Source organism: Zootoca vivipara, chromosome 6 (assembly GCF_965207765.1).
Source record: "Zootoca vivipara chromosome 6, rZooViv2.hap1.1, whole genome shotgun sequence".
Taxonomy (NCBI): domain Eukaryota; kingdom Metazoa; phylum Chordata; class Lepidosauria; order Squamata; family Lacertidae; genus Zootoca; species Zootoca vivipara.
In genome coordinates, this window is record NC_142589.1 from 49,736,971 (window position 1) to 49,842,863 (window position 105,893).

The 105,893-nt window shown below is 47.2% G+C and overlaps 6 protein-coding genes across 9 annotated transcripts; 3 read left to right on the top strand and 3 right to left on the bottom strand.

Moving 5' to 3' along the window:
- Positions 1-5,337: 5,337 nt before the first annotated feature.
- On the bottom strand, positions 5,338-21,726 carry MMP15 (matrix metallopeptidase 15). Its single transcript, XM_035119184.3, has 10 exons — positions 21,254-21,726; positions 16,177-16,325; positions 15,626-15,748; positions 14,205-14,512; positions 13,785-13,946; positions 13,000-13,205; positions 12,333-12,471; positions 11,485-11,635; positions 10,960-11,075; positions 5,338-9,018 (listed from the first exon to the last, which is right to left on the bottom strand). The coding sequence occupies exons 1-10, from the start codon at positions 21,353-21,355 to the stop codon at positions 8,498-8,500; spliced, it is 1,977 nt and encodes a 658-aa protein (XP_034975075.1). The 5' UTR covers positions 21,356-21,726; the 3' UTR covers positions 5,338-8,497.
- Positions 21,727-24,871: 3,145 nt separating this feature from the next.
- USB1 (U6 snRNA biogenesis phosphodiesterase 1) lies at positions 24,872-33,058 on the bottom strand. 2 transcript variants are annotated; one of them, XM_035118008.3, is made up of 7 exons: positions 32,544-32,763; positions 31,292-31,452; positions 29,186-29,369; positions 27,822-27,875; positions 27,436-27,541; positions 26,958-27,038; positions 24,872-26,142 (listed from the first exon to the last, which is right to left on the bottom strand). In XM_035118008.3, exons 1-7 carry the CDS (start codon positions 32,756-32,758, stop codon positions 26,038-26,040), a joined length of 906 nt encoding a protein of 301 aa, XP_034973899.2. In that variant the 5' UTR covers positions 32,759-32,763; the 3' UTR covers positions 24,872-26,037. The 2 variants fall into 2 exon arrangements, with proteins under 2 accessions (XP_034973899.2, XP_034973900.2); XM_035118009.3 differs by lacking the exon at positions 26,958-27,038 and having other exon boundaries at positions 32,544-33,058.
- A 1,933-nt stretch (positions 33,059-34,991) lies between these two features.
- On the top strand, positions 34,992-42,972 carry ZNF319 (zinc finger protein 319). 3 transcript variants are annotated; one of them, XM_088672100.1, is made up of 2 exons: positions 34,992-35,073; positions 39,425-42,972. In XM_088672100.1, the coding sequence occupies exon 2, from the start codon at positions 39,672-39,674 to the stop codon at positions 41,433-41,435; it is 1,764 nt and encodes a 587-aa protein (XP_088528226.1). In that variant the 5' UTR covers positions 34,992-35,073; positions 39,425-39,671; the 3' UTR covers positions 41,436-42,972. The 3 variants fall into 3 exon arrangements, with proteins under 3 accessions (XP_088528226.1, XP_034973898.1, XP_034973896.1); XM_035118007.3 differs by lacking the exon at positions 34,992-35,073 and adding an exon at positions 35,232-35,427; XM_035118005.3 differs by lacking the exon at positions 34,992-35,073 and adding an exon at positions 35,613-35,762.
- A 1,784-nt stretch (positions 42,973-44,756) lies between these two features.
- Positions 44,757-53,982, bottom strand: SPMIP8 (sperm microtubule inner protein 8). Its single transcript, XM_088672102.1, has 7 exons — positions 53,760-53,982; positions 53,150-53,211; positions 50,522-50,696; positions 49,657-49,718; positions 48,693-48,757; positions 48,568-48,600; positions 44,757-47,497 (listed from the first exon to the last, which is right to left on the bottom strand). The coding sequence occupies exons 1-7, from the start codon at positions 53,980-53,982 to the stop codon at positions 47,467-47,469; spliced, it is 651 nt and encodes a 216-aa protein (XP_088528228.1). The 3' UTR covers positions 44,757-47,466.
- A 3,480-nt stretch (positions 53,983-57,462) lies between these two features.
- LOC132592322 (cyclic nucleotide-gated channel beta-1) lies at positions 57,463-70,917 on the top strand. The gene is made up of 13 exons (XM_060275910.2): positions 57,463-59,393; positions 60,080-60,213; positions 62,176-62,209; positions 63,175-63,226; positions 63,992-64,124; positions 64,215-64,263; positions 65,289-65,364; positions 65,827-65,908; positions 66,589-66,622; positions 66,725-66,851; positions 67,706-67,781; positions 68,265-68,301; positions 70,741-70,917. Exons 2-13 carry the CDS (start codon positions 60,088-60,090, stop codon positions 70,755-70,757), a joined length of 843 nt encoding a protein of 280 aa, XP_060131893.2. The 5' UTR covers positions 57,463-59,393; positions 60,080-60,087; the 3' UTR covers positions 70,758-70,917.
- Positions 70,918-79,056: 8,139 nt separating this feature from the next.
- On the top strand, positions 79,057-102,125 carry LOC118086418 (cyclic nucleotide-gated channel beta-1). The gene is made up of 20 exons (XM_035118002.3): positions 79,057-79,137; positions 79,333-79,375; positions 80,955-81,243; positions 82,338-82,494; positions 83,176-83,292; positions 84,548-84,705; positions 85,923-86,042; positions 87,147-87,355; positions 89,027-89,077; positions 92,025-92,111; positions 93,381-93,445; positions 95,098-95,220; positions 95,444-95,585; positions 96,728-96,887; positions 97,571-97,668; positions 97,757-97,840; positions 98,281-98,399; positions 99,575-99,721; positions 99,901-100,078; positions 101,034-102,125. The coding sequence occupies exons 3-20, from the start codon at positions 81,006-81,008 to the stop codon at positions 101,346-101,348; spliced, it is 2,568 nt and encodes an 855-aa protein (XP_034973893.1). The 5' UTR covers positions 79,057-79,137; positions 79,333-79,375; positions 80,955-81,005; the 3' UTR covers positions 101,349-102,125.
- Positions 102,126-105,893: the final 3,768 nt, after the last annotated feature.

Below are 105,893 nucleotides of genomic sequence, written 5' to 3' on the forward strand. Positions count from 1 at the left end.
CAAAAGCAGAAGTGCAAGTAGATAAATAGGTACCGCTTTGGCGGGAAGGTAAACAGCATTTCCATGCGCTGTTCTGGTTCACCATGAGCAGCTTAGTCATGCTAGCTACATGACCTGGAAGCTGTCTGTGGACAAATGCCGGCTCCCTCGGCCAGTAAAGTGAGATTAGTGCCACAACCCTAGAGTCGTCTGTGACTGAACTTAACAGTTAGGGGTCCCTTTACCTTTACTTATGTTCGCAGCTCTAGTTGTTCTGAAAGGAGCAGCATCCCATGAAGTTCCTCATTCCAAGTATGTTTTCTGCAACCTTGCAATCCAATTATTCACATTTTTTCAAGCTTTTCATCAGAGTCTTGTTAAGCACTCAACCCTTTCCTGATGGCTGAAAAGTTCCAGAGGCAACACTTCAGGACTTCCTTTCCTTTACATGCAAAGCCCTGGTTGTATCTTTGATATTTGCTTTATTTATAGCCATGCAAACAGAGCCTGCTGGAAGCAAATCAACACCAGGTTAGCCAATCCACTTGCCCTGCGTCAGAGATCTGCACCAAAAGCTTGACCTTCAGGCTTCAGCCAGCTCCCAGCTCCAAACGCTTTCTTGGTCTCACTCTCCCCTAACTGGCTCCAAAGCAGAGTTTCTCTGCCCCGTTCCTGGGCAGGCCACAGCCCAGTGCTGGAGATGAATTTCCAACTATCCTTTGCCTTGGTTATACCTCTGACCAAGATGGACAAACTCACAAGACTGCTTTGAGGGTATTTACAACATTGCCTTTATTTATTTATTTATTTATTTATTTATTTGCCTCTTCATTTTCAAGTTCCTTTCATCCTTACAATTGGCTAAAACATTCTCTCCCTCTCCAACTACAAAGTATACCAGAACCTAATGAACAAAGACAGACAGCCAAGGTTAAATCCTCATTGCAATCAGGCTGTAAATGATGATGATGATGATGATGATGATGTAGTAGCAGTAGCAGCAGCAGCAGCAGCAGCAGTAGTAGTAGTAGTAGTAATAATAATAATAATAATAATAATAATAATAATACGGCTTCTTTTAGTCAAATGTTCTAAAAGGCTTTGGGCATTGGCTTTTTGTTTGCCAATATATTTTAAAATATTATATACGGCACAAAAAAGGGTCCTTTTTTCTTTAACCCTTGGTTATGTGAATCTTTTGCAACAGCTTTTTCGGCCAGTGCTATTTCCGAAATTTTGTTGTGCCATTTTGGAATATCCAGGCCCTTTAAAATCTTCCCCAAACCAGCAGATCCCTAACCCTAGCATTGAGAAAGAAACCCTCAGCCTCTCCAACATGGTATTGTCCTTAGATGTATTAATGCATGGGATTCTCAGAGCAAGATACCGTACAGTATTTGCAAGCTTTTCAATGTCATTTCTCTGTACTTTGAGGTTGATTTATGAGGGAAGCTGTGCCCTTCTGCAGTGTCTGTTGATCTGGGGGTCATACCTGCCTCTCTCCACCTTTAGCCACCACTTTTCTGTCAGCACATTTGGGGAGTTTTCAGCTCAGAGCAACTGAAAGCCATTAAACAATCAGCATTCATGTTGAGGTCTGCTGTTGATGCTAAGTCAGGAGTGACAGTGAAGGACACCTGATTTCACATTGATGTTGTGGGTGGAATGCAAAGATTTGTACCATCTGTGTACATTTGCTCTGCAACAAGTTTACTCTGAAACCTTCTTTAGTAGGTGATATGTGTCAGACTGCCAACGTTTTCAGCTTATAAAGTTTCGCATGGGTTTTAATTTTTGTATTATATTGCAAATCAATATATTTATTTTCTGAAAAAAGTGACTAATAAATGCAGTAAACAACAACAACAATTATTATTTAGGTTGTCCTTTTATTAAAATCACTATTGATTGTTTTCATGGGCTTCTCACATCTTGAGTCCCATCTGCTCATTAAACGTTATATACACACCCGGTTTTGAAACCATGTAAGTTGAAGTGTTTGTTTAGGACAGAGATGTGGCCCTCCAGATTTTGTTGGGCGTATGTGTTATGAGTTATGACTGTGTCTTACGAATTGACACATTAAAAGAAGGATTTGCAGACCAATTTTAGAGCCAACAAACTATCATTGAAAAATAAAAAAGCATTGGATTTGCTCTAGTTACACTGTATTTTCCAATGTTTGGAAGGAAGTTTTAGTTGATGACATCATGATGGGCTTTGAACCCCACCATAGCTGCCAAGTTTTCCCTTTTCTCGCGAGGAAGCCTATTCAGCATAAGGGAAAATCCCTTAAAATAAGGGATAACTTGGCAGCTATGAACCCCACAAGAGCTACCCAAGGGGCTTTTCAAAACCACCTGCTGTTGGCTAGTGTGTCAAGCAAAGTGCTGGACTCGATGGGCCTTTGATCTGATCCATCTGCAGGGCTCTTCTTACAGTCTTAAATAGAAAGTAGGGACCAAAAGTGGGGGAACACATTACAAACATGATAGAGCACAGAATCATGTGGGTTTGTTTTGGCTAAGCTTCCAACATTCTTCCATTGTCATGGGAAAGTAAGGGAAACTCATGGCTTTTCAATGGAGATTTCCACTTGCATCTTAAATTAATTGTTCTGCCAATTCAGAAAGAGCCATTTGGCTTTCGGGCAATGCATTTGTTAATGATTTCACTGCCTTTTTCATTAGCAGCTGGAGGCATTTGTCCTTACAGCTTCCAGAATTATTTTCTCAACAGTAAGAAAGAGGATGTGGATTATAGGAGAACCTTTTGTTAGAATCACAATCCCCAAAGTTGCAGGCAATAAGCTTAAGACAGCAGCGCTAGGTAGAAGCACCTTGTTTAGCAGAACATGTTTCACCCATAAGCCGTCTTCCTCACAGGCAAAAGCTTTCCTTGTGACTTACGCGGGTATACCCAGTTAAAACAGCTTATTCAAGTTTCCAGAGATTCTGTCTTCATGTGGTAAATTGCACTTGCAAGCACAAGATTGCGGCCTGACTCTTTGGCTTCCTGTCTCCCGCACGCTCAGTATGACATTGAGGGTCATGATATTGTCTCATGTCTCTTTGAAATCAGAGGCAGGGCTTTTAAGAAGAATTTCAAGCAGCACAGCAGTAGAGTGATTGCAGTGTTTGTGCCTCACACATGCCACAACAACACACCTGTGCATTTTGCATGTGTGTGCACAACATACTCTTTGTTTCTCATAGCCACTGTTTATGACATACAGAAGACATCACTGAACAGCAGAACTGGGATTTGACAGCACTAATGCAGAAGAGTCACGTGTTCAAGCTGTGCACAGCAGGTGTCATGAACTCTAAGGAAACTTCATTTGGAGTCAAGGCTATAAGAAGAATGAAGAGCAAGAGAATGGACAATCCAGATGAACGCATTCACACACACACACACACTCACACCTCAGCACACCTCTTTATATATTTTCTGGCATCACCAACCTCACTGTATCATGGACAACTTCACACAACTTATCAGGAAAGCAGCAGTCCCTGTGCAGAATTATTTCATGCATCTTGGAAACATTGGTGAACACACTGTGCAAAGTCCATTGCTGGATTAAACCCTTTGGAGGCCCCTAGCCAGTCGAAATCTCCCTTGCAAATTATCTCCTGAGAAAGCTTGATTGTAATTTTCTTTCAAGATCAAATCAATATTATTTTGATTTGGTGTTGCAGGGCCCCTCGGCCGGTGTCCACTCTGCTTATTTGGTAATCTGTAACTGGAAAAGTAGCAGTGTAGTCTGTGGAGAATGTCTTTGGCATGGGGAGGAAAAGGACTGCTTGATCAGGGTTTAGGGTTCCAGGGAATACTGGATGACACTCTTCTCACATCATCCTCCATCACTTCCTTTTTTTCGTCAGCTAACATTATATGTGTTTTGTAGAGCTCATCTTTTGAACTGCACAAATGTTTCCCTTTCTAACTGTGCATTCGTCCTGCCCCTGGATCTGCCTGCTTTGGGTCTGGCTGGTGAACATAGCATCCTCTGAGTCATTCCTCCTAAACCCATCCTAAACATAACCTGTCCCCCTGCTCCTCCTAAGCTACCCTGCTTCCCACCAGTTCTGTGTTAAAGCAAAATTGAACCGCCATCCCAGTGCCAGTCAGCTTTTGCACATAGAATTGTTTTGGGGGTGGGTGGGTGGGTAGGTAGGTGGGCTCTTGCCTTTGCAGTACATCTCCATAGCCATTTGCTCCCCTCCAAGCTAACACTTCTCAGTGGGTGCTGAACTCCTTGCAACTTCCCAACTGATACTGTCAACAGTTCAGCTTCACACCCACCCGCCCAATTTGGCTCTCCTCCAGATGAAGCTTGGGGTGATGATGATGATGATGATGCCATAGCAGAGGCACCAGGAGCGCCCCAGTCTTCCTAGCTGCTTCCTGCAGCCACGTCTCAAGTGGGCACAGCTGCACCGCTGCTAGGCCAGGAAGCCAGGGCAGGAGCCAAGCGTCTGCGACTGAAGCTCATTTCTTCTGACCTCTGGGTTAATGAATGCACGCAGAGGCAACAGAGGGAACCCTGTTCTCGAGGTGGACAAAGGGAAGCGGCCACTGGCAGCTGCTGGGGTAGTGTTTATTGTGCAGCAACTGAACACAAGTGGGAGAGGTGGCACGTATAAAACTTGTCGGCAGAAGATGGGAGCCAACCAAGGTGTGGTGTGTGTGCACAGCACAGGGGAGCAAGGTGCAACCTGGCACTTGTTGCCTTAGTGGCTTTTGTGTGTGTGTCGAGCAAAGGCCACCAGTGAGAGCCACCAGGGATCACTACCTAAGAGGCCCCAAAACCAAGGCCTTCTCTACAGCAGGAAGATGCAGACCAAAGTGCCCCTGGTCTATGTTTGTGGAAGAACCTGCTGCCTTTTCAACAAGGAAGTGCATGCAGGGCAAGCATACTTTATTATTTTTATGATTAGATTTATTGCTACCCCTTCACCAGCAGGTCGCAGGGCAGATGATTTAAAATTAAAACCAGCTAAAACAGATTACTATCCCAGGAATAGTGTGGTTCCCCAAAAGACTGATCTCAGGCATCAAAGCCCAGACACCCATCCCATTCTTAGCCATCAGCATCACTGGTGGCTTTGCAGGAGACAAACAAGGTGGGTGAGGAAGTGAGTATTCCCTTTGGCATTATCATCCCCACAAAATGATTAACACACGACAGATACCTAACTAAAACGGCAAGTCCAGGGACAAAATGGGAAAACCCAGAGCCACAGGCAGACATTATCCTATTGAAAACACAACTTTTGAAAACAAAGAGATGCCACAGCAAATTGCTGAAAGCGCACTTGGAGGCAAAATGAGTTCCACGCTTCAAAACCTAAAGGTCAGCACAAATGTTGTGGTTTATTGGCAAGCTGTGGATGTCTTATTTTTTTGGTAGTTCTGAGCATTGAAAATTAATTGGTTTTTCAGTCTTTGCACTTAGGAGATGCACCAATATATCCGGCCCATCGAAGGCACACTCCAAGAACAGCAGGCTGGCCCTCCTCCCCAGGGCAAAGCCAGGGTTTCGTTTTCTCTTGCCGTTTTAAGGTTTTGAGGTTCAACCTTGTCTGAAGCTGTACTTGTGACCTGGTGACCCCCCCTCTTCTTCTTCTTCTTCTTCTTCTTCTTCTTTTTTCACATGACTCTGCTTTGCTCCCATCAATGTAAAAGCGGGAGACAGCTTGTTGTGGTTTTAGAATGGAGGGGGGAAGAGAAAGTCCGTTTGGATGAAGGGCAGGGCTGGGGGAGACTGCTTGGGTTCAGGCCCCACTACCACAGAGATGTCAACACTCACAGCAGCAAGTTTCACACCAGTGTATGCACAAAGTTAGGCTCATTTTGCCAAGTCAGTCAACCTAGATATTTGATGACTTTTACAACAACAATAGAGGAACAGGGAAGAGTTGGGGCCAGGACCCCAAGTGAGGACCAGGAGGAAAGAAGCAGATGCTGCCAGGTGTGGCCTGAACACGAGAACCTGGATGCTCTTAAGAAAGGCAAAATGGTGCGTCTTTAAACAACAACTATTTGAGGTGTTCTGGAGCTCATATTTCTGGAAATAACATATTCAGGACAAACTGAGCTAGGCTTGAGCAAGGGGCTGAAGAGGGTCTCTCCAAGCAGGGATGGTTTTGCTTTCTTCCATGCAGACAGCCAGGTTTACACATGGACTCCCCCCACCCGCAAAAATAATCCCGAAAATTATGTGCAATTGCTTATATTGCATCATTAATTCTGCTCCCAAAGCTCCAGGTTTTCAAAAATATATGTAATTATGATTAAAGAGAGAAATAGTGTAGAGATAAGAGGCTAAAAAGCCTACAGGAGGGCAGTGGGCAGGAACAGGATCTGTGGGGCAACTCCTTGGCATGGAGGGGGGGGTTCCCTTTTCAGAATCAAGGAGATTGTGTTCCTGTCATTGTAGAGAAGACTGAAGAGGGCAATCGTGTTTTAAATACAAATGAGAAAGGGTGGGGGCATGAGAGAGGATTCTCAGTCTGCTCAGCTTCAGGGATTCAGGTTTTTGCAACAGGAAGACAAGCCACAATAGGGTGCTAATTTCAAGCATAAAAATATTAATAACTGTAAAGCTGAGAGGAAAACACCCAGAGAAGCCTCAGAAGGGGAGAAGGGCCATTAAATTAGATCTCCAGTGATTAGGGAAGGAGTAGGGGGTTCTTTGCTCTTTGGTCCTCATTACCATTCACAGAAGCAGAATAAATGATCGTACAAGCAGGCACTCTTAATTTGTATAACATGTACAGGTTACAGAATCCTTCCTATTTACAGTCCAAAGAAATACACCCCAAAATGCTACGTGAAGGCACTTGGAAGTCACAGAAATCTATGTAAATCAATGCAACTTTGCTTCTTTTGCCTGTTGCGATGCAAGGCGGTTGGTAGTCGGAGGCAGAAACTCTGAGGCAAGGGAGTGGCCAAAGAGGAAGGGGGGACAGGCTCCCCCTCAAACATTGGGGCTGCTTGGAAGTGCATCTTGAGAGACCAAGGGAACTACAGCTGTGTTGCAAGGAGTGGTTGCAGAGTTTCTTTGGAGATAACAAAACCTGTTAGGACAGCAGCCCTAGTGCCCAACTGATCTCCAACATAAATGTCTCATGGCCTCGAGCTGAGTTCTGCAACCCTGCATAGGTTTAGTAAGGCCATCCTCCTTGCATCTCCCACTTTCGGGAAAAATGCACACTTGCACAATTTCTGTGGCCAACTTTTCAGGTGAACTGCCTGTGTGTATGTCTCATGCACTCAGTTCATGCAAGCTCTTCCTTGGGAGAGAGGATATATTCCATGGACAAATTGGTCCTCAGCCTTCCAAAGCCCAGGAATTATCCACACACCAGCTCAGGTTCCTCCTTTGAGGAGCTGAATCATTGCCTACTCCAAAGTGATACAGGGGGGCCTCAGAAATCAAGCCACGTGGTCACTCCTCATTCACAGTTACAACACAACACCCCCAACGGCCTTCAAGGCAGCCCAGGAACCCAAACCCCAGGGCTATGTCTGCATCAAGGCTATTCCGCCCAGCAGAGTCTGCTTCCAAGATTTGCAGCAAAGACCAGGGCAATGGGAACAAAGAGAAGTAGGAAATGTGGGGGAAGAGGTAGGTAAGGAGCAGTAGTCACATAGTGGGAAGGAGACAGTCACACAGACATGCACACACACAGGGCACCCAAACAGTCCCTTCTCCAAATATTCCTGCACAACCTCCTCACAGCAGTAGTAGCTCTGGCAATTACAGTAGAAAAGTTTCCCACGTTTTGCTCTGCAAATGAAGAGGCAGGGTGGGAGGGGAAGCACCTTTGAAAATAAAAGTCAAGGTTTTCAGGATGTCGGTTACTGCAGCCATCCAAGGGCACACCAACCTGTCCAGGGCAGCCCATTGGCTGGAGATGGGGGAGGACTCAGCAACTTGCCCTGGCAGGCGATGAAATGTCTCTCCCGCCCCCAAGCTGGCACAAGTAGCACAAGGGGGGGCATTAGGTCATAGTTTCTGGAGTACATGCACAGCAGGGGTGGCACAGACACAAATTGGGGAAGCAGGGCCCCCTCCTTCAGACCTCGCAAACAGGCCTGGATTGCCATGCGTGTATTAGGTAGACGAGGGGGACAAGACCCACAGGTTAAGAGAAGGCCACATGCCGCATCCTTTCCAATGGGCTGTCCATCACTTGGGCAGAGGCCAATCAAACAGGGGAGGTCAGTCACACACTCTCCACCTGCCCTTGCCTGGGGGGAGGCGGGATCTCCAAGGCTGAGGCACAAAGGTAGGGATGGGGGACCTTCCTGTGAAAAGACTCTGCTGGGAGCCATGGTCCAGACGAGCCCAGAGACTTCAAGACCTTCTCCTCCAGAGTTGCCCGGGGGAAGACAAGGCAGTTTCCCCCACCCGTCCTGTGCTCCAAAGCTCTCGATGGAGCTTGGAGATGGTGCGGAAGCAGCAGCAGCAGCAGCAGCAGCAGCAGCAGCCAGGTCAGCTGTGGCTTCAGACCCAGTCCTGCAGGGAGCGCTTGCAATAGAGCAGCATGCGGGGGGTGCCCTTCCGCTGCAGCTGCACGATGACGTAGACGAGGCCCAGGATGCAGAGCAGGAGCAAGAGCAGCAGCGTCACCATGATGATGCTCATGGTCAGGGGGTAATCGTTAATGTGCACCACGATGTCCACATCGCTGCCATGGCCAGGACCCTGCTCCCGGCCGCCTCCCACGCCATCACTATAATCATCCTCCGCCTCGGCTTCCTTGTCCTCCTCTGCAGGGTGAGCGTCCACAACATTGTCTTCCTCATCCACCACCACCTCCTCTTCCTTGTCCTGCCCCGGGCCATCGGGGCGGGAGGGGGGCTTGCCCACATCGGGCCACCTGCGGCCGGGGTCGGGGTTTGTGGCCACCTCGTCGTGGCATCCCATGAAGTCCCGCAGGATTGACTTGGGGTACCCGGGTTCTGTTTTCAGCCGCTCATTGTCAAACTTCCAGTACATCCTGCCTTTGTAGAAGTAAGTGTAGGCTGGAAAACAGGAGGCGGTAGGCACTGTTAGTTGGGGTCCCTTTCCACAGCTCACAGCTTTTTCACGGTCTCTTTTTGCCCAGGCTTTCTGCGACTCTTAAGATTTAAGATTTGCTTTATGTGTTTACTTTTTCTGAATTTCTGCTTTATCCACTTTTATGTTGACCTTATATGCATTTATATTACTCTGTTTTCATGATATATTATTTTTAGACTATAAAACCACCTAGAAATTTTTGAAATATTAAGTTGTATATAAAATGATTTTAAATGATGAATGAAAAAATGATATTCGGGTGTATTCTTAACCGCTTGTTTCATTAAGCCATGGCTTCCGCTGGTCTGAATTATTTGAGGCCCTTTGCAAACTAAATTACTGTACCATTCTCCTGACTCTGGATTATCAATAAATATATTTAATCCCATTGGTCATAAAACAGATTCTTGCAGGACTCCACTGTTCAGTTAGCTCCATGGTGAAAAAACTATTTATTCATTCCTCTGCAGAGCATTGCTGCTGTGATCATGCTTTACAGTCCATGTGGAGGACATAAATCAAGCAGATGGCCCAGTACCGGTAGCTTTCAAGAACTCCTTGGATCATTTTTTAAGCAGCTGACTTTACATCGACTCAGTTCACACCTCACAGTAAACCACAGTTAAATCATGGAGGGCAGGGGGTGGCTAATTCCCAGTTAGGGGGGGCTGATCTGTGCCCTCTCCCCAAGCAAATTCTTCTAGCCCCCCAATCTCCCAGTTTGGGCAATGGCAGCAAAAAGAAATAAAAAAATTATTTGGCTCACCAAGGATACACCTGAGAGGACCTGTTCTTTTCCTCCTCTCAGGTTACGCAAAGAGGAAAGAAGCCGCCACCCCTGGCTTCAAACAAGGACCATAAGTTTTGTTTCACGCCCAACAAACCACAATCTGAAACCAAGTTTTCTTCTTGGCTAACTGACCGTGGTTTCTTGGGAGCAGAACAAACCACAATCCCTAATTGAAACATGATGTGAAGCTGGCGATGGTGACTCATTCCTAGCTGTGCGTGAGAGTAAGGAGAAGTGAAAGGTTCCTTCAGAGGCACGGCTTACTCAGTGACCTGCAAATAGGGCTATCAACTATCCTCCCTTGGAGTAAGGAAGCAGACTTCAACAAGCTGCATATTGTTGCTACAAGACTGGCATTTCCACATTTGAATGCCAACTTGCTAGTTTTTAGTTTAGCAGGTAGCTCTAAAATGTTCTTTTATTTTAACAACGTTTATATACTGCTTGATTGTAAGAAAACTTGAAAGTGGTTTACAAAAAAAGTTATTTTGCAGATCTCTCTCTTCTCCTCCCTTTCTCACAAAGGGTTTAGATGTGGGTCTCTTTCCAGCATCATCTTCAGTGCAGATGGAAGAACAAGCTTTTCTCTTCCCTGTAACATCTAATGCAAGGATAGCAAATCTGTAAAGGGCACCACAATTCCCATCATCCCTAAACATGCTCACTGGAGCTGATGGGAATTGTAGTCCCCGATGTCCTGTGGCCTAATGCCCGTCTTTCTCCTCTCTGGTTTCCTGCTTCCAACAGTGCTAACGAAATATTCATTACAGTGGTACCTCTGGTTACGAACTTAATTCATTCTAGAGGGCCGTTCTTAACCTGAAACCGTTCTTAACCTGAGGTACCACTTTAGCTAATGGGGCCTCCTGCTGCCGCCGCACCATTGCTGCGAGATATCTGTTCTCATCCTGAAGCAAAGTTCTTAACCCGAGGTACTATTTCTGGGTTAGTGGAGTCTGTAACCTGAAGTGTTTGTAACCCAAGGTGTTTGTAACCTGAGGTACCACTGTATTAGCATTCATAACTTTAGCAACCTGCTCCTCAAGCTGCTACTTTGCTCACTATACTGAGGGTCCACACCTGTCTTGCCAGGTCAGGGTCCTTTTCTACTTACTAGCGTCAGAACTTAAGAAGGCTCCCTTGGGGGCAGGAGGGATTCCGGCCCATACGCTGATCTTCCTCGGGTATCCTGGATCCACAGAACGGCTCTCCTCATCAAAGCGCCAGTACCTAGAGTCATAGAAGCATAGAGTTGGACCTCTGAGGATCATCTAGTCCACCTCCCACCATGCAGGAAGGTGAATCACTGGCCCTTCTTTCACTATTCACCCTCTGAGTGCTAGTCTTAAAGGGCAGGGGGGAAACGTTGTCCCTGAATTGGGGACCTCTTTACAGACCCTGCCCACACCTTTGGTAAATGCCTCAGCCCCTGGGAAGGTTAGGAGGCAAAAATCTCGGGGTTCTCCAGCCATCTGAAGATCCTGCCACCAAGTGCTATTAGAAAAACTCACCAAGAATGCGTCCCTTGTTCTCTTATAATGACAACAGTGCTGAGCTGAGAGGTGCCGGAACTGAGTTCTGGTGAGTTCTGGCTGGGGAAAAAACCCCTGCTGCCACCTTTCACATGCCAGCTACCCACCTGTCCCCTCTGAAGAAGAAGGTGTGCCCTGTAGGCTCCCACCAGATGGCTGCATCCATCTTGTCGTAAGGAATGCCCTGTCCGTAGCTGGTCAGGGGTTGCGGGTAACCCGCTTCCAAATTTGCCTCACGGAAAAGCCAGTACTGATCCCCTGGAGGAAGGGCAGACAGAGAAAAGCAGGCAGAGGCCGGGCCGTCAAGCACACAAGAAGCCTGTCTTTCTTGTGAACCACCCCCCACCTCCATGCCCAATTCTATGGCATCTATCAAGTCCTGCCTATTCCACCTCAATAATCTATATGGGGTGGGATGGGGGGGGTGAGGTTGCTGGTTTCAGCGCTGAGTGCAGGCACCTGTCTGTTTACGCTACTTTTTAACCCTGGTTTTTCACGCTTGGGGTACATATTGTTAGGACCAACCTAATTTCTGTGACTGTCAGTTGTTTCGAACTGTTTTTTAATAATGTGCTTTAATTCTGGCAACCTGCCCTGGGACTTTAGGCTGAATTATATGAATGATGATAACAGTAATACAGGGGGGGGGCAGAACACAACACTCAGCTTCCCCACCCACCCTTTAGAGCACAGGAGGGAGTTTTAAGAACAGCTCTTTGGGCTGAACTCCAGGCCCTGAGGTAAAACACAACACATGGACTTTCTGAGGGGTGCCCCTGAAACGCCCACCATCCTTCTGTTGGCCCCACAGCAAGGAGAAGAGAAAGGAGTCTGTCAGGAAAACCCACAGGGGCATTTTGGAGTGGGAAGGAGAGGGAGGGGAAGAACATTTCTCCTATCTCGACAGAAGACTCAGGAGATCCTCTCCGGGGCCTTTGCTTTCAACTACTCTCACCTCTAAAGAAGGCGAACCGCCCGTCTTGCCTCTCATACGCAGCATCGATGTTCCCAGGGAGACCCCTCCAGAAGTGCCCAATGGGCATGGGGTAGTTGTCCAGCACCCGATTATGACGAACACGCCAAAACCAGAGACCCTGGATAAAAAACACAGGGAGCAGCTTAATACCAAGTCAGGCCCAGTGGCCCATCTAGCTCAGTACTGTCTACACTGGCTGGCAGTGGCCATTCCCAAGGTTTCAGGCACATGGAAATGAGGAGCACTGAACCTGGGACCTCTGGCATGCAAATCAAGTACTTTCTACAGCCTCCCCCCTGCCCTGGGGAAAGGAAGCTCAGGCCTGCTGATTCTGGTCCTGGGGCATGACACCTACACCCTTCTCCTATTCACAGGTTCGCCCACAGGTAGATGCCATTCATCATCATGGCAAATGAGGCTCATATCCCACTGCCTGCTGCCCACTTCAAGAGCTCCAGGCCTAGGACAAGAGGAGGGAAAGGGGTCTAGGACACTTGAACAAGTCACAGAATCTGGAATTTGGGCCACAATTATTCCTGAGCTCCCCTCAACACCCCATTGCATAAGCCAGACTCTCATTGTGAAACATTGCTATGGTAACTGCGGAGAGAAACAATGGAGGCAGGACAGAGGAAGCTACAGGTACCTTGAACACAAACATCTCCCCACGGAGCATCGTCACTGTATCAAAGTCCCCATCGCAGATGTTTGGGCCGTACTGGTCTGGGTTGCCTGGTCTAGGGGGCTGGTCTGGGTTGCCAGGAGGGGGTGGCCTAGGAGGCTTGGGACCTGGCTTTCTGGGTACCACAGTAGGGAGGGGTTTGGTGGGCTGAGGCTGTCCCCCTGGAGGACCTGAGTTGGTGGGGCAGGAGGAAGAAAAGAGAGAGGATTTTGTTTATTGCAACTTATATCCAGCCCTTCATCTGGTATAGGAGCTGAGCATGACTTACAAAAAGCACTAAAATATATAAAAACACAATCAGAACTGTTAAAATATAACAAAATACACAATTCACAGGTAATCTATGACTTGACATGAAGTGAACCCCCAACAGAAGTCACATCAGACAATCAACTAGCTCAGTGTCAGGTCAATTCTACCCCCTCAAAGCCCTGCGGGAATAAACATATTTTTAATTGATGTTAAAAGCTAGCCAAAGATGGCACCAATCACTTCTCATCAGAGCCAAGGCACCACCGCAGAAAAGGCCCAGTCTCAGATCACTGCCTGGCCCTGCAGAGCTTAATATATATCGGCTGGCTGATGAATGAAGAAGCTGCCAAACAAATGGCAAGATAACATGGCATCTGTCTAAGGCTCAAGCCAATTCTGCATTCTTGTTTACATGCATATGACAGCTGATGGCCAGTCCTGAAATATACAAACACATACAAATACACACACACACCCCTTGTTTGCCTGGCACTCACCATAGAGCTGCTGGATGCCACGAAGGTCATCATCTGGCAGCTGGAAGTTTTCTGTGTCCATCCACTGATAGAAAGGAGCCATGATGGCGCTGGGGTTGTTGGAATGCTCCAGGCCCAAGGAATGCCCCAGCTCATGGACAGCCACCAGGAAGAGGTTGTTCCCTGTTGACAACAGGGAAGGATCGTTCCCCAGCTCCACTCACTTCAGCACTGGACTAGAAACATTTCCCCTCGATTCCACTGCTTATTAGGCTGATGTGGAAGAGGAACCCCAGCCAACCCCACCCATGGCCAACCATTAGGCAGGGCCCAACTGAGGTTCCTGGTTTTCCAGGCCGATGTCAATGTCAGATCCCTTTGCCCATGGCAAGAAGAGCACTCTTTCCTTACATCCTTCTCAGGCCCGAGGTGCTTCCTTACCAGACACGTCGGCATTCTCAAGGGTCCAGGGCTCATCCAAGTCAAAGTGTGCGTCTCCTCCCATACTGGGACCCGGGAAGTATGCATGCGCCAGAAAGCCCCCAGCGCCATCAAAGGGGGAGCTGTCCCCATGGAATCCGGAGGCAAAGAGCACCATGATGTCTGCTTCCTTCCTCCTCTTGTGCCGGATTTCATCATATGGGATCTCCTGGAAGGTGAGAGGCGTCACTCGTTCCCACACCTGGAAGGCTCGCCGGACGGCATCGTAAGAGTAGTAGAGCCCCAACTTCTCTGTGTAGTTCTGGATGCTGGGAACACAGGAGGACAGGCATTACTGGAAGCGGGTGGGGGAACCGTGCAAGGCAAGCATGAACCAGCAAGCCTTCCCCACAGCTGCAACGCCATGTGCCTTTTACCCCCAAGGAGCCCTTCAGCAGCAAAGATGCACACCAGCAAAAAGTTACTGAAAAGCAGATGTAGCGGAAAGGCAAAGACTGGCAGATGAATTCCACAGAGGCTTACAGCAAGAATGAATGGAGAGTGGGCTGCCCTGCTCACAGAAGCAACTGGCTTCTGTTTCATATTGTGATTGCTGAGGCTTTGGTGCTCCAGAAAACACAAGCAGGCAGAGAAGGAGAGGGTGTGTTGAGTGCACATCTGGGCAGCTCACCCTTTTGCTAAGAAGAGGCAATTTTGCATTTGATCTTGAGGTCTCACCTGGGGTTTTTTTCCTCCACTGTACCTCAAACCACATGTGGGTTTATATATCGCTGCTGCCACCACCACCTTCGTGCCCAGCGTATGTGGCACAGCTGACGAGGCAGGCAGTTTCCTACAGAGGCTCAGGTCACAAAAAACTGGTCAGCCTTTAATGTCCTAGAGAATCTATAGGGAGAATGCTTCCCTCCCCCTTCTGCAGGATCCAGACCCAGCTATTCTAGGCATCTCTGGAAAAGCAGCAGGGACCAAATGAGGGGAATCTCTGTCCACTCGCAGCATAATCCATATGAATACCATGCAGTACCCAGTGCAAAATGCAAGGCAAAACCTCCTAGGCTAACTTCAGCTTCCTATTCTTCAAAGATGTTGCTAGTCCTTATGGCGGCACAGAAAAGTCAGCAAGGGGTGGGGCCTCTGAATTATGCTCCCTCCTCATCTTCTACTTCCCCCCTCCTAATGCTGCTGCCTGTCTCTCCTTTGTTTCTCAAAGCATTTTGAATTCTGTAATTCCAGACACTGCAATCTAAAGATGATTCTCAAGTGTATTTCTGCAAAATTGCATCATGCACATTTTAAAGCACAAAGACGTTCGGAAAGTCTTCATGCTTCTGTCAACTCTACAGCCAGTTCCCGCCCCGCCCCCAAAAAAGATTCCCTCCCCAAACAGTCCTGCTTCATGCCTCAGCAGCTGTGGAACGTACCTAAAGCTCAGGTGAGCCTGAGCCCACCTCCTCCCAGTCAGTGCGTAGCGCTTCCGTCGCATGTTGGCCTTGACTTGAGCCCCAATCTTGTCGGCGACGCCGCAGCGGGGCCGCTTCATCCACCTGCAAGCGACAGTCAAGCCTAAGCCCTCATGCACATACGCAGGACACCAAGAGCCGGCGCCCATGCCCACTTGCTCAAAAGTGATTCTCTTGCATATTTGAATTTGGGAATTCCCACATTAAAAGCTGAAGGAAGTCGCCCCCATCTCCACTTGCCTTGCTCTTGCAAAGTGCTAAGGTGAGCAACTGGGTGCTTGGAAGGATGGGGAGAGAGAGAGAGGAAACTCCCATCTAACAGAAAGATCAGTGGCAAAGGGATGGAGGAAGAGAGGGCTGAGCTGGCATCAGGAAGGAGTGTCCTTCACAACACCCATTGTATCCTCCTGGAGGTTCCCTTGCCTTGCCTCTGTTCTCCAACAAGGAGAAATGCCTCTTCCCATCACAGGTAACCTGCAGGAGGAAGACCTTCTGAACAGGGAAAAACTTACGCTTTTGTCTCTTCGTCCAGGATGCCTGTCACAGGGATGCCATAGAAGCTCTGCATCTCAGAGAGGGCTGAGGAGAGGGTCTCAGCTGAGCGCAGGGTGGACATCTGGCGGTTGGACTGTGGGAGGTAGCCATAGAACTGTAACCAGCCCTGCAAGTGAAGAGGAGGCCTGTCATCAGTGTGCAAAAAGCCACACCGCCTGCAATCACACAGCTGGGATATTTCCTTTCTGCTTAAAAACGCCTAAGCCTTTCTTAGGTGGGCTATTGTCAAGCACTCCAAAAGTAAAGGAATTTTCAATGTATTTTGTGTCAAACAATTCCTTAAAATGAAAGAAGAGCTCTTCCTGTGTGCCCATGCAAGAGATAAAACCCAGGACCTCCAGTTTAAGCCCTACTATCACACTGGCAACCTTTCTACAAAATAATATGTTATTAGGTGGTGGCCCCTGTTTTCAGACTAGAAATTGAAGGGGGAAGGCCCAGCTGCATGAACACATTTATCAGGCTGGCAACCAAGACTGTTCATGAAACAGGAATGGCCTGTAGCCTGCAGGCCAATCTTGCCCCACGAGGCCATTTCCCCCATTAGTGGTGTCAGCTGATGGGCAGGAGGACAGGGTATAATCCCGCCTCATCTAAGAACAGGATTTTGCAGCCTAGGTATCAGGATTTAATCCCCATTCATCATCTGAGGAGCTAGGATTAAAGCCCTTTGTCCTTCTACTTGAAAAGTATTGCTGGCGGTACCTGTGGAGTTGTGTGGAACCCCCCCCCCTACCCTGTTGACACCCACCCACTGCTGCAAATGACACCTTTGCTAAGGGAAAGCCCCATTTCAAACAGCCCCCCTCCCCCCTCTAACTACCAGAGCTGCTTCACATAGCCCTTTTGCAAAAGGCAAGGCTATTAAGCACCATAATGGCATTGTGTGATTGGCAGGGTGTGGCCCTCCCCACCTGTCCAATTTGGCCCAAGAAGCAGATCCCCACCCCTGGACAGATCAGCTCAGTCTGAGGTGCCCTTATTCCATGTGGGACACTCCAGCTAACAACAAAACTTGTGAGTGGGTCGGCTTCTCAGCCAACTCCTGAATAGGACAATTGTCTAGTGAATAAGCAGCTGATAGTCTTGTTGACCTGTACACTCTGAAGCACAAAATCATAAGCTGGAGACAGACAACAGATTTTCATCAGGTTGGAAGTGGTGCAGCAGACGCCTTGTTAAATGTGGAGGACCCCCATTCCTTGACTTGGTCCCCCGTCATCCCTAGCTAAACTGGGTTTTTAAAATATGCTTTACTGTCAATAATGCAGAATAAATATTAATAACAACCACACAAAGAAAACAACCAAACAATAACAGAGTCCATTTATTATTGTAGTCATACATGAGAAGCACAAGAAAAAAACATGAATAGGGCACTTTTTAAGTTTAATCATTACTAATTTTGTAAAGACAAGGCTACGATCTGCCAATAACAAATGCATGCATAAATAAAATATTAAACAAGAGCCAGTGTTTAGCCTGACTATCTTCACAAGTTCTACAAATCTACAGTGTACAGCACAGAGTTTCCAAGATCCTGGTCACTGATCTTAAATGCCATGCCTTTTAGCTATCACAGCCTCCATAAATTTGCATGTTTCTGCTGGTATATTTGTTTCCTCTGTTCTGTAATTTATATATTTAGTAAAGTCAAACAAGACTGGTAGAATATCTTTTTATTGACAGCCCTTTGCGCAGATGAACTTTACATACCAAATTTACACCATTGGTTTATTGGTGTACTTTCCAAAGTGTGTGATGGTCAGTTGCTGCCATTAGAAAGTAGCACATTATTTTTATAATCCAAATTTTGGCCCTCCCAGATGGGAATTGCTAGTGTTTTTTTGGTGAGTTATACATTGGACTTCTTCAACACGTGACTCCTGAAAATTGCCACTTTAGGGCAATTCCACCATTTATTTAATTACATTTATATACCACCTTCTTCTCCAAGGAGCTCAAGCTGGCGTACATGGTTCTTCCCGCATCTCATTTAATCATCACAACAACCCTTCGAGGTAGGTTAGGCTGAGAGGCAAGGTCACCAAGTGACTTCACGTCTGAGTGGGATTTGAACCCTGGACTCTCAGGTCCTACCGTAGTCTGACACTCTAACCCAGGCTTCCTCAAACTCAGCCCTCCACATGTTTTTGGCCTACAACTCCCATGATCCCTAGCTAACGGGACCAGTGGTCAGTGATGATGGGAATTGTAGTCTCAAAACATCTGGAGGGCCGAGTTTGAGGAAGCCTGCTCTAACCACTACACCACAGAGAGGGATATCAAGGTGGGAGTATGTGCCCTTTTCTTGCCCAACATATCAGCAAGTCTGTGTATATGACCAGCAGATGCAAGACAATTAAACTGATGTAAGATGCCAGCAAAAGATGGTTTTAAGCAGGGGTCAGCAAACTTTTTCAGCAGGGGGCCGGTCAACTGTCCCTCAGACCTTGTGGGGGGCCGGACTATATTTTGAAGGGGAAAAAAAGAATGAATTCTTATGCCCCACAAATAACCCAGAGATGCATTTTAAATAAAAGGACACATTCTACTCATGTAAAAACACCAGGCAGTTCCCACAAATAACCAGAGATGCATTTTAAATATGTAAAAGAACACATTCTACTCATGTAAAAACATGCTGATTCCCGAACCGTCCGCGGGCCGGATTTAGAAGGCGATTGGGCCGCATCCGGCCCACGGGCCTCAGTTTGGGAGCCCCTGGTTTTAAGCGTTGTTTCCTTTATTTGCACTGACAATGAGCCCAAGAGCCTTGCTATTCCAAGTTTCCCTCAAGCTGCACCGTCCTGTCCACCTCAGTGCTGAGACCAAGATTCTTTCAAACTCTGTGACCTCCCCATGTCCAGTGACAATAAATTTTGGAAACTTGCCATTTTAAGGCAATACAGCCACCCCCAACCTGGTGCCCTCCAGATGTTGCTGGACTGACTACAACTCCCATCAGCCCCACCCAACACACCATGCTGATGGGAGCTGCAGGGCACCAGGTTGGCGAAGGCAGACTTCACATTTGCCATCTTGTAAAAAGGTAAAGGGACCCCTGACTATTAGGTCCAGTCGTGACCGACTCTGGGGTTGCGCGCTCATCTCACATTATTGGCCGAGGGAGCCGGCGTATAGCTTCCAGGTCATGTGGCCAGCATGACAAAGCCGCTTCTGGCAAACCAGAGCAGCACATGGAAACGCCGTTTACCTTCCCGCTGTAGCGGTTCCTATTTATCTACTTGAATTTTGACATGCTTTCGAACTGCTAGGTTGGCAGGAACTGGGACCAAGCGATGGGAGCTCACCCCGTCACAGGGATTCGAACCGCCGACCTTCTGATCAGCAAGCCCTAGGCTCAGTGGTTTAACCAAAGCGCCACCTGGGTCCCTCCTTGCCATCTTGTACATTCCTTCAAAGTCAGCCTAAGTTCTCACTCATGTCTCCATACATTTTGCCTTACAGGGAAACAACTACTTCCTTAATACTGAGCCAGCTGTTCTCTAACACACCCAAAGCCTCCTGCAAAGTTCTCTCACCTCTGGTGGGTGGGTGGGTGGGTGGGGAGACCTTGGCTTGTATTGCTCTCACAGGCTGTGAAGAGAGCGTTTTTAAAAATCCAATTGAATTATTGGAATAGAAATCCAGTCTTGGCACTGGTAACATGCAAGTTGTAACTTAGCAATAGAAGGCTCTGCTGAAAATGCTTCACAACCTCACTAATTGCAAACGCAGACAGCACAACTACTCATGGCTGGTGTGTGTGCTGTTGCTGCAGCCTGTGAACACATAGACCACTGGGCTCCCTGATGCACATCTCCTCTGAGACAGGAGGTCCTCACAGCCACTGATTCAAGGGCATCTGCTGCCAATTGTGCCTTTTTCAAGGGCTGCAGCCCAAAGCTTTTCCCACCCTCTACTTATTTCCGCCCAGGAAGGTGTCTTGGGCTTTCCTGCACTATCCTGACTATGCTGGGCTAGCCCAGGTCCTGGGGCTGCCAACTTCTGCCACTCATGCCCAGGTGTGTGAGGACAAAACTAACCAGGATGAGAAGTTTGCAATCTTTTGCCAAGAACCCCTTTGGTATCGCCCCCCCTTTTTTTGTGAACGGTCTTTCTGGAAAGCAGAGGTCACACTGAGGTTCCCAGCAGCCTTCACCAACCTGGTGCCCACCAGATATTTTGGATCACAATTTCCACCGTCCCTGACCTTTGTCTGTGCTGGCTGGGGCTGAAGCCCAAAGCATCAGAATGGCACCAACTTGGCAAAGGCTGTCCGGAAGACCACGGTAGCCCAGCCAAAGCTGGGCCTGGGTCCTGAGCTTATCTAGAACCCAGGGCTCTCCTCTGCCCTTTGCACTGCCCAGGCAGGAGGGCTTTGCCAAGAAAGCTCCATCTAGCCTCCCTCTTCCAGTCTTGGATCAAAGCTCTCCAAAGCTTAAGGGCAAAATAAAAGGCGACCCCAGCACCCCTCAACCCCACATAATTTGGGCATAGCTGGGCACCTGTCAGGCCATCAAGCCCAAAGCCGAAACAGACCAGAAGAAGAAGAAGAAGAAGAAGAAGAAGAAGAAGAAGAAGAAGAAGAAGAAGAAGAAGAAGAAGAAGAAGAAGAAGAAGAAGAAGAAGAAGAAGAAGAAGAAGAAGAACTGAGCGCTCCTCTTTCCACGAGTTGCTTGTTCCAAGGCCAGACTCGCTTTTCCCCTATTTGTACTCGGCCCCTCCAGCAACGAGCCACGATGGAGTCGCCCTTCCCGGGGAGTGGGCTCGGCTGCGTGGGTCTTACCCAGCCAGCGCTGCGAAGTTGCCCCGCCAACTACCTTGCGCTCTCCGGGGCCGGGCTGGAGCGCGGGGCGCAGGTGGCTGCCGCCGCCGCCACCACCTCCTGGACGCCTCCCGCGGGCCCAGTCCGCCCCTTCCCCCCGGAGCGCCGCTCTTTTGTTTGGCCGGCGGGCAGGCGGGAGACCTTGCCCGGGCGGCCTGCCTGGCCAAAGCGCAACAGGAAGCGCAGCAGACCGGGGGACCTACCTCGGCGTCCACTTCGCCCGGGACCGGCCCCGCCGAGGCCCGCAGCAGCAGCAGAACCCCCAGCAGAAGCAGCGATAGCTGCGGACAGCCTCCGCCTCCCATACTGGACGCCGCGCCCGCTCCTCTCTCGGTCCACAGCACGAGCCGCCGCCGCCCTCGCCCCGGGCCTAGCCAGGCCCCCTTCGCTACTTGTCGCCCGCCCGCCTCTGCTGTTGCTGCTGCCGCAGCCGCGCCTCGGCCATTGCCTTTGTGTGGCGGGATGGCGCTCCAGCGTCAGCGCAGCGCCCGTCCCGTCTGCTCGCCGCTCCCTCGCCCGGCTGGCTCAGCGGAATGCTCCAAGCGCCGCCCGCCCGCCCGCCCGCCCCGTCGCGCCCTGCGCTGGGCTGGGCTTGTGGCGGTCGCCGCCTAACGGCCAGTCGACTCACTGACCGCCCCTCAAGCCCAGGAGCCCGTCCGGAAGGTCCCCGAGGGACGAGCAGCTAGCAGCCCCGCGCCTCCAGGCTCAAACCGGAACCAGGCGGCGGCTTGGCTGTCTGGGCTCCGACTCCGAGTCCACGCTTTGTGCTTGTTTCAGTCATTGGGGGGGGGGGGTTTCTGTGCGTTTGCTTACATAGGACTCGGGCCCCAAAAGCCTCGGAAGCGGCGTGAGGACAGAGACGAGCAGAGGATAGCTCACTTGGCTAGCGCATGGTGCTGATAACGCGAAGGTTGCAGGTTCGATCCCCGTATGGGACAGCATGCCATGCAGGGGGTTGGACTAAATGACCCGGGGGATCCCTTCCAACTCAACCATTCTATGATTCTAAGATATTTCCCCGCACTTGATTAAAGTTGTTGCTATTTAGACGTCAAGACTTACACACAGCACCGTTCTATGGTATCATTTATTTATATTGTTATAATGAAACTTTCCCTCAAAAGGCAAGGGCGGAAGCGACAGGTGCAATGCCCAGCCTAACCGTATTTACTCAGGGGGTAAAGCCTGCTGAGTCCAAAAGGGCTCACTTCCAAGGAAGCGTGCAAAGAATTATTACCTTAGCAACTTTCATGTTCTACATTCAAAACAGCTTCTCTTCCCCTGCTCCACCCCCCTCTTGAAATTGCACAAGTTCACCTTTAACGTGGAGCAGCTTAAAGGCTAGGAAAGCATCTGCCACCCATGCCAAAAAGCTCCCTGCCTGGTTTTGGCACTTCTCTACCCCGTCCCACCAGGACCAGGGTAATCCATAAGTTATGGATTTGTTGCCAGTTAGCACCTTCCTAATATTTGGCTGCTCAACAACTGTGGCCAGGCTTAATTATGGTAGACACCAGTTTGGAAGTAAAATTTCACTGAAGACAGTGGGATTTCTTCCAAAGAACAGCTGGGAAATTCTGTTCAATGCAAAACCGAATAACTTGCAGAAAAGGTTTGGCCTTTGCCAACCTGGTGACCTCCAGATGGACTACAATTCCCATCAGCTGTCCACAACCTCTGGAGGGTGCCAGGTTGGCAAAGGCTGTTCCTAAACATTGATTGGTGGAGAAGGGCCAAAGTGGGCAATAGAACTGGCCTGGCAAGAGCAACTCCCAATGCAGATTGAATTCGTATTTTAACTCCTGCCCTTTTGTTTACTTTGTGACGTTGATCAGGACTTTGCCTCTTCCCTGGTAAACAGAGTTCAGCAGCAACTGTCAGTGCATACGGTAGTTAAGAACCTTTCTTGGTTGGGTGAAAAATTGGGTGTTCTTGTTTATCAATTGGGAATCAGCTTTGGCTTGGGTTTATTGCATTTTCTGCCAAAAGATACAGCATCCCATACACAATATGACCAGAAGTACATTAAGGTCAGTGCCATCTTTTTCTCACAGAGGTGTTTCCGGGCAACTGATAAGCAGGACATGGAATATGACAGCTGCTTCCCGCAACGTGTATTCAGAGGAATTCATCCTGTGATGCCAGACCTTCAGCACATACCCAAAGCAAGGAGGAGGGCATAGCTCAGGGACAAAGTTGATGCTCTACTTGTAGAAAAGGCCAGGTTCCACCCTCACATCTCTGGGTGGGCTAGGAAACACTCCTGACTGAAGCTCCAGAGAGCCAGTGGCCTATAGACAATACTGAGCTGGGTAGGTTATTAGCCTCAATTGATACTTGAGAGAACTGCCTTGTCCCTTATATGCCTTGTGGGTCACTGTGGTCTGGAGGAGAGCTTCTCCTTTTAAGCCCCCCAAACATCCATAGTGGTTTGGAGCAGGGCTCTCAGCCTGGCTGCACCTGTTTTGTGCAAAAGCATTCCTGTCGAGATACAACAGGCGCTCACTTCTGTGCTTCTGGAAACAACTGAAGGAATTTTCTGTTTTGACAAGTTTTTCCAGCTGGAGGAGACTTAGGCTCTCGTTTTGTATTTTATTTTTTAAAAAATTTAATGTGTGTTTTTTGAAAATTGCTTTGACACAGATGCAGATGAAAAAGGTGGTTCATAAATGAATAATAATGAAGCAGCTTTATCAATTGCTGTCCAAAGATTTGTTAAATGCTCCTTTACAGCCCCATTATTACGCCGTGTGGGAGCATACTCTATAAACTATGTCTTGTATGTGGTGGTACAGCCTTCCTTAGCCTGGTGCCCTCTGGATGTTTTGGACTACAACTTCCATTAGCTATGCTGGCTGGGGCTTGTGGGAATTGTAGTCCAAAACACCTGAGGGCCCTAGGTAAGGGAAGGCTGAGGCAAGACTTTACATCTGTCCTGAATCCACTGCCAATCTATCTCATTAGGTGGGCCCTATAAGGGATAATATTTTTTTGGATATGTTGCATAGTTTTATAAACCTTCATTGTATTCCCCTTCCTTGTACAAGCCCCCCTCTCCAGCTAAAAAAACCCTCAAACCCTTTAGCTTTTCCTCCTTCTGAAAGTACTCTAATTGGTTGCTTGAGTTATTTTTCTGCACCCCTTCCAGCTCTATAATATATTTTTATTTTAATTTTTAGTTATGACAACCAGAACTGTACAGTGGTACCTCAGTTTATGAACACAACTGGTTCCAGAAGTCTGTTCATAAACTGAAGTGTTCATAAACTGAAGCGAACTTTCCCATTGAAAGTAATGGAAAGTGGATTAATCCGTTCTAGATGGGTCCGCGGAGTACTCAACCTGAAGCGTACTTAACCTGAAGCATGGGTGTAATTGGTTCCGGAAGTCTGTTCATAAACTGAAGCGTTCATAAACTGAAGCGAACTTTCCCGTTGAAAGTAATGGAAAGTGAATTAATCCGTTCCAGATGGGTCCGCGGCGTTCGTAAACCGAAAATTCGTAAACCGAGGTTCCACTGTACATAGTATTGCAAGTGTGGCCAATGTAACAGATTCATGTACTATGCTGGCTATCTTTGAGGCAGCAATGCTTCTGAATACCAGTTGCTGGAAACCTCAGGAGGGGAGAAGGCTCTTGTGCTGGGGTCCTGCTTTCAGCTCCCTGTTGGGCATCTGCTCAGCCACTGTGAGAACAGGATGCTGGACTAGATGGGCCATTGGCCTGATCCAGAAGGGCTCTTCTTATGTTCTTATTTTCAGTCCATATCCTAATAATCCCTAGCATGGAATTTGCCTGCCCCAAGCATTAGAGCCAGCAGCTCCAACAACAGGAAATTATATTTATTTAAAAAACTGTTGATACAGTTTCTCATTGAAAATTCCAAGGCAGATTGTAACAGCAATATAAAACTTAATTCAAACTTTTGCAGATTTATTTACACTTATATTAAAAAAAATTAATACCGTCTTTCAGCTCCAATTGGCACCCTACCCACATCCCCACAAATCAAGGCCATTTTTCCTACACTCTGCTCCTAAACCAGTTGTAAGTTGGTATACCTGTCCTGTTTTGCCCCACAGAACACTGGTGTGTGGCCTTTTGGGCAAGCTGAGAATTCCCTGAGAGATATCTTTATAGACCCTTTATGCAGCCCGTACCAACCTGGTGGCCTCCAGAAGTTTTGGACTACAATTCCCATCGGCCCCAACCAGCATGGGATGGGGAGGAAGACAGGGCAATTAAACCTCCATAAGACAGAGACTGTGAAGTGGTGTAAAGAAAGCCAACTCAACACTGACCCCTGGCGGTTATCTGGCCAATTGACAACACCACTACCCTGGTAAAACCCAATGCACACTCTCACCTCCACGTACCCCAATATATAGTCTTTTGTGGCTTTTGAAACTGTCCACACAAGGGGGTGGGGGATCTGTACTTCTGTTTCTCATTTGATCAATTTTTAGCTAACAGCTCGGTCTGACAGCCAGAAGACTTCATGCTCTCAACCAGCAAGGATGCTTTCGAGCCAAATGCCTCTTGTGACATCAGCTTTAGGGGCAGGCAGGGATCCTCTCAAACTTCTAATGGGTAATTTCTGTTGTCCTCCAGATCAGGAGAGATTCTACTCAGCTGTTGTCCACTTCAAAACTGAGCATCATTTTCAACTGGCCCTCAGAACTGAATGGCACTTTTGCATGTCACAACTCCCTCAATAATCATGCTGGCACGAAGCTGTGGCTGTTAATGTAGCCTCTGCATTCTTTTGTAGCACTGGACCCTTCACCTTTGTAGCACTGGACCCTTCACCTTAGGCCCACCACTTGCAAGACTCTTAAAAATGAACAATGGGGGCAAGGAGCTACCACCATCTTACTGCTGAGCCACGAATATAATTTGTGGCTTCTGACCATTCCTTGCATCCTGGCAAAACGGTAGGTAAGGTCCATCCTCAGCTGACGGCTGCTGTGGATTATTCTCCCAGCTCCTACCGTAAAGGGAAGGAGAAGATCTTCTTGCCAGACTTGCAACGGACTTCGGCCCCAGGAATTCGCACAAGGTATGAAGAGTCCTCAAACCCATTCACAATCTCCTGGAAAAGACAAAGGAGGAGAGGGGGTTGGGAATTATGCAGAGCCCAGGAATCTGATTGGCCCCTGAACATTAAACAGGCAGCATGCTGGACATATTAATATGTGACAAATGTGGGTAGGAGAGGGCTTATACTTCTGAATACCAGTTTCTGGAAACCACAGGAGAGGAGAGCATTCTTGTGCTCAGATCCTGCTTGCAGGGTTTCCCAGTGAAGCATCTAGCTGGCCACTGCGAGAACAGGATGCTGGACTAGTTGGGCCATTAGCCTGATCCAACAGAGCTCTTCTGATGTTCTTATGGCTTTGTGCTCCCATTTGGGCCGATCTCCTTTGGTACTAATTAGCTTTGAGGTCCGGTTCAAGGCTGCTGGTTTTCACTTTTGGAGCCCTTCACAGTGTGGGTCCTGTGTGCAGGAAGGAGCACATTCTCGTACACAGAACTCCTTGTGTACCTGCTCTGTCTCGCATCAACATTTAAATCAGCCTTCCCCAGATGTTTTTTGGAGCAGCACTCACATCAGCCCTGGCCAGCAGGAATTGTAATCCAAGACATAAGGTTGGGGAAGGCCGATTTAAAGAAGAGGGAAATGTAGAGATAGCTTTATAGTTGCAGTACCCTCTCTGTGGAACTCCAGGTTGAGGAAAGGTCAAGAATTCCCAGGTAAGCTTTTCATCACCAGATGTTGCCCTGAGCACTTCTGCAAACTGAAAAGGTATCTCCAGAAATGCCAAAGGCACACACCTCCATTTCAGCCCCCTGAGCAAGATAATTCCTTAAACCTCTATGCTCATGAATGACATCCGAGGTGGTTACCTGCAACTCCTGAAGACAACTTTCAAGTTCTTCAGAAAGGTTTCCAACACACCACGCGAGGCTGAGATGGAATGAGGGATTCTGTACAGAAGCCAGGAAAAAGCAGATGCTAAGAATCTGGAGAAGCTGCACTAACCCAGCTTGGTGCCACCACCCCAAATTTCCTGGTGGGAGCTGAGCACCCTTCTTTTTCTTCCATGGAAATGAGTCTCCAGGGCAAAGAGGGAGGCTTTGGGTGGGCTGGTTGGTTTCCTCAACAAGTTTATGGTACCACAGCTAGTTTAGACACATATCACATGAGATCTGCAGTCTTATTTGGGAATACTGGTTGGGGATGATGGCCAAAATATCTGGAGGGAACTCGGTTGGTAATTGTATATATATAATGTAATAAACTGTTTATTTCCAGGGCCTTGGTCATTCAGCAACAGCCTCTTTTTGCAGACTCCACTCCCTCCTAGAACAGTGGAAGTCTTACCTTGTAGAAAGAAGGGAGACTGAATTCCTCCATAACTCTGTCCACTTCAGAAACCAACTCCAAGAGCTGAGTATGCCCAGAAGTTACCTCCAAGCCAATGAAGGTCCTGCAGAGAGATTTGACAGAATCTTAGAGCAGTTCAATGTTAATGTTCACTGTGAGTGTCCACTTTGCCCCAGAAGGCAAAGGGCCAAGCGGGCACCAATAGAATGCTGGCCCACTTGAGGCAAACACTGGCCTCCCCCTCCTCTCTACCAACCTTGTCCTTGTGCAGTTATTCTGCTTGTGCCAATCATGCCACAGGATGGCTGGCAATTTCAGCCTGAGGACATGATGGAAAGCACCCTATTGCTCTCTGAGGAGTAGCCTCAGCACCATTCACTCACCTGCTTTTGGGCTCATTGGTGTAAATCGTCACTCGATCTGCTCTACAGGTGAACCTGAAATGGGGGAAAATCCATCTGATTCCTTTGCAAGATGAGGAGGAGAAGGACAGGGGAGAAGAAGTAAGGCATACTAAGACGCAGGGGCTGGGGAGTGCATTTTCTGATTTGCCCCTCCCTGGAGCCTTTAAGTCACTCTCTTCCAGCAATTACAGCTCTCCACACTTACCTTTCCCTTTGCTCCCTTTTGTTGATCCAGGTTTTGCTGCTGTTCTCTAAAGGAGCTCTTGCCTGGGTCCCATTCAGATGTTTTGGACTACAATTCCCATCAGCCCCAGGCAGTGCCAGAATATATAGAGGGCACCAGGTTGTAGCAAAGACTGCTCTAAAGTATAAAAACTGCACGCAAATTTTCAAGTGGAATAAGATCAGCTAATTTAGTAACCATGTGGAAGGCATAGCTGCCAAGTTTTCCCTTTTCTCGCGAGGAAGCCTATTCAGCATAAGGGAAAATCCCCTTTAAAAAGGGATAACTTGGCAGCTATGGTGGAAGGGTGAGTGAGTTCCACGAGTCATACCATGTCATGATTTTGGAGTGAACAGGGAGAGATGTATTTTGGTGTGGGTCAATAATGCCCCATCTGCTTCCTCACGGAAGAAGTGTAGATTAATAAAATCCACTGGGTCAAGGGGAGGTGGTGTCAAAAGTGCAAGAGGAAGGAGTGGTCTAAGGCAGTGGTTCCCAACAGGTGGTCCGGGGACCCCCAGGGGTCCGTGAGCTATGCCAGAGGGGTCCTCAAGATCCTATTAGAATAAAAAATATATTAAATATATTTCGTATGATAACAGATTTTTTGTTTTGGCCGCTTCCTGCATGAGCAGAGTCTAGCGCAAAATTAGATAGAGGCAGTAGTTCTGCTGTATGCCGCAAGGACTACGAGAAACTTGGAGATAAGGAAATGAAAAAGATCCTTCCATTTGCAACCACATATCGGTGTGAGCAAGCATTTTCTTCCATGTGTTTCATGAAAAACAAATATAGGAATCGGCTCGACATGCGGTCAGATTTCAGAGTGAAAGTTTCAAGTTTGGAACCTAATATTTCAGAAATAATGGACTCAAAGGACAGATTTAACTCATCTCATTAAGAACTGAAAACTAAAACTAACTGTATACTGATGGAGTACTCTGTTGTAACTGTAAAAAACGTATAAATATAAAATATAAAAAGACTCTTAATTTGGCTCTCACTTTTTAATTTTAGGATTAGGAATTAATGGGGGTCCTTGTCACAATAGCGGCTTGATGAGGGGTCCTCGAGAAAATTTTGTTGGGAACCCCTGGTCTAAGGGTTCAAAGCATCTTACCTGGGGAAGGAAGCCAGGTGTTCCTTGAGGGACTGGACAACAGGACTTATCCAGTGGTGGCGCAGGATCACACCCTGAGAAAGGCTGATGTGAAACTCTGCCATAGCCGTCAGCGATGGCACGGATGCACATGCACGCAGGAGGAGGAGCTGGAGCAGCTCGAGGAAGTCCTCCTGAGCCTCATCTGTACAGAACAGCAGAACAACAGTGGAGGATTGGAGCAGGTGGGTGCATCTCTCCTAAGCTGTGGGGCAACTTGGTGGTAATCTCTTCTGTAAAATGGGGATTACAATGGCCTCCTCTACCCTACAGCCACTACCAAACAGGACCTGTGGATGGGTGGAGAAAGATGCTCTTTGTCAACCCCAAGTCTCCTCTAGTCACGATGGCTCTATATTACCTCTGCTACTGGAGGAACCAGTGCATTATTCTGTTGGGTGGGGGAGAGCACAAAGAGCAGGAGAGTGTGATTGAGCTGGTGTTCTGGTTTGGGAGAGAACAAGGCAAGAAGCAGAGACCCCACGGAGTGAGTAGGTGAGGTCTGCATCTGGGCCTCCCTCAACACTTGTTGCCCACTTGCTACTGCCCACTGACTGTGGAATGATTTGGGGTGTGCTTTGTTGGTGGGGGGGGGAGGAAGGTGGCAAACTGGCAACTTCCATAAACTTTGGGGTAGGGGGAAAGTGATAATGTTTTTGTGCAGAAAAGGGCAGAGCTGCATGCTCAGAGGCGTCTGTGAAAAAGCTCCATGGTGATTTTGGAAAGACACCGCAGATATGCCTGTAGCCAAACCCAGGGTGTGGGTGTCATAGAACGAGGAGGAGGAGGAGAGGAAGGTTTGGATTTGATATCCCGTTTTCTCACTACCCTGAGGATTCTCAAAGTGGCTAACAATCTCCTTTCCCTTCCTCCCCCCCCCCCAACAAACACTGTGAGATGAGTGAGGCTGAGAGACTTCAGAGAAGTGTGACTAGCCCAAGGTCACCCAGCAGCTGCATATGGAGGAGTGGGGACACGAATCCGGTTCACCAGATTACGAGTCCACTGCTCTTAACCACTACACCACACTGGCTTAAGCCTCCTGCCAAGACTCAGGGTCACCCATGTAACTGGGGGAATGTTGGTCAGCTCTTATGAAAGGTGTGCGGGATGTGTGTGTGATGTCCCCATGAGACAGACAGAGGAGTGGACACGATCATATCTGGAGCAGTGAAGAGGATCAGTGCTTTACACTGCAACACTTGGTTGCAGTTAAATGATCTGTGGTGCTTCTGATCTGGTCCCCCCCTTCTTATTATGAATAGGAACAAAGGAAGCTGCCTTATACTGAGTCATATCACTAGCCCATCTAAATCAGTATTGTCTACACTGACAGTGGCTCTCCAGGGTTTCAGACAGGGAGAGTCTCTCTCATCCCTACCAGGAGATGCTGGAGATTGAACCAGAGACCTTCTACATCAGTTATGGCATTCTATTGAGATGTTTGAAAAGACATGTTTCAATCCTCTTAGACATGTTTAGTCTGGAGAAAAGATTGAGAGGTGATACGTTAGCCACCTTCAAATATCTAAAGGGCTGTCCTATGGAAAATGGAGCAAGCTTGTTTTCTGCTGCTCCAGAGGGGAGGGCCCGAACCAATGGATTTAAATGACAAGAAAGGAAATTCCAACTAAACATCAGGAAGAACTTTCTGACTGTAAGAGATGTTTGACAGGAGAACAGACTCCCTAGGAAGGAAGGTGGTGGACTGTCCTTCACTTGAGGTTTTTAAACAGAGATTGGATGGCTATCTGTCAGGGGTTGGATTAGATGACCCTTCGGATCCCCTCCAACACTCCAATTCTATGATTCTGTGTCAGTAAGCACAATTCTATTAAGGATGTCTGGTCAGCCACATTAAGTTGTGACTGTGGCTCTGTGGGAACCTCCCTCCTCTTGCCCATTGGAATGGCACTTCTCCGCCAGACAGATAAAACAGCTGGAAGGGCTCTGCTCCTTGGAGAAAAGGTACCATTTCTGGCTGAATCCCAAATATGTGTTTCCAGAGTTTGACTTCCTAGTGACAGGGGGGTCAGAGGAGAGGACAAAGAGCAGAAGGGCACTCACAAGGCACGTAGACATGTGTTGCCCAGTTGCCTCGCTCATGGGGAAAGGTCCGCAGGCGGCCTCCATGCTTGCTGCTGTCGTCCACCACTGTCTCTGCCTCCTCCTGATCTCTGAACATACTTAGCACACTGTCTGGCACAGGAAGGCGATGAGCTGTTGAGCTGCAAGGTAGAGGGAGAAAAGAGAATTCCCAGCCCTTTTAATACTCCTCTTTAATACTCCTCAGATGAGTGCAAAAATAAGTCGAGTGACTGGATACGGCTAGCTGAGCAATGCATGGAGACACAGAGCAGCCCACCATGCCCAGAGAGAGTGAGGTTTGAGGAAAACTGGGCAGAAAAATATTTCAGATGACCACCTCCCTACATCAAATTTGTATTTAGCATTGGGTTTTTCCTGCTCTAGGGAAAGTAGTGTAACTAAATACTTACTCCTCTCTGCTTTTTGTGGAGAAGCAAAAACATTGTTGCCTTGAGAATTAACCACAGCCCTGTATCTGCTTTATTTCAATTGCTATGCTGTTGATTTCAGTCTGAATTACATTTTAATAATTGTTTTAATTGTTGCAAACCTCTGGGAAACTCTGGTGGGTAGCAGGACGGGGCTGTGCCTCAACCCACTCAGCTTTGGGATGGAATAAGGAATGGCGGTAGCTCAGTTGCTGGGGCTTCTGCGGAAGACCCCTGGGCTCAGCTGGTGCTTTCTCCTGCCAAAAGGGCCCCAAAGCAGCAAGACTCAGACCTTGCCTTGAGACCCTAAGAATCATAGAGTTGGAAGAGACCACAAGGGGCGACACTGAGGAGTAGACAACAAACTGAGGTGTTTTAAAGGACAGCAGTTGGCTCCAATAGTACCAGGAAGTGCATGGAACTGTTGGGAGGTATCCACCAACAGGTGTCGAGAGGAGGAAGAAGGGGCAACAGGGGCACAAACCAGTCTAGCAACCTGGAGTGGCAGGGGGAGAGAAAGAAAGCAGGACCCAGCCCAACCGTTCCAGCTGCCTCTGAATTGTTCCCAATCTAGATGGTCCTTATAAGAACATGCCATTTTATCTATTTATTTCTTGAAAGTTATACACTGCTCGATTGTAGGGGGGAAAACAACAACCTCAAAGCAGTTTACAAAAACAAAAAACAAAACTGGTGCCCGAGTTTGCCTTTTTCCTTTTCCCTCCCCACCCCGTCTTCCTTGTGTGTGTGTGTTTTTCGGCTAAAAGGGAAGCGGGCTTTCTGTGTTGAACTGATACGCCCACCTGTCGCCAGGAGAGCGGCGTCCTTGGCGTCCCTCCGCCGAGCTTGCGCCGCCGGCCTCGCCGCCTTCCCCTTGCGCTCCCGAGGATGCGTCCTCGTCTTCCGAGTCGGAGCTGCTGTAGCCCACCAGACCTGCGACCGCCGCCACTCTACTCATGGCCGACACGTTAGGATCACCACTTCCGCCGCCTACGGAGGAAGAAGGTCCACTACGCATGCGCAGAAGCGCCTCTTTTAATGAGCAACGGTTGCAGAACTCAGGCTGGTGCCACCCGGCAGTGGCCATAGACGTTGAGTTTAGACTCGCGACGCGTAGCGCTGGGAGTCGCTTACGGGTCGCTTCGGGAGAGCCTTTTCCCGCGCGTTCCCGAGTGGGCCGAGCGGTAAGAGGAATGATGGAAATAATCATCTCATGTTTCAGCATCGAATTGGTGTGTTTTGATATTTGACTTCGTAAACCGTATCGTTGTATCGCAACAGTAATAACTTTGTCTTTTTAAAAAACATTTTTTCTGCAACTTGTTTTGTTATTAAAATTCATTACAAATGCTTTTCGCGGGGTCGGGGGGGGGTAGCAGCAAAGAAGGCAGGTGATGTCTGCTTCCCTATGGGAAACGAGGACAATATAGAAAATAAGTCAGTGGGGCTCTTTATTTCTGAGCTGCATGATTTCTCCCAAATATTTTCTAATTTGGGTAAGGGAGGGAAAGCACCATGTAAGCATAAAGACTAAGATGCATAGTCTTCTTTATAAAACCAGCTGAATTTTGCAATGAGTCAATTACCACAGCAATAGTATTTTAGAGCATTTTCCTATCATGGAAGGAACATTGTGAGATTGCATGATTAAGATTTCTTTCATTTCCTTTGAAAGGTGTTAACGTTGACTATCCATTTCCAATATCAAGACTTACAACTTTGAGTCTTTTGTTCTTCTAGTAAAGTTCACAAACTCTTCAAAGCATGATCCTGCTCCAATCTAACCAGATTTTAGAATCATAACTTTTCCTAAAGTGGTTGGGTTGCTTCATGAAGGCTCCATGAATAAGGAACATGTCAAACGCATCTTGCAGTTAGTTGGTAGTGAAGCCGTGGAGCATTTTTCAATCACTTCAGGCACAACTTCATTTCTGGAATCACACACATCAGCTTTTGCTAACCTGGTAATCCAACATCTGGAGGACACCAGGTTGGTGAAGGCTGATATATATACTAGCAGTGACCTCAGTAATTTTATTGCATTTATAACCCACCTTTTTATCCAAGGACTCAAGGTGGCATGCATGGATCTTCCTGTCCTCACTGAATCCCCACAACAACCTTGTGAGGTAGATTAGGCTGAGAGGCGGCAAGTGGCCCAAGGTCACCACCCAATGAGCTTCATGGCCAAGAAAGGGGATTTGAACCCTGGTTTCCCAGGTCCTACTCTAACACGCTAACCCAGGCATCCCCAAACTTTGGCCCTCCAGATGTTTTGGACTATAATTCCCATCTTCCCCGACCACTGGTCCTGTTAGCTAGGGATTGTGGGAGTTGTAGGCCAAAACATCTGGAGGGCTGCAGTTTGGGGTGCCTGCTCTAACCACTACACCACACTGGTTCTCCAAGGGCTTGCACTCAATGGTACCAGCAGCCACAAACAAGGTTTGAAGTGGGCCGGGGGCTGGGGACCCCAGGTTGGCATAAGTACAAGAAACTTTGGGAAACAAAACCTGTTTGGAGTGGGGAGACAGCAGCCTAATGACTCCTGAGAATGTCAGATGGGCATGGAACTGGCTGGATGACTGTTGAGGCCGAGGCAGGGGACAGAAAGCTAGGCGGAATCATCAAACTGTAAGTTGGGGGAGGTACCCCAAGGGTCATCTAGCCCAACCCCCTGCAATGCAGGAATTGCAACTAAAGAATCCCTGACAGATGGCCATTCAACCTCTACTTAAAAACCTTCTATGAAGGAGACTCCTTCACCTTCTGAGAGAGTCCGTTCCACTGTCAAACAGCTCTTACTGGGAGGGGGCTGAGGGGGAGAGGAATGGAATATCCTGGAAGAGGGCCGGAAGTCAGCCATGCTCAGCCGCAACAGCCCCACTGACACTTGCTCTCCTTGCACACCCGCTTCTCTCTCTCTCCCCACCCCCTCTGGACCACTTCGTGGCAAGGCCATCCGTTCTGTTCCTCCGCCTCGGGTCTAACGGGCCCGCGGGCGCTGCTCAGGAGACCTTCGCTCTCCACAAAGTTTGCCCGCAATAGAGAGAGACGAGGACCTGCCCCTCTTTCGGGCGCATCGTGTGAACTCTCCTCCTGCCTTGCGGTTATTATTGTTGCAGACCCCGGGCTAGGGATTTGGAGGCCTGGCGGCTTTTGGCGTCGGGGATGCGCAGCTGCAACTGGCTGCTACGGGACAGGCTGGGTGCGAAAGAGGATCCCCGCTTCCCTGCCTGCCTTCCTAATCCAGCTGTGGGTGAAGCCCCCGAAGGCTCCGACGAGCAGCAGCAGCAGCAGCAGTACCGGCTGCAGTTTTGCCGCCGTGCCTCGGTAAGGGACGGAGCGGAGGCCTCTCCCCCCGGTTCCTCTCCCTCCCTCCTTCCCTCCCCACCCGGCCCGAGCGTTGTGCGCCGCAGTTCTCCGCTCGGGCCGGCAGAGGGCGGCCCCGATCCCACGGCGGGGTTCTTCCCCTGCTGGACACCGCCCCTTCCTCCTCCTCCGCCTCCTCCTTTCTCTCCTCCGGCTGGCTCGACGCCGCCCCGCCCCCCCCCCCGCCGCCGTTGCCGCCGCTTTCCGGCCCATGCCCCGGTTCGCCTCTCCTCGCCGCTGGGACTGCTGCTACGCGAGGCCGGGGATCCGTCGGGGCGAGCAGGCCGCGAGACACCTCCGGGCCTCGCTCTCCAGGTAGGGGAGAAGGGAGGAAGCTGGGCAGGGCGAAGCTAAAGCTCCTCTTTCCTTGCCCCGGAGCTCTTGCCCCGCCGGCCACACGGAGCCGAGCGGAGCGGTGGTCACTTTCCCCGCGGGCGGCGGAGGAAGGAGGAGGAAAAAAGCGCTCCTGGCCCCGAGCGGGGCCGCCTGCCCTGCTCCTTGGACGGAGTAGGCCGAGGCCCGGCCAGCGGCACGGGAGACGCCCCGATAATGTGTGAAGGCGGCGCTCCCGGGCCGGCGGGGTGAGGCAGCCCGATCGGCCTCGACGCAACCTCTTGGCCGGCGGCCTTGGGCAACCCACGGCCCTCCAGGTGTGTAGATCGCCCCCCTCCGCAACTCCAGATGTTTTTGGCTAGCACAGCTGCCTGGGGCTGATGGGAGTTGGCGACCCGCAACATCCGGAGGGCGCCTGCCTGGCCGAAAAAAAGGCTGGCATCTTGCCTGGGGGGCGGGAAACCTTTGCGTTGCAGGGTGATGGGGATGAACAATCTCCGTGGGCTCTGCAATGTGGTGAAGCCCTTAACAACCCAGTCACCCCCCCCCCGGGCATTTCTGCTGGATGTGGGCCTGGGTAACCTGAATGGAGAGGACCGCTAGGGCTCTGGACTGTCCAGCCTTCACCTGGCTTCTTGGGGTGGGTGCAGCTCCCCAAGTCTCTGGCAGAGAAGAGCCTTTCTATGCCACCTGGGATCCTTTTTTACCTGGAGGAGAGAATCTGGGACCATCTGTGTGTAAAGTAGATGCTGTGCCACTGAGCTGCAAAACCTGGCAAGATGAAATTCTCTGTAAGTTGGAAGAGGGCAGATGTATGCAGCTGAGCCCCTCTCTAAGGATGGGCTCAAGCAGAGAATCTGGCCAAATTATCGTGCCCTTGAGTGAGGAGATGGAGCTGCTTTTAAAAAATTAAGAATAGCCCTCCTTTAAAGCCGCCCTAGTTTGTGGCCGCCACTGCCTCCTGTGGGAGTGAGTTCCATAGTTTAACTATGCACTTCGTGAAAATGTACCTTTTTTTTGTCTTCCTGAATCTCCCAGTGTTTTAAGGTAGTGGAGCAGAGAGTTCACAGTTACACTGCTGTCTTGTCTTATGCACCTTGAGAGAGTAGATGGACTGGCAACAGGGTGCACAGATGTCTCCCTGGGCTCAGTAGAGGTGTGATCACTGGAGATGATGGGAGCTATAGTACCAAAACATCTGGAGGGACCAGTTTGCGGTAAAATTCTTAAGCTCTAAGGCTGGTCCCCAGATAGACCAATTTCCAAGAAAACTTGTGATAGGTGGCTCTGCTTCACCAAACTGGAAGGTTTCTTTCCTATCATTTGGCTGTGGGTTTGCTTGCTTGAATTCTTGAGCTTTTCCCCTCTTAGATTGTTTCTTTTCCATGGAACGTTTAGCTTCTGCTTCTCCACCACTTGATACCTGGCCGTTGCTAGCTTGCTTACATGGGCAACCATCTTAGCACACACACACACACCTGCCCTCATTGTATAGTATTGTCAGATACAACTTTGATTAGCGTTCAGCTTAGTGTTTGCAGAGTTGATGCCATATTATCAACAAATGATGTTTATCTACCTGGCTGCCTCTTTATAGTATTTTAAAACTTTTTATTTTCTTTGTGCAAGGGTCTTCAAAAACAAAAAACAATAATCTTGAGCACAGTACAAAATGGATTGTACTAACTTAGTAGTGTGGGCAATTATTCTTTTATTATTTATAAGAGAGAGTTAATCCTGGGAGAGCCCCTGGTTGTGTTCCCCAAATCAATGAGGGGGAAACATGATGGAATGGGCATTCCTTGCTTTGGACATGATGGCAGGGTTGAACATTAGGAACAGAAAATGGATCTTGAAGAATTAGTGTGTACTATTAGTCCAGCAGGGATGAAACTGTAGCCAAAAGAGTGTCTTTCTCTGCATCCCAGCAAGCTGACCAGCTGGGCTCGTAGTGTGTTTCCTTTTTTTCAGAAGTGCCACTGAGACTAAAATGCCACACAGTTCTCTGGGAAACTACCAAGTTATTAATAAATAAAAAGAAACTGAGACATCTTGGTTCTGCATCCATCAGTCATTTTCTTCTCTCCCCCTCCCCCTTGCAACATATGCTACCCTAATATGTTTAATAAGCTCATATGGCTGCACCAGGTTCTAGAGGTCAAAGATCCTCTGGTGTGTTTAGCCTGAAGGTTAGGCCATTGCAATATAGTGGCTTACTAGCTTAGCTTGAGTCCAGAGTGTGTTCTACTTGCTTCCTGGACTTCTCTGCAGACTCTTTCCTACCCAAGCATATGAGAGGATAGAGAAGATACTCGGTTCTCTTGACATCACAGGCACTGTGAGCCCTACAACCTAAATTATCTACCAAGGCTGATGTTCTTAAAGGAAAACAAGCACGATAAAGCAATATAAATGCTCCTGGGCAGTCTGTAGATTGAAAAAAGGGATGAGAAAGGGAGCCCTGGCCATACAGACTTACACAAAGGGATGGTTTAGGTGTTTTTAAAAGCATAACAACATTAGAAAAGCCCTGAATCTCGTTTAGGCTGGACACCTCCATCTAGTCTAATATACTGTTCTCTCAGTGGCCAACCAGATGACTATGTTTTAACTGAAACTTTTTATAACATTTTAACTCTTTTAATATATATATTTTTTTAAAAAGTAAGTTCATCAAAAGATTCTTGCAGAATGTACAAACAGATAAAATACGAAACAAACAGGAACAAAACCGGAACTAAGGCATAACTTAGCCTGGGTATCGCCTCCCTCCCCCCAAACTCTAGCATCACAAATAAAATGAGAAAGCTGGATAGCTTTCTGCAGATTCACAATAAAAAATGTAAAGCACATTTCAAGAAGCACATAATGTTTTTGTCTCATTAGCTTTGGTTTTCAAGCCAGTGACCAACAATGTTTGGAAATCTTGTCCAGCTACATAGATTTTTGAGAGGCAGGTGAAAGAAATTGACCCTCCTTTTGAGTCACATAAGTTACAAGAGGGGACCCTGCCATCAAGTGAACTTTTCAGTTTGACCCCTCTTGGACATCAGTTGTTGTTTTTCAGCTCACTTTCCCACTAAAGCCAACCATTGCACTTTGGTGTACCAAACCTTTAAAACGAAATTGTGTGTGGTGTCCCCATTGATGTACAATAGCATGTTTTGTTCATTTGTTCATGTTGTAGATGTGTTTGCCACTCTGGGCTCCTTCAAGGATATACATTCAATAAATACATATGGGAAGCCCACAAGTTGGACCTAAATGCAATAGCACTCTCCCTTTTTGGGATTCCCAAAGCCATTGTGCGTAGTAGCCACTGAGAGCCGCCTTGTCTGTGTATTGTCTAATTGTTCCATAAATATCTTGTGCATGTCTATCTATGCTGCTTGCAACTAGTGTGTGTCCCCTAGTGAAATAGTTCTCCCCTTGGAGTTAAAATGTTAGTGGGGACAGCTGCTTGCTTCCAAGCTTCTTATTTTTATTTTTTTTTAAAATATCCAAAGTTTTGTGCAGGATGTCTTGAAATGGGTGGGTCCTTCAGGAGAGATCTGCAGCCATTCCAGTTGCTCATTTGGGAGTTCTTGTTTCTTAATTAGTGAGTGTTTTGTTGCTAACTTCAAGACTGCCTTCCTGGCTAGCCTTGGAAGTGTCCGTTGATAATTCTCCAGTAGCAATTGCTTTAAGCTGCAGAGCTTTTTTTTTAGTATAGTCATGTACTTGGAACTTGCATGGCAGAGTTGCGAACAATGGTTGTGTGAGTTTTCAATATAAGCTTTCAATATGGAAAAAGGTTTGTCCCTAATTGGAGAAACACTTCTGCAATCTCCAGCCAGCGGTCTTTGGCCGAAAATTACTTTTCTGTTTGCTTGTTCTCTCCACACGTGTGGGTGGTGGGGCGGTAATCGTTAGCAGATTAAATATGCTTTTTAAGCGAGAAAAGCAGCTTTCTCTCTGAATTGCTATCTTTCCTTTGCAGGTTCCCTTCTTTCATACCCATTCTGGTGCCAGGCAAAAGGCCTCCTGCAGCCTTTAGGATGTCCCGTCTGCTGGTGTCTGCTTTGGTTTGAGACTTACCGCAGCAGGGAATTGTTGTGCCCAGTGCGACAAGCTTGTCACTTCCAGGTTTGGGAGCAATTGCTGCAAACTCAGATCTCCTTAATTGCTTTGCCTCAGTCGAGAAGCTGAAGCCCTTATTGTGGAAACCCCGATTTCTTTTCCCCAGCATGTCAGAAAGCTGGCCGCAGCAGCCCCCACAGCAGCAGCAGCCGGTGCCACACCATGCTGGGACCGCTGCCCTCCCGGAACATCCCATCCCCTCCAGCGCTGTGGTGGAGAATCCCTTGGGCTGTGCCGTCTATGGCATCCTCCTCCAGCCGGAGCCCAGCAGCCTGCAGCACCACACTTCCATCCCGGCTGGTGGCGGAGAGCCTTCCACAAAATGCGGGCTGTGTGGGCACGACTTGGGGCACCTGTCAAACCCCCAGGAGCACCAGTGCCTGCAGGGGGGCCACGACCGCTCCTTCCAGTGCACCCAGTGCCTGAAGATCTTCCACCAGGCCACCGATCTCCTGGAGCACCAGTGCCTGCAAGTGGAGCAGAAGCCCTTCGTCTGCGGTGTCTGCAAGATGGGCTTCTCCCTGCTCACCTCCCTGGCCCAGCACCACAACGTCCACAACGGCAGTGCCGCCGTCAAGTGCTCCATCTGTGAGAAGACCTACAAAGCTGCAGCGGCGGCTGTGGCAGCCACCGAGGAGCCTGCGCCACCGCAGCAGCCAGCTGCGCTCAACCGGACTCCCGTTGAGAAGCCCTACAGCTGCTCCATCTGCCAGAAGCCCTTCAAGCACCTCTCGGAGCTGTCGCGGCACGAGCGCGTCCACACCGGGGAGAAGCCGTACAAGTGCAGCCTCTGCGACAAGAGCTTCAGCCAGTCCTCCCACCTGGTGCACCACAAGCGCACACACAGCGCCGAGCGGCCCTACAAGTGCACCGTCTGTGAGAAGGCCTTCAAGCACCGCTCCCACTTGGTGCGCCACATGTACGCCCACTCCGGGGAGGCCCACCTCTTCCGCTGCAATGTCTGCGAGCTGCACTTCAAGGAGTCCTCCGAGCTGCTGCAGCACCCCTGCACGCCCAGCGGGGAGCGCCCCTTCCGCTGCGGCGCCTGCCACAAGGCCTTCCGCCGCCCCTCGGACCTCCGGCAGCACGAGCGCACCCACAGCACAGAGCGCCCCTTCCAGTGCGACCTCTGCCAGATGAGCTTCAAGCAGCAGTACGCCCTCATGCGCCACCGCCGCACCCACAAGGCGGTTGTGGGCACCTCCACAGCGCCAGCGCCTTCCACTGAGCAGGAGCTGCCGGTGGGGCCATTCAAGTGCTCCCTGTGCGAGAAGGGCTTTGTGCAGCCGGCCCACCTCCTCTACCACCAGCACGTCCACGGCATCGAGAACCTCTTCAAGTGCAACGCCTGCCAGAAGGGCTTCAGCCAGTCCTCAGAACTGCTGCGCCACCGCTGCGTGCAGAGCGCCGAGCGGCCCTTCAAGTGCGCGGCCTGCAGCAAGGCCTACAAGCGGGCCTCGGCCCTGCAGAAGCACCAGCTGGCCTCGCACTGCGCCGAGAAGCCCCTCCGCTGCACCCTCTGCGAGCGCCGCTTCTTTTCCTCCTCCGAATTTGTGCAGCACCGCTGCGACCCGGCCCGCGAGCGGCCCCTCAAGTGCCCAGACTGCCAGAAGCGCTTCAAGTACGCCTCCGACCTGCAGCGCCACCGGCGGGTGCACACCGGGGAGAAGCCCTACAAGTGCCCCGCCTGCGAGAAGGCCTTTAAGCAGCGCGAGCACCTCAACAAGCACCACGGCGTCCATACCCGGGAGCAACATTACAAGTGCATGTGGTGCGGGGAGCGCTTCCTGGACCTGGGCCTCCTGCAGGAGCACAGCGCCCAGCACACCTCCACCGAGAGCACGTACCCCGTGGCGCCCTGCCTGCCCTGAGCAGCTCCCCCTACTGGCGGGAAAAGGTTCATGTCATCCTCCATGCCCTGTTAGCGCTGGGCTTAGGCTACGGCAAGCGACTGGGCCATGTGGGTCCCTTTCCTTCTCCTTTGCAGGCCAACCTGCGAACAGTGGAGGGGGTGGGGAGGGCTGGAGCAAGCAGCGGTGGCCTCTGTGTGAGCACTGGGCTCAGCAATTGGTCAATTTGGCCCATTTGCTTCTATGAATGGGCTGAGTGTACCTTTGGAACCAGCTGTGACTCAGGCCTGCTTTGCTGCTCCAGGCGCAGTGTCTGTTTTTTGGGTCAGGATGAATGTTCCTTAAGCCTGCCAACCAAATCCAGATCCTCATCTTCCCCCACCGCTGCCCCTCATGATGCATTCGTGTCTACAGAGAGGAGTGTGATATTCAAAGAAATTTGCCACGTTGGGTTCTTTGCTGCTTCAAATTTATAGGGCAGGACTCCGCAGCAAGGGAAGCCAGGCAGGTAAAATGGTGAGAGATGGACTTGGTGGGCGCGGCTGCCCTTAAGGTGCCATCCCTAGGGAAATTCTGCTTGTGTGCATTTGTTCAGTTCAAGCGTACACCCGAGAGAGAAGGCCCCAGAGCAGCCATGCCTTGTGCTCCTCTTCCTGGCTTCCGTTGCCCAAAACTGTCAGGGCTGGAGGCTTTTCATTTCCTCCAAATACCGGAGCTCTCAAGGTGCTGCCTAAGCCAGCGGTGTGAGGGGTCCCAGGGCAGTGTGAAAGGCAACAGAGAGGGAGGGCGTGATGGAACACAGTTACATATTTAAAAGTTTTCTAAAGCCAGAGCAAAGCTTGACCCTTAACACTGTATGGGGGAGGGTTCTCTGTGTCATTTCTAGGCTCTATCAAAATGGAAGGAAAGTTTTTTGTTTTGTTTTTTACGTGCAACTAAAAAAAGAATTTGGTGGAAGGAGCATTCAAAATGGGCTGCTAGATCTGTCCTGGAATTGATCTAGAGGAGCGCCATTTGCTTTAGTGATATGATTGGCAATAAGCTACAGCTGGTATCACAGAGACTTTGGGACCGTTCCTTTGGGACCGTTCTGTGGGACACTGTGTGTGTGTGTGTGTGTGTGGTTTATTGCCCTTTCCACACTCAGCCCCCAAACTGTATTAAATTGGGAGGCTGCTGCAGCAGGTAGAGCAAGAACTGCCGATGGAGCAGCCCTAAAAAAAAAAAAAAGCTTTTGTTTGTTTTTTATCTGTTTCGCACGGGACACACAGAGTGGCACTGGGAAGGCCATTTTCTAGCCCTGGATCCATCCCTGCCAGTTGCCCAGGACATGAAAAGAGGACAGAAGTGGATCATTGGGATGGGTCTGGCCAAAGTTGCCTCTCAAGACACAGAGCCGTGTGCCTGACCACTTGCAGGGCCTGCTGACTTTGACCGCTTGTCTTTCACGACACCTCAGTTGTATAGAACTAACTTTTATGGAGTTTGTCTTCATTATTTTTCATATTGCTTTTTAAAAAAAAGCAGTTTAATATTCATTAAAAATCTGTGTAGCTCAGTTGGCTGTTCGTTGGAATCCTTAAAAGACATCCACTCAGGTAAAGTCGTTGCATTTTGACGTTTCTGAATAGTGAGTTCACGATATGCTGCGTAACTACAGGAGTGGCACCAGTCATGGAAATTCCTCTTCTGTTTCTTTTCTGGGGAGGAAACTGGTGATCAAGAGACCAGGAATGGTCTTGCAGAACATCCGGTTGTGCTCTGCAGCAGGCTGGGCAGATTGAATTGAAAAGGCCTGGGTGGGTCACCTCGTCCGTCGCCTGCTAAGCAGGATGTTTTGAAAAGAAAGGTCCCTTTCCCTCTGATGCCTGCTCAGGAACTGCTCAGGAAAGCAGGGAGGGTCCTTTTGTGGGCAATTTATTCTTCTTTTGTCCAAATCAGATTCCAGGCCCGGTGTCTCCAGTGCTCAGCGGAGGAACCAAGGCAGCGTTGACAAGGCTGCAGGCTCTCCCTTCCCAAGGCTCAGCTGCTCAGGAAGCTCTTGCCTGCCAGTGATCTCAGTTCCATACTGGAGGCCTTGTCAGGGGCTATTCCCCCTTATCCCCACCTCCTGCTCAGAGAGGCCAAACACCATGCACAGGGAGAAGGGGTAATAGCTGCATGTTTGGGGGAGAAGGCCCTGACCTCCCCCTTTTGAAGGAGGTCTTGTCACCAGTAACTAGCTTGAGACCAGAAATGTGACGAGGAAAAATAAATCTGCTTGTGGTTGGGGCTCAGGGACTTAAAGATGAAAGGAAACAAACAGTGATTCTCAGAAAAGGATTTGGCCTGTTTAGTTAGCCCAACCTGGTGGAGCTCCACGTTTTGGACTACAACTCCTATCAGTCTCTGTGCCGGTTGGGGCTGATGGGACTTGTAGTCCAAACTATCTGGAAAGAACACCACATTGGGCAAGTCTGAGCTAGCCAGTGGGCCTGTTCTCTGCCTTTAGCACAAAGGAAACCAAAACAAGGCTAAATATGAATGCAGCCCAACAGGGTCGTCTTAAGTGTATTTGGCGCTGTGGTGCGACGAATCCCTCCGGCGCCCCCACCCCGTTTCCCAGCACAGCGGGCGGGCGCAGCTGCGTGGTGCCCCCCTGGCGGCACAGCGCCCTGGCGCCCTGCGCCACCCAGCCTGGCCGTAGGGTCGGCCCTGCAGCCCAAGTTGCCTTTCTCTGTATGTTGCTTTATTTGGTGGCCAGATTTATCCCACCCTTCCAAATAGCTCAGGGAGGTGCACGTGGTTGTTCTCCCTTCAGCCCCCATCCCAGCTCATCTTTTTTCAATCCTCACAACAACTGTGTGAGGTTGAAAAAGTGCCGTTGACTGAATTGAGATTTAAACCAAGGTCTACCTAGACTAAGTCTAGCCACCAAACCCCACTACCGCTGCTGTAGGGCTGGTCACTTGACCTGTAAGATGGTGGCTGGGTATTTTAAAAGTACAGTGGTACCTCAGTTTATGAACACAATTGGTTTCAGAAGTCTGTTCATAAACTGAAGCGTTCATAAACTGAAGCAAACTTTCCCATTGAAAGTAATGGAAAGTGGATTAATCCGTTCCAGATGGGTTCGCGGAGTACTCAACCTGAAGCGTACTTAACCCGAAGCATGGGTGTAATTGGTTCCGGAAGTCTGTTAATAAACTGAAGCGTTCATAAACTGAAGCAAACTTTCCCATTGAAAGTAATGGAAAGTAAATTAATCCGTTCCATATGGGTCCACAGCGTTCGTAAACCGAAAATTCATAAACCAAGGTTCCACTGTATTGATTAGCATAATGGAAACAACACAGGAAAACATCATCATCAACATTTGATTTTATTTCATATATGTCTGTCACTTTTCCAGCAACAAAGTTAAGCTCAAAGTAGCTCCTAACAGTAAGCAAAACATTGCAAATAACATCCCAACAATAGTAAAGTATAATAATATAAAAATGCAGTGACATCGGGAAAGCTTTGATACCTTGTGCCAGTGGTTTTCAACCAGTGTGCCCCAGCACCCTGGGGTGCCTTGAATGATGGTCAGGGGTGCTGCAGGCAACACTGGCCTCTGTTCCTCTTCCCTCCCTCCTCTGATGCCCTCTCATGTCTCTGCCTCCCAAAGGCTTCCACAGCTGTTTGTTACAGTAGCTCTGGCTACAGCTGGCGAACGGTGCCTCTGGGACTGGCCAGGGGGTGCAGGAGCTAAGGTAGTCTCGGAGTAAGCAAGCAGGCAAAGGAGCCTAGCCAGCCAGCCCTCCAGCCCTTGCTGTTGGGAATGGACAGACAAGTCCCAGGCCCCTGTGGGGCAGTGTGAGGAGGTGCTTCTCTTTGGGGCAGGGGCAGCAGCAGTGGCTGCCCAGAGGTCTCCCAAGGAGAGGGGAGAGGAGAAGAGGCTGAGGGAACACTGCAAGGGAGGGTGTTCGAAAAAGGGTGAGAAACTGGGCTCCTGAGCCCCACAGGGGTGCTGCAGAAAGAATGTACAGTGGTTGTTCAAGGGAGTCATGGACTCAAAAAGGTTGAAAACCTCTGCCTTATGCTAATGACAAAGTTGGATAGCTTTCATGGTGAGAATCCCCCCCCCTTCTCTGCCCCTTCCCCTAGGGAGGAAGAGGTTGGAAGAGCATCCATAGGGCTCCCATTTCCCACCTTATCCTTAGCCCTGTGAGGCAAGTTATGCTGAGGGTGTGTCCCTTGACTGCGTGAGACCCTGAATCTGGATCTCCCTGCTTCCAGTCCTACTTTCCCAAACCTGGTGCCCTCCAGATGCTTTGGGCTGCAACTCCTGTCTGCCTCAGCCAACTTGCAGTTGCGATCCAAACATCTGGAGGCCACCAGGCTGGGCAAGTGGCCCTTGCCGCTAATGACTGCTTGCATTCCACTTGGAAGAAACCTGCAGCTGTAGCAGGTAAACCGTGGGAAAGCTTTTGTCCTTGGCTGGCACCAGGCTTGTAACCCTCACTGACTCACCCTTGCTAACAAACGGCACCTCCGTGACATTAAAAAGGGCAAGTTGCCATCTGCACGGCAGCATTTGTGGAATATTTATTGTACAGTACATCATTATTGTATTTAAACCCTGCCTCTCCCCTAGACTCAAGGCAGCTTACACAAATTAAAACAACAGAGATAAAATACAAAAAAGCTAAAAACATATAAAAGGTAATAAAAAGTAATTAAACTATAATAGAATCAAAACAACGCAAAAACAAACCTATTAAAATACACTAAAAACCGCACAGCACTATTAAAAGCCCTTTCCTTAAAAAAACAGTTCCCAAAGGCTTGTCAGAATAAAAAAGGGCTTCACTTGCCAGATGGACAACAAAGAGAGCCTGTCTAGCTTCTGCTGGAAGGGAGGAGCCACTGAGAAGGCCTTTCCTGTGTCCCCACCAAGTGTGCCAGTGTGGGTGGTGGGGCTGAGAGAAGGGCCTCCTCTGAAGATCCCAGAGCCTGGGCAGGGTCTTATGGGGGAATATGGTCCTTCAGATAGCCTGGGCCTAAGCCATATTGCTCTGTTTATCCCAGTTTTTGGATGAAGACTGTTTTCCCAAAGCGGTATCCTGGTGCTGGGCTGATACTTCCTTGGGCAGAGAGGTGTTTCAGCAACCAATCCAACAGCCCGTTGCCCCCTGGCCAAGGGCAGCAGCCAGAGGATGTTTCACCTCCCTTCTGTGGCCCGAGGGAAATCTTGGTGAAAAGACTAGGCAGGGAGCTGACCAGCATGCCACCTCTACCTGCCGTTAAACAGAAGTGCATGCGGATCTGTGGCTTATACTGGTATCAACGGTGAGGACAGGGAGGGGGAATCACTTTCTGAGGATGCCTCATTCTTCTAGCCCAGGCATCCCCAAACCTCATGTGATGGAGCCCTTTAGGGTTGGGCTGTACAGAGGCCAGAAATCCCCTCCGCTCGCTTCCGTCATGATCCCAACAGAACCACTCCATATAGCACTGAGACGGCAAACTGGGGGATAGGAACTACAAAGAGATGTTGCCATCTGCTCCCCCTTCCTGTCCTTTACCTCAAAAAATGCATTCCCTACCAGGTAGTAGTGCTCTCTCTGAACCTGAAAGTTCTGTGATCAGGGACTTCAATGGATCACCCATTCTCTGGCCCCTGGCAATGCTTTCCCTTTTAAGTCCCACTACTCTTCATTCTGTTGCAGCAATACATTGAAAAGCTCTGGGCCAACAGGCTTGATGGCTGCAAAGAACCAAAGATGGCACCTCCTGAATCTGGTAAGAAATGCTCAGTGAAGGCTGGGCAGCAGTCTCTTTGTTGTGAACCACTTTGCTGTAGTGTAGCATGCTGGGAAGAAGGCCAAGACAGTTTTGAGGTGGGGGGAACTAGCTATCCTTGCTGCTCCCCTCCTGTTTCCTCATCCCCCACTTTGAAGTGTATTTTATTTGACCAGGAAACGCCTTCTCTGCACCTTCCTTGTTGAACCATTAGCATTTATTCCTTGTGGATGTTCAAAAGCTGAAGGAGAAGATTCATGTGGCTCCTTTTTCTGTGGTCTGTCTCCTAGCGCCAAGGTTCGAGATAGTGCGAGCGGCTAGAAATCAACAGAAGAGACCATTTCATAAATCCACAACCAGTTATTTCAAAATCAGAGTCGCCCAAGGTCAGATCGCTTGAGCTGGGAGCACTGGTGCTGCTTCCTGGGCCATTAGTTGACTTAGGGGTGGTATACAAAGAGTCTTGTCCAACCTTGCCCAACTTGGTGCCCTCTAGATGTTTGGGCTACAACTCCCATTGATGGCCCTAGTGAATGGGGATTGTGGGAGTTACAATCCAAAGCACCTAGATGGTACCTGGGGGGTATCAGGTTGGGGACGGTTGGTTTTGTCCATGTGCGAAAGATGAGTGCTCTGAATTCCCATCTTTGAATTCCCGATTCCACTGTCCATCCAGTGTACTAAAATGACTCTTCCCTGCCGAATGAAAACTTGTGCAAGTTGTACTCTCAGCAGCCACTGTCCTTTTCTATACATTCATTTACTCTGTCATAAAAGCACCATTCTTTGAGGGGGATTATTTATACTCATTGAAAACCTTTTTCTGTTCCTTTTAAGAGCACAAGAAAAGTCTGCTGGATCAGGCCAGTGGCCTATCTAGTTGAGCACCCTGGTCTCACAATGGCCAACTAGATGGCTGTGGGAATCCTGCAAGCAGGACCTGAGAACAAGAGCACTCTTCCCCACTGGTATTCAAAAGCACTACTGTCTCTGACCATGGATGCAGAGCAGCAGCATGGCTTGTAGGCATCAATAGCACTCTCTTCCGTGAAATCAGCTAACCTTCTTTAAAGTCATCTAAGTGGGTGGCCTCTACTGCCTTGTGCGGGAGTGAGTCCCATTGTGGTCCGAGTCACATCCAGTTTGGTCCCCCAGATAACAAGGCTCTTCTTAATGAAAGCCATGTGTGAGCCTGATGGCTTGCTCCAAAAAGAGCAAGATCAAAGTCTGCCCAGTTGACAATGAATTGGTTGTATCTGGCTCATGAGCATTGATGGCTGGCTAGCCTTCATTCAATAGCATGTGACTTTTTCCTCTCTCACACTGAATTGGGTGGGATATTTTTTTTTGCCCCTTTTGTTCCTTTGGGGCCAGCAGAGCCAGTTACCTGTGTGCTGATCCAAAGCTCCTGTAGGTATTGCTGCAACAAAACAAAAAGACGAGTTATTCAAGGGCTATGAGGGAGGTGATTGTTAACCCTAAAGGAATTTAGGTGCATGTGATGATACTTACACAGTGTTGTAAGGCATGGGCTTTGGTCCATATCTACTTAAACTTGGGTTCTGGTTGATGCAATACTAGCATGAAACGGGAGAAAGATGATGCTTTAAGTTTTGTTAAATCTTAAATCCAAGGTATGTGGGGGTGGGGTGCAGAACCTAACACGAAATATTGCAGTGTAGAGTGCTTCTGTTCAGAGTACCAGCCAGATCCTCTCTGGGAATGCTCTATTTCATTTTAATCGCTTCCCTACTCAGTTATCCATTCCCTCCACAACAGACCCTGTGGACTGGAGACCCTGGTTGTGAATGTGCCTTTCTTAGAAAGGTTAGGACCGAGAATCTTTTCCAGGCTGAGGGCCACATTCTCTAGGGAGCAACCCTCTGGGGGCCTGTATGCCAGTAGTGGCCAGAGGCAGCAAGGAGCCAGAGGCAACAGTTGTGTGACTCTTAACCAGGCATCCCCAAACTGCGGCCCTCCAGATGTTTTGGGACTACAACTTCCATCATCCCTAGCTAACAGGACCAGTGGTCAGGGATGATGGGAGTTGTAGTCCCAAAACATCTGGAGGGTCAAGTTTGCCTATGCCTGTTCTTAACCTTTGCCCAGCAGGGCTTTCTGCCAGCCACAAACTGAGGTTTCTTTCTACACACACACACACTGCACTACTTCTTTCTCCCCCCCCCATATCTCTCCATTTTGCTTCCAAGCTAACAAAATTCATTTTCAGAGATTCGAGGATGCTTTCCAACCAGGGAACAACTTGAGAAAGGGGCAGTGAGAGACATAGCTTGCAGAGAATCCCAGGGGCCAGAGAGAGGCAAAGGGGGCCGCATTCAGTCCCTGGTCCCGAGGTCCTTACTCCGCCACCCCAGGTTCAGAAATTCTCTCCAGGGCATCCAGACAAAAGCTGCTTCAGCCACCACCTCCCACTGCTCACCCCAAACGTGCACACTAGCGAACAACAGTCTCTTACCCGCCAGGTCTGCGTGACGTCGGGTTTTAAGTACCTCACGGCATAACAGCTGAAACCAAGAACTGTGAAAGAAGCACAGAGGGCTTAGTCGCCTGGTCTGCCTTGCCAGCTGTGGCAGGTGCAGCTAAGTAGCCACAAGTGCTTCTGGTGTGTTCCTATGCGCAGGCCCAGAGGGAAAGCTGGGAATGGCAGGGATTTGGCAAGACTTGCTGTGCAAAAACCAAGTGCCCCAACTCCTTCCTTCTGCACTGAGTGGCTTCAGAATGAGAAAGTAAAGGAAGGTCAGGAGGGAGGGCAGAATCAGTCCATGCAACGCTGGGGATTGCTTTGGGATTCCTGCATTTGACAAAGCTCCCCAATCAGGAAAGGAACTTCACACCTCCACTCATAGGAAACCATTTGGACTGTTAGTAGCATGTCCCTGTGGCCAAGCATTGCCTGGGGCCGATGGGAGTTGTGCAAAATTTCTGGAGGGCACCAGGTTGGGGATGGCTAATCTAATCATTTCCACCAAGTGTAGCTGAAAGACACCAGGGATTGGTGCAAAGGCCCTCATGGTTCTTCTGCCTTCCAGTTCACAGAACCTTCTTTATAATAACGTCTGGCTTGGGAACATTTTTTCATGATCGTTCTGTGACCTGGCGAAATCACCATGTGGACAAAGCAAGATCGCGGGAAGATCACAAGCTGGGAAGCATCTGGGGGAGTTTTAGGGGTTGAGCCGAGACCTCACCATGTCATTGGCATCTCACAAAGGCCCATCCCTGGGAAAACTCTCACTTTGAGGACCTGATCACGCCAGCAAATGGCTGTGGTGCAACTTGCTGGAAGACAGAAGGATGCTGAAGGCAGCTGGACCTCCTACCTTTTTTGCTAAAGTTGGGCACCTTGAACTCTCCTGCGCTGGAGACGAAGCGAGACCAGTCGTCCATAGCCCTGGTGTAGCTGGGCCATTCCTCCTGGTTGTTGCTGGGCAAGAAAGGCGTCATCTTCCCTGCTCGGTACTTTTGGGTCAATGACCTGCCCAGCTCTGTCATACCCTGAGCAACGACAAAGTTACTACAAGGCGCCCCTGCAGTTGGACACAGCAGAGCACAGAAGAGTTTCCCACGCTCAGTTTCCCGTGCTCGCATGTGGTGATGTCCACCTCAATTTCTGAGGGAGAAATGTGTGCAGATCAGCTTCCCCCAGCCTGGTGGTCTCCAGCCGTTTTGGACTACAAATCCCATAGGTGCTGGTGGGAGTTACAGACAGTCCAAAACAGCCAGAGGGCACCAGGTTGGGAAAGGCTGGCACAGAGCAGGCAATGGGCAGTGGAACCAGGTAGATGGGCGTTTATGCAACTTACCCCATGCAACTTCCTCAGGCTTTGTGAGAGATGATTAAGTGCAGCTGCATGTTTCTAGGAACACACACTTTTTTCTGCTTTAAAATGCATGTTTGGAATGCACTGATGTCTCCAAGGAGTAAGCAGGACTTTTAGAAGACATCTGAAAGCAGCCCTGTTTTTAATGTTTGATGTTTTAGTATGTTTTCATATATGCTGTGAGCCGTCCAGAGTCGCTGGGGAAGCCCTTCCAGATGGATGGGGTATTATTATTATTATTATTATTATTATTATTATTATTATTATTATTTACAGCCTCCTATCTCCTTCCCCCAAACACACACCAGGAGGCAGAGAAGTTGCTTCCTATATAGAAGCAGCAGCTCACCCAGGCTCATCTTTTAAAAGTGACATGATAGAAATTTATGCATAGTCTGGGAAAAGTGGATAGAGGAAAGTTTTTCTCCATCTATCATAGCACTGGAACTCATGGACATCCAATGAAGCTGTATGTTGGGAGGTTCAGGACAAGAGAAAAGAAAGGACTTCTTCATGCAACTCACAGTTAAACTATGGAACTCACTTCCACAGGAGGCAGGAATGGTCACCGACTTAGATGACTTTAAAAGAGGATTAAGACTGATTCATGGAGGGAAAGGGCTATCAATGGCTACTAGAATAGCCATGATGGCTATGCGCTGCCTCCACAGCTGAAGGCAGCAATGCTTATGAAGTTGCTAGAGGAGAGTGTTCCTATGCTCACGTTCCGCTCACTGGTTTCCCACAGGCACCGTGATCCAGCTGAAGGCTCTTCAGTTGTCCGGAGTTTTGGGCTGTGTTGTCATCAATATGCTGTTGACACCCAGATCTATCTATTGATGGATGGCCGCCCTGCCTCGGCCCCGGACACACTGACCAGGTGCTTGGAAGCTGTGGCTGGATGGCTACGTGGGAGCCGACTGAAGCTAAATCCTTTGAAGACAGAGGTCCTCTGGCTGGGTCGGGACGACTTGGGGCTGGGGGGCCAACTCCCATCTCTTGCAGGGGCTCAATTAGTGCCAGCGCCTTCTGTCAAGAGTTTGGGTGTAACCTTCGACGCCTCCCTTTCCATGGAGGCGCAGGTTGCATCCACAGCAAAGGTGGCATTTTTCCATCTCCGCCCTTACCTCTCTTGCCCTGATCTGGCCACAGTGATCCATGCGACGGTCACCTCCAGGCTTGATTATTGTAACTCGCTCTACGCGGGGCTGCCCTTGAAGCTGACCCAGCGAGGCTCCTTAGCGGGTCCCGGCCACGGGATCACATTCATCCAGTGCTTTACCAGCTGCACTGGCTCCCGGTGGAGTACAGGATCAGGTTTAAGGTGCTGGTTTTGACCTTTAAAGCCCTATGCGGCTTGGGACCCTCGTATCTACGGGACCGTCTCTCCTGGTATGCCCCGCGGAGGACCTTAAGGGCCACAAACAACAATATTCTGGAGATCCCGAGTCATGGGGTGGCTAGATTGGCCTCTACTAGGGCCAGGGCTTTCTCACCAAGCCCCAACTTTCTCACCAAGCCCCAACTTGGTGGAACGCTCTTTCACAGGAGACCAGGGCCCTGCGGGATTTGTCATCTTTCCGCAGGGCCTGCAAGACAGAGCTGTTTCGCCTGGCCTTTGGGTTGGACTTAGTCTGACCCCTGTGTTTTTCCTCCCTCATGGCTTGAATTTGTGGACTACTCGAAATGAGGCTGCATTTTAAATTTTAATACTGTATTTTGGTCTGTATTTTAATTAATTGCTTTTTATGTTTTATTGTAATTTTATTGGTGTGAGCCGCCCTGAGCCCGGTTTTGACTGGGGAGGGCGGGGTATAAATAAAAATTGATGATGATGATGATGGTGATGATCTTAAGTTAAGTACTGTGCTTTGCTCAAAAAAGCAAATGGGGTGGGCATAATGCAGAGGGCTCCTGCGCCTTTCATAGTTGTGTGGAAGAGGGGATTGCAGCAGGTGAAGTATGCCATACAAGCAGCATCTGCTTGAATCCCTCCGTGATCCAACTATGAGAACTTCAGGAGCCTTCTCCACTTCCTCACCTAGCCGCCCAACACTCTGCAGAGATGGATGGACCATAGGATGACAGCAGCAGCAGCAGCAGCAGCATTTGATGGAAGTGACTCACCAGGGATGGGAGGCGCTGGACGGGCGCTCCAGCCAAGGTGAACGTTGCATTTTCAAAATCATCTTTGGGGGAGGGGGAAACAAACACAAATGAGAAAGATGAGTCAGAGATGTAAAGATTACCCGCCTCACCCCAGCTGGCCGAGGGCCCTGCCTCTCTAAAAGTGTCAGGTGAATTGCAGAACGTGCCACTACACCAGAATCCTGGTTTTGGTTTTAGAATATAGTATGCAAGTTCCTAGTCCTCATCACCTTGATGCATAGGTGGATTGAAGGGGAAAGAGAACAGCCTCTGAGGTTTCTAAGTAGATCTGGGCCTGAGGTGTTTCTTGCCTGCCACCACCTCCATCTCCTCCCTCCAGTGCGGCCACATCCTCCTACCACTTGCTTCTCTCCGGCCTCTCCCCCCCCCCCCACACCTTCAGCATGCCAGGGCTTCCGCAGTCTGCTTCCAGATGGTGGCAGCAGCATAGGTTTTTTGCCGCAAGTGGCGAAACATCCTGGGCCAGCCCTGTACTCGCACAACACCACAAGCAGAGCAAACTCGGGCCTGGAGTTCAATGCTCAGTCACCACCCTGGCCTGGCTCTCAATACCAATGAGCCATCTTACCTTTGCAGCAAGTGGTGGTTGTCCTGCAATGCTCGTCTGTGAGCTTGAAGGCTTGGGTGTCCATATCCATCTGCCTTAATGTTGGCAAGCGGGGGTGATAGATGTGATGCTTCACTCCAGACAGCATGACTTTTCTGGGCTCCAGGGGGAGGAGGACCGCCGGAGAGGCGTAGACAGGATGAGCATCTTGAGGACAGGGGATCAAATCCAGCATTTGGGGCATTGCTGCAAAATTAGCCAGAGGAAAGGGAAAGGGGAGTTACCACCTTGCCCATGCTGTCCTCCGGACAAGTGGAGGCACCCTTTGTCCCTCCTGCAGAAACTCTTCCTTGAACTGGAGTTATCTTTGAGCTCACCATTTGAAGGAGTGGCCTCCTCTTACCAGTGGAAGATATGGGGGGGGGGGCGACAAGATTTTTATTCACCAAAATGTCTTGGGCCAGCCCTGGGCATCCTTCTGAGCAAAGGGCATGCATAAGACTGGTTCGCAAAGGTTGGGATGTGAGCCATCAAGCTCCCAGAGGACGCTGAACACTAGAAGGATCACATAAGTCTTCTGACTTTTTCATAATCCCTTCTCCTTCCATGCAAAATTATGAAGAAGAAGAATTTTCAAGGACTTAGAAATGGTTTGAATGCATAACTGCTGTGATCAGGCCACTAGAATCCATGCAGATCAGGGGTGACTGACCTTCCAGCCCAGGGATCTGATCAAGCACATTTTTCTGGTTCCCCTAAGACCCAGTGGCAAACCTTGAGGTCTCAAATCTTGCTTTCCATTCTATGCAATAGTTTCAGAGCCCCTTGCAGCGCCTCCAATGCTCCGTGCCCAGTGTGATCAAATAGGTCATGTTCCCCTAAATCTGCCTCTGCAAGACCCCACCAATTTTGGCAGTCGTACAATAGATTTTTAAAAAATTAACAGTGTTGGTGTCGGCAGAGAGCTTGAAACCTGGTTAGCAGCAATGGACTATGTCTTCTATCAGCCAGTAGGGTTGAAAGGCACTTAGGCTTATGGGAATTGTCATCTAGAACTGCTGGACTGCACTATGTTGGAGAAAGCTAGTTTAAATTAAGTTACGTTTCCAAGCCGGGATGTAACCTTTGATGAGCCTAAATCAAAAGTGGCTGCTTTCCATCTCCTCTGACATGCACAAGGAGAGGGGAGCATGTGAATGTGGGCCCACAGCTACCCATGGTTCATGGAATGCTAGACGTAGCATGACATCCAAACTGATCCTGCGCTTGCTGTGTCTCAGAGCAGCAGAAGGAACAGAAATGCTGGAGGTTGCTTGGGGAGGAAGTTCCTCAGGAAACAACAGAGCTGCCTTAGGAGTGAACTTCCTCTCTACATTTGCAAGGACTGTAGCGGTTGCAGCTTCCCAGCTCACAGGGACACACGCAAGCAACATGTGTCTTTTATCAAATGTGTCAGAACAAGCAGGGCTACGCAGGTCCCATTTCCTGCTTCCTGTGGAAGGAATTCAAGGCAGCTTTTAAATGCAGCATAGAAAATGTCTTTCCTTCGACTCCATGCACTCAGGACCTGCCAGGCGGCTGTGACAGCTCTTCCATAGTTGCAGCTCTGCACCACTCTTCCATCTCCGCGTCACAACTGCTATCCTGCTGCCCTTTCCATTGAATTATTGTCCTTCCCCACCCCCAATCTGGCAGGCCTACCGGTATTTAAGCAGGCTTATTAATTGCCGATAGACATGCTTCAAAGAGAGTCTTCTGTGCAATGCTAAGCAAGTGTCTGCCTTTCACAGAGTTCCAGCAGCAAAAAAGCCCCCACGGGGCTTGCCTCAGGGCTGGAGGGCAGGCAGTGTGGCACACACAGCTCTGCCTTTCAGCACATGTCGCTGCCACTCTGTCTGCCCCCTGAGGCACCTGCCTCACTCTCCTTAAAGATGGGGCTGAGCTGGCAACCAGAGTGGTTTAGGGAGAAAGCCACTGGGATCTAGAAGATGAAGATTCCTCCTGGCAACAGTGCCAGTCTCCTTCAGGTGCCCTCTAAGGTTTCCTACCCATGGCTCATGGAGGACAGTCTTTTGCCTGAAGGACTCTCTGACCCAAGTCTGGTTGAAGATAAAGAGCCCTCGGAAGGGAGCAGTGGGTGGGTTTTCCACCAGCAGCTAGGACCCCCACCCCAAACTGAGTGGACACAGAGGGCTCCTTGTCACCGTCTTTCCCCCGCACCAAAAGATGCATTTTTATTCAACTTACAGCATTTATTTCTAAATTTGCTTCTATGCATGTCAATTAACAAATGCAAATATAATGCAAACCTGTCTCTTCTTTGCATGAGGCGCCGCCGAAGCACCTCCACACCTGCAAGGCCGCAAGAAAAAGAAAAGGAATACCTCATCCAAGGGGAGACCTGCTTTCTTCTCTCAACTTGTTTCCCGTCGCAGGGCTGAGGGCTCACTTGCCCCTCCAGACATTATTTGTACTGACCCCCAATTCTCCATGGCAATGGGAAGCCAATACCCCAAGGAACAGTTGGGTGATGAGGGCAAGGTTGCTAGGTGACTAGAGCGATGTCACTGGAGTTACCTGGTAACCTCCCCCATTCACCAGGCCTAAAGTGCCTGAGGTTGTAGTATCTGCTGTGGCCACTAGCCAGCCTGTGCAGGAAAAGATCAAAGAGAAGTTTTTACACACACACACACACACACACACACACACACACACACGAGAGAGAGAGAGAGAGAGAGAGAGAGAGAGAGAGAGAGAGAGAGAGAGAGAGAGAGAGAGAGAGAGAGAGGGAGAAAGGGAGAGAGAGAGACCATCTGTGCTTGACTGGGAGGAAAGGAATTAAGAAAAAAATTGAAAATAAAACTGCCATAATAATGCCATTAGAAAAACTTATGATGAGACCACTTTTGGAATACCGTGTACAGTTCTGGTCAGCTTACCTCAAAAGGGATGGAAAAGGTTCAGAAAAGGGCAACCAAAACGATCGAGGGGATGGAGCGACTCCCCTATGAGGAAAGGCTGTAGCACTGGGGACTTTTTAGTTTAGAGGAAAGGCGATGATAGAAGCTTATAAAGTTATACATGGGATGAAGGAAGTGGGTAGAACTCGTGGGTGGCTGGTAAAGCTGGCTGTTGGAAGATTCAGGACACAGTACATAGTTAAAACTGTGGAACTCCCTCCCACAGGAGGCAGTGATGGCCACTGAGGGCTTTCGGCAATTACCACCCATGACAGCTGTGCTCAGTCTCCATGTTTGGAAGCAGCAATGCTTCTGAATACCAGTTGGTGGAAACTATATGAGGGGAAATGCTTTTGTGCCCAAATTTTGCTTTGCAGGTTTTCCATCCATTTGGCTGCTGTGAGAACAGGATGCTGGACTAGATGGGCCATTGGCCTCATCCAGAAGGCCCCTCTTACATTCGTAAAGGTTATAGCAGTTCCCTGTTTCAATCCCCAATTGGTTTAGTGCACCCTTATGTTGTTATGTAGGAGGCTGGGCAGTCAGAAATTGCTGCGTGGTGTCCACTTCCTACCCACAAACAGCAATAGGGAAAGCAGAGTACACCCACACTCCTAGCCTGTCAACTGCAGCCATTATTTGGAGCCCCCCCCCCCGCTGCCACACCAGCCTTCACCAGCTCAGTGGTGGTTGGTATCCAACAAGACTGGTGGGGCAGAAGGCAAGGAGACGAACCCAGGTGGCACCAGAGCCAATGACAGGCAGAGTGAATGACAGGCAGCAAACCAATTCTGACATTGCCCCCAATCCCCTCCCTGATTAGCTCTACAAGATATTAGGGAGGAGGAAGGTGACAGTCAGGGCTACCCCCTGGACTGGTTGTAAGAAGGCAAGCAAGTGGGGACTGGCTGAGGACTGACAGAAGGCAGTTGTTATTATTGGTGGTGGTGGTAGGAGTAGTAGTAGTAGTACCCCACCCATCTGACTGGGTTGCCCCAGCCACTCCAGGCAGCTTTCAACAAATATAAAAGGATAATAAAACTAGCAGGTGCCCTGCTAGTCCCAATGGACCAGTCTCCACCACACCAGATAGGAGGGCTCTGGCTTTCTGGTGCCTCCTTTTCACCCTCTCCCATCTCTACCAATCCCAGAGTGATTGCCTGCCTGCCAGCGCAGCATGATGGAAGTTGTAGTGCAACCACATTTGGAGGGACTACATTGGCAAAGTCTAAGTTAGGGGTTGTCAGGGGTCAGCAAACTTTTTCAGCAGGGAGCCGGTCCACTGTCCCTCAGACCTTGTGGGAGGGGCAGGACTATTTTTTTTTGTGGGGGTGGGAAAATGAACAAATTCCTATGCCCACAACTAACCCAGAGATGCATTTTAAATAAAAGCACACATTCTACTCATGTAAAAACACCAGGCAGGCCCCACAAATAACCCATAGATGCATTTTAAATAAAAGGACACATTCTACTCATGTAAAAACACGCTGATTCCTGGACCGTCCATGGGCCAGATTTAGAAGGCGATTGGGCCATGTACTAGACTAGAGCAATAGTTTCCTAGCGACCAAGGTGTTAGCTGGGGAAAGGACATTTGGGTGATCCAGGAAGAGACTTGCTACTACGAATAATGTCATCTACACCATTCTTCCACATATGAGCAAGCCTGGTAAGGAGCAGGCCTATTCAAAGAGATTAGGGGCAGTAGAAAATCCTGTTAGCAGCACAGAGTCAGTGGGAAAGGGATCATCCTTTAATTGACAGCATCTGCAATGACACAATTAACTCGGCTGGCCTCTGGCTCCCGCAGATCGGTCCTGAAGATTGAGAATCCATTCCATCTGCTTTTGGCAGTGGCATGTGAATGTTCAGTACACTCTTTGTCCAACGCTAGTAAGCAGTGAACGAGCTTTGCCTGCAAAAGTGTGAATGTGGCTACATACACATTAGCATCTTGGACTGCAGCGAGGTCATCCCCAGCCCCCCCCCCCACTGCTGGGCTTCAAGTCACATTTGTACATTGCTGTGCACACCAAAGAGATGTCTTTGCCTGATGCTCATTACCTGAGTTGTTTCCCTGCAAATGCAGCGCCCCCTGAGCTCCAGTTCACTGAAGTTCTCATCTGAGCATGTGCAACAACAGCTGTCTGAAGTGTATACACCTCATCCGAGATACAGCTTCCATTTTCAAATGGGATGGAAGCAGGTGTGAAGGAAGAAACTTCGAACTGCAGTATTTGTCAAGAAGCAACAGGGTAGATATGGATTGTGGCCAATGTCATGTGTGCTCACCTTCAAACACCAGCAGTGGGAGTGTGCTAGAGTTAGGAGTCAACAGGAATGTGTACACAACCTCTTGCTAGCTAAGCTCTTTCTGCTCCAGGGCAGATGTTCTCTCATTTGGGTGGTGCCTTGGGTTGGGCTGCTTTTCTCTCCTGGGTTTTAGAACAACTCAGCCTCCCTAATCCAATTTGTTTACTGTGTTATCAGCTAATCCCTTTCCCAGCTTCTCAGAGGATTGCATGGTAGCAGGATAGCCAAGGACCTTGTTCTAACTAGCAGCGACAATAGATGACAAGGGAAGCCTGCGACTCTTGCTGCTCTCCCTACCTGCCCTCGGAGGAAGAACCACCCCCGGCATGAGAGACAACAGGACCATGATGGCATCCACGGCTCTTTAGCCTTTCTGCAGGTAATTTCAGTTTTCAGTGGGCTAGACTGAGTGGTTCAAAGTGGTTCTGTAAAGAACCGTGGTAGAGGGCCTTCTCAGTATGTCAAATTTTCCAGAGTTAGTCCCCTAGCATCTCCAGGTAGGAGGCAGGGGAACATGTTTGAAAACCCAGAAAGCCGCAGAGAGCCAGTTCTAGACAATCGGCAAGATGTTCCTGCAGATAAGGCAGCTTCCTATTGAATTAGAGAGCTAGGAGAGAATTTGCAGTAAGGCTTTGTTGCCTATTGAGGGTGCTATATGCTCAAAATGCTTAATAACTGCTGGCTCGTGTTTGGCTCCTTGTTTTGGCACTGCTTGAATTGTTACTATTGATGAGGTAAGGTGAGCTTGTTTGGGGAGAGGAGCCATAAAGCCATGTGTGTGTTTTTTTGTTGAAGCCCTGAGATCCATTCAATACATCAAAACAAGTGTTATTTCACACTTTCCAGTGCGTTTTCACTTTCCCCTTCACTTTTCTTATCACAAAAAAGCCTGATCTTCTGGGGAAAGTGGATTTGTGGAGCAAGATCTCCCCATCAACTCTCATTGCGCAGCTTAAATGTGTGAATTAGAAGCCGCCCAGAAGTGCCCACAGACTCCCCCAGTGGTACATTTTTGACCTTTTTTTTTCCTGGCAAGAAGCAGTAATGAAATTCTGCCTTCTGCAGGTGGCAGGATGCTGGGCTGGATTGAGAAAGTCGTACCGCAACCTCCTGTCAGCTCCCCCATCTCTGTAGTAGTGGAGAAAGACACACAGGCTGACCAAATAGCTGTAGAAACTGGGCCTGTATCTGCAAGGCAGGTGAGTGGACATCTCAAAGGTATGCTGAGGGTGGGGTTTTGTACCAGGGCCGGCCCACTCATGAGACAAGATGGGGAGACTGCCCCAGGTGGCAGAATTCACGGGGGCAGCAGACCCTGATGTAGATCTTCCTTCCTCACTCATTTCTTTCCTGGTGGGGATTGACGGGAGGTGCAATTTTGGCATCCGCCTCAGATGCCAAAATGTCTTGGGCCAGTCCTGGACCATATTAATTCCATGGACTTTTGACATGTCACATTCTACCCTGGCCTTAAGGGTCAGCAGTGGGAATGGTGTGGTGAGAATGAGGTGAGGTTTACTACTCAGATTACTACAGGGCAGCTGAGAAATGGATCAGCGGCAGAGATGATCACACGCTGGGATGTGGTTTCAAGTGGGATCTGATGTGCTTTATGGAAACAAGAACAGCAGCAACTATCCTTAATTTACAGTACAAAAATGTTTGGCCACTGGCCGTTGCTGAGAAAAGAACTCAGAATTTAAAAGGGATAAAAGGAATGGAAAAAACACACAGGACAAATCTTTTGCAACATGGCCATTTATTCAATACACAAATGATAATGGTCTTAAAGACAAGCTCTCCAGAGCATTGTTGCAGATATGGTTAGTGTGAACAGTACGGTCTGAACTACACTCTTTTGTTTGCTATCTGTGACAGATAAGATGATTTATGTGCTGTCCCCTCACATAAGGGTTGGATAATCTGTATGGATTGATAAAGAAACAGTTACCTGTACATTAATGTATAACCTGGTACCTGATGAGAGGTGCGGCAGAGAAGGCTTAGAGATGTTATGCTATATGCTTGTAATACAAAATTATTACATTTAGTGTAATAAATGAAAATTATTTAAAGAATAAAATTAAAACCAGAGCACACAACTGGAGTGTGCTATGCTCACCTTCTGCACCATTTATAAAATGAGCTTAACTCACCCTGCTGTGCTTTGGCTTTTCAAACCATGCAATTGTGTACACAAATGCAGCAGGTGGCAGGGTTGAGTCTTCCATAGCATGTAGTGTGGATTAGAGGATGTGTGTGTGTGTGTTTGGCAGAGATGTTTAGGAGGATGGTGTTACAAGCATACCCCTATTTACTACTGAGAAAATGTTGGCAGGTCTGCAGGGGGTTGAAGAACTGATGTTGCTTCCGGGCTACTTTTCATTTTGTTAAGGCAGCTGCAGCTTTTGCAGCAAATGCAGTTGTCCAAGGCAGCCTTCCTTCCCCAACGTGGTGCACTCCAGAGGTTTCGAACTCTACAACTCTCACCAACCCCGGCCAGCACAGCTGTACAATGCTTGGGCTGGTGGAAGTATGGCTTTGCTGGCTGGGGCTGATGGGAGTCGTAGCTTGAAACATCTGGAGGGGACTGGCTGAGCTAATGTGATACACCTGGCTGCAGTGTAATATGCTGCCAGCCCTTAAGAATATGATAAGAGCCTGCTGGATCAGACCAATGTGCCCACCAAGCCTAGTAAGCTGTGCTCACAGTGGCCATTCTTAGGACAGCCCTCCCCTCTCTCATCCCTGAGTCCATCATTTACACAGCAACACAGTGAAAGAAATTACAGAAAGGTGTGTGGAGGGCTTTGAGCCCTAGTCCAAAGGCTGATATTTAAGATTTGATGGTCTGCTCATCAAGTAGGCAGAAGTTAAGAGAACTAACTGGTAGGGTTGGCAGACTCAATAGTGGACATGACTACTGTGCCTTTAATTGCCCTGCTCTCTTTTGAGTCTGGAAACAAACCAGCAGACCCTTTGCTTGGAAATTAAACAAAGGCACAGAAGTCATGTCCACTATTGAGTCTGGCAACCCTACTAACTGGCTGGGCTTGAGCAAGATGCTTCTGGCTGATCTTCTCTACCACCCTCTGGGTGCTACTTCACTGCCTGAGAGTTGTTCTCCGATTGTGGTTTCTTCTCTCTTGTGAATCCTCAAGCTGACAGAAAGAAGTCCCAGGAGTGCTGCAGAAGGTAAGAATTGGGGGTGATGGGGAGGGGAAAGAAGAGTACGTGTGTATAAGTGCTGGAGAGAAGGCAGAGTTTGGAATACAAACTCTCAATGCTCCTTCAGACAGCCTCTTTATTCAGCATTCATTTTGATTTGCTAGTGCAAAGCTTATGCAGATGTCCTGCCCTTACTGGGTATTCATTCTGATTTGCTTCCAGGGCCATATGACAAGGAGCATTCAGCCTGGTTCACTTGCAGGGTGTTTCCATATCTTCCCATTAATAATTTGCTCACCACACACTTCAATGAATGTCCCTGGCACTTCCCAAACTGCAAGAAGTCCTGTTTTGTTAGTAGATTTGTTGTGGGAGGGTGATGGAGAGCTCTAATCCACTAGGATTGCACAAATCTATGTTTCTGGTATGCGTTTGAATCCCTCCTGCAAATTACTGACAGGTGACCCACAGGTGGGTTCAGGCAGCTACTGCTTTTGGATGACATCTCTGCAAATAAAGCTGCAACTGCATTGTCATGTTTGCTTGGAATCTACCTTGGTGGCTTGACTCTGCCTCCAGAAGGCTTGCAAAGTGGGAGGGAGTTAGAATGAGGCTGGGGCACCCACACTATTTTTTGGGTTGTTACCTTCTCCTTGACCATACGCCCATTCACAATCCTGCACTGTTGGCCATCATAACTACCTGTTGTGTTGCCAACATTTTCAGGCGCATCCTTGAACATTAAAAGTATGGGCAGTGTGCAAGGATGGCAGTAGAGGAGAGAGGTGCTGTGGAACCTCAGCGCACAATTCCAAACTTTAGGATTTCTTTTGAAAAGTTGCAAAAATGCAACCCTGTCCCTTAAGGAGGTGTCATGGGGGCATCACCAAAAAAGCTGTAAATGTGATCCAGATAAATCTTATATCCTCCTGGAAATGCAAGGAGCACCCAGGGGTAATTTTAGCTTAAAGCTTGGCTTTTCCTCCATTTAGGATTCAAAGAACATGTTCCTGCAATCCGTGATTCTGTTTCAACAATAGACAGGTACCTGCCATTCTTTGTTTTTCTCCCCCTTATTTTATACATGTGCCCTGTTTCCACCTGGGTTCCTTATTCTGAATTGTAGCTAAAAGGAATAGTAGGGGAAGGAGTCATCTGTTTGAAGCTTTCAAGCACACACCGAAAGGCTCCTTTTTGAGGTGGCTTAGTCAGAGGATGATGGCAAACTGTACAAAGTGAGGCCTTCAGGGGTCTCTAGAACTGCCCCCTTGTAGAGATGCATTGATTTTAGACCCTCAAGTCACCACTTTGGGCAAGATGAGGAGGACTGTTAAGGCAGAAGACAAACCAAAGGCAAGTTTCATATCTGTATTACAGGCTAAAATGCCCCTAGTATTTGTTACAGAACCATCGTTCCAGGAGCCAGCAGTTAAGAGCCACATGCTGAGTTTGTGATCTGGCTATACTCACATATGCTGGGAACTCTAGCAGGGGTGAGAAGCCAGGTTTGGGAACGATGGGATGGGGAACCTAATTCCTTTCTCAGCCTTTTCAACACCTGCCCTCCTTCCCATGTGTCAGCTGAATCAAGGGCCCTGCTTTCTGCAATTCAGGGTGTGCTCATCTGAGTAGCACCCTTAAATGACTGGGTGGGTCTGTGTATATGTTTGGGGTGATAATTGGGGGGGGCATTCCTTGCAAGCTGCCTTCTGGGTGGGGAAAGGTATTGGCTCTCCTTCTGCTGTGAAGGTCTGGAAGGAAGGAAGCTTCTTTGTCCACCCCAGCCCTCCTCCTCCTCCTCCTTTGCAGCCCTGGCCGAGGAGTCCTCACCTGGATATCTCAGGGCCTGGGGAAGGTAATGCCACAGCCGGCACAGAACTCTCCTGCCATGCTGCAAGAGGCTGCCAAGAGCTTTGAAGCCAGCATTGATATCCCAGATGTGGTGAGTAAGGGTGATCCAGTTTGATGGCAGTCTTGCTTTCATCCTGAAATGTTTCCAATGGTGAAATTTATTTTTTTGGTCTGTGTTCAGACAGAAGTCCAGAGCATAGAGGATGAGAAAGAGGAAGAGGAAGAAATAGGTAAAGTGCTTGTGTGTGTTTGTGTGTCCCCCTCCTGTGAGTGGGCACTGAAGTGTGTTTCCTGACATGATGTATAGTGGGGTAAAGGTAAAGGACCCCTGACAGTTAAGTCCAGTCGCAGACGACTCTGGGGTTGCGGCGCTCATCTCGCTTTACAGGCCGAGGGAGCCAGCATTTGTCCACAGACAGTTTTTTCCGGGTCATGTGGCCAGCATGACTAAGCTGCTTCTGGCGCAATTCAACACCGAAACCAGAGCAGCACACGGAAACGCCGTTTACCTTCCCTCCAGAGCGGTACCTATTTAACTACTTGCACTTTTTGGCATGCTCTCGAACTGCTAGGTTGGCAGGAGCTGGGACTGAGCAATGGGAGCTCACCCCGTCACGGGGATTCAAACCACCGACCTTCTGATCAGCAAGCCCAAGAGGCTCAGTGGTTTAGACCACAGCGCCGCCCGCTCCCATAGAGGAGTAAGTTGCCTGTAAATAAATGACCAGCATGAGGGGGCCCCTATTCAATCGTAGCTGTGCAGTTTCTCATATCTTTAATACTCCATAAAGTTCCTCTTCTCTGTCCCTCAGGTATTCACAGCAGCTACTGCCATTAAGGCAACAGTTTCACTCAAAGAATCCTTCTTAAACTGGACACTGTACTCTGGGTAGGATTGCAGCAACAGGAAAGGGAATGCTTAATCCACCCCCCCCCCCCCCGAATGTCATGAGGAATATCTTCCCCTAACATTAGGGACCAGGGAAAGGGGGACTTATTATTTTTTATTTTGCTTTATTTGTTTCTATACTAAGATGGAAATAAAAATATATCTATGCATTGTACAAAAGTAATTTAAAACCAATAGTGACAACAACAAAACACAGCAAAATACATTGATGGAAGAGAAGTGCAAAATGAGTTAACTGACACGAAGGTTATATAAATGATAAACTGGCCCTTTCCAGCAGACGGCGAGAAAGTATTTTCTTTCCCAATCCCCTGTTCTCTCTCTCATTTCCCCCACTTCCACCAGTGTCTGTGACTGAGGAAGAGGAGCAGGAGCAGGATGAACTGCACTCCAGCTCAGACAACAACGCCCCGGATAAAATGTAAGTTTTCTGAAACCCACCAGGTATTCTGAACTTCACCTGTGCTTGAATCCTAAAAACATTATACAGAAGTAGAAATCTCAAGGTGGAGAGTTTGAAGATGAAGCTTCTTAGTGGGAACCCCTCCCTGAAGCAGCAGTTTGGAGTGCCATTTATGCACCTTTATCTATGTCGCCACTTTGCTGGGAATGCACAGAAATGCTCTGTGATCTTAATCCATGTACTAACTAGTACTTGTGCAATGTTTGACTGCAATTTCCAACAGAAACAGGATGAAGGGAACCACAGGGGGGGGGAATCTTCTTTGTGTATTCCTTTTAGTTCTATAATGTGGACACACACACACAAGCACACTCTCTCTACATGTGTCTTGCTGTAGCTGTGATGACAGTTTTATTGTGGACTAGTAAGATGAACAATAGTAATAATGTGTTCATTTTCTCTTTATCTCTTTCTTTGAAGTGGTGGGAAAAAAGTGATCACTTGGATAATGGAAGGATTTGGGAAAATGATGCCTCAACCTGAAAACATGAAAAAGACGGAGGTAAGTGCAGACAAGGCAGAGAACAAACAGGAAAACAAATAAAAGGCAACAGTGTTATTTCATTTAAACAAAATTCACAGAGACTGCAAAATAATACTTTGCTGGGACCACCCAAGGCTCACAGGGTGGTGTGTGAGATTTTGGTGTACACAAAACTCTTCCTCAGGTTGGTGTGTGAGAGAGTTTTTGTTTTTTTTTAAAGAATATAATGACGTTTGCTTTCAGTTTCTTGGGCTGCACAAAATAACTAAGCTGGGCTGAATTGTTGCAGAAGCTTCCAAATGCTGTAGAATTCATTCATTCATTCATTTGAATTTATACCTATAGGTTTTAAATCTTATAGGGAGGCTCTCCTGGTACCTTCATTACCTATCTTTAGATGCGAGGCAAAAACATTTCTCTATAACAAGGTTTTTGCCTGATAAACATTCAGTGGACTTTAAAATGTGTTTGTGGGAAGGTGGCTATTGGCTTTTTTGTTTGTTCGTTTCCTTTATGTATTTGGGGTTCTCATTTTGTCTTTTTACGTTGTGAACGGCCCTGTGATCTTTGGATGAAGGCTCCTCCCTATCTGCCACTTGCTGCCTTTTTCTGCTCCTTTGCAAAAGCCTGTGAGGGAGCAGAGCTGGCATTCATAATACAGGTTCCTCTTTTTGCTTTCTCTCCATTTGTGCTACCAGGAAGGGACCCCAGGAGACCAGGCTGCACAACGGGGTGAGTGACTGGCCTTGGGGTGCCCTAGTGATTTGGCTGCAGGCTCTTGCAGGAAGGATGCTAACTTCATCCTCCAACTCTCCCCCTCCCACCCCCTCACAGCACAGAAAGAGAATTCACCTGCCAGCCCTCCCAGTGCACCAGGGACGAAGCACCGGGCCTCGACTGACAGCCAGTCCACTCGGAGCCTCTCTCTCTTTCCTCGAACACTTGGTGGTGATGGGAGCAGGTCAGTGTGCAGAACAGCTTTGCTTGGCCAGTTGGAGCCAGCAATTCAGGGGCTTCTAAATGCTTTTCACTGCAATGGAGCGGGGAGAACAGCAAGCAGATATTGTAGAGTTGGAAAAGGTTTGGGAAAAGGCAACCAAAATAATCAAAGAGGATGGAGCGACTCCCCTATGAAGAATAGCTGCAGTATTTGGGGCTTTTTAATTTAGAGGAAGAGGTGACATGATAGAAGTTTAGAAAATGATGCACGACCTGGAGAAAGCAGATAGAGGGAAGTTTTCCTCCTTCTCTCATAGCTCTTGAATTCATGAAGCTGAATGTTCGAAAATTCAGGGCAGATAAAAGAAAGGGATTTTTCACACACCACACAGTTAAACTATGGAACTCACTTCCACAGGGGGCAGTGATGGCCACCAATTTGGATGGCTTTAAAAGAGGATTTGATAAATTCATGGAGGATAAGGCTACTGTCAGAGGTAGTATATCCTTCTGAATACCAGTTGCTGTAAACCCCAGGAGAGTGCTTGTGTGCTCATGTCCTGCTTGAGGGTTTCTCACAAGCATCTGATGGACCACTGTGAGATCAGGATGCTGGGCTAGATGGGCCATTGGTCTCATCCAGCAGATTCATATTATGCTCTTATGTTTCGGCTTTGTCGGGTCACCTCACTGAAGAAGAGAAGACTTCATGACTGAGGCCCTGAAATTCTGGACTTGGATGTGTCTCCTATTGGCTAAGTGTCAGATGACACATTCCTCAGAGGTGTTGGATCTGTTGCAAGGGCTCTTCAGAGAGCTGTCGGTCCCCCGAAATTGTGAGTGTGGTTCTGATAAGGATCTTCTTCTGACCAACAGTGTACTTGACTGGTTTGTTCAGGGACTGGAGAAAGTGATGCCACAGCCTGTGACCAAAGGGAAGGAAGATGGACAGGTGAGGAAGGGTCTATTGGGTTCCCTTTTTAATGTTCCAGTAGTGGACTAGTTTCTTCTTTTGCTGCTCTAGTGCTGTGTCTCAAATCATTCTGGGTAGGTAAAATGAAATGGGGGTGGAATTAAATTCAGTGGTGATCTGAGTTACTGAGTAGGATATCAATTTTGGAGATTAAATTAATTTAGAATGACTTTTTAGAGAGATGATTTAGGGGGTAATGGGTTCTGCCCCTCCCAATTTTACTCTCTTAACCACTTGTGAGGTATATTTTGCTGAGAGGTGGTGACTGGCTCAAGGTCACCCAGTGAGCTTTACAGCCGAGTGGAGCTTTCAGCCCTGGTCTCTCAAGGTTGTAGTCTGACACACTACACCACACTTGAGAGAGGATGGTTTTGAACCTCCTTTAGGAGCTGATGGAGCAGGCAGATATGAGAGAGCAGAACTTGCCCCTTGATGTTACACTTTGTTTTCTCTTCCCAACAGAGCGCAGAAGCTGCAGACCTGGGCCCAGGGCAAGCAAGTAAGTCATAATGAGTCATTTCCCATGATGCTGTTCAGGAGGCAGCTTTTCTTAGCAATTTCTTCTCAGAGTGTGGGCTTCTACCCCTCAGATCCAAGCAGCTTCATTTATGATGCACCTTAACACAGCTGGGGGTGGGCAGTTAAACTTGCCTTTGCAGATAGCATGAGGAATGAAGTTGAGAAGTTCCTTTGAATGCCCCCTTATTGTGTGTGAGGCAGATCTTTGCCAACCTGGTGCCCTCTGGATGTTTTGGACGACATCTTTATCTTTCCATCATACCCAGCATCATACAGCCGTGCCCTTTGTGGGAATGTTCAGGGTGGCAAGAGAGGATATACTGTTTATTAAACTCCTTCCTAACTTGCACTAGCAAGTTCCTTTACTTAGCAAAGTTTACATTCCCCCTCTCGTGCACAGCAGAAAACTACTTGCAAACACATGTGAGTTTAAGACAATATGCATTTCAATCTGGCTTGTCCAGATTGAAATGTGTTCTAATATTTTCCTGGTGAGACCCCTTGAATCCCTCCTAAAAGAATAAAGACACCACAGTTATTCATAAGCAATAAAAAGAAAGTTTACTCATGATCAGGCAGAGCACAGTGTGATCCCTGAAGGCAGGCTTTAGGCTTAAAGCTACAAACTTGCCGGTATACAAACAGGTTTATCCCATAAGGGAGGTGACCTGGGGGACTGCTTGGCTGGCAGCCAGCAGTTCATTCCAGGAAGTTCGCAGGATGAAAAGAAGATGGAAAAAGAGAGAGAGTGGCAGCATGCCTTGTCCCTTTACCAGGTCTGGAAAGGTCATGCCCACCCACTAGTCACATGCAAGGAAGGATGCTCCAGCCCAGGAGGAACAGGAAGTTTTGACTGGCTGGACCAAACATTCCCTTGCATGTCCACTCTAGGAAAACAAGGAATGTTGTATTTGACTGCTCCCAGTGGGTTACATCCCACACCCTCAATGAGTGATGGGAGTTGTAGTTCAAAACAACTGGAGGACACCAGGTTGAAGAAGGCTACTGTAATGACATTTGGTGAGTGCTGAATGAATGTTTCTGAAAGGTGCCTTTTATGAAGAGGTTCTGTTAGCATCCCGGGGACTTTGTGGTGGGTGGGTGCCTTTCCATGCTGCTGATAACTGCAGCTCTTGATGTTTGCCGTGGATAATTGTTTGCTCAGCACCTCTCCCAGTTTATTTCTCTGACCAGGTTGGAACATAGCTGCCAAGTTTTCCCTTTTCTCGCGAGGAAGCCTATTCAGCATAAGGGAAAATCCCTTAAAAAAAGGGATAACTTGGCAGCTATGGGTTGGAAGGGGGAATGCAGTTGTATGGCTTGAATCATATGTTAGACTACCTCTCCAGCCCTCTGCAGGATGACAAGCCTTCTGTGCTTCGCAGATCAGGGATTGGAGGATCCAAACCAATTTCAGTGGCTGTTTAGCAAGCGTCCTATTAATATGATTTTAGCATGTTGCTCACTGGCCTGGGTACTGAGCGCCAGTGCATTTCTGTGGGGATGGAGAAGGGTGATACCATATCTCTAAATAATAATAATAATAATTAATAATTTATTTATACCCTGCCCTCCCCGGCCAGAACTGGGCTCAGGGCGGCTAACACCAATAAAATTACAATAAAACGTAAAAGAAAAAGAAAAAACAGTTAATTAAAATACAATTTAAAATGCAGCCTCATTTTAGTAGTAGTCCATAAATCAAAACCATAAGGGGAGGAAAACATAAGGGTCAGACTGAGTCCAAACCAAAGGCCAGGCGGAACAGCTCCATCTTGCAGGCCCTGCGGAAAGATGGCAAATCCCGCAGGGCCCTGATCTCTTGTGACAGAGCATTCCACCTAGTCGGGGCCAGTACCAATCTAACCACCTTGCGGCTCGGGACTCCAAAGTGTTGTTATTTGTGGACGTTAAGGTCCTCTGTGGGGCATACCAGGAGAGGCGGTCCTGTAGGTACGAGGGTCCTAGGCCGCATATAAATTGTCCTCAGGTTTAGGGAACCAAGGGACACAACCTTTGTTGGCCACCTTCCAGGGGCCACATGCAAATGGTGGATAAGGCTAAGAGGCAAAACTAGGGGGAAAGTCGGGTTTCTCTACTTCCACATACACATCTCTCCATCCTCTATACAGGCAAACAAGAGGCATTTTCACAGGTCAAGGAAACATGTGAGTCAGTGAAAAGCACTGAAAAGTGAAAAGGGTAGCAGAGCCTGGGGAAGGGGGTACAGGTGACCCCCCCAAGAACTGGAATTGCTCTTTGGGGAGAGGGAGGAAGCTGAGGGTGGTGTTTTGTTTTGTTTTTTACTTTGCAGCATCTCAAATGGGTTTATATTCCCAGTGAGGCTGTGAAAACATCAGACCCCTTCCATGCCCCCAGTCCAAACTCTTTCCTTTAACTTCTTCTCCTTTTGTTTCAGGGAGCAAAGGGGCTTAAGTGCCTCTGAAACAAAGGGACACTGAAGATTTGAAGACTTCCTTTTCCAAAAAATGAAACCAACCTGAATTGGTGTGCATAATGCATCAGGAAGAAAAGACTTTGCACGTTTTAATTTTTTTTTCTAAATTAAATAAAGGTTAGCTTTTAAAAGAGCAAACTGAACATGAGGTGGAGGTAGCCTTATTGCTTAGCTGGTCATGAAAGAAAAAGCAATGTCCTATGTGAAAATCATAGGAACATAGAATTGGAAGGGACCCTGAGGGTCATCTGATCCAACCCCCTGCAAAGCTGGAATCTCAACTAAAGCATCCATGACAGATGGCCGTCCAATGTCTGCTTAAAAACTTCCAATGAAGGAGAGTCCACCACCTTCCATGGGAGTCTGTTCCACTGTCAAACAGCTCTTACCACCAGAAAGTTATTCCTGGTGTTTAGTTGGAATCCCCTTTCTTGCAACTTCAGTCCATTGGTTTGGGTCCTACCCTCTGGAGCAGGAGAAAAGAAGCTTGCTCTATGGGAGGGACCTGACAGTATCCTTAGTTTCCAGGTCCAGGACAACATTCCTGATGGAAGAATTTTAACCAAATAGGCTTCACTAGTCAGCAAGAACTGCCCCCATGTTGCCTTCTAGATGTTTTGGACCACAATGCCCTTCTGCCTCAAACAGTGTGCACACTGTTTGCGGCTGATGGCTGTTGTAGGCCAAGCACCAGGCTGGGGAAGGCAGGACTGGTTGAAGCAAAGGTAGGAGAAAGGTAAAGGATGGCAATACATTTTTGGTTTGGCATTGGGAGGTCAGAGACTTGGACTGGGGAGGCCTGTTTTTGATATTTTGTATTCCCCATGTCCTTCATCCACTTTGTTTCTTGATCCAGTAGTGTTTCTCCTCCAAAATAGTCAGAAAAATAGTCTTTTATTGCATTCAGGAATATATATAGCAAAGCTGGGAAATGAGAAAAGCTACAACTCACCCAATATTATTTTTCTTTGAGTAGCTCTCTCATGTAGACAAAGTATTTCTGTTTCTTCTTCTATCAGGACATTATAGCTTTATTAGTTTGGGTTTTTTACATCACCTTTTGGTCAATTTACAAAGCTAAAGCTATTATTCAAAACACAATCCAACCATAACATCTTAATTAATGTACACAGCGTTAATAGAAACACCACAAAACCTATCAGATGAATATCAAACAGAAGCAGCAGAGGCCAGCCATCTCCTAAGGCTGCTTTCATGCTGGGTGTTTCATGTGAAATTGATTGTTCAAGTCATGTTTTATTTGGGTCCAGTGGATGATGTGAACAACAATGTGCAATCAGCCTTTTCCCAACGCTGCTTCCATCTCTTTTCTTTCTTTCTTTCTTTCTTTCTTTCTTTCTTTCTTTCTTTCTTTCTTTCTTTCTTTCTTTCTTTCTTTCTTTCTTTCTGTACTTAGAAAATTGAACGTTTTTAAGAAGAATAGTAGGACCCAGGTGGCGCTGTGGGTTAAACCACTGAGCCTAGGGCTTGCTGATCAGAAGGTCGGCGGTTCGAATCCCTGTGACGGGGTGAGCTCCCGTTGCTCGGTCCCAGCTCCTGCCAACCTAGCAGCTCGAAAGCACGTCAAAATGCAAGTAGATAAACAGCGGGAAGGTAAACGGCGTTTCCATGTGCTGCTCTGGTTTGCCAGAAGCAGCTTTGTCATGCTGGCCACATGACCTGGAAGCTATATGCCGGCTCCCTTGGCCAATAATGCGAGATGAGCGCCGCAACCGCATAGTCTGGACCTAATGGTCAGGGGTCCCTTTACCTTTACCTTAAGAAGAATAGAAGACCACCACAATCTCCACAGGTGTTCATGCCCTCAGCCCTACAATCAGAAAAAGTGCAATGTCCCTCAAAAATCAATTGCAATCCCACCTGGAGCTTACAGCAGAGGAGCAATCAGTGTTTGGATGCTCTCAGGGAGAAGCAGCCTTAATGGAAGTTTTCACCAGTACTCTGAACTTTGATGAAGAGGTCAATAGAACACAGAAAGCTACCTTGAAAGTTTAGGCTCTCAGCCCCCTACCTAGCAATCTAGATTTTCCTTTCAGGACCACTCATGTCAATGGTTTCAACAGGCACCATGACCACTGATTCCTCCCCAGGGGTATCTACTAGGCTATCAAAACAACCTGTCACAAATTAAAAGCAGGAAAATGCTCCCTTTGTAGATGAGTAACGCAAGACAGTTAATCAAGCCCCACATGATGCACATTATATGAAGTAACCATGATGTGGAAGATTTTCTAGAGGGAAAAAAATCCACCCATTTTAGGGATGGGAACGTAGCACTTATGTTTCAGAAAGATGTGGAAAGGAGATTATATATACTGACTTTTATACCACAACCAAGTTTCTCTTTCCGAATTCCAGATCAATTCCAGGCTAGCAACAGGTGAATACTATTGTCTTGAACTTCTTAGAAACTACCCAAGATATTTTATTATTTATTAATTTACTATACCCTCCCTTAATCCAAAGATCACAGGGTGGTTTACAATATAAAAACACAAAAATACATACCATAACAGGAAACAAAAACAATACTGCCCCTAACAGTATACAGTGGTGCCTCGCAAGACGAATTTAATTCATTCCACGAGTCAATTCGTTTTGCGGAAAATTCATCTTGCAAATCACGGTTTCTCATAGGAATGCATTGAAATTTCTTTTTTTGCCCATAGGAACACATTAATTAAATTTCAATGCATTCCTATGGGAAACCATGATTCGCAAGATGAATTTTTCACAAAATGAATTCGTCTTGCGAGTCACCATCAGATCGCAAAATGCATTTGTCTTGTGAAAAATTCGTCTTGCAGGGCATTCGTCTTGCGAGGTACCACTGTATATTAGCCCAGTCTTTCCTCAAGGAATTCAGAGCAGTGCACATGGTTTACCCTTGTGTTCATATTGTCCTTCTCACAACAACCCAATAAGTGGGTTAGGCTGCAAGGGAGCGACTGGCTCACTAAACTCCGTGGTCCTTCACAACGAGATTAGTCACAATTGCCAACCTCTCTCCCTTTGCCCCCATCTGGTGGGAAGAGCTGCTGCTTTTCTTCTTTGCTTGAGGGGTAGGAAGCCTCACGTCCAGAGGCCAAAAGTGCTCTCCAATCATCTCTCATCCGGTTCATAGGACATGTGTGTGTTTTTCACCAGGTTGTAAAATGTCATTGTACAACAATCATGCCTCTTGCCTGTCTGTGTGAAGAATTGAGAGGTGTGTGCTGAAAGAGAGCAGAAAACAGGCTGCTATTTACATATATGTAATATATAATATATGTAATATATAATATATTTACATATATTACTGTGTCCACTTTTGCCTCTGTTCTTGTCCACCGTTGGCATTGGGCCCCAGAAGGGAATATGGCCAGCCCTGCTTTACTTATGGAGCCCAGGGCAAATGAAGATGCCTGGTGGTGGCATGTGGGTCTCACTAGTGCTACAGTCACTTTTCTCCTGGAATGTAAGTCCACCTTAAAATTACAGGAATATCCCACTCCCACCTCAGGCTCCCTCCTTTCACCACCGATTGCACAACCCAAAGAATAGCCGAAACAAACTGTCTGATCTCCCCACATGGCTTTATCTGACTGTCCTGCTTGGGGACCCTGTAAGCGACATGCCAGATTCCTCTTCTTCAAGGGGAACAAGGAATGGATTAATCTTTCAGTTTCTGTTTCTCATTTTTCCAGTCTTAAATTCAGTTTGCCACATTCTCACATCAGTTTTTTTTTAATTTCATAATGAAAATTAATCAGTGCATTTCTCACATTATATGCCTTCCTTAATGGAAGCTGGTCCATTAGGCCAAATGGGGCACTGCCCCACCAATATCACTCTGCTCTCAGCCAGACCCCACTTGCAACTGGTCCAAGAGGTGCTGCCGCCTATCAGTTTCCTCCTCTTTCGTCTCAGTTTTGCCTTTATAGACCTCAGCAGAAAGGAGGAGGACAAAACTAGAATTAGGTCAGTCTGTCACTGGCTCTGGCGCCACCTACTGTTGGTCTCCCTGCCTTCTACCCTATCAGTTCCAAAGGGCACCAGCTGCCACCCCTGACATTTCTGTGTGCAATTTTGCTTAATATTTCTGCAAGCAGTTTCCCCTGCTACATTATTTTCACAAATATACACATTTTTATGCACACTTTGCCCTGATATACCCAGTTTTGTATGGATTTTTTCGGTTAGAGATCTATACCTACAAAATTCAGAAAAGTTTGCATCTTGGCTTGTGTTGTTGTTTCAGCAAGTGCTGAGTATGTAGAAATGTGTGGAACTGCCTGATATCTCAGCAAATTCACACCCCAAATCCATGTTTCATGAGAGAATGCACAGGAGGAGGTGTTGCCAGAGAAAGGTGAAGGGAGAGGTGCTTCCCTTTTCGCAGTGCCTGCCAATTTTGCCACCCACCCGGCTGCTGACTTCCTTCTGGCTTTGGAGTCCTGTTTGGGGCACAGGGGATAACTTAAAATTATATGGGGGTGATGTTTGCCAGAACCAAGTCAGCAACTTGAGAAGTTTTGTGTCTGAAGAGGACAGAATTGCTGCCTGCTGAAGAGGGACACAATGAATGGTAGCAAGATGATCCCATTCGGGCTTTGCCACTTAGCATCTGTGCCTATAAATAATTAGATGAATCATCTTGCCCAGTGGTCCCTAACCTGATGCCTTCACCATTTTATTTCAGCCTGCACTTTCCCCACAAAACAGAGCCATGTGGAATTCTTGGTGGAAGACCATGAAATCCAAGAGGAAGCGATGTGTTGGTGTGGCACAGCTGAGTGGACTGTGGGGGCACCTCCCAGCCCCCCAAAGCAGAGGTAGGAAGCCAAAGCAGGGGAATTAGGAGGAATAATATCTGTTGCTGTATAACTTGCCAACTAGGGTTGCCATATTTCAAAAAGTGAAAATCTGGATACAAAAGTTGTTGAGCTGTTTGTTTTGCAAAATCTCAAAAAAACCAAAAGTTTTTGAGCTATTTTAAAGGGAATTCGCTGCCATGAGCTGCCATACACCAGAGGTTTCCCAGACATGTTAACATTGGTAACAGAATAGAGATGTTAAGGCACTCAGAGGACCTCTCTCTGCCACAAAGGTCCTGAATTCAAACAAAGGCCATGGATTCTTCATTGCCCTTCCTCTAAACACAAAGACACAGCTTGCTCTGTCTCTGAACTGCCCTAGATTGTGATTTGCTACATTGCTCTGTGGAGAAGGAAGCATGTTCAAAGCTCTGCTTTGCTATTTCTTTCAATGTGCAGACCCTCCCCGCAACCAATGTTTCCTTTGTGATGAGGGAAAGAGACAGGGACCAGTTCAATATGTATATTTTCTTGAGGCAAAAGATAAAACGGTGCCTCTCCTGTCTCCTACACAAAAGTGAAACAAGGCTTCGGTACTTCATACTTCAGTGCTGGAGACAGGACAACATCTTCTGCTGTTTCCTCTCAGATGCTGTTGGACTACAACTCCCATCACTCTTATCCACTGGCCATGCTGGTTGCGGTTGATGGGACCTGGAGTCCAACAGTACCCGGAGGACAGCATCTCCTTCATCCCTCTGTTGAAACATAAACACAAGGGTTTTCATTCACTTGATCCATCCCTTTATGCTCACATAACTTAATGCAGATGTAGTCGGATTGCTCAATTAAAACCATCTGTGTTCAGAGTTGGCAACCAAAAACTCTTGCCTGTTCCTGAGCACGGAGATCATGGTTGCGTATACATTATAGCTTTAAAGCCCATTCCAAGCACATCCTTTCCCTCAAAGAATTATGTGCACAATAGTTTGTAGCTCTGTGAAGGGTAAGCTACCGTGTCCAGAATTATTTCAGGGAAAGAATGTGCTTGGAATGTGCTTTATAGGTACAGAGCACACACAGCCCATGCCAGTCATGAAACTGACCAGATATTTTTTTCCAAAGGAAGGAAAAGCTGCTGGAGCAGATGCATAATTGGTAGGAAGGTAGCCTTTCCTTCTTTAGCAGAACCCTGCTAAAGCTTTCACCTGCTAAAAGGCAACTATCAGCGATCAAATTAAAAGGTCAGATTCTGACAGGATACATTTTATTTATTCAATTTATATCCTATCCTCTGCACAACAACCCTGTAAGGTGCAGTAGGTTGACTGGCAGTGAGCTTCATGGCAGAGGGGAGATTTGAACCCTGGTTTCCCTGGTCCTAGCCCAACACTCTAGCTGCTATGCCACACTGGCATTTGTCTCATGATGAAGGCTAGATTTATCATGTGTGGACTGGACAATAAAATAATTAGCCTTTAAGCAGCCTTAGATCTGCAACAAACTTGAAAAGCTTATTTTTCTGCGCTCCCTCATCAGACGGAGGCTTCTATTAGCGAAGTACATTCAAGGGCTTGCCTATTATGTGTGGTGCCTAGTAACCAGGCTGTGACCCGTTTTCCTCCCTGGTAACTGCTCAGCTTCTCCTAGCAACAGCATCCCTTTGGTCCCTCAATGTTCCTCTGTTGAAGCAGGGAGGGGGGATATCTTAGGGAGTGGGCTATGACAGCTCAGTCTAGTTAACAGGAAATAGGATTTGCATGTAAACTGAAGGCAAAGCAGACACAGGAAAGAATAAAAAGTCTCAATCTTGGAGCGGTTGCCGATTATTTGAAAAATACATTCATTAAGAGAAGGCTTTCAAGATTAGCAGAGCATCACAGGGCTGAATATAAGTATGGCTTGATGTGCTATGCGCTCAGGGGAAGCATGGTTTGAAAAGGTGAGTTTGGGGTTTGTTTTCTTTTGCAAAATATTTCTGAGGGGTCCAGAGGCAAAAAGTGAGGGAATAAGTTAAAGATTTTTTAGAAAGGTTGTTGTGTTTGCCTCTTGTTGCAAAACCAACAAGGAATCTTTTGGCACCTTAGACGCCAACAAAATTATTATGGCACAAGCTTTGGATGTACACTACATTCCACTTCATCAGTTGCATGAGGTATTATATTGATTTGCAGGTGCCTCTATACATGCTTGTGGAGGAAGGAATTGCAAATGGTGAATGAGGGATAGTATGTTAATGAACGCAACTGTAAACCTCAGTGTTTTGTTTAAGCAAATTGGATTTACTGTATTTTGTTGGTGCAATCAGACCCTGTGGCAAGGAATGATGCTTGGCTGAAGGAGTCAGCAGGGCGCTTGTTTTGATTACTAGCAATGTGCTTGTCTTTGTGGGGATACACCGAGAAAGAGCTTGCATATTCTTTGGACTGCTGAGTGTGTGCAATGAGCCTCTGTATATGCTGTGGACATTGCAGCCCATGGGGGGTGGGCAGGTTTTGTCCTCACTACAGCAGTGTCAACAAATGCTATGGGCTAAGCTTACCAGATTTTTTTCAATGAATCCGGGGACACTTTTCAACTTCAATGGATTTTGTATGGGGACTGATTTGTAAATTGGGGGACTGTCCCCGGGAACGGGGACGTCTGGTAACCTCACTATGGGCTACATCCAAAGCTATCTCCACTCAGAGCAGACCCATTCAAATGAACAAAGCTGACTAACTTAGCTCCATAAATTTTTTGAATGTGTTGACTACTCTGAGTAAAACTTAGTTGGAAACAACCTCTTGCTGTTCCTTCTCCCCAGCACCAATTCATTTAAATAGAAGAGAGGACGGGGTGCAATCATGGACAAAGGAGGAGGCAGAGGCCAGACTTGATCTGCTTTGCTAGGCCTGTCTTGCGTTCAGTTTCTTTGTCATGCTGGTGTGTTGACACAGTGTTGAGGGGACAGGCAGAGGGGGGGGGAACACATTCACACCATACATCTGAAGCACCATGCTACAAGTTTAAATAGTATTGAGGCCCCTATTCCCCCTCATAGAACAGTTCCCAGAGTGGTTTAATAGTCAGTCCCTCTACCCAGAGAACTCTGGGAACTGTAGCTCTGTCAGGCCTCCTAACAAGCGCCCTGCGCAAACTACACTTCCCAGAATTCTTTGGGGGGAAGCCATGATTGTTTAAGGTGGTAACAGAGTGCTTTAAGTATATTGTATGAACATAGCCTGAGAAGGGGAGGGAGTCATCCTTGTTAGTAGGAATGCCAAGAACCAGGCACCGTCCACCTTTGCTGTGGGCCTATATAGTCAATATTCAGATGGAAAGCCGCCCTGTAAATCTCCTTATTCTTCCAGGGCATTTCTAACACACATTAGCTTCAATATGACAAGAAGATCTCTGGGATTTCAGGGTTTGCTAATCATTGCTGTCTGACTGTCTCTCTTTCGTCCCTTATAGGGGTGCCTCTGATAGCTGCACCTTCATGGTAGCTGCTTCAGGCAAAGTCAAGGGATTGGATGCCAACTTAGGCCCTTTTCCACAGGTTGGTTGGTTGGTTATTTATTTATTTATTTATAAAAGCTATTTTATACCCGGTCTTTTGTCCCCTAAAATGGCCCCATAAGATGGCTTTATAAAATAGGGAAGGGGCACACTGCCACAACATAACAAAAGTCTGTTTAAAGACAGAATAATGTTGTGTTTGTTTGTTTGTTTGTTTGTTTGTTTTTAAATTAAGGTAGAAGAGGAAGAAACTGAAGCAGCCTTAGTTACACCTCAAGGTACTGTATATAGAATGTGCCTGGTCCAATCCTGTGCAGGCCTGCAATGTGGACACAAAGCTCTGAGCAGGAAAGAGCTGTCCTGTTCTCTTCCAGTGAGCATACACAGAGCGTTTGGCCTAAGGCAGCCTTCATCAGCCTGATGCCCTCCAGATGTTTAGGGCTACAACTCCTGTCAATCGCAGCAAGTATGGCCAGTGGCCAGGGATGATGGGACTTGCAGTCCAAAACATCTGGGTGGAATCGGGCTGGTGAAGGTTGGTATTGGACACTTTTGGCAAGCATATGACTCTTGAGTGTGCAGACACAGACGTGAATGTTGAATTATAAAGCAAAAAGGTTGCATCATGGTCATGAAATCTCCACCTGTTGCAAAGCTGGTCACAGAGACCAAGAAGTCCAACAGGGCAATAAGGAACATTTTAGGGGACAGAGCCTGTAAAACAGCTTGAAGCTGCACAAGCTCTTTGGGGAACGAGTTGTGGTGTAACTGCCACATCAAAATCCACCCCTGAAGTGACTCCATTTGCATGCTTGTGCACCTTCAAAAATACAGTATTGTTACAGGCCACCCCAATCCCTGTCAAGCTGTGCAAAGGATTCCAGGGGTCTTGGCCCTCAACCAGGGCCTGTGCTCCTTTGGAGAATTGAAGACGTGTTTGAAGCTGTTGTAGCTTTAAGAAATAAGACTCATCCACATATTTGTACCTTCAGTCTGCATGCAGTCCAGATGTTACAGCATGGTCATCTCAAGAGGAACTTGTTCCTCACAGCAGTGCAGTGCTAGAATCCAAGGCCCAGTTACCCTGGCAATTTTCCAAATCTCCTCTCTGTCTTCATACCTTTGGGTGGGGGGAAGGACAGTTCTCTCGCATTGCCAATGGCCCTCAATGGCACTGTATTGTTTTTTAATGACCCTAGCCCAGGAATTCATCTGCTGGTTGTATATTCCCTTCATATCCTAAATCAGGCATCTCCAAACTGCAGCCCTCCAGATGTTTTGGCCTACAACTCCCATGATCCCTAGCTAACAGGACCAGTGGTCAGGGATAATGGGAATTGTAGTCCAAAACATCTGGAGGGCCGAAGTTTGGGGATGCCTGTCCTAAATAAACAAAATCTTACCATTTATTAATTTCTTGGGTTTAGGGTGCCCCCCAACTTATAACCATATAATCACATCTTACCTAGTGGTTCAGTTCCAAGGGTTCCAAATGTATATGAAAACAAGTATACTCAAACCACCCCTGTGTGAGCATCCCTAGCCTTCCAGAGCCAGCATGTTGAGCAGTCCTTGCCCCCCAAGCAAGGTGGAGGCCTTAAAAGCTCTTTCCATGCTACCGTAGGAAAAGTTCTCCACCTTGCATGTATTTAACTTGCGTAATTTCAACCAACTTCCCTTCAACTGCATATGGTTGAAGTTGCACAAATTGTAAATGAAATCATACTGTGGTTAATGATTATTGTGTATTTGTCACGCGCATGCGCACGCACGCACACACACACACACACACAATTGCTGGTTTGGAACTGAGCAACACCGTTTTTCTCATGTGATTTTATGTTTGCTTTGTTGCAGCTTCAGATACCCTTGGCCCTTGCTTGGAGCCTCTAGCTGCCTAGCCCCACCATGTCCAAGCAAAACCGCGACGTTGAGTTAGCCCGCCTGGTGCATGACAATCCACTCAGTCATCCTAGCTCCTCCCCCTCCCGTCACAGCCTGGCTGACCAGCTGCCCAATGTCCCCAGCTACCGCTCCACCACTGCCGCTTCCTCCCGCATCCCTGTCCTTGTCGCCAGAAAGCAAAAGGCTGGTGTGACGAACCCCAGTTTTTTGAAGGAAGAAGGGTCGTCCTCTCGCACCCAGGGTAACGTAGCATTTGCCATGGCTTTGTGTGTGCAGCTTTGTATGTCAGGCTTCCTTCGCTTCGTCTGCCTGTGTGTGTCTCTTGTGTCTGCTTCAATATGTGTACATCCAGTAGCCAGAACTTCCAGACGTGTAGCTGTGAGGCAGTCCCATTGTTGTGACTTCAAAGCACAGTGCGGGGATGTTTGAAAGCCCTTTTGCAAATAGCCATGTGCTGCTTTTTGAAGAAGCTAAGTTAATTAATTCTGAAGAAATAATAATTCACAGTATATTTAAAAATATTGCATTAAAGCTTGATTGGAGTTTGCACTAAGTTATTATCTCTGGAAAGTAATACGGTATGTGCTTCCTATCACTACAGGAAGGAATAATCAAACCTCTTGGTGTTTGAAACAACTTGTCATATTCGAATAATGTACCTAACTTTTCATAGCAATAATTGTACATCTGAATGCATTTATACCTTCCAGTTAATTATTCCTGTTAGTTCTACAAGATAGTTATCTAAATACAAAAGGGTATCAATATGAATCTATGACACAGATTAACATGATAATACAGAATCAACAAAATAAGATAAACATTTACTTTATCAGGGTATTATAACTAGAATTTATACTCCAAATATTAATTAAATTTTATTTATTTTATTTCAACCAATTATATACTATGTAATTACAATCAGTATACAAAAACAGCGTACAATCAACACAATCAGTTGAAAGTGTTAAAAATTAAAATATTTTCAATTGGTTCATGAAAAATAATAACACTAAAACTCTGTTTTAATTTTTTAAAAACCCACAAAATTTATTACATACTTTGGCCATAGTATAATTTGAATTGCATAGAAAAGAAACTGTATAAAACCTGGGATAGGACATTTAAGAGGTGGTTATGTTTACTGAAGAAGGAAGGAGGTGTCTGAAAATACAGGTGGGAATTAGGAGGTTGTAGTTTCAGGTATCTTTTGATCAGTAAAGGACCTTCACCTTGAACATTTTGGTATGAGGAGCCTCTGCTAGTGATGTAGCCACTGTTTTTATCTGTCTTCTTGTTTTCCTCTGGCTCATTTCATATATTTTCTTGCCAAAGGACGACCATCAGGGAGATACCCCACTGTGAACATCAAGAATAGGAATCCCAAGAATGGCTCTTCAGGGCTGCCAGTATTTGCCCGCCGTGCTCAGACCTCACCACCAAAGAAACCCCAAACCCTCGCTGTGCCGGTTATAGCCAAGGCTCCCAATAGGTATGAACCCATAATGTTTTAGAACCTAAAGTCCAAAAAGCTGTCATTTAGAATCCATGCAGATTCTTAATTTATCAGGGAGCATTGACTTGGAACTGGGATACAAACCTGGGATAATCATTTGCATACCTTAGGGTACACAGCTGGGGGGCATAAATGGGTTTAAAGCTTAAGTCAGAGCTGATCCAATATCTTCCCAGTGGCTAAGGCTGATGGGAGTTGTAAATCTGCAATGTCTAGAGGGCAACAGGCCAGCAAAGGCTGCATTACCCTATGGTTACCCTAACTTCTTTGTTGTATTACCCTAACTTCTTTGTTGCTGGTTGGGAAATTATTTTGTTTTTCTGTCAAGTGTCCTAAATCTGTCTGCCGCTCTGTTAAAAGTGGTTTCTTACTAAGACTCGGGGTGCCTTTTATGGGCAACCTTTAATCTGCTTGCACCTTATTAGTTCTCCAAATCTTAATTTTTTTGTCTCCCAAATAATATTAGTTAGTGATCACAGCTGAGCTGCCAGGGCCAAGGACAATCTCACAGCTGAAGCTGCTATTTTAAGGCAGCAACAGCAAGACATTGATACTATCAGTGTGGACTAAATTTAGGACTCACTTTTTTCAATAGAGAGAATGTTCTGATTGTGTGTACTCAAAAATACCTGACCTCTTTCTTTTTCCCCATTTCAGGAGGAAACGCTCTTCCCAGGAGGAGAGTGTGGAGGAACTGAAAGTGCCATCTCCAAGCCCCTCACCAGTCAAAGCTTGGCCGGACCTTTCCAGTCCACAGAGAGAAGGATCACTTTGGTACTAGAGACTTTAATTTATATGTGGCATTTATATCCTTCTGGGGTTCTTACATGTTATCTTTGCAGTATGTTTACATCAAACAAGAGCTATTTTGACCTCGCTGCATCTTTAGCATGTAGTAGCTTAGTTTGTTTGATCTGCAGACCATAAACATCAGATACAGTGTAGGGTTAGCAAGACGAGCGCAGCGTTTTTAGAAAAAGTGCAAGATGTGCTTTCCCTTGTAAGTGTCCAGCAGTTACTAAGAGCATAAGAAAAGCAAAAGGCGAAAGATTTATACGATCTGAGGACAAGCCTGCTGGATGAGGCCAATGGCCCATCTAGTCCAGCATCCTGTTTTCTCACAGTGGCCAACCAGATGCCTCTGTGAGAAACAGGCAAACAGGACCTGAGCTCCAGAGCACTCTGCCCTCCTGTGGCTTCCAGTAACTGATATTCAGAGGCATAGTAATCATAACTACTAGTCATTGATAGCCATATCCTCCTTATTTTATAAAAGGCTGCAGGGGAAGTCTGCATGACAGACTACACTAGAGTGTACTTCAGTGCTCCAGGCTGCAAAGCAAAGAATGTTGTAATGAAAGTCAAGCCACACTGAAAAGCTACCCACCAGTCCGTAAGACACCTATAATTCATCTGCCTATAGCCTCCATCCCAACTTGGTGATGCCCTTCAGATATTTTGAACTACAGCTGCTATTGGTCCTAGCTAGCCATCCCAGTCATATGATGCTGAAGTTGATGGGAGCATAGCCACACTGGCTGGGGCTGATGTGAGTTGTGGTATAAAACATCTGGAGGGCACCAGGATGGAGAAGCCCTACAGTTTGGCATGTGGGAGAAATTAGGTTTCAGTTCACAATTTATGTACCTAATTCACGATTCCCAAAATAAGCCATGATTTGAAACATGGATAAATCCACACTTCTCTGAATTTTGCAAAACTATCAAAGTGCAAAATGTGTATATTAGAGCAAAGAGTGTAAAATGCATATATTATTGAAAACAACATACAAAACTGTATTATATTAGAGAAAATTGTTTGCGAAAATTGGTACATTAGGCATTAAAAAAGGTGTATATGAGGAGAAATGGTCCCTCCTTCACTACAACTTGCTAAAATTGGGCCTGGAATTAATTAATATAGCATTGGTCAATGAAAAGGTTTTCATTCATAATATCACTTCTGGTGATTACAGCATTGAGCAATGGGAAAGTTTTCATTCATAATATCTGGCCTGGTTTCACCATAGTTTGCCAGATCGCAGCAGCTCAACAGCAAGCCAAAACAGTGCAGTTATCAATGACCGTCTGCAAGAACTGGTGCGTCTCTTTAAGGACCGAACAGAGAAAGTGAAAGAGAAATTGATTGACCCAGATGCTTCTTCTGACGAGGAAACCCCCGTGGCGTGTAAGTGAGACCAGCGCCATCTATTACAAAACTTGAAGGCTCTCCTTTTTCAGGGGCTGTCTGTGTCTAGCAGGGGGTAAAAGATATTCAACCTATTTTTGAAACGTCTCTCTGCTCCTTGTCGCCTTCTGACAAGCTCCTTCTCAAGGGTTGCCAATTGCTTATTGCAACATGACTTTTGAGGTTTCTGAAGCCATAGTGCACTTATTTAACTGAAGCATAAATAAGCTTTGCAAAGCTTGGACTCAATCAAACTAGCTCTTTGCAGCAGGAGTTAAGCTTCTCTTCAACTTCCTTAGGATGGGCTGCATAAGCTTTGCTGGACCCTGATGGCTGACCCTGATGGCTGCTGTGTCAAAGGCCTTGCTGATTAGCAAATAGACGCAGCAACTTTCCAGACACACACACACTCTCTCTCTCCATCCTTTGATACCAGGTTTTTCTAGGTCAGGCATCCCCAGACTTCGGCCCTCCAGATGTTTTGGACTACAATTACCATCATCCCTGGCCACTGGTCCTCTTAGCTAGGGATCATGGGAGTTGTAGGCCAAAACATCTGGAGGGCCGCAGTTTGGGGATGCCTGTTCTAGGTGAAGCAGAAATCAGTTGCATGTAAAACTGACTCTGGGTGTGAGTCGGGGGGGGGGCATGACCATCGCCAGAGGATGGGTAACTTGAGCACCAAAGTACATAGAGGAAAACAGCCCAGGCCTTCCGTGTCTAATGATTAAAGATTCAGAAGCAGCAATTCCCAACCTGATGCCCTCCAGACATTTTGGACTCTTGGTCCCATCTACCCTAGTTGGCTTGAACTGAGGGGAGCTGCAGTCCAAAACATCTGGCGGGCACCAGGTTGGCTCAATCAGAGTGTCCAAGCATGTGCAGAGATTCCCACCCACCCCTCACTGTTAAATAACTGCAGCCTCCACACATCTAGTACAGTCATACCTCGGTTTAAGTACGCTTCGGTTTGAGTACTTTCAGTTTAAGTACTCCGCGGACCCGTCGGGAACGGATTAATCCACTTTCCATTACTTTCAATGGGAAAGTTCACTTCAGGTTAAGTACACTTCAGGTTAAGTACAGACTTCCGGAACCAATTGTGTACTTAAACCGAGGTACCACTGTATTAATTAAGATGATCAAAGGCTGGCTAAAAGCAATGGTTTTGATTCCAAAGTTTGCCTGGTTTTCATTTACTCCATTTGTTCCCATAGCACCTTCCAAAGAAAAGCCTCCAGAAGAAAAAGAGGGAGCGAGTGAGAAGGGTGGAAAGAAGCACAGTCCCTCACGTGCAAGAAAATGCCAGTTCCCCAGCAGCATCGACCCACTCACCAGTGAGTACCTGGAATGGGCTTTTGACCGAAGAGCCTACTGTAGAATATTAAGCGGGGGAGGGGGGTGGCCAGCGGCTGATGGGCAGGTTGCTTGATGCTGAGCATCTCTTTTTGGAAATAGGCACAAGAGGGATAAAGCAGTGAACTCCATTTTTTAAAAGTCATTCAACTTCATTCAAACCTCCTGAATGATCCTTTGCATAAGTCCACGCTCCTTCAAATTGCACTATAAAGTTTTCGGCTAAAAAATAAAACAAAATACCAAAATGCATTTAAAAGGTGCATTTTAGTACAAAATACATTTAGAAATTCACAAATTTTCTATATTTAAATATGTACCTTGTGACATAACACATGTGTTTGTATTGTAATACAAATTTACATACCTCTTTTAAAATATTGGAGGTTGATATGGAAAAGGGATGGAGCGGAATTGTGAACATGCATTCAAAATTGACACAGACCAGAAATAGACTGTTTCATCCATTCCAAACAATTCAAATGTGAACAGAAAGAATCAAATTCCTGCTTCATCCCTACCTGGAAGCTAGGCCAGTGTGTAGATGTCCCCAGATTTTCAGATGGAGACCTAAGGCTGAGAGATAAATGCTTATCTACCCTGTTTCTCCTATTTTAAGACGTAGTCATAAAATAAGCCATAGCAGGATTTTTAAGCATTCAAGGAATATAAGCCATACCCCGAAAATAAGACATAGTGATAGGCACAGCAGCAATACCGGCTGCGGCAGGAGGAGGAGGGTAAGGCCACCCAGTGAGTTCACGATTAAACTGAGAGGTGGGTGCTGGAATGGCTCCATCTCTTAACCAACTTCATTCATAGCAAAAAAGCACTATAGCGGAGAACATTCGTGGACCACATTTATGGTTGAGAACTACTAATTCATTTTGCACAAAGTTCTCATTCTCTGATCCCACAGGAACTGGTTTGCCTTCTATTTTGAGGTCCTGTGGTTTTGGACCCCCATGCTGCTGTGCTCAGTTCCTATAGTTCCATTGAGGTGTCCTAAACAAGAGAAGCAGGATAAGTTCTTGGCAACTAGCAGAGCTCCTGAGTCTGTTCTGGGTTTTCCCCTCCCATTCTAGATCTGATGTACATCTTGTGGCTCTTCATTGTGGTATTGGCATGGAATTGGAACTGCTGGCTGATTCCAGTCCGCTGGGCTTTCCCGTTCCAAACACCTGCAAATGTTTATTACTGGATGGCTGTGGACTATTTCTGTGACCTCATCTACATTTTGGATATCAGCATCTTTCAGGTCCGCCTGCAATTTGTCCAAAGAGGAGATATCATAGTAAGTGACACCCAGAAAGCCTTTGTTCTATTGGATTAGCCCCTGACGTTTGGGGGTCAGGTAGTCCTTGAGAAGGGACGTGGGTGGCGCTGTGGTCTTAACCACAGAGCCTAGGGTTTGCCAATCAGAAGGTCGGCGGTTCGAATCCCCACAACAGGGTGAGCTCCCGTTGTTCGGTCCCAGCTCCTGCCCACCTAGCAGTTCGAAAGCATGTCAAGTGCAAGTAGAGAAATAGGTACCACTCCAGCGGGAAGGTAAACAGCATTTCTGTGCGCTGCTCTGGTTCAGCAGAAGCGGCTTAATCATGCTCGCCACATGACCCGGAAGCTGTCTGTGGACAAACAGCAGCTCCCTCGGCCTATAGAGCGAGATGAGCACCGCAACCCCAGAGTCGTCCGCGACTGGACCTTATGGTCAGGGGTACCTTTACCTTTACCTTTAGTCCTTGAGAAAGAGGAAACCAGGCCTTCTGGGGAACGGTTGAGGGAGTTGGGTATGTTTAGCCTGGATAAGGAGAAGACTGAGGGCCTTTTACACTTCTACTTGTCTTGTGTGTGGAAAGCATGGGTCTGAACACTTTCCTGCTTGTCCTATTCCTTTGCTCCACTGCTTTCCCCCAGAAAACACACTCCTTAGCACTAAACTGGAGCAGACAGCAATCCGCAGAAAACCTGATTGCAGCTTGTTCTGATTCAGTGCTAAACCACAGGTTTCCCCAGGGGGAAGTCATATCAGATTATAGCCATATTCAAATATCTAAAGGGCTGTGATACAGAAGATGGAGCAAGCTTGTTTTCTGCTGCTTGAACAAATAGATTCAAATTACAAGAAAGGAGATACCAACAAAACATTAGGAAAATTTTTAGGATGATGAGAGCTGTTGCACAATGGAATGGACTACCTCAGAAGGTGGGGGGCTTTCCTTCATTTGAGGTTTTTAAACCGAGGTAGGATGGCCATCCATCAGAGATTCTCTAGTTGAGATTCCTGCTTTGCAGGAGGTTGGGCTTGAGCACCCTTTGGGAACCATCCAATGCTACAATTCTATGGGCTTATTCACACTTCCTCTTGTCCCACTGCTTCCCCCCCAGGGAAAACAGTTCTTTCGTGCTCATTCGGAACAAACAGCAATTTGGGTTTTCTATGGATTGATGCTGGTTTCCACTTTATCACTAAAGAACAGGTTTTCCCTGGGAATAGAGTGGGGCAAGGGGGAAATTGTTCAGACCCATGCTTTCTAGGCACAGGCCAATGTGGATGAGCCCTCTTATTCTGTGTAAACCCTGTGTGACTAAAGATCACAAACCATAAATGAAGAGCCTGTGTGCTCTCCAGATGTTGTCGAACACTCTACTTCCAAGAGCCAGCACACCCGACAGGGCCATCTCTAGGCCCGGGTCCGGTGGCGCGGGGCACCAGGGTGCCAGGCCACCAGGGGCGGCGTTGCGCCTGTGGAGAGGTGCAGCGGAGGTGGCCCCAGGCACGCCTCTCAGCTGTTCAGTGGCTTCAGCTGTAGGCGTGCGGGCCGGGGGCTGCCTCCACCGGACGCAGGGGCATCGCAACAGGGGGCGGGCAGCGCCCCAGGGCCGGCCCGACGGCCAGTCTGGGTGGCACATTCTTCCACTATGAAACAAGTGGTGATGCCTCCTCTCTTTTTGCCTCCTCTTCCAGACTGATAAAAAAGCCATGAGGAAGAACTATCTGAAATCAGGCCGCTTCAAGGTCTGTACCATTTTCCTTACTTTGTGTTAAGTCAACATTCTGCAAGCTGGTGCCCTTCATACGTTTTGGACTACAGCTTCCATTGGGGCCTCTCCCCAGCTAGTTAGGGGCACCTGTTTGGGGAAGGCTGTCATATGTAAAATGATCAGTGCCTAGAAATTAAGAGTTGCATCATTTAGTTCAACTATAGTAATTTTAGTTACGGTATATGAAGCGCTCATCCATGCCACAATCAAATATTAAAACGGTGGTTTTGTTTTTGATATAATTCACTTATGTGCACAAATGTGGTAGGCAAATTTGCAAACAGTCCTACTTTGAGGAGACTTTTAAGTTCAAGGTCTGGACAGGACTGAACCTGACAAATATCTGGAATCTCCTGATAAAAGCGAGCCTGGAAGGGCTGGGCGATGGGCTCTGCGGGGTGGGGAATGCTTTCCTCTATGAGGGAACCTTCCCAGACCCATTGAAAGAGGCGGTTATTAAACTGCTTCTTAAAAAAATCATTAGACCCGGCCAATATGGCTAATTATCGCCCAGTCTCAAATCTACCATTCCTGGGCAAGGTGATTGAGCGGGTGGTTGCTGAACAACTCCAAGCACGCCTGGAAGAAGCGGACCATTTGGATCCCTTCCAATCAGGATTCAGGCCTCACCATGGGACTGAAACTGCCTTGGTCGCGCTGGTCGATGATCTCCGTCGTGCTAGGGACAAAGGTGAGAGCTGTTTCCTAGTCCTGCTGGATCTGTCAGCAGCCTTTGACACTATCGACCATGACATCCTTCTGGACCGTCTAGAGGGGTTGGGAGCTGGGGGCACTGGCATACAGTGGTTCTGCTCCTTCCTCCTGGGCCATGTTCAGAAAGTGGTGGTGGGGGATGAGTGTTCAGACCCCTGGGCACTCACTTGTGGCATGCCTCAGGGTTCCGTTCTCTCCCCCATGCTTTTTAATATCTATATGAAGCCGCTGGGAGAGATCATCAGGGGGTTTGGGCTGGGTGTTCATCAGTATGCAGATGACACCCAGCTCTACCTCTCTTTCAAATCAGAACCAGTGAAGGCGGTGAAGGTCCTGTGTGAGTGCCTGGAGGCGGTTGGAGGATGGATGGCGGCTAACGGATTGAGGTTGAATCCTGACAAGACAGAAGTACTGTTTGTGGGGGACAGGAGGCGGGCAGGTGTGGAGGATTCCCTGGTCCTGAATGGGGTAACTGTGCCCCTGAAGGACCAGGTGTGCAGCCTGGGAGTCATTTTGGACTCACAGCTGTCCATGGAGGCACAGGTCAATTCTGTGTCCAGGGCAGCTGTCTACCAGCTCCATCTGGTATGCAGGCTGAGACCCTACCTGCCCGCGGACTGTCTCGCCAGAGTGGTGCATGCTCTGGTTATCTCCTGCTTGGACTACTGCAATGCGCTCTACGTGGGGCTACCTTTGAAAGTGACCCAGAAACTGCAATTAATCCAGAATGCGGCAGCTAGACTAGTGACTGGGAGTGGCCGCCGGGACCACATAACACCGGTCCTGAGAGATCTACACTGGCTCCCAGTACATTTCCGAGCACAGTTCAGAGTGTTGGTACTGACCTTTAAAGCCCTAAATGGCCTCGGTCCTGTATACCTGAAGGAGCATCTCCACCCCCATCATTCAGTCCGGACACTGAGATCCAGCACCGAGGGCCTTCTGGCGGTTCCCTCATTGCAAGAGGAACCAGACAGAGGACCTTCTCGGTAGTGGCACCCACCCTGTGGAACGCCCTCCCAGCAGATGTCAAGACAATAAGCAATTATTTTTCTTTTAGAAGACAACTGAAGGCAGCCCTGTTTAGGGAAGTTTTTAATGTCTGATGCTGTACTGTTTTTAATATTCAGTTGGAAGCCGCCCAGAGTGGCTGGGGCAGCCCAGCCAGATGGGCAGTGTATAAATAAATTATTATTATTATTATTATTATTATTATTATTATTATTATTATTATTATATGAAGGGTCTCAGTACAGAACAAACCACCTGAGGCTCTGAGCCCCTGGTGGTTTCTCCTGATGGGGACCTTACTCAAAGAGTTTGGCTGGCCCCTTTCATTGCAGGATGCCACTCTGTTTTGTTTTACATGCAACATTGTCCCTCCTGCTGTCTTTCCTCCCATCTTCCTGTTTCCCAGGCTCTTGCCTTTAATATCTTTCCTCCCCGCTGTCCCTTTGCACTGTACTGTTTCATCTCCTGTTTGCCTTTTCACCCCCTCCCTCTTTCCGGCTCACCACTGGGGCTAAGAGCCCCAGGCCCTTCCATCTTTTTCCTCTTCCTATTTTCCCCTCCTCATTGTCCTCGCAGAGACAGCAGAAATGTCCCTTTATAACTTGCCTCTTTCCCTTCTAGTTTCATTTATTTATTGTTACATTTATATCCCACCTTTCCTTAAGATAGCTCAGAGTGTTGTGGTCTTCCCCCTTCCCATTTAATCCCAACAGCCCTATGAAGGAAGTTAGGCTAAGAGACAGTGACTGGCTTAAGGTTACCCAGTGAGCTTCATGGCCAAGTGAGGATTTGAGCTCTGGTCTCCCAGGTCCTAGCCTGGCACTCCAACTACTACACCACACTCGGCCTCTACCTTATCCCTCTTTTTCCCTTGCATCTCTTCCCTTGCCCTCCAAAACCACCCTGGTTTCTTAGCTCCTGCACGATGGCCTTTTAACAGGTGCTGAATGCTCTCTTTGTGCCTGTGATGGGAAGCATTCGCCCCACTTGGATTGCCTGACACCATTATGTGGTCAGAGGCAAGTCACTGTCTCCTAGCTCCAGTTCCGCACATGAACAGGAGGGATGCTGAGTTGACAAACACGATAAGTATTGTAAAGCCATTTAAAAGGTCCATCAAATTACATGCAGTGATACTGGTGGCAGACCAAGTTGCTAATATCTTTTTTGGGGGTGGGCTGTATGTGTCTTTCCAGATGGATGTGATCTGCCTTCTTCCACTGGATTTTCTTTACCTCAAAGTGGGTTTCCATCCTCTCTTGCGCTTGCCTCGCTGTTTAAAGGTGAGTCAGGATGAATTACGCTCCTACAACCTATTTTCAAAACTCTTTTTGTTGTGTTTTAGTAGATGCGCAAAACAGGGAGGGGGAGGAAAAACATTTTCCCTTTTTTGCTGGGCTTGCTGAAAGTGGGAAATGCACTTGAGGTCTTTATTGAAACCTTTAAATGTTTGAAGGGCTGTCACTTTGGGCTCATCCAGACTTGCTTTTGTGCCACGTTTCTAGGCACAGGTCCAGTCTTTAAAGCTCCATGCCTAAGCATTTTATCCCCCCCCCCCATTTTCTGCAGTAAAATGAGGGTTTCCCCGAGAAACATGCTGGGACAGAAACAAAAAACAAAACACCCAGCACAGACACAGTTTTATAGTCTGGACCTGTGCCTGGAAGTCTGGATGAGCCCCAAGAAGATAGCAGAGCAGATTTGTTTTCTGTTTCTCCAGAGCATAGGACTCAAAGCCACAGGTTTCATTGACTAAAATAAGACGGGGGTAGGGGGTGAGGATGCTGATCGTACATGCCAGTTGGCATTGGGATGGTGGGCAAATTTGATTCAGTACACATTTCAATCTGAGTCTATAAAATTCATGCTTTCCAAAACAGAACCATCCCTCGAAATTTGCACTTTTCTGAATGTTGCAATGCAGTTCTCCACCGAAACCACGTTTATACAAATGCATATTTTAAGGGAAAGTATGCACAGAAATTACTATATGAGTGAAAGCGGCAGACAAAAATGCATTATCTTAAAGGAAATTTCTGGCACAGATGGGAACATTAGTCAAAACTGCATATAAACATGTGATTATTGGGAGAAATTCACACTAAACCGCTTATGAATTTTCATCAGGGTTTTTTTTAAAAAAACCCTCAAATTGAATAACTGAATTTAAGGTTGGAAAAATGAGAAACTGAGAGATCCAAAATTGGCAGATAATTCCATTGCTAACATAGACTGCCTTGGAAGGTGGCAGACTCTCCTTTCTTAGACCTTTTAAAGCAGAAGCTGGATAGCCTCCTGCTAGGAATTCTGTGGCAGTGGGTTTCCAGCATCAGGAGGTGGGCTGATCTTGATGACCTTTCAGATACCTTCCCTTAAAAGCACTTTCAAGGAATTTGATTCAGGTGCTGCTGAAGGACACCCACCAAATCATTATTTCAGTAATTAAGAAAAAGTGCTGGGAGCTTCTCCAGTCAATTTTATTGCAAAATATTTCTCCATTTGTCCCTGAATTGCTCTTGGTGCTCATCTGTACTTTTCATTCCGTCCCACAGTACATGGCCTTCTTTGAGTTTAACAATCGGCTTGAAGCTATTCTGAGCAAGGCATACGTTTACAGGTGAGGTAAGCTTTTGATGCTGGCCCTCTTTACTCTTGAATGCAGCTGCTATAGGAAGAGCGGAGACTCAGGAGCATTGCAGCATTTTAGTTCCTTTCATAACTCTCTCTCTCTCTCTCTCTCTCTCTCTCTCTCTCTCTCTTGATTGAAAATTTTATTATATTTATTTTGACAATTTCCAGAGATTTTCCTTCCCAGTTCTTAAAAATCCTATTTTCAGGAAGCTGACCTTCATATTTTTGAATATCTTTTCACGCACTTTTTTTTTTAAAAAAGTATTTTTATTAAAGGTTTCTTGATTTACAAAAGTATGTGCAATGTCTCTCTCTCGTATTTGTTCCATTTATCATTTTTACAAATCAGTTTCATTTGTTGAGACATTGGGAAGAAGAGGGGAAGAGAGGTAGACCGGCGGGGGGGGGGTGTTTGGGGGGTTGGGTGATGATGCTTCTATTTTACTTAATATATGTAGAGTTTGATGTCAGAGTTGCTTGTGTAGGTTCTCTTTTGTTTGCTTGTGTTCCTTTGGTGGTGAGAGAGGTTGGGTGTGGTTGTTCATTTGTGATTGGCTGTGGTGGTCTTTGTTTTCATGTGTGAGTGGGGTGGGTGGGTGTTTTGGATCAGGTTAGCCATATTGATTTGTATGCTGTTGGTGGATTTCTGTCATTGTCTTGTTGGGTTGTATGTGTGATGAAGGGGAGCCATCTTCTTCTGTTTATCCCCTTGTCCTTTTCATAACTTTCTCTTTGTACTGAATTCCCCCCCCCCCAAACTGAGGGATTGCCCACGCTTTACATATCTTGTGCCTAGAAAGCATGGATCCAAGTGTTTTTCCATTTGCCCCACCGCTTTCCTCAATAAAACCCACTCTTTAGTGTGGAAAACAGAGCAAGTGTCATTAAGAGGAAAACCCAACTTGCTCTGATTCAGCGGTAAAGATCAGGTTTCCCTGGGTGAAAGCGGTGGGATGAGCAGAAGCCTGGGTGAGCCCTGAGACCTTCTGAAGAGAAAAGCTGCATGTTGATCTACATAGTCTAATGTAATTCCATTATTTTCAGAATTCACAGCATGCAACATTTTTTTCAGAGGGCAGCAGTTGTGTTAGGCTGTTGAGGTAAAAACAACCAAGCATTTCTTAGCACTTTAAAGCCACCAATCTGTTATGGTATAAACTGGGTGGGGGTTAGACAAATTTTTAGATAAGGCCAGTGTCTTTTTTTCTAGGGGGGGAAAAGGTGCCGGTACTCACTAGGTTCATGGCAATCTGCCTTCTGCCCTGGCTGCCTTTTCAGAGGGAGACCTCCAGCAACCATCATTGACTCCTGGCCCCTTCTCACCTCTGCACATTTAAAAACCCTTTTCAAAGTTGCACATAGATGATGCTCCTTTTAAAAAAAATCTGTTTGAAGGCAAACTTATGGAATAGGAGGGCCAAACTGCATACTTTCCATTGGCATATCCAGTGTAACTACCTATCATATAACAATCACTACAATATAAGCTATTTTTCCCATTGTAAACTTAAGTACAATTCGCAGTAGTGGCTCTACAGGTTGCAAATGGGAATGCAGACATGAAAAGTGAGATTGTTTTAGAGAGTAACTTAAAGAGTATTTTGTTAACATTGTCATCTTTCTTCACCCTCTTTGTAGAGTGGTAAGGATTACAGCCTACCTGCTCTTCAGCTTACATGTGAACTCATGTTTATATTACTGGGCATCCTCCTCTCAGGGATTGGGCTCAACTGCCTGGGTCTACAATGGGGAAGGAAACAGGTACTCATTATATATTTCCTTTTTGCATTGCTATAATCCAACCATCCCAAACACAGTGCCCTCCATGTTTTGGACTACAATTCCCATCAGCCCCAGCATCATAGAGCCAAAAAATCTTGAAGGCACTAGGTTGGGGAAGGCTGGTATAATTCATTGGATAAAAGCATTAGTAGATCGGTTGCTTGGGTATCTTATCCTCTCATATCTTTTTTTTTTTAATAAGCTATATCCGCTGTTATTACTGGGCTGTCAAGACTTTGATAACAATTGGAGGACTGCCAGACCCGGAGACCCTCTTTGAGATCATCTTTCAGCTGCTCAATTACTTCACAGGTGTCTTTGCTTTCTCTGTCATGATAGGTCAGGTAAGAAAACAACTCATGCCTTTTAAATACACAACAATCCTTGTTCCTTCCCCTGCCCCGATTCTGCCATCCTGGAGGGGGTTAGGATGCAGTGGACTCTGCTGACAGGGTGCCTCTGCTACTGCAGAGGTCCCCACTGTGCCCACCAAAAGCTGTGGGCAGAAGCTACCATTGGCAGTACCCTTGTGCCAGTGATGGCCAGCAATAAACCCCTGAAACAGAGCATTTTAGAGGGTGGCAAGGGGTCAGGCTATTGGCAATGGGTGCTATTCAGGCATCTCTGCTACACCAGTCTGGAGGCGGCAGAGTGAAAATTTGCAGTTTGACTCGCCCACTTTCTGCCCTGGCTGGCATGAGTTGAGGAGTATTCACATTAAAACAATGCTGGTGAAGGGGAAACTCATTAAGAATGTAAGCAGATGCTTAGAAAGTGTTGGGCTCTGTTGTGTGGAAACTGGGACTTTTCCCAGCCTATTCATGGATAAAGTTAACATCAAGGCATTCCCAGGCTCTCGACTCTACAAAGTGAATGGCCATCATTCAGGTATCATGTTCCAGAAAGAAAGAAAGAAAGAAAGAAAGAAAGAAAGAAAGAAAGAAAGAAAGAAAGAAAGAAAGAAAGAGAAAGAAATTACCCTACACTCTCATGTAATAAAACATCTCAACATGAGTTCTGGTTTTATTTCAGGACTGAAGTAATTTGTGGCTACTTGCCTAGCTGATTGTTTAATTCAGGCCACATTCACTCTATATATTTAAAGCACAATTATACTGCTTTGAACAGTCATGGCTTCCCCCAAAGAATCCTGGGAATTGTTGTTTGTTAAGGGTGCTGAGAGTTGTTAGGAGGCCCCTATTCCCCTCACAGTGCTACAATTTCCAGAGTGGCTTAACAGTCAGTCCCTCTTTACAGGGAACTCTGGGAACTATAACTTACTCCCATTAGTAACTCAGCCCTCTGTGAAATGGTGCTCCCCAACCTCCCACTGCCCAACTTCCATCAGCACAGCCACCTGAAGCTTGGAGCTTGGGAGCTTTAGTTTAAAGGCATCAGGTTGGGGAAGGCAGAGATAGTTCAATGGTGTAGGTAGGCAATGCTGAACAAAAAAACCCCTGAATGGTTTTCTCTTTATCTCACACAGATGAGAGATGTTGTTGGGGCTGCCACCGCTGGACAGACATACTACCGGAGCTGTATGGACAACACAATTAGATACATGGCTTTGTACAAAATCCCCCGATCTGTTCAGAATAGAGTCAAAACGTGGTATGAGTACACTTGGCACTCTCAAGGCATGCTGGGTAAGACTGAACTAGGGCTTTGAATATTGGCTTCATAAGTTGTTCCTCTGGTTGCTCAATACGGCTTAGGTCAAGGCTAGCCAAAATGGCGCTCTCTGGATGTTGCTTGGCCCCAGTCCCCAGCATCCTTGTCCACTACCTATTGGCTGGCTGTGGGGGCTTCTGGGATGTGGTGTCCAACAACCACTGGAGGGTGCCATGTTGGGTACCCCAGTTTAGGGCCAAACTAGCCATGATGTTGAATGCAAATTTACATTTCGGGTGAATTGAATGACACAAGTAGCAGCCACAGGTGTGTGTGTGTGTGTGTGTGTGTGTGTGTGAGAGAGAGAGAGAGAGAGAGAGAGAGAGAGAGAGAGAGAGAGAGAGAGAGAGAGAGAGAGAATTACAAGCAGGGTGAGGAATTTAACATTTTCCATCCCTGCTGTGGTTCCATTTATGCCAATAGGACCCTTTTCTCCTATGAAAATAGCAGCTTTGGAGGAGTGATTTTTTTGTTGGTGTCTGGACTACTGATGGGGAGAAAAGGTTTAATTCTTCCTCCCTGACTCCTGAGATCCCACTAGTTATCAATCATCCACTCTAAACAGCTGCTGTTTGAGTTTTTAAATATGTGCGCTGGCAATTCTCTAATCCGCGGTTTCAGGAAAGGCAAACTCTTCCTTACACTTCCTTTGCTGCAGACGAATCGGAATTGCTGATGCAGCTGCCAGAGAAGATGAAGTTGGACATTGCAGTTGATGTGAACTATGACATTGTTAGCAAGGTGCCTCTCTTTCAGGTATGGTCCACACCCCCTCAGGGATTCGCTTACTTAAATCCAGACATGCTAGTACAAGCCAACTGATTCTTCCTTCCTTTCCATTCAGGGTTGTGACCGGCAAATGATTTTTGACATGCTCAAAAGGCTCAGATCTGTGGTGTACCTGCCCAATGACTATGTCTGCAAGAAGGTAACCAGCTTTGTCTAAGAAGTGAAAAGTAGGGTTGAGGTGAATTGTGGAAAGGGGGGGGGTGGTTGGAGGAATACTTTCATGACATTTTAAGTACCCAATTTTCAGTTACTTTGGATGGGGCCACTTCAAACTATGAAAATGTTTGTAGTGGTTAAGGGTACTTTCTGCACCATACCTTGATAGTACTGTTCTCCATCATTCAGAGTTATGGCTTCCTCTCACCTCCGCCCCCCCCCCCAAATCCTGGGAATGATAGTTCAAGCCCCACGTTGGGCAAAATATTCCTGCATTGCAGGGGCTTGGACTAGATGACCCCCGCGATCCCTTCCAACTCTACAATTCTATGATTCTATTACATGAAAGCAGCAATAAAAATAAATGGAACAACATTTAAAACTTAGGTAGTCAAAGAACACATTTCCTCCTTGTTACTTCAGGGGGAAATTGGCAGAGAGATGTACATCATCCAAGTCGGTCAAGTCAAGGTGCTCGGAGGACCTGATGGGAAAACAGTGCTTGTGACTTTGAAAGCTGGATCTGTGTTTGGAGAAATAAGGTCAGACAGATGAAAAATGTCGATGTGGGGAGGAAACTGGGCTTGGCAGCAGGAAGGAAAAGAAAGGGGCTCAGAAAGATAAAAGTATAGTCATGTACAGTCTTGCTTACTTATCATCCAAAATGAGTTTGGCAGATTTTTCAGGTAATTTTTTTCCTTCAACTGAAAAAGATTTCCCTGATGCTAAGAGAAGTCCTGATAACAAAGAAATATTGGTACTTTGACTATCCTTTCCACCCTTGAATCTTGAAACTGAGTGGATATAAAGAGATGTACATGGCAACTATCTAATTTTTAGATTTCAGCTACAGAAGGGGCTAAATATACTTTGGGTAACAAATACACTCCTAATCAATCAATATTGTATGAAGTCCCCCCCCAAAAAATGGACAAATGACTGGAGGGTCTATAATAATAGGAGAATTCAGTGGAGTATTGCACATTAAATTAGATAAATTATCTAATAAAAAGGGGAAGTACGGGATCATTCCAACTGAACAATTGAAACTCTCTCTTTGAGACATAGAAATCTGCATGAAATAGGCTATAATTCAATTATCCATGAGTCATATTCCTGCAGAGTTTTCACTTCTCCTGAATTGATACAGAAAGTGAAATCTGAATCTATAAAGACGAGGTTTTCAAAACACTGAAGAATTCCATCACCTAATGAGGAATGCAGAATGCACAGTGCAGAACCCAGAAAGCAAATTATGATGCCCTGAAAAATGTCACCTGAAAAATTATACATCTTACCAGTAATCTGTACCCATTTCCCATGCTGCCTCCTGCAAAACTCTCATTATGGAAATGCAGAAGAGCAATTTAGCTCAGGGCCAGCCCACCCATGAGGCAAGGTGAGGTGACTGCCTCAAGCAACAGAAGCCCATGAGGTGGTGTTCCACACAGGCATCTCGCCACCTCTGCTGCCAGTGGAGAAGCAGTGCTGGCAGGGGCACCGGTTTTTGGTGAGATCTCACGAGATCTAGCGGAGTGCACAATCATACAAGATATTGTCGGAAACTGGGTATTTCATTGATGCTGAATGAGGTCCTCAGGAGACGCTAAGAAAAAAGGCATGGAGCCAAGCTTAGTGCCCCGATGTATTCAATAGCAGATGTTGAGTTATGGAAACCAGATTGAGTCCCTAGTTGATGCCTTTTTCTTTTTCTTAGCTTACTAGCTGTGGGAGGTGGAAATCGACGCACAGCGAATGTTGTGGCTCATGGATTTACTAACCTTTTCATCTTGGAAAAGAAAGATTTGAATGAAATTTTAGTGCATTATCCAGAGTCTCAGAAGCTGCTGCGGAAGAAGGCCAGGTGAGCGGCAGGATAGCCAGGTGCTGGTATGTTTGCTATGTGCGCACAGCCACACTCTCTATCAAGCCCAAAGTTTCATGAGTCCATGTTGAAATTTAGGCTCAGCAGCTCATTGGCACCTAATATTCCCAACACCTGAACAATGGGTGAAAATACATGTTTCCCCTTTCTATTCTTAGGAGAATGCTGAAAAACAACAGCAGACCTAAGGAGGACAAAAGCAAAGGCATCATCATTCCTCCAAGAGCTGGGACTCCTAAGCTCTTCCAAGCTGCCTTATTCGCTGCAGGAAAGATGGGAGGCAAAGGGCGGTTGGCTCATATCAGATGGAAATTGAAAGAGCTGAAAGCTATGCAGGTAAATGCACAGAATAAGTAGCTGCAAATGTCAACAGTGAATTCTCTCAGGAAATGGGGTGGAAGAACCTAACAAGTTAGGAAGTTCCATGGTGTTTTTACAGCTGGGACTCCACAGGGGAAGAGCAACTAAAGGAGGGCTGTTTTTGAGCTGAAAAACAATATAATGAGCAGCAGGGAAATGGTTAAACACTTACAGTATCGCCCTGCCCTGCCACCATTCCACTCAGTAGCACCAGCATCCCAAGGCCACTTCTCATTTAGAGATGTTGGGACTTTGTTACCTTTGTTTTAATGTGTCTGATTTCCCTAGCTTTTTAAAAAAAACAAACCTTTCCCCTAGGCAAGACTTAATCTATGCAAGAGCTCTGGACTGGCATCTGTTTTCAAAGCTTGGGCTGAAACTAGAACATATAAATAAATAGGGTGCTTCCTATTTATTTATAGCTTCCTCTAACAGCAAGCTTGGTGCCCCAGTGTCAACAGGGATGATGGCAAAACAAGGTCACTGAAGTAGTGATGGGCTTGAGTGGAACTAAATGTTTGCTGAAATACAAACATTTTTTGAAAAGCACGAAAAGGAAGCAACTAAAACCCCTTCCTCCCAAAGAGCTTAGTGGACACTAGGAGCACAGAATTTTCCTGAATTGTTATGCTGAAAGGTGGGTGTCAAGAGGGAGAGCTGCTTCAGCCCTGAACAGCTCCTAGATTCCTGCCTGTATCCCAACTGGTTGGCTAGCATCCTGAACAGGAGCACTTTGGCTATGGGGTGAGAATATACTTTTGTTCTCTGAATACTACTGAGAGTCTCTACACAACAGGGACTAGAAAGATAGATTATGTTTGGAATGGTGAGGGTTGTTTCCAGGCAGACTTGTGCCAGACATCTCCCTGCCACAGATACTAAGCATGCCCCTTATTCAGGTAACCACCAGCATGATACCTTTGTCTTTCAGGAGGCCAGTGCCACTCCAGTTCCACCTAAATCACCAGCCAGTCATAGATCGCCAGCCGGTTCCCAGAAATCAGTTCCACCTAAATCATCAGCCAGTCATAGATCACCTGCCGGCTCCCGAAAATCAGTTCTACCTAAATCATCAGCCAGTCATAGCTCACCAGCTGGTCCCCGAAAATCAGATGACTGCAGCAGAACAGAGAAAATTGTCTCAAAATATTCAGATCACTCTGTTACGGTTTGCATAACTCCAGCACCTGAAGGTGATGAAGAGATTCTCTCCGTAGAGATCCTAGACAAGGACGAAACTAAGTAGAAAAGTCCAACTAGCTGACTGCCTTGCGTCTCATAGGAGGACACTGCCATAGGCCATATAGCCTGAGGAGGGCACTTTAGTGACTATGGATCACTGCAAAATACGAATAGGCTTGGGCTCTTCCAACATTCAGAATGTAGCCTCCAACGTTGTTAGATGAAAAGATGGCTGGAAATCCATCTCTTTTAAAATAAGGTCTAGAATTATTTGCACCCCCAAGGTATGGGGGTTCGTCCATACCTTGGCAGAATGTGGATTTTGCACCCCTTGTGCTCTCTTTAATTCACCCTCATCTATGTGACATCCTCCTTGAACTACTGTTCTCCCACACTTTCCCCATCATGAATCAGGACTTGCACAAGGCACTCTCACAACCTCACCTGGCAACTTCATCAAGTGCAGATAGGATGTTAATAATGCCAGTCTACTTTCCTGGGGTTTCAAAGCCATTGCCTTTTGTTCTAGCCTTGATGGATGTGGTGAAAATTGTTCCTTTGCCTCTGTTTGATCTCCCTGCCCTGCTTACAAACATTTGGGGGGGGAATGGTATGCTTTAATGCCCAAATCTATATTGATCTGGTGGATTGCTGTATTTCCACATCTAACTGATGCATTTCAGTCCCTGGAGTGTACATGCATAACTTGCTTAGCCCAGCCTTGGCCATCCTGATGCCTCACAGGAGTTCTGGACTCCCATCATCCCCAGCCAGCATGCCCCAGGCAGTAGCAAGAGCTGTACACTAGCCTTGACCTAATAAACTGGCATTATTGTGCCTAGTCTCTTCCTTATTTCTTGTAGCCTGTTACCAGTGTCCAAATGACTATTGTCATGTCTGTGTTTTGGGGAATTCTTTAATGTCCTTTTTCTTACAATGTAAGCTGAGGGGCAAAGAATCACAGTGCAACAATAATTATTTAAAATGTTAGCAGTATTGTAACAACAGCATATGTAAAGTAGCAGAGTCTGCAGGAAGGTTAATTACATTCCAAATGCCTGGGTAAACAGAAAAGCAAACCATTAGCAGAAGGGTGTTTTTGTTGTTAAGCTTTTGCAAATTCACTCATGCACCAAAGCATCTAGTTGAACACGCCTCCCTTGATAACATCTGCCCCATGTAAGCAAGTGAACACTATTGTCTTGCAATAAGAATCATAGGCAAAAAAATGGGCAAATGGAATGGAAAATGAGCAAGTGGATTTAGGCTGAGTGCACATTACCCTTTACTCCAGCTCCTGTGTGCTTCCAAGCCTGATGTTCGAAGCTGTGTATACATTATGTCAGCCCCAATCCATATCTATCATGTAGTTTCTCAAGAAATACTCCTGTTTGAAGTGTTTTCCCTCAAAGCAGCTTCAATTAGATTTGAAAATGCAAGCTGAAGTCAAAGTGAGGTGTGTACAGCTCAGACAGCCAATGCACATGTGCAGTTGACAACACATACACAGATGACTGCTTCACTTAATTGGAATTTAGGGGGTTGCTGGAAACAAATCAGGTAATGTGATCAGTCGAGGACATTTCTACATCACAAATGCAAATGTGGCTTGAAATGGCACTGAGGGGAACAGGAATGTGTTTTAAGACGCTCAGTAGGCTTACTGAGCCAATCATTTAGCTACCCAGTAGGTGGCAGCAAGGGAGCCTAAATTGGTACACCATAAAAGAAAAAGACCTCTTGCACTGTAGTAAAGCATTTGCATCAAGGCCCAGGTCCAAATCCTGGTATCTCCAGTAGGAAATGAGGTAGCATGGGAAAGATGAGAGAGAGAGAGAGGAACATAGCTGGAGAGATTTGTAGCCTTCGGCTTAACATTGTCCCTAGAAGCTCCAGTGCTGGGAAACTGCAGAAGGGCTTTCTGAATGGACAAGCAAGTACTGTGACATAATAACTGGGAAAAATACCAAACTGGATCCCTCTTCTCATAGCCATTTGCCTGAAAAGCATTCCGCTTGCTTCCTAGGGAAGACCAGTCGGAGGAGAGTTCTCAAAGGCTGAAAGTTCCTGGAGGAATCTCCCATGAACACATCACACCTCTGCCCTTTGGACGCTTCTGAGACACTACATTGGGAACAAGGGAGGGGAACCAAATCAACCTTACCTGGTGGGTGAAATGGGAACCAAAGGCAGTTGCGGGGGGGGGGAGGGGCCACTCTCAATAATGTTGGGTGGGTGCAGACCCCAGAGGGCAGCTTCTGCTATTTCCTCCCTAGGGGAAATGTATCATTTCTGCTGTGAGCGGTGGCAGCAGCAGGCAATGCAGTCACTGAAGGCTGGATCTGCTACTGCTGTGGATCCTGCCGTCCGAGGGTAGTGTTCTCACCTTGCCTCACGGGATGTGTCAGCTTTGTGTTTCATTTATTGTGTTTCTTATTGTCGGAAAGTTCTTCCCAATGTTTAGTCTGGATCTCCTTTCTTGTAATTTGAATCTACCCTCTGGAGTAGGAGAAAACAAGCTTCCACATTACAGCCCTTCAGATATTTGAAATTGACTACCATAATCACCTCTCAGTCTCTCCTCTTCTCCAAGGTGGAAGATACATCATTAGAAGGGGGAAGAGCAGGGAAAGTAATATCTCTGAGCATCATCTAGAGACCAGAGTTGTGGATTTCCTGCCTTTTGAGATTTTCCCTCTTCACCGCCTTTGTTTCAGCCTGGTTACCTCATGGCAAATTCTATTCCAAGGAGCTCAGTAAGTAAACGTGGGGGGATTCAGGGATCCAGCACAGCTCTGCAACGCACATGGAACTTCCATGCAGGAGCCCTCCTGCTTTGTACGTTCACCTGTCAATTTACGGGGGGGGGGGGCGACAGGAATGCAGGCAGCAAGCGGCAGGGAAGGAGGGGAATTCAGGTCACATTTTAATTGTAGCCTTCCTAATTCCCAGGACATTACGTAAGCAGAAATGCAGTTACCCTTCAGACTCCTCTGAATTTTCCAATTCTGAAAAATGTGTACAAATATGCATAGTGAAAATAATGGGAAAATGCATTATATAAGGGAAGATGGCATGCAAAAATGTGTCCATTAGCTCATTAAAAAGTGAGCACTAAACCCCTGACAAAATGATGCAAAAATATGAACTGAACTTACAATTGGAATATTCAGAAACTGAGTGACACCAAAAGTTACAGATTGGCTGATTTAGCACACCAATGCCTGAACAGGGCATTTATTTATTTGTTTGTTTGTTTGCTTGCTTGCTTGCTTGCTTGCTTGCTTGCTTGCTTGCTTGCTTTTAAGCATGGCTTGTTTTGGGCTGAAACATAACTTATTTGGCATAAGAGGCCTTAAAACTGCTTTTGTCACATTCGCTTTGTGGTCTTTGGGGCAGTTGGAAACATTCTCCAATGCCAAGCCTGATTATTAAGCTCTCCTTCAGAATAGATAGTTCTCTATGATTCCAGCTCAGTTAATGAATTCTTTCATCTGTCAGAGAATAAATCGGAAGTGTCACCTAGTGCTCCTGCCACTGTGACTGTCCCAGGCTCATTCAAGCATCTCAGACTGCTTCTGGACACAGCACAAGGCCCGAGGCTGTCTCTGGAGCCCTTTTAATACAGTGCGGTAGTTGCTTCCACACAATGTCTCAAATGCATGTGGGGGGTAGCAAAGCAGGAAGGAAATCTTAAGCAGCAAGGAATCCCTGTATCTCAATTTGCTTTGGGCTTAAAAGGAAAGATACAAATCCCTGTTAATGAGATTGTGCTGCTGCTATTTTCTTCACTATCCTGAAGGAGGTAATAGCCTCTGGTCATCTGATTTCACTGACTTAATTCTTTAGGGCAGCCTTCCCCAACCTGGTGCCCTGCAGATGTTTTGGTCCACCATGACACAGCTGACACGGCTGGTATTTATAACCAATGAGGAAAATGTCTTGAGATTATTACTCTCAATTCTGTTATGAGCAGTGACTACTGTCAGCAATGATGAATACATTTGCCACTTCATATTCTGGACTCAAGCTCCTCTGGACTCAATTTTTTCCCATCAGAATTCCTGTCAGGGCTGCCTCTACCCCTCAGTTTAATTCACAGCTGCCAAACAGTGCCTGTTCACATACTGTGCTTAGAAGAAATGAACTTCTCCAGACTTTTGCCTGTACGGTATAACCAAATTTAATTGGGTGGATGGGGCACCTGAGTCTCTAGTCTCAGTAAAATTGTGACAAGTGCAGCACAGCACAAATGCAGCTTGTTCTCTCTGGAATAGACATAAGGGATCAATTTAAATGAAAAACCATTATGGAATAGAATGCTATTATGCCCAGGAACTTAAAAGGAGATTTATTAGGTAGAACAGATAGACTGCCCAAGGGGTGGCTGGATGTGTCCATTTCAGCTTCTCTCCATTTCTAATTTTTCCACCCTTAAGGTCAGCTTGTCCCATTACACCAGGCATCCCCAAACTGCGGCCCTCCAGATGTTTTGGCCTACAACTCCCATGATCCCTATCTAACAGGACCAGTGGTCAGGGAAGATGGGAACCTTAGTCCAAAACATCTGGAGGGCTGAAGTTTGGGGATGCCTGCATTACACCATCTA

Bases quoted from the DNA above. Each gene is read 5' to 3' on its own strand.
- MMP15 (XM_035119184.3), bottom strand. From the start codon at position 21,355: ATGGGAGGCGGAGGCTGTCCGCAGCTATCGCTGCTTCTGCTGGGGGTT. The intron at 12,472-12,999 runs GTACCTGTAGCT...TTTTTTATCCAG, and splicing joins GGGAGATGTTTGTGTTCAAG to GGTCTCTGGTTTTGGCGTGT. The intron at 9,019-10,959 runs GTAAGTAGAAAA...CCTGTTTTCCAG, and splicing joins CTTCTTAAGTTCTGACGCTA to CCTACACTTACTTCTACAAA.
- USB1 (XM_035118009.3), bottom strand. From the start codon at position 32,965: ATGCTGAAACATGAGATGATTATTTCCATCATTCCTCTTACCGCTCGG. The intron at 29,370-31,291 runs GTGAGTGCCCTT...TGTTCTGTACAG, and splicing joins AACACATGTCTACGTGCCTT to ATGAGGCTCAGGAGGACTTC. The intron at 27,542-27,821 runs GTGAGTGAATGG...ATCTCTCTGCAG, and splicing joins ACCAATGAGCCCAAAAGCAG to GACCTTCATTGGCTTGGAGG.
- ZNF319 (XM_088672100.1), top strand. From the start codon at position 39,672: ATGTCAGAAAGCTGGCCGCAGCAGCCCCCACAGCAGCAGCAGCCGGTG.
- SPMIP8 (XM_088672102.1), bottom strand. From the start codon at position 53,982: ATGCCCCAAATGCTGGATTTGATCCCCTGTCCTCAAGATGCTCATCCT. The intron at 53,212-53,759 runs GTAAGATGGCTC...CCTCCCCCAAAG, and splicing joins AACCACCACTTGCTGCAAAG to ATGATTTTGAAAATGCAACG. The intron at 48,758-49,656 runs GTAAGAGACTGT...GTTTCATGCTAG, and splicing joins ACGTCACGCAGACCTGGCGG to TATTGCATCAACCAGAACCC.
- LOC132592322 (XM_060275910.2), top strand. From the start codon at position 60,088: ATGCTGGGCTGGATTGAGAAAGTCGTACCGCAACCTCCTGTCAGCTCC. The intron at 62,210-63,174 runs GTAAGAATTGGG...TCCTCCATTTAG, and splicing joins TCCCAGGAGTGCTGCAGAAG to GATTCAAAGAACATGTTCCT. The intron at 65,909-66,588 runs GTAAGTGCAGAC...TTGTGCTACCAG, and splicing joins AAAACATGAAAAAGACGGAG to GAAGGGACCCCAGGAGACCA.
- LOC118086418 (XM_035118002.3), top strand. From the start codon at position 81,006: ATGTCCAAGCAAAACCGCGACGTTGAGTTAGCCCGCCTGGTGCATGAC. The intron at 82,495-83,175 runs GTATGAACCCAT...TCCCCATTTCAG, and splicing joins ATAGCCAAGGCTCCCAATAG to GAGGAAACGCTCTTCCCAGG. The intron at 95,221-95,443 runs GTACTCATTATA...TTTTTTAATAAG, and splicing joins TACAATGGGGAAGGAAACAG to CTATATCCGCTGTTATTACT.